Raw genomic sequence first — 144179 nt, 5'->3', positions numbered from 1 at the left:
CGTAAACAAACAGGCGCGGCGCGTGTTTCCCTCCCACCCGCGCTCCACGTGTGCCGACAATAACAAACACGCCCCTACCCTCTGCCCGTAAACAGACCAATCGCACACGAAGGGGTTGGAGCCGGGGGACGGGCGGGCAGGGTTTCTGCCGTGCGCGCCGCTGATTGGGGACGCTCGCTTGGCTCTGAGTTAAAGGTCCCGCTCAAACAGTGGCGCGAATACGCGCGCGCTCGGCGCTCTAACTCGCTATCTCACGACCAGACCCGTGTGCGGGTGCGTGACCGCGGCACCGCCACCCAGGTACGCGATCGCTAAGCACTATGGTGGGCAATCGTGCGGGCACGTAAACACCCCACGCTTCGTCTCGAGGTGCACAGCCGCGCATACACGTAGACACCCAGCGCACACTGCCCTCCACTTCACACTCCCAAAAGACCACGCAACACAGTTTTTTCCCCCCACTAGCGAATTTTATTTACCTGTGATGGTATGGTCAGTGGACGCTAATCTATCCCTCGGAGGTCTACGAGTCGATTTCCCCTACCGCTCGCCCCGCTCTCTATCCTGGATGTAAAACGGCTGAACTTACGCCTCTCTCACTCGTACTTACTTCTCCCCGATGTACTGACCGTTGTGAGGGAATGAGGCGACGAGCCTGTCGATGCTGGAGTACGTCTCACGGACGTCTCGGATGGCTGACTCTCCTGCTCCCGGGACCGCGATGATCTTGAACCAGAAGAAGAACCCCCCTTGCTACCCCAATCCCCCTCCTTTTTATCCTACCTACAACAAAGGAATTTTTGCTCTTTCCGACCCTTGGCCTCCCGTCCAATCAGGGGCACGGATTCTCCCGCCCTTTCGATGTCCGGATCCCAGCTCAGATGACGTCGCCGCAGTGATCTCACCGACGTCCGCTCTCTGTTCTCCCGCTACCAGTCCACTGACCCGTGCATGTGTGAGGCTCCACTCGCGGTGGTTCGATGGCCCTTGCCGCGACCATGCAACTTTAATATCAGGTCGCGGCGCCGCAGTGCATGTCAGCTACAGGGGGGAAGATCGCCCAATTTCCCGGCCGCAGGAAACCATGAAGTTCGATCCCACTAGGGACTTCTGGACAAAAACCTATCAGCCGGGTCCTGGCTCTACGTGGGGCGTGTGTACGTTCGTGTGGGGGGGGGGGGTGGTGAGGGTGCGCAGCGTCGGCAGAGTGGCCCTGCTGCAGCGGCCTCACGACTGTGCAGGGGCCAAAACGCGGACGTCTGAGAAGGCACCGGCCCCGGGAGAGTGGCGGGAAATCCGCGGCATAGGTGATGGCGCCGCGGTAGTGGGCGCGGTTCCGCTGGAGCGGCTCCGCTGCGGCGGCAGCACACAGCGCGCTAACCGCTACACTACCGCTCCCCACGCGTACACACACACACACACAGCCACACAACAAAGATCCCCCGTATAGCCTTAACAGACTGTAGGGGCAAGTGCTGTTAGCGAGCACCTATGAAGGCCGGATCGGTACACGAGGGGGTGGGTGGCCAGCATCACGCCCGACCGCCTTTGTCGCCCTAGTGGCAATGTTTACACACCACACCAGGTACTCATTTGAGGCTGAGTCGACCTAGGGGAGGGCCTGGACCGGTTCAGATAATCGTCACTGGTGTTGGCCGTGAGCGGGAATCGAACCCGAGTTGCCAGGTTCATAGCGCAGCGCACTAACCGCTACACTACCGCTCCCCACGTGTACACACACAGGCACACACACACTTTCACACGCACACTCACTTCCAACGGGAAGCTGGGACCCATTATATATCGAGGATGATTGCTCTGCCAAACAAAGGAGTTCCGCTGTTTAATTCGCGAGTACGTGCGAACGTTCGCAAGTCAGATGGTTAAAACAACAGCAACTGGCGGTTCAATCGTAAGGGTGGATGTTCGTCAGTCATACGTTCGTAAGTCGGGGACTGCTTGTATACCGCGCCTTCAATTTACACACTGCATCAACAACTCAAAAAAGGACTGAGACGAACTCGAACCAGTTCACATATTCGTAACTGTTATTGGGAATGAGTGGGAATCGAACTCAGGTAACCTGGCTCATCATACTACGCGAACCACAGCACCATCCTGCCTTGCGAGGAGATGGCAGTGCATCGAATGTGGACTCCACGCCTTCCATCTGTACGGACTCGAACGTTGCCCCCTCGCACGAGTGGGTTTTCTCTGGGTACTGCGATTTTTTTCCCCACTTGTAAACATTCTTTAATTCGTCGAAGTCTTCTTCGTATGAAGAGGACCGCAAAGCTTGGGGTAATTTGCTGTTTCCTCTCCCGCTTGTCTGTGGTTGGTCGCGCTTCTGAAATATTCTCTCTATTCAAGAGTGAGTGAATACTGTGAATAGCGTTTCACGTTTAAATTACACAGTATTATTGTCACAATGGGGTCCAACAAATAAAGAAATAAAAGCTACACACGACGAGTCGTGTTACCATGTGACGGGCATCACACTTGTATTTACAGCCCTCAGTGCCGAATATGGACAGCCCTTGTTCTCCATAACACCGAGTCCCCAACTCTGCCAATTGTATTCTTAATAAATAAATAGATGTATGCAATCCGACACACCTGATGACGACCGTTTGTGTTTTGGTCGAAACGTCGTGAGAATTTAAATTGTGTTATATATTTTATTATTTTATTGTTTCCTTTCAGCGTGACTTTACCGAAAAAGCTAAGAATATGAATTACTGCTGTCACGAAAGCTTTAAATCAAAATTTCTTCCATTTGTAGTCCACTAGAATATTGGCGGCACGTGACCGCCTTCCTCAACCTCATGCGGAGCGCTTCTCGGCGCTTCGCACCTCGCCCGTTGCCCCCCCACTGATGTCCTCTCCCCCCCCCACCCCTCCTTAATGTGTGCAGATACTATTTATTTTATTGTATGTAGGGTGTGTAGAAATTTATTTTGGCTACAAATGTAAACAAAATGGGGGGGGGGCGGGGAAGTGCATTTTTTGGGGGGTTGACAATTTTCGGAAACCTGTTGGATCAACTTTTTACCCCCACATGTGGGGGGGGGGGGGGGGTTCACTTTCTAAAACTTTTTGAGTCAGGCCTTCTGCAAGGCTCTCATCATTTAGTTGACAGACAACGTTGCTCTTTTATAAATGATATACCGCGGGAGTGAGCATGCGTCCCCAACTCTTGAACCGGCCCGTGTCAAACTCCCACGACCGCTCTCTCTCTCTCGAGTCCAGATGCGCTACCCTGGCGTGCTCTCCCCACTTTGTCGCACTCCTGTGTCCACTCATGCCACACTCTGACTCTCCTCCACATCTCGTAAACATTCCCCTCTGTACATCGAATTGCTATATCGAACCCCCTTACCCCCGCTCACTCTCCAAGTCGCCTTAGCTCCTCCGGATCTACATTTGCTTGATGTCTACTCCACCAACGTTGCAATATTTTTCAACTCGGTTCTTGACATCTGCTATCCTACCAGCTACCTGTTTCCTACTGATTAATGATTTACCAATATACTTTCTACCCCCTTCTCATGCTATTCATCTTACCCGTACGGCCTTGTCAACCATTCACATACCCATTGTTATGCTTAACATCACGATCCTTACCCTGGCTCTTATTCTCACCGTGCGTCCCCAATACTGCACTTGCTCAACCCCTATCCACGCTCTCGCTGCATGACATCCATCATTCCCAGTCTAAGATATTACACAGGCACGAGCGTACACACAAAGATAAGGTGAAATAGACACACAGACACGGGGACAGAGAGACAGAGAAAATGCATGTTCCTTTAGTCGGTTTGGGCAGGACACGTTGTTAGTCATTAACACCAACAGTATATCTAGGTGTTACAGGACAGGTTACTCGTCACTTACACCTACAGTACATCTAGGTGTTAGAGGTCACGAGTGGAGAGACTCGAAAACTGTCACACCTAGAACTTTGTGTTTATCTTTCTGTCTCTGTATGTCCATCTCCTTGATCACACAATGACTGAGATAGAGACGTGTCCTTCAAGCATCGCATGATTGCATTCACATGCATGAATTGACTACTTTTTTTCTGTGACATTGCAAGGAATAAATTAGTTTATTTTGAATCCAATGTTAAATAAAATGCCCATTTTATAAAAAAATATTACCACGTAAAATTAGTAATGCAGAGGTCACCGTGTTGAACTCAAGTGAGTAGAGGAAAGGAATGACTCCGTTAAGAGAATTTAAATTGTGTTATATATTTTATTATTTTATTGTTTCCTTTCAGCGTGACTTTACCGAAAAAGCTAAGAATATGAATTACTGCTGTCACGAAAGCTTTAAATCAAAATTTCTTCCATTTGTAGTCCACTAGAATATTGGCGGCACGTGACCGCCTTCCTCAACCTCATGCGGAGCGCTTCTCGGCGCTTCGCACCTCGCCCGTTGCCCCCCCACTGATGTCCTCTCCCCCCCCCACCCCTCCTTAATGTGTGCAGATACTATTTATTTTATTGTATGTAGGGTGTGTAGAAATTTATTTTGGCTACAAATGTAAACAAAATGGGGGGGGGGGGCGGGGAAGTGCATTTTTTGGGGGGTTGACAATTTTCGGAAACCTGTTGGATCAACTTTTTACCCCCACATGTGGGGGGGGGGGGGTTCACTTTCTAAAACTTTTTGAGTCAGGCCTTCTGCAAGGCTCTCATCATTTAGTTGACAGACAACGTTGCTCTTTTATAAATGATATACCGCGGGAGTGAGCATGCGTCCCCAACTCTTGAACCGGCCCGTGTCAAACTCCCACGACCGCTCTCTCTCTCTCGAGTCCAGATGCGCTACCCTGGCGTGCTCTCCCCACTTTGTCGCACTCCTGTGTCCACTCATGCCACACTCTGACTCTCCTCCACATCTCGTAAACATTCCCCTCTGTACATCGAATTGCTATATCGAACCCCCTTACCCCCGCTCACTCTCCAAGTCGCCTTAGCTCCTCCGGATCTACATTTGCTTGATGTCTACTCCACCAACGTTGCAATATTTTTCAACTCGGTTCTTGACATCTGCTATCCTACCAGCTACCTGTTTCCTACTGATTAATGATTTACCAATATACTTTCTACCCCCTTCTCATGCTATTCATCTTACCCGTACGGCCTTGTCAACCATTCACATACCCATTGTTATGCTTAACATCACGATCCTTACCCTGGCTCTTATTCTCACCGTGCGTCCCCAATACTGCACTTGCTCAACCCCTATCCACGCTCTCGCTGCATGACATCCATCATTCCCAGTCTAAGATATTACACAGGCACGAGCGTACACACAAAGATAAGGTGAAATAGACACACAGACACGGGGACAGAGAGACAGAGAAAATGCATGTTCCTTTAGTCGGTTTGGGCAGGACACGTTGTTAGTCATTAACACCAACAGTATATCTAGGTGTTACAGGACAGGTTACTCGTCACTTACACCTACAGTACATCTAGGTGTTAGAGGTCACGAGTGGAGAGACTCGAAAACTGTCACACCTAGAACTTTGTGTTTATCTTTCTGTCTCTGTATGTCCATCTCCTTGATCACACAATGACTGAGATAGAGACGTGTCCTTCAAGCATCGCATGATTGCATTCACATGCATGAATTGACTACTTTTTTTCTGTGACATTGCAAGGAATAAATTAGTTTATTTTGAATCCAATGTTAAATAAAATGCCCATTTTATAAAAAAATATTACCACGTAAAATTAGTAATGCAGAGGTCACCGTGTTGAACTCAAGTGAGTAGAGGAAAGGAATGACTCCGTTAAGAGAATTTAAATTGTGTTATATATTTTATTATTTTATTGTTTCCTTTCAGCGTGACTTTACCGAAAAAGCTAAGAATATGAATTACTGCTGTCACGAAAGCTTTAAATCAAAATTTCTTCCATTTGTAGTCCACTAGAATATTGGCGGCACGTGACCGCCTTCCTCAACCTCATGCGGAGCGCTTCTCGGCGCTTCGCACCTCGCCCGTTGCCCCCCCACTGATGTCCTCTCCCCCCCCCACCCCTCCTTAATGTGTGCAGATACTATTTATTTTATTGTATGTAGGGTGTGTAGAAATTTATTTTGGCTACAAATGTAAACAAAATGGGGGGGGGGCGGGGAAGTGCATTTTTTGGGGGGTTGACAATTTTCGGAAACCTGTTGGATCAACTTTTTACCCCCACATGTGGGGGGGGGGGGGGGGTTCACTTTCTAAAACTTTTTGAGTCAGGCCTTCTGCAAGGCTCTCATCATTTAGTTGACAGACAACGTTGCTCTTTTATAAATGATATACCGCGGGAGTGAGCATGCGTCCCCAACTCTTGAACCGGCCCGTGTCAAACTCCCACGACCGCTCTCTCTCTCTCGAGTCCAGATGCGCTACCCTGGCGTGCTCTCCCCACTTTGTCGCACTCCTGTGTCCACTCATGCCACACTCTGACTCTCCTCCACATCTCGTAAACATTCCCCTCTGTACATCGAATTGCTATATCGAACCCCCTTACCCCCGCTCACTCTCCAAGTCGCCTTAGCTCCTCCGGATCTACATTTGCTTGATGTCTACTCCACCAACGTTGCAATATTTTTCAACTCGGTTCTTGACATCTGCTATCCTACCAGCTACCTGTTTCCTACTGATTAATGATTTACCAATATACTTTCTACCCCCTTCTCATGCTATTCATCTTACCCGTACGGCCTTGTCAACCATTCACATACCCATTGTTATGCTTAACATCACGATCCTTACCCTGGCTCTTATTCTCACCGTGCGTCCCCAATACTGCACTTGCTCAACCCCTATCCACGCTCTCGCTGCATGACATCCATCATTCCCAGTCTAAGATATTACACAGGCACGAGCGTACACACAAAGATAAGGTGAAATAGACACACAGACACGGGGACAGAGAGACAGAGAAAATGCATGTTCCTTTAGTCGGTTTGGGCAGGACACGTTGTTAGTCATTAACACCAACAGTATATCTAGGTGTTACAGGACAGGTTACTCGTCACTTACACCTACAGTACATCTAGGTGTTAGAGGTCACGAGTGGAGAGACTCGAAAACTGTCACACCTAGAACTTTGTGTTTATCTTTCTGTCTCTGTATGTCCATCTCCTTGATCACACAATGACTGAGATAGAGACGTGTCCTTCAAGCATCGCATGATTGCATTCACATGCATGAATTGACTACTTTTTTTCTGTGACATTGCAAGGAATAAATTAGTTTATTTTGAATCCAATGTTAAATAAAATGCCCATTTTATAAAAAAATATTACCACGTAAAATTAGTAATGCAGAGGTCACCGTGTTGAACTCAAGTGAGTAGAGGAAAGGAATGACTCCGTTAAGAGAATTTAAATTGTGTTATATATTTTATTATTTTATTGTTTCCTTTCAGCGTGACTTTACCGAAAAAGCTAAGAATATGAATTACTGCTGTCACGAAAGCTTTAAATCAAAATTTCTTCCATTTGTAGTCCACTAGAATATTGGCGGCACGTGACCGCCTTCCTCAACCTCATGCGGAGCGCTTCTCGGCGCTTCGCACCTCGCCCGTTGCCCCCCCACTGATGTCCTCTCCCCCCCCCACCCCTCCTTAATGTGTGCAGATACTATTTATTTTATTGTATGTAGGGTGTGTAGAAATTTATTTTGGCTACAAATGTAAACAAAATGGGGGGGGGGCGGGGAAGTGCATTTTTTGGGGGGTTGACAATTTTCGGAAACCTGTTGGATCAACTTTTTACCCCCACATGTGGGGGGGGGGGGGGTTCACTTTCTAAAACTTTTTGAGTCAGGCCTTCTGCAAGGCTCTCATCATTTAGTTGACAGACAACGTTGCTCTTTTATAAATGATATACCGCGGGAGTGAGCATGCGTCCCCAACTCTTGAACCGGCCCGTGTCAAACTCCCACGACCGCTCTCTCTCTCTCGAGTCCAGATGCGCTACCCTGGCGTGCTCTCCCCACTTTGTCGCACTCCTGTGTCCACTCATGCCACACTCTGACTCTCCTCCACATCTCGTAAACATTCCCCTCTGTACATCGAATTGCTATATCGAACCCCCTTACCCCCGCTCACTCTCCAAGTCGCCTTAGCTCCTCCGGATCTACATTTGCTTGATGTCTACTCCACCAACGTTGCAATATTTTTCAACTCGGTTCTTGACATCTGCTATCCTACCAGCTACCTGTTTCCTACTGATTAATGATTTACCAATATACTTTCTACCCCCTTCTCATGCTATTCATCTTACCCGTACGGCCTTGTCAACCATTCACATACCCATTGTTATGCTTAACATCACGATCCTTACCCTGGCTCTTATTCTCACCGTGCGTCCCCAATACTGCACTTGCTCAACCCCTATCCACGCTCTCGCTGCATGACATCCATCATTCCCAGTCTAAGATATTACACAGGCACGAGCGTACACACAAAGATAAGGTGAAATAGACACACAGACACGGGGACAGAGAGACAGAGAAAATGCATGTTCCTTTAGTCGGTTTGGGCAGGACACGTTGTTAGTCATTAACACCAACAGTATATCTAGGTGTTAGAGGTCACGAGTGGAGAGACTCGAAAACTGTCACACCTAGAACTTTATGTTTATCTTTCTGTCTCTGTATGTCCATCTCCTTGATCACACAATGACTGAGATAGAGACGTGTCCTTCAAGCATCGCATGATTGCATTCACATGCATGAATTGACTACTTTTTTTCTGTGACATTGCAAGGAATAAATTAGTTTATTTTGAATCCAATGTTAAATAAAATGCCCATTTTATAAAAAAATATTACCACGTAAAATTAGTAATGCAGAGGTCACCGTGTTGAACTCAAGTGAGTAGAGGAAAGGAATGACTCCGTTAAATAAATAAATAACACATATCGACGTTAGTGACGTCACAGTCGCGTTTCTAAACCACGTGTCACAACAGGAAATCTATAACCGCGCGTCACGGCCGGAAATGATGACGTTACTAAAGGGGCTGTCTGAGCACGTGATCACACTTGGACTTTGGCGACACCAGCGGCAAGATGCTCCTGCTACTGCTGCTGCTGCAGTTGGGCCCCGTGTCTGTTGGGAACGTCTTCCCCCTCTTCGCGGGCAAGGAGGAAGGCGACGTGGACTACCCCATACCAATGCCACCATGCCCGAAACCCGACATGGTCGTAATGTCATGGACTCTCGCGTTGCTTGCGAGTTGGCTCATATTGATGGCGATTACAATCATAGGCGTCATGTCGTGTCCTCGTCAGTGCTTCGGTATATTTCCTGTGCCAGGCGCTTTCCAAACTATTCGTTCTTATCCTTGTATATTTTCAGCTATGTCAACGCACAAACAACACTACGAGCTGCTGCGTCAGGCGAATGAGGTGCAGGAGGAGCAAGTCGCGATGATGTTTCAGAAGAACAAGGTGCTGCGCGAGCGGACGGAGGCGGCGCTTCGGGAGATGGAGGCGTTGCGTCGGGAGAATATTCTGCAACAGCGAGCGATCGAGTATCACGAGACGCTGCGTCAAGAAAGCCAGACGATGCACGAGGAGAACGTGACGCTGTATCAGGAGATCGTGGCGCTGTTACAGCAGAAGGAGATGCTCCACCAGGAGATGGAGACGCTGAGTCTTGCCGCCACCACAGACGATGCCGCCACGGCCATCACTGCCGCCGCCTCCACGACCACCCTCACCAGCAGGCATCCCCACGACGACAGCCAAGACATCTAAATTTAGATGGCTCAGACAATTCTTCCTGTAAACTTTTCAATTTGGGCAGTTTAAAGATCGCTTTAGCTTCAAGTTTGCCTCAACTAAAAAGTAACGAAAAGAATACGCGAATAAGAGCCCTCGTCTCGCCTTGAACAGACTGTTGGACAAATGCTATTAGCAAGAACCAATGACGGCCAGCATCGACACAAGAAGCGGTTGTTGAACAATGCCACGCCTGAAGATCTTCATCGTCCCAGTGCTGAAGTTTATACACCGCATTAAGAACTAATTTTTAGGCTAAAATAAAAAAAAGAATTCCCAACTGTTATTGATCATAAGTTAGAATCGAACGCCGGTGGGCGGGTTCTTAACACTGAGCTAACTACAGTGCCACCGCTCTTGACACAGACATACACTCACACACATGTTAGGAATGAACACGCGTTTCGAAAGTCAATTTGTTTGAACCTCGGAACTCAATATTACATTTTATGTACTGCACATACTGGACGTAGAAATTGTTACCGCAAAAAAATATTAAGCATTGTTAAACTCATAAATAAGTAGTACTTTAGCGCGTAAAACTATTATAAATGCTGTAGGGCATATAAGTTATGCAATAAAGTAACTTGAAAAGAAAAACATCCGTCTCATTTTCACTTTGAGTGTTCATGCTGATCTGTTTGTCGGAAGGGGCATACTACGTCCTCAAAAATGCACACACACACGGGAGCACGCATACACAACGGCAAATATAAAGATCCCCCATACAGCCTTAACAGCCTGTAGGGGCAAGTGTTGTTAGCGAGCACCTATGAAGGCCGGAACAATACACGAGGGGGTGGGTGGCCAGCACCACGCCCGACCGCCTTTGTCTCCCTAGTGGCAATGTTTATACACCGCACCGAGTCGACCTAGGGGAGGCCCAGGACCGGTTTAGATAATCGTCACTAGTGTTGGCCGTGAGCGGGAATCGAATCCAGGACGCCGGGTTCGTAGCGCAGCTGTGCGGGCTACCGTCCCCCGCCATCGCTGAATTGTCGGGGCCGCTGCCCACCGACTCCCCCGTTCCACTCACACCGCTACCCCCCGGCTGCTCCGTCAGGTCCAAACTAACGACCCCTAACGTCTCGCCCCCCTGTACCTCTGCCTGGGATGTAGACCGCGTTTGCATAGTTTAATTAGCGGCTCGTACGCTCCGCGCTTGAGATGCGTTACACTGTGCAAAGGCGGGGTGGGGCTGTAAGCGCGCTCGCCAGTAAATCTCCGTCCCGCCCGTAAACAAACAGGCGCGGCGCGTGTTTCCCTCCCACCCGCGCTCCACGTGTGCCGACAATAACAAACACGCCCCTACCCTCTGCCCGTAAACAGACCAATCGCACACGAAGGGGTTGGAGCCGGGGGACGGGCGGGCAGGGTTTCTGCCGTGCGCGCCGCTGATTGGGGACGCTCGCTTGGCTCTGAGTTAAAGGTCCCGCTCAAACAGTGGCGCGAATACGCGCGCGCTCGGCGCTCTAACTCGCTATCTCACGACCAGACCCGTGTGCGGGTGCGTGACCGCGGCACCGCCACCCAGGTACGCGATCGCTAAGCACTATGGTGGGCAATCGTGCGGGCACGTAAACACCCCACGCTTCGTCTCGAGGTGCACAGCCGCGCATACACGTAGACACCCAGCGCACACTGCCCTCCACTTCACACTCCCAAAAGACCACGCAACACAGTTTTTTCCCCCCACTAGCGAATTTTATTTACCTGTGATGGTATGGTCAGTGGACGCTAATCTATCCCTCGGAGGTCTACGAGTCGATTTCCCCTACCGCTCGCCCCGCTCTCTATCCTGGATGTAAAACGGCTGAACTTACGCCTCTCTCACTCGTACTTACTTCTCCCCGATGTACTGACCGTTGTGAGGGAATGAGGCGACGAGCCTGCCGATGCTGGAGTACGTCTCACGGACGTCTCGGATGGCTGACTCTCCTGCTCCCGGGACCGCGATGATCTTGAACCAGAAGAACCCCCTTGCTACCCCAATCCCCCTCCTTTTTATCCTACCTACAACAAAGGAATTTTTGCTCTTTCCGACCCTTGGCCTCCCGTCCAATCAGGGGCACGGATTCTCCCGCCCTTTCGATGTCCGGATCCCAGCTCAGATGACGTCGCCGCAGTGATCTCACCGACGTCCGCTCTCTGTTCTCCCGCTACCAGTCCACTGACCCGTGCATGTGTGAGGCTCCACTCGCGGTGGTTCGATGGCCCTTGCGGCGACCATGCAACTTTAATATCAGGTCGCGGCGCCGCAGTGCATGTCAGCTACAGGGGGGAAGATCGCCCAATTTCCCGGCCGCAGGAAACCATGAAGTTCGAAGTCCCCACTAGGGACTTCTGGACAAAAACCTATCAGCCGGGTGACCTCCCCTCCTGGCTCTACGTGGGGCGTGTGTACGTTCGTGTGGGGGGGGGGGGGTGGGTGGTGAGGGTGCGCAGCGTCGGCAGAGTGGCCCTGCTGCAGCGGCCTCACGACTGTGCAGGGGCCAAAACGCGGACGTCTGAGAAGGCACCGGCCCCGGGAGAGTGGCGGGAAATCCGCGGCATAGGTGATGGCGCCGCGGTAGTGGGCGCGATTCCGCTGGAGCGGCTCCGCTGCGGCGGCACCACACAGCGCGCTAACCGCTACACTACCGCTCCCCACGCGTACACACACACAGCCACACAACAAAGATCCCCCGTATAGCCTGAACAGCCTGTAGGGGCAAGTGCTGTTAGCGAGCACCTATGAAGGCCGGATCGGTACACGAGGGGGTGGGTGGCCAGCACCACGCCCGACCGCCTTTGTCTCCCTAGTGGCAATGTTTACACACCGCACCAGGTACTCATTTGAGGCTGAGTCGACCTAGGGGAGGGCCTGGACCGGTTCAGATAATCGTCACTGGTGTTGGCCGTGAGCGGGAATCGAACCCGAGTTGCCAGGTTCATAGCGCAGCGCGCTAACCGCTACACTACCGCTCCCCAGGCGTACACACACAGGCACACACACACTTTCACACGCACACTCACTTCCAACGGGAAGCTGGGACCCATTATATATCGAGGATGATTGCTCTGCCAAACAAAGGAGTTCCGCTGTTTAATTCGCGAGTACGTGCGAACGTTCGCAAGTCAGATGGTTAAAACAACAGCAACTGGCGGTTCAATCGTAAGGGTGGATGTTCGTCAGTCATACGTTCGTAAGTCGGGGACTGCTTGTATACCACGCCTTAAATTTGCACACTGCATCAACAACTCAATAAAGGCTGAGACGAACTCGAACCAGTTCACATATTCGTAACTGTTATTGGGAATGAGTGGGAATCGAACTCAGGTAACCTGGCTCATCATGCTACGCGAACCACAGCGCCATCCTGCCTTGCGAGGAGATGGCAGTGCATCGAATGTGGACTCCACGCCTTCCATCTGTACGGACTCGAGTGTTTCCCCCTCGCACGAGTGGGTTTTCTCTGGGTACTTCGGTTTTTTTTCCCCACTTGTAAACATTCTTTAATTCGTCGAAGTCTTCTTCGTATGAAGAGGACCGCAAAGCTTGGGGTAATTTGCTGTTTCCTCTCCCGTTTGTCTGTGGTTGGACGGGCTTCTGAAATAGTCTCTCTATTCAAGAGTGAGTCAATACTGTGAATAGCGTTTCAAGTTTAAATTACACATTATTATTGTCACAATGGGGTCCAACAAATAAAGAAATAAAAGCTACACACGACGAGTCGTGTTACCATGTGACGGGCATCACACTTGTATTTACAGCCCTCAGTGCCGAATATGGACAGCCCTTGTTCTCCATAACACCGAGTCCCCAACTCGTCAAATTGTACTCTTAATCAATCACAAATAAATAAATAAATTTCTGCAATCCGACACACCTGATGACGACCGTTTGTGTTTTGGTCGAAACGTCGTGAGAATTTAAATTGTATTATATATATTTTTATTATTTTATTTTTTACTTTCAGCGTGACTTTACCGAAAGAGCTAAGAATATGAATTACTGCAGTCACGAAAGCTTTAAATCAAAATTTCTTCCAATTGTAGTCCACTAGAATATTGGCGGCACGTGGCCGCCTTCCTCAACCTCATGCGGAGCGCTTCTTGGCGCTTCGCACCTCGCCAGTCGCCCCCACTGATGTCCTCTTCCCCCCCCTCACCCCTCCTTAATGTGTACAGATACTATTTATTTTATTGTATGTAGGATGTGTAGAAATTTATTTTGGCTACAAATTTAAACAAAATTGGGGGGGGGTCACTTTCTAAAACTTTTTGAGTCAGGCCTTCTGCAAGGCTCTCATCATTTAGTTGACAGACAACGTTGGTCTTTTATAAATGATATACCGCTGGAGCGAGCATGCGTCCCCAACTCTGGAACCGGCCCGTGTCAAACTCCCACGACCACTTTGTCGCACTCCTGTATCCACTCATGCCACACTCTGACTCTCCTCCACATCTCGTAAACATTCCCCTCTGTACATCGAATTGCTATTTCGAACCCATTTACCCCCGCTCACTCTCCAAGTCGCCTTAGCTCCTCCGGATCTACATTTGCTTGATGTCTACTCCACCAACGTTGCAATATTTTTCACCTCGGTTCTTGACATCTGCTATCCTACCAGCTACCTGTTTCCTACTGATTAATTATTTACCAATATACTTTCTACCGCCTTCTCATGCTATTCATCTTACCCGTACGGCCTTGTCAACCATTCACATACCCATTGTTATGCTTAACATCACGATCCTTACCCTGGCTCTTATTATCACCGTGCATCCCCAATACTGCCCTTGTTCAACCCCTACCCACGCTCTCGCTGCATGACATCCATCATTCCCAGTCTAAGATATTTCACAGGCACGGGCGTACACACAAAGATAAGGTGAAATAGACACACAGACACGGGGATAGAGAGACAGAGAAAATGCATGTTCCTTTAGTCGGTTTGGGCAGGACACGTTGTTAGTCACGAACACCAACAGTATATCTAGGTGTTACAGGATAGGTTACTCGTCACTTACACCTACAGTACATCTAGGTGTTAGAGGACACGAGTGGAGAGACTCGAAAACTGTCACACCTAGAACTTTGTGTTTATCTTTCTGTCTCTGTATGTCCATCTCCTTGATCACACAGTGACTGAGATAGACACGTGTCCTTCAAGCATCGCATGATTGCATTCACATGCATGAATTGACTACTTTTTTCTGTGACATTGCAAGGAATAAATTAGTTTATTTTGAATCCAATGTTTAATAAAAAGGCCATTTTATAAAAATATTACCACGTAAAATTAGTAATGCAGAGGTCACCGTGTTGAACTCAAGTGAGTAGAGGAAAGGAATGACTCCGTTAAATAAATAAATAACACATATCGACGCTAGTGACGTCACAGACGCGTTTCTAAACCACGTGTCACAACAGGAAATCTATAACCACGCGTCACGGCCGGAAATGATGACGTTACTAAAGGGGCTGTCTGAGCACGTGATCACACTTGGACTTTGGCGACACGAGCGGCAAGATGCTCCTGCTACTGCTGCTGCTGCAGTTGGGCCCCGTGTCTGTTGGGAACGTCTTCCCCCTCTTCGCGGGCAAGGAGGAAGGCGACGTGGACTACCCCATACCAATGCGAGTTGGCTCATATTGATGGCGATTACAATCATAGGCGTCATGTCGTGTCCTCGTCAGTGCTTCGGTATATTTCCTGTGCCAGGCGCTTTCCAAACTATTCGTTCTTATCCTTGTATATTTTCAGCTATGTCAACGCACAAACAACACTACGAGCTGCTGCGTCAGGAGAATGAGGTGCAGGAGGAGCGAGTCGCGATGATGTTTCAGAAGAACAAGGTGCTGCGCGAGCAGACGGAGGCGGCGCTTCGGGAGATGGAGGCGTTGCGTCGGGAGAATGTTCTGCAACAGCGAGCGATCGAGTATCACGAGACGCTGCGTCAAGAAAGCCAGACGCTGCACGAGGAGAACGTGACGCTGTATCAGGAGATCGTGGCGCTGTTTCAGCAGAAGGAGATGCTCCACCAGGAGATGGAGACGCTCAGTCTTGCCGCCACCACAGACGATGCCGCCACGGCCATCACTGCCGCCGCCTCCACGACCACCCTCACCAGCAGGCATCCCCACGACGACAGCCGAGACATCTAAATTTAGATGGCTCAGACAATTCTTCCTGTAAACTTTTCAATTTGGGCAGTTTAAAGATCGCTTTAGCTTCAAGTTTGCCCCAACTAAAAAGTAACGAAAAGAATACGCGAATAAGAGCCCTCGTCTCGCCTTGAACAGACTGTTGGACAAATGCTATTAGCAAGAACCAATGACGGCCAGCATCGACACAAGAAGCGGTTGTTGAACAATGCCACGCCTGAAGATCTTCATCGTCCCAGTGCTGAAGTTTATACACCGCATTAAGAACTAATTTTTAGGCTAAAATAAAAAAAGAATTCCCAACTGTTATTGATCATAAGTTAGAATCGAACGCCGGTGGGCGGGTTCTTAACACTGAGCTAACTACAGTGCCACCGCTCTTGACACAGACATACACTCACACACATGTTAGGAATGAACACGCGTTTCGAAAGTCAATTTGTTTGAACCTCGGAACTCAATATTACATTTTATGTACTGCACATACTGGACGTAGAAATTGTTACCGCAAAAAAATATTAAGCATTGTTAAACTCATAAATAAGTAGTACTTTAGCGCGTAAAACTATTATAAATGCTGTAGGGCATATAAGTTATGCAATAAAGTAACTCGAAAAGAAAAACATCCGTCTCATTTTCACTTTGAGTGTTCATGCTGACCTGCTTGTCGGAAGGGGCATACTACGTCCTCAAAAATGCACACACACACACGGGAGCACGCATACACAACGGCAAATATAAAGATCCCCCATACAGCCTTAACAACCTGTAGGGGCAAGTGCTGTTAGCGAGCACCTATGAAGGCCGGAACGATACACGAGGGGGTGGGTGGCCAGCACCACGCCCGACCGCCTTTGTCTCCCTAGTGGCAATGTTTACACACCGCACCGAGTTGACCTAGGGGAGGCCCAGGACCGGTTTAGATAATCGTCACTAGTGTTGGCCGTGAGCGGGATTCGAACCCAGGACGCCGGGTTCGTAGCGCAGCTGTGCGGGCTACCGTCCCCCGCCATCGCTGAATTGTCGGGGCCGCTGCCCACCGACTCCCCCGTTCCACTCACACCGCTACCCCCCGGCTGCTCTGTCAGGTCCAGACTAACGACCCCTAACGTCTCGCCCCCCTTTACCTCTGCCTGGGATGTAGACCGCGTTTGCATAGTTTAATTAGCGGCTCGTACGCTCCGCGCTTGCGATGCGTTACACTATGCAAAGGCGGGGTGGGGCTGTAAGCGCGCTCGCCAGTAAATCTCCGTCCCGCCCGTAAACAAACAGGCGCGGCGCGTGTTTCCCTCCCACCCGCGCTCCACGTGTACCGACAATAACAAACACGCCCCTACCCTCTGCCCGTAAACAGACCAATCGCACACGAAGGGGTTGGAGCCGGGGGACGGGCGGGCAGGGTTTCTACCGTGCGCGCCGCTGATTGGGGACGCTCGCTTGGCTCTGAGTTAAAGGTCCCGCTCAAACAGTGGCGCGAATACGCGCGCGCTCGGCGCTCTAACTCGCTATCTCGCGACCAGACCCGTGTGCGGGTGCGTGACCGCGGCACCGCCACCCAGGTACGCGATCGCTAAGCACTATGGTGGGCAATCGTGCGGGCACGTAAACACCCCACGCTTCGTCTCGAGGTGCACAGCCGCGCATACACTGCCCTCCACTTCACACTCCCAAAAGATCACGCAACAGTTTTTTCCCCCCACTAGCGAATTTTATTTACCTGTGATGGTATGGTCAGTGGACGCTAATCTATCCCTCGGAGGTCTACGAGTCGATTTCCCCTACCGCTCGCCCCGCTCTCTATCCTGGATGTAAAACGGCTGAACTTACGCCTCTCTCACTCGTACTTACTTCTCCCCGATGTACTGACCGTTGTGAGGGAATGAGGCGACGAGCCTGCCGATGCTGGAGTACGTCTCACGGACGTCTCGGATGGCTGACTCTCCTGCTCCCGGGACCGCGATGATCTTGAACCAGAAGAACCCCCTTGCTACCCCAATCCCCCTCCTTTTTATCCTACCTACAACAAAGGAATTTTTGCTCTTTCCGACCCTTGGCCTCCCGTCCAATCAGGGGCACGGATTCTCCCGCCCTTTCGATGTCCGGATCCCAGCTCAGATGACGTCGCCGCAGTGATCTCACCGACGTCCGCTCTCTGTTCTCCCGCTACCAGTCCACTGACCCGTGCATGTGTGAGGCTCCACTCGCGGTGGTTCGATGGCCCTTGCCGCGACCATGCAACTTTAATATCAGGTCGCGGCGCCGCAGTGCATGTCAGCTACAGGGGGGAAGATCGCCCAATTTCCCGGCCGCAGGAAACCATGAAGTTCGATCCCACTAGGGACTTCTGGACAAAAACCTATCAGCCGGGTGACCTCCCCTCCTGGCTCTACGTGGGGCGTGTGTACGTTCGTGTGGGGGGGGGGGGGGGGGTGAGGGTGCGCAGCGTCGGCAGAGTGGCCCTGCTGCAGCGGCCTCACGACTGTGCAGGGGCCAAAACGCGGACGTCTGAGAAGGCACCGGCCCCGGGAGAGTGGCGGGAAATCCGCGGCATAGGTGATGGCGCCGCGGTAGTGGGCGCGGTTCCGCTGGAGCGGCTCCGCTGCGGCGGCACCACACAGCGCGCTAACCGCTACACTACCGCTCCCCACGCGTACACACACACAGCCACACAACAAAGATCCCCCGTATAGCCTTAACAGACTGTAGGGGCAAGTGCTGTTAGCGAGCACCTATGAAGGCCGGATCGGTACACGAGGGGGTGGGTGGCCAGCACCACGCCCGACCGCCTTTGTCTCCCTAGTGGCAATGTTTACACACCGCACCAGGTACTCATTTGAGGCTGAGTCGACCTAGGGGAGGGCCTGGACCGGTTCAGATAATCGTCACTGGTGTTGGCTGTGAGCGGGAATTGAACCCGAGTCGCCAGGTTCATAGCGCAGCGCGCTAACCGCTACACTACCGCTCCCCACGCGTACACACAGGCACACACACACTTTCACACGCACACTCACTTCCAACGGGAAGCTGGGACCCATTATATATCGAGGATGATTGCTCTGCCAAACAAAGGAATTCCGCTGTTTAATTCGCGAGTACGTGCGAATGTTCGCAAGTCAGATGGTTAAAACAACAGCAACTGGCGGTTCAATCGTAAGGGTGGATGTTCGTCAGTCATACGTTCGTAAGTCGGGGGCTGCTTGTATACCGCGCCTTCAATTTACACACTGCATCAACAACTCAAAAAAGGGCTGAGACGAACTCGAACCAGTTCACATATTCGTAACTGTTATTGGGAATGAGTGGGAATCGAACTCAGGTAACCTGGCTCATCATACTACGCGAACCACAGCGCCATCCTGCCTTGCGAGGAGATGGCAGTGCATCGAATGTGGACTCCACGCCTTCCATCTGTACGGACTCGAACGTTGCCCCCTCGCACGAGTGGGTTTTCTCTGGGTACTGCGATTTTTTTCCCCACTTGTAAACATTCTTTAATTCGTCGAAGTCTTCTTCGTATGAAGAGGACCGCAAAGCTTGGGGTAATTTGCTGTTTCCTTTCCCGCTTGTCTGTGGTTGGACGTGCTTCTGAAATATGCTCTCTATTCAAGAGTGAGTCAATACTGTGAATAGCGTTTCAAGTTTAAATTACACAGTATTATTGTTGCAATGGGGTCCAACAAATAAAGAAATAAAAGCTACACACGATGAGTCGTGTTACCATGTGACGGGCATCACACTTGTATTTACAGCCCTCAGTGCCGAATATGGACAGCCCTTGTTCTCCATATCACAGAGTCCCCAACTCTTCCAATTGTATTCTTAATAAATAAATAAATAAATTTATGCAATCCGACACACCTGATGACGACCGTTTGTGTTTTGGTCGAAACGTCGTGAGAATTTAAATTGTATTATATATTTTTTTATTATTTTATTTTTTACTTTCAGCGTGACTTTACCGAAAGAGCTAAGAATATGAATTACTGCAGTCACGAAAGCTTTAAATCAAAATTTCTTCCAATTGTAGTCCACTAGAATATTGGCGGCACGTGGCCGCCTTCCTCAACCTCATGCGGAGCGCTTCTTGGCGCTTCGCACCTCGCCAGTCGCCCCCACTGATGTCCTCTTCCCCCCCCTCACCCCTCCTTAATGTGTACAGATACTATTTATTTTATTGTATGTAGGATGTGTAGAAATTTATTTTGGCTACAAATTTAAACAAAATTGGGGGGGGGTCACTTTCTAAAACTTTTTGAGTCAGGCCTTCTGCAAGGCTCTCATCATTTAGTTGACAGACAACGTTGGTCTTTTATAAATGATATACCGCTGGAGCGAGCATGCGTCCCCAACTCTGGAACCGGCCCGTGTCAAACTCCCACGACCGCTCTCTCTCTCTCGAGTCCAGATGTGCTACCCTGGCGTGCTCTCCCCACTTTGTCGCACTCCTGTATCCACTCATGCCACACTCTGACTCTCCTCCACATCTCGTAAACATTCCCCTCTGTACATCGAATTGCTATTTCGAACCCATTTACCCCCGCTCACTCTCCAAGTCGCCTTAGCTCCTCCGGATCTACATTTGCTTGATGTCTACTCCACCAACGTTGCAATATTTTTCACCTCGGTTCTTGACATCTGCTATCCTACCAGCTACCTGTTTCCTACTGATTAATTATTTACCAATATACTTTCTACCGCCTTCTCATGCTATTCATCTTACCCGTACGGCCTTGTCAACCATTCACATACCCATTGTTATGCTTAACATCACGATCCTTACCCTGGCTCTTATTATCACCGTGCGTCCCCAATACTGCCCTTGTTCAACCCCTACCCACGCTCTCGCTGCATGACATCCATCATTCCCAGTCTAAGATATTTCACAGGCACGGGCGTACACACAAAGATAAGGTGAAATAGACACACAGACACGGGGATAGAGAGACAGAGAAAATGCATGTTCCTTTAGTCGGTTTGGGCAGGACACGTTGTTAGTCACGAACACCAACAGTATATCTAGGTGTTACAGGATAGGTTACTCGTCACTTACACCTACAGTACATCTAGGTGTTAGAGGACACGAGTGGAGAGACTCGAAAACTGTCACACCTAGAACTTTGTGTTAATCTTTCTGTCTCTGTATGTCCATCTCCTTGATCACACAGTGACTGAGATAGACACGTGTCCTTCAAGCATCGCATGATTGCATTCACATGCATGAATTGACTACTTTTTTTCTGTGACATTGCAAGGAATAAATTAGTTTATTTTGAATCCAATGTTAAATAAAATGGCCATTTTATAAAAATATTACCACGTAAAATTAGTAATGCAGAGGTCACCGTGTTGAACTCAAGTGAGTAGAGGAAAGTAATGACTCCGTTAAATAAATAAATAACACATATCGACGCTAGTGACGTCACAGACGCGTTTCTAAACCACGTGTCACAACAGGAAATCTATAACCACGCGTCACGGCCGGAAATGATGACGTTACTAAAGGGGCTGTCTGAGCACGTGATCACACTTGGACTTTGGCGACACGAGCGGCAAGATGCTCCTGCTGCTGCTGCAGTTGGGCCCCGTGTCTGTTGGGAACGTCTTCCCCCTCTTCGCGGGCAAGGAGGAAGGCGACGTGGACTACCCCATACCAATGCCACCATGCCCGAAACCCGACATGGTCGTAATGTCATGGACTCTCGCGTTGCTTGCGAGTTGGTTCATATTGATGGCGATTACAATCATAGGCGTCATGTCGTGTCCTCGTCAGTGCTTCGGTATATTTCCTGTGCCAGGCGCTTTCCAAACTATTCGTTCTTATCCTTGTATATTTTCAGCTATGACAACGCACAAACAACACTACGAGCTGCTGCGTCAGGCGAATGAGGTGCAGGAGGAGCGAGTCGCGATGATGTTTCAGAAGAACAAGGTGCTGCGCGAGCGGACGGAGGCGGCGCTTCGGGAGATGGAGGCGTTGCGTCAGGAGAATGTTCTGCAACAGCGAGCGATCGAGTATCACGAGACGCTGCGTCAAGAAAGCCAGACGCTGCACGAGGAGAACGTGACGCTGTATCAGGAGATCGTGGCGCTGTTTCAGCAGAAGGAGATGCTCCACCAGGAGATGGAGACGCTCAGTCTTGCCGCCACCACAGACGATGCCGCCACGGCCATCACTGCCGCCGCCTCCACGACCACCCTCACCAGCAGGCATCCCCACGACGACAGCCAAGACATCTAAATTTAGATGGCTCAGACAATTCTTCCTGTAAACTTTTCAATTTGGGCAGTTTAAAGATCGCTTTAGCTTCAAGTTTGCCCCAACTAAAAAGTAACGAAAAGAATACGCGAATAAGAGCCCTCGTCTCGCCTTGAACAAACTGTTGGACAAATGCTATTAGCAAGAACCAATGACGGCCAGCATCGACACAAGAAGCGGTTGTTGAACAATGCCACGCCTGAAGATCTTCATCGTCCCAGTGCTGAAGTTTATACACCGCATTAAGAACTAATTTTTAGGCTAAAATAAAAAAAAGAATTCCCAACTGTTATTGATCATAAGTTAGAATCGAACGCCGGTGGGCGGGTTCTTAACACTGAGCTAACTACAGTGCCACCGCTCTTGACACAGACATACACTCACACACATGTTAGGAATGAACACGCGTTTCGAAAGTCAATTTGTTTGAACCTCGGAACTCAATATTACATTTTATGTACTGCACATACTGGACGTAGAAATTGTTACCGCAAAAAAATATTAAGCATTGTTAAACTCGTAAATAAGTAGTACTTTAGCGCGTAAAACTATTATAAATGCTGTAGTGCATATAAGTTATGCAATAAAGTAACTTGAAAAGAAAAACATCCGTCTCATTTTCACTTTGAGTGTTCATGCTGACCTGATTGTCGGAAGGGGCATACTAGGTCCTCAAAAATGCACACACACACACGGGAGCACGCATACACAACGACAAATATAAAGATCCCCCATACAGCCTTAACAGCCTGTAGGGGCAAGTGCTGTTAGCGAGCACCTATGAAGGCCGGAACGATACACGAGGGGGTGGGTGGCCAGCACCACGCCCGACTGCCTTTGTCTCCCTAGTGGCAATGTTTACACACCGCACCGAGTCGACCTAGGGGAGGCCCAGGACCGGTTTAGATAATCGTCACTAGTGTTGGCCGTGAGCGGGAATCGAACCCAGGACGCCGGGTTCGTAGCGCAGCTGTGCGGGCTACCGTCCCCCGCCATCGCTGAATTGTCGGGGCCGCTGCCCACCGACTCCCCCGTTCCACTCACACCGCTACCCCCCGGCTGCTCCGTCAGGTCCAGATTAACGACCCCTAACGTCTCGCCCCCCTGTACCTCTGCCTGGGATGTAGACCGCGTTTGCAAAGTTTAATTAGCGGCTCGTACGCTCCGCGCTTGCGATGCGTTACACTGTGCAAAGGCGGGGTGGGGCTGTAAGCGCGCTCGCCAGTAAATCTCCGTCCCGCCCGTAAACAAACAGGCGCGGCGCGTGTTTCCCTCCCACCCGCGCTCCACGTGTGCCGACAATAACAAACACGCCCCTACCCTCTGCCCGTAAACAGACCAATCGCACACGAAGGGGTTGGAGCCGCGGGACGGGCGGGCGGGGTTTCGTACTTACTTCTCCCCGATGTACTGACCGTTGTGAGGGAATGAGGCGACGAGCCTGCCGATGCTGGAGTACGTCTCACGGACGTCTCGGATGGCTGACTCTCCTGCTCCCGGGACCGCGATGATCTTGAACCAGAAGAAGAACCCCCCTTGCCACCCCAATCCCCCTCCTTTTTATCCTACCTACAACAAAGGAATTTTTGCTCTTTCCGACCCTTGGCCTCCCGTCCAATCAGGGGCACGGATTCTCCCGCCCTTTCGATGTCCGGATCCCAGCTCAGATGACGTCGCCGCAGTGATCTCACCGACGTCCGCTCTCTGTTCTCCCGCTACCAGTCCACTGACCCGTGCATGTGTGAGGCTCCACTCGCGGTGGTTCGATGGCCCTTGCCGCGACCATGCAACTTTAATATCAGGTCGCGGCGCCGCAGTGCATGTCAGCTACAGGGGGGAAGATCGCCCAATTTCCCGGCCGCAGGAAACCATGAAGTTCGATCCCACTAGGGACTTCTGGACAAATCAGCCGGGTGACCTCCCCTCCTGGCTCTACGTGGGGCGTGTGTACGTTCGTGTGGGGGGGGGGGGGTGTTGAGGGTGCGCAGCGTCGGCAGAGTGGCCCTGCTGCAGCGGCCTCACGACTGTGCAGGGGCCAAAACGCGGACGTCTGAGAAGGCACCGGCCCCGGGAGAGTGGCGGGAAATCCGCGGCATAGGTGATGGCGCCGCGGTAGTGGGCGCGGTTCCGCTGGAGCGGCTCCGCTGCGGCGGCACCACACAGCGCGTTAACCGCTACACTACCGCTCCCCACGCGTACACACACACAGCCACACAACAAAGATCCCCCGTATAGCCTTAACAGACTGTAGGGGCAAGTGCTGTTAGCGAGCACCTATGAAGGCCGGATCGGTACACGAGGGGGTGCGTGGCCAGCACCACGCCCGACCGCCTTTGTCTCCCTAGTGGCAATGTTTACACACCGCACCAGGTACTCATTTGAGGCTGAGTAGACATAGGGGAGGGCCTGGACCGGTTCAGATAATCGTCACTGGTGTTGGCCGTGAGCGGGAATCGAACCCGAGTTGCCAGGTTCATAGCGCAGCGCGCTAACCGCTACACTACCGCTCCCCACGCGTACACACACACTTTCACACGCACACTCACTTCCAACGGGAAGCTGGGACCCATTATATATCGAGGATGATTGCTCTGCCAAACAAAGGAATTCCGCTGTTTAATTCGCGAGTACGTGCGAACGTTCGCAAGTCAGATGTGTAAAACAACAGCAACTGGCGGTTCAATCGTAAGGGTGGATGTTCGTCAGTCATACGTTCGTAAGTCGGGGACTGCTTGTATACCGCGCCTTCAATTTACACACTGCATCAACAACTCAAAAAAGGGCTGAGACGAACTCGAACCAGTTCACATATTCGTAACTGTTATTGGGAATGAGTGGGAATCGAACTCAGGTAACCTGGCTCATCATACTACGCGAACCACAGCGCCATCCTGCCTTGCGAGGAGATGGCAGTGCATCGAATGTGGACTCCACGCCTTCCATCTGTACGGACTCGAACGTTGCCCCCTCGCACGAGTGGGTTTTCTCTGGGTACTGCGATTTTTTTCCCCACTTGTAAACATTCTTTAATTCGTCGAAGTCTTCTTCGTATGAAGAGGACCGCAAAGCTTGGGGTAATTTGCTGTTTCCTCTCCCGCTTGTCTGTGGTTGGTCGCGCTTCTGAAATATTATCTCTATTCAAGAGTGAGTGAATACTGTGAATAGCGTTTCACGTTTAAATTACACAGTATTATTGTCACAATGGGGTCCAACAAATAAAGAAATAAAAGCTACACACGACGAGTCGTGTTACCATGTGACGGGCATCACACTTGTATTTACAGCCCTCAGTGCCGAATATGGACAGCCCTTGTTCTCCATAACACCGAGTCCCCAACTCTTCCAATTGTATTCTTAATAAATAAATAGATGTATGCAATCCGACACACCTGATGACGACCGTTTGTGTTTTGGTCGAAACGTCGTGAGAATTTAAATTGTATTATATATATTTATTATTTTATTGTTTCCTTTCAGCGTGACTTTACCGAAATAGCTAAGAATATGAATTACTGCAGTCACGAAAGCTTTAAATCAAAATTTCTTCCAATTGTAGTCCACTAGAATATTGGCGGCACGTGGCCGCCTTCCTCAACCGCATGCGGAGCGCTTCTCGGCGCTTCGCACCTCGCCCGTTGCCCCCCCACTGATGTCCTCTCCTTCCCCCCCCCCACCCCTCCTTAATGTGTGCAGATACTATTTACTTTATTGTATGTAGGATGTGTAGAAATTTATTTTAGCTACAAATTTAAACAAATTTGGGGGGAGGGTGGGGAGGTGCATTTTTTTGGGGGTCGACAATTTTCGGAAACCTGTTGGATCAACTTTTTACCCCCACATGTGGGGGGGGGGGGGGGGGGGGTTCACTTTCTAAAACTTTTTGAGTCAGGCCTTCTGCAAGGCTCTCATCATTTAGTTGACAGACAACGTTGGTCTTTTATAAATGATACACCGCTGGATCGAGCATGCGTCCCCAACTCTTGAACCGGCCCGTGTCAAACTCCCACGACCGCTCTCTCTCTCTCGAGTCCAGATGCGCTACCCTGGCGTGCTCTCCCCACTTTGTCGCACTCCTCTGTCCACTCATGCCACACTCTGACTCTCGTCCACATCTCGTAAACATTCCCCTCTGTACATCGAATTGCTATTTCGAACCCCCTTACCCCCGCTCACTCTCCAAGTCGCCTTAGATCCTCCGGATCTACATTTGCTTGATGTCTACTCCACAAACGTTGCAATATTTTTCACATCGGTTCTTGACATTTTCTATCCTACCAGCTACCTGTTACCGACTGATTAATTATTTACCAATATACTTTCTACCCCCTTCTCATGCTATTCATCTTACCCGTACGGCCTTGTCAACCATTCACATACCCATTGCTATGCGTAACATCACGATCCTTACCCTGGCTCTTATTCTCACCGTGTGCCCCCAATACTGCCCTTGTTCAACCCCTACCCACGCTCTCGCTGCATGACATCCATCATTCCCAGTCTAAGATATTACACAGGCACGGGCATACACAGAAAGATAAGGTGAAATAGACACACAGACACGGGGACAGAGAGACAGAGAAAATGCATTTTCCTTTAGTCGGTTTGGGCAGGACACGTTGTTAGTCACGAACACCAACAGTATATCTAGGTGTTACAGGACAGGTTACTCGTCAATTACACCTACAGTACATCTAGGTGTTAGAGTTCACGAGTGGAGAGACTCGACAACTGTCACACCTAGAACTTTGTGTTTATCTTTCTGTCTCTGTATGTCCATCTCCTTGATCACACAGTGACTGAGATAGACACGTGTCCTTCAAGCATCGCATGATTGCATTGACATGCATAAATTGACTACTTTTTTTCTGTGACATTGCACGGAATAAATTAGTTTATTTTGAATCCAATGTTAAATAAAATGGCCATTTTATAAAAATATTACCACGTAAAATTAGTAATGCAGAGGTCACCGTGTTGAACTCAAGTGAGTAGAGGAAAGGAATGACTCCGTTAAATAAATAAATAACACATATCGACGCTAGTGACGTCACATACGCGCTTCTAAACCACGTGTCACAACAGGAAATCTATAACCACGCGTCACGGCCGGAAATGTTGACGTTACTAAAGGGGCTGTCTGAGCACGTGATCACACTTGGACTTTGGCGACACCAGCGGCAAGATGCTCCTGCTACTGCTGCTGCTGCAGTTGGGCCCCGTGTCTGTTGGGAACGTCTTCCCCCTCTTCGCGGGCAAGGAGGAAGGCGACGTGGACTACCCCATACCAATGCCACCGTGCCCGAAACCCGACATGGTCGTAATGTCATGGACTCTCGCGTTGCTTGCGAGTTGGTTCATATTGATGGCGATTACAATCATAGGCGTCATGTCGTGTCCTCGTCAGTGCTTCGGTATATTTCCTGTGCCAGGCGCTTTCCAAACTATTCGTTCTTATCCTTGTATATTTTCAGCTATGTCAACGCACAAACAACACTACGAGCTGCTGCGTCAGGCGAATGAGGTGCAGGAGGAGCAAGTCGCGATGATGTTTCAGAAGAACAAGGTGCTGCGCGAGCGGACGGAGGCGGCGCTTCGGGAGATGGAGGCGTTGCGTCGGGAGAATATTCTGCAACAGCGAGCGATCGAGTATCACGAGACGCTGCGTCAAGAAAGCCAGACGCTGCACGAGGAGAACGTGACGCTGTATCAGGAGATCGTGGCGCTGTTTCAGCAGAAGGAGATGCTCCACCAGGAGATGGAGACGCTGAGTCTTGCCGCCACCACAGACGATGCCGCCACGGCCATCACTGCCGCCGCCTCCACGACCACCCTCACCAGCAGGCATCCCCACGACGACAGCCGAGACATCTAAATTTAGATGGCTCAAACAATTCTTCCTGTAAACTTTTAAATTCGGGCAGTTTAAAGATCGCTTTAGCTTCAAGTTTGCCCCAATTAAAAAGTAACAAAAAGAATACACGAATAAGATTCCTCGTCTCGCCTTGAACAGACTGTTGGACAAGTGCTATTAGCAAGAACCAATGAAGGCCAGCATCGACACAAGAAGTGGTTGTTGAACAATGCCACGCCTGAAGATCTTCATCGTCCCAGTGCTGAAGTTTATACACCACATCAAGAATCGAACGCCGGTGGGCGGGTTCTTAACACTGAGCTAACTACAGTGCCACCGCTCTTGACACAGACATACACTCACACACATGTTAGGAATGAACACGCGTTTCGAAAGTCAATTTGTTTGAACCTCGGAACTCAATATTACATTTTATGTACTGCACATACTGGACGTAGAAATTGTTACCGCAAAAAAACATTAAGCATTGTTAAACTCGTAAATAAGTAGTACTTTAGCGCGTAAAACTATTATAAATGCTGTAGGGCATGTAAGTTATGCAATAAAGTAACTTGAAAATAAAAACATCCGTCTCATTTTCACTTTGAGTGTTCATGCTGACCTGATTGTCGGAAGGGGCATACTAGGTCCTCAAAAATGCACACACACACACGGGAGCACGCATACACAACGACAAATATAAAGATCCCCCATACAGCCTTAACAGCCTGTAGGGGCAAGTGCTGTTAGCGAGCACCTATGAAGGCCGGAACGATACACGAGGGGGTGGGTGGCCAGCACCACGCCCGACCGCCTTTGTCTCCCTAGTGGCAATGTTTACACACCGCACCGAGTCGACCTAGGGGAGGCCCAGGACCGGTTTAGATAATCGTCACTAGTGTTGGCCGTGAGCGGGAATCGAACCCAGGACGCCGGGTTCGTAGCGCAGCTGTGCGGGCTACCGTCCCCCGCCATCGCTGAATTGTCGGGGCCGCTGCCCACCGACTCCCCCGTTCCACTCACACCGCTACCCCCCGGCTGCTCCGTCAGGTCCAGACTAACGACCCCTAACGTCTCGCCCCCCTGTACCTCTGCCTGGGATGTAGACCGCGTTTGCATAGTTTAATTAGCGGCTCGTACGCTCCGCGCTTGCGATGCGTTAGACTGTGCAAAGGCGGGGTGGGGCTGTAAGCGCGCTCGCCAGTAAATCTCCGTCCCGCCCGTAAACAAACAGGCGCGGCGCGTGTTTCCCTCCCACCCGCGCTCCACGCGTGCCGACAATAACAAACACGCCCCTACCCTCTGCCCGTAAACAGACCAATCGCACACGAAGGGGTTGGAGCCGCGGGACGGGCGGGCGGGGTTTCGTACTTACTTCTCCCCGATGTACTGACCGTTGTGAGGGAATGAGGCGACGAGCCTGCCGATGCTGGAGTACGTCTCACGGACGTCTCGGATGGCTGACTCTCCTGCTCCCGGAACCGCGATGATCTTGAACCAGAAGAACCCCCTTGCTACCCCAATCCCCTTCCTTTTTATCCTACCTACAACAAAGGAATTTTTGCTCTTTCCGACCCTTGGCCTCCCGTCCAATCAGGGGCACGGATTCTCCCGCCCTTTCGATGTCCGGATCCCAGCTCAGATGACGTCGCCGCAGTGATCTCACCGACGTCCGCTCTCTGTTCTCCCGCTACCAGTCCACTGACCCGTGCATGTGTGAGGCTCCACTCGCGGTGGTTCGATGGCCCTTGCCGCGACCATGCAACTTTAATATCAGGTCGCGGCGCCGCAGTGCATGTCAGCTACAGGGGGGAAGATCGCCCAATTTCCCGGCCGCAGGAAACCATGAAGTTCGATCCCACTAGGGACTTCTGGACAAAAACCTATCAGCCGGGTGACCTCCCCTCCTGGCTCTACGTGGGGCGTGTGTACGTTCGTGTGGGGGGGGGGGGGTGGTGAGGGTGCGCAGCGTCGGCAGAGTGGCCCTGCTGCAGCGGCCTCACGACTGTGCAGGGGCCAAAACGCGGACGTCTGAGAAGGCACCGGCCCCGGGAGAGTGGCGGGAAATCCGCGGCATAGGTGATGGCGCCGCGGTAGTGGGCGCGGTTCCGCTGGAGCGGCTCCGCTGCGGCGGCACCACACAGCGCGCTAACCGCTACACTACCGCTCCCCACGCGTACAGCCACACAACAAAGATCCCCCGTATAGCCTTAACAGACTGTAGGGGCAAGTGCTGTTAGCGAGCACCTATGAAGGCCGGATCGGTACACGAGGGGGTGGGTGGCCAGCACCACGCCCGACCGCCTTTGTCTCCCTAGTGGCAATGTTTACACACCGCACCAGGTACTCATTTGAGGCTGAGTAGACCTAGGGGAGGGCCTGGACCGGTTCAGATAATCGTCACTGGTGTTGGCCGTGAGCGGGAATCGAACCCGAGTTGCCAGGTTCATAGCGCAGCGCGCTAACCGCTACACTACCGCTCCCCACGCGTACACACACACTTTCACACGCACACTCACTTCCAACGGGAAGCTGGGACCCATTATATATCGAGGATGATTGCTCTGCCAAACAAAGGAGTTCCGCTGTTTAATTCGCGAGTACGTGCGAACGTTCGCAAGTCAGATGTTTAAAACAACAGCAACTGGCGGTTCAATCGTAAGGGTGGATGTTCGTCAGTCATACGTTCGTAAGTCGGGGACTGCTTGTATACCGCGCCTTCAATTTACACACTGCATCAACAACTCAAAAAAGGGCTGAGACGAACTCGAACCAGTTCACATATTCGTAACTGTTATTGGGAATGAGTGGGAATCGAACTCAGGTAACCTGGCTCATCATACTACGCGAACCACAGCGCCATCCTGCCTTGCGAGGAGATGGCAGTGCATCGAATGTGGACTCCACGCCTTCCATCTGTACGGACTCCAACGTTGCCCCCTCGCACGAGTGGGTTTTCTCTGGGTACTGCGATTTTTTTCCCCACTTGTAAACATTCTTTAATTCGTCGAAGTCTTCTTCGTATGAAGAGGACCGCAAAGCTTGGGGTAATTTGCTGCTTCCTCTCCCGCTTGTCTGTGGTTGGTCGCGCTTCTGAAATAGTCTCTCTATTCAAGAGTGAGTCAATACTGTGAATAGCGTTTCAAGTTTAAATTACACAGTATTATTGTCACAATGGGGTCCAACAAATAAAGAAATAAAAGCTACACACGACGAGTCGTGTTACCATGTGACGGGCATCACACTTGTATTTACAGCCCTCAGTGCCGAATATGGACAGCCCTTGTTCTCCATAACACCGAGTCCCCAACTCTTCAAATTGTACTCTTAATCAATCAACAAATAAATACATTTCTGCAATCCGACACACCTGATGACGACCGTTTGTGTTTTGGTCGAAACGTCGTGAGAATTTAAATTGTATTATATATATTTATTATTTTATTGTTTCCTTTCAGCGTGACTTTACCGAAATAGCTAAGAATATGAATTACTGCAGTCACGAAAGCTTTAAATCAAAATTTCTTCCAATTGTAGTCCACTAGAATATTGGCGGCACGTGGCCGCCTTCCTCAACCGCATGCGGAGCGCTTCTCGGCGCTTCGCACCTCGCCCGTTGCCCCCCCACTGATGTCCTCTCCTTCCCCCCCCCCACCCCTCCTTAATGTGTGCAGATACTATTTACTTTATTGTATGTAGGATGTGTAGAAATTTATTTTAGCTACAAATTTAAACAAATTTGGGGGGAGGGTGGGGAGGTGCATTTTTTTGGGGGTCGACAATTTTCGGAAACCTGTTGGATCAACTTTTTACCCCCACATGTGGGGGGGGGGGGGGGGGTTCACTTTCTAAAACTTTTTGAGTCAGGCCTTCTGCAAGGCTCTCATCATTTAGTTGACAGACAACGTTGGTCTTTTATAAATGATACACCGCTGGATCGAGCATGCGTCCCCAACTCTTGAACCGGCCCGTGTCAAACTCCCACGACCGCTCTCTCTCTCTCGAGTCCAGATGCGCTACCCTGGCGTGCTCTCCCCACTTTGTCGCACTCCTCTGTCCACTCATGCCACACTCTGACTCTCGTCCACATCTCGTAAACATTCCCCTCTGTACATCGAATTGCTATTTCGAACCCCCTTACCCCCGCTCACTCTCCAAGTCGCCTTAGATCCTCCGGATCTACATTTGCTTGATGTCTACTCCACAAACGTTGCAATATTTTTCACATCGGTTCTTGACATTTTCTATCCTACCAGCTACCTGTTACCGACTGATTAATTATTTACCAATATACTTTCTACCCCCTTCTCATGCTATTCATCTTACCCGTACGGCCTTGTCAACCATTCACATACCCATTGCTATGCGTAACATCACGATCCTTACCCTGGCTCTTATTCTCACCGTGTGCCCCCAATACTGCCCTTGTTCAACCCCTACCCACGCTCTCGCTGCATGACATCCATCATTCCCAGTCTAAGATATTACACAGGCACGGGCATACACAGAAAGATAAGGTGAAATAGACACACAGACACGGGGACAGAGAGACAGAGAAAATGCATTTTCCTTTAGTCGGTTTGGGCAGGACACGTTGTTAGTCACGAACACCAACAGTATATCTAGGTGTTACAGGACAGGTTACTCGTCAATTACACCTACAGTACATCTAGGTGTTAGAGTTCACGAGTGGAGAGACTCGACAACTGTCACACCTAGAACTTTGTGTTTATCTTTCTGTCTCTGTATGTCCATCTCCTTGATCACACAGTGACTGAGATAGACACGTGTCCTTCAAGCATCGCATGATTGCATTGACATGCATAAATTGACTACTTTTTTTCTGTGACATTGCACGGAATAAATTAGTTTATTTTGAATCCAATGTTAAATAAAATGGCCATTTTATAAAAATATTACCACGTAAAATTAGTAATGCAGAGGTCACCGTGTTGAACTCAAGTGAGTAGAGGAAAGGAATGACTCCGTTAAATAAATAAATAACACATATCGACGCTAGTGACGTCACATACGCGCTTCTAAACCACGTGTCACAACAGGAAATCTATAACCACGCGTCACGGCCGGAAATGTTGACGTTACTAAAGGGGCTGTCTGAGCACGTGATCACACTTGGACTTTGGCGACACCAGCGGCAAGATGCTCCTGCTACTGCTGCTGCTGCAGTTGGGCCCCGTGTCTGTTGGGAACGTCTTCCCCCTCTTCGCGGGCAAGGAGGAAGGCGACGTGGACTACCCCATACCAATGCCACCGTGCCCGAAACCCGACATGGTCGTAATGTCATGGACTCTCGCGTTGCTTGCGAGTTGGTTCATATTGATGGCGATTACAATCATAGGCGTCATGTCGTGTCCTCGTCAGTGCTTCGGTATATTTCCTGTGCCAGGCGCTTTCCAAACTATTCGTTCTTATCCTTGTATATTTTCAGCTATGTCAACGCACAAACAACACTACGAGCTGCTGCGTCAGGCGAATGAGGTGCAGGAGGAGCAAGTCGCGATGATGTTTCAGAAGAACAAGGTGCTGCGCGAGCGGACGGAGGCGGCGCTTCGGGAGATGGAGGCGTTGCGTCGGGAGAATATTCTGCAACAGCGAGCGATCGAGTATCACGAGACGCTGCGTCAAGAAAGCCAGACGCTGCACGAGGAGAACGTGACGCTGTATCAGGAGATCGTGGCGCTGTTTCAGCAGAAGGAGATGCTCCACCAGGAGATGGAGACGCTGAGTCTTGCCGCCACCACAGACGATGCCGCCACGGCCATCACTGCCGCCGCCTCCACGACCACCCTCACCAGCAGGCATCCCCACGACGACAGCCGAGACATCTAAATTTAGATGGCTCAAACAATTCTTCCTGTAAACTTTTAAATTCGGGCAGTTTAAAGATCGCTTTAGCTTCAAGTTTGCCCCAATTAAAAAGTAACAAAAAGAATACACGAATAAGATTCCTCGTCTCGCCTTGAACAGACTGTTGGACAAGTGCTATTAGCAAGAACCAATGAAGGCCAGCATCGACACAAGAAGTGGTTGTTGAACAATGCCACGCCTGAAGATCTTCATCGTCCCAGTGCTGAAGTTTATACACCACATCAAGAATCGAACGCCGGTGGGCGGGTTCTTAACACTGAGCTAACTACAGTGCCACCGCTCTTGACACAGACATACACTCACACACATGTTAGGAATGAACACGCGTTTCGAAAGTCAATTTGTTTGAACCTCGGAACTCAATATTACATTTTATGTACTGCACATACTGGACGTAGAAATTGTTACCGCAAAAAAACATTAAGCATTGTTAAACTCGTAAATAAGTAGTACTTTAGCGCGTAAAACTATTATAAATGCTGTAGGGCATGTAAGTTATGCAATAAAGTAACTTGAAAATAAAAACATCCGTCTCATTTTCACTTTGAGTGTTCATGCTGACCTGATTGTCGGAAGGGGCATACTAGGTCCTCAAAAATGCACACACACACACGGGAGCACGCATACACAACGACAAATATAAAGATCCCCCATACAGCCTTAACAGCCTGTAGGGGCAAGTGCTGTTAGCGAGCACCTATGAAGGCCGGAACGATACACGAGGGGGTGGGTGGCCAGCACCACGCCCGACCGCCTTTGTCTCCCTAGTGGCAATGTTTACACACCGCACCGAGTCGACCTAGGGGAGGCCCAGGACCGGTTTAGATAATCGTCACTAGTGTTGGCCGTGAGCGGGAATCGAACCCAGGACGCCGGGTTCGTAGCGCAGCTGTGCGGGCTACCGTCCCCCGCCATCGCTGAATTGTCGGGGCCGCTGCCCACCGACTCCCCCGTTCCACTCACACCGCTACCCCCCGGCTGCTCCGTCAGGTCCAGACTAACGACCCCTAACGTCTCGCCCCCCTGTACCTCTGCCTGGGATGTAGACCGCGTTTGCATAGTTTAATTAGCGGCTCGTACGCTCCGCGCTTGCGATGCGTTACACTGTGCAAAGGCGGGGTGGGGCTGTAAGCGCGCTCGCCAGTAAATCTCCGTCCCGCCCGTAAACAAACAGGCGCGGCGCGTGTTTCCCTCCCACCCGCGCTCCACGCGTGCCGACAATAACAAACACGCCCCTACCCTCTGCCCGTAAACAGACCAATCGCACACGAAGGGGTTGGAGCCGCGGGACGGGCGGGCGGGGTTTCGTACTTACTTCTCCCCGATGTACTGACCGTTGTGAGGGAATGAGGCGACGAGCCTGCCGATGCTGGAGTACGTCTCACGGACGTCTCGGATGGCTGACTCTCCTGCTCCCGGAACCGCGATGATCTTGAACCAGAAGAACCCCCTTGCTACCCCAATCCCCTTCCTTTTTATCCTACCTACAACAAAGGAATTTTTGCTCTTTCCGACCCTTGGCCTCCCGTCCAATCAGGGGCACGGATTCTCCCGCCCTTTCGATGTCCGGATCCCAGCTCAGATGACGTCGCCGCAGTGATCTCACCGACGTCCGCTCTCTGTTCTCCCGCTACCAGTCCACTGACCCGTGCATGTGTGAGGCTCCACTCGCGGTGGTTCGATGGCCCTTGCCGCGACCATGCAACTTTAATATCAGGTCGCGGCGCCGCAGTGCATGTCAGCTACAGGGGGGAAGATCGCCCAATTTCCCGGCCGCAGGAAACCATGAAGTTCGATCCCACTAGGGACTTCTGGACAAAAACCTATCAGCCGGGTGACCTCCCCTCCTGGCTCTACGTGGGGCGTGTGTACGTTCGTGTGGGGGGGGGGGGGGGTGGTGAGGGTGCGCAGCGTCGGCAGAGTGGCCCTGCTGCAGCGGCCTCACGACTGTGCAGGGGCCAAAACGCGGACGTCTGAGAAGGCACCGGCCCCGGGAGAGTGGCGGGAAATCCGCGGCATAGGTGATGGCGCCGCGGTAGTGGGCGCGGTTCCGCTGGAGCGGCTCCGCTGCGGCGGCACCACACAGCGCGCTAACCGCTACACTACCGCTCCCCACGCGTACAGCCACACAACAAAGATCCCCCGTATAGCCTTAACAGACTGTAGGGGCAAGTGCTGTTAGCGAGCACCTATGAAGGCCGGATCGGTACACGAGGGGGTGGGTGGCCAGCACCACGCCCGACCGCCTTTGTCTCCCTAGTGGCAATGTTTACACACCGCACCAGGTACTCATTTGAGGCTGAGTAGACCTAGGGGAGGGCCTGGACCGGTTCAGATAATCGTCACTGGTGTTGGCCGTGAGCGGGAATCGAACCCGAGTTGCCAGGTTCATAGCGCAGCGCGCTAACCGCTACACTACCGCTCCCCACGCGTACACACACACTTTCACACGCACACTCACTTCCAACGGGAAGCTGGGACCCATTATATATCGAGGATGATTGCTCTGCCAAACAAAGGAGTTCCGCTGTTTAATTCGCGAGTACGTGCGAACGTTCGCAAGTCAGATGTTTAAAACAACAGCAACTGGCGGTTCAATCGTAAGGGTGGATGTTCGTCAGTCATACGTTCGTAAGTCGGGGACTGCTTGTATACCGCGCCTTCAATTTACACACTGCATCAACAACTCAAAAAAGGGCTGAGACGAACTCGAACCAGTTCACATATTCGTAACTGTTATTGGGAATGAGTGGGAATCGAACTCAGGTAACCTGGCTCATCATACTACGCGAACCACAGCGCCATCCTGCCTTGCGAGGAGATGGCAGTGCATCGAATGTGGACTCCACGCCTTCCATCTGTACGGACTCCAACGTTGCCCCCTCGCACGAGTGGGTTTTCTCTGGGTACTGCGATTTTTTTCCCCACTTGTAAACATTCTTTAATTCGTCGAAGTCTTCTTCGTATGAAGAGGACCGCAAAGCTTGGGGTAATTTGCTGCTTCCTCTCCCGCTTGTCTGTGGTTGGTCGCGCTTCTGAAATAGTCTCTCTATTCAAGAGTGAGTCAATACTGTGAATAGCGTTTCAAGTTTAAATTACACAGTATTATTGTCACAATGGGGTCCAACAAATAAAGAAATAAAAGCTACACACGACGAGTCGTGTTACCATGTGACGGGCATCACACTTGTATTTACAGCCCTCAGTGCCGAATATGGACAGCCCTTGTTCTCCATAACACCGAGTCCCCAACTCTTCAAATTGTACTCTTAATCAATCAACAAATAAATACATTTCTGCAATCCGACACACCTGATGACGACCGTTTGTGTTTTGGTCGAAACGTCGTGAGAATTTAAATTGTATTATATATATATTTATTATTTTATTGTTTCCTTTCAGCGTGACTTTACCGAAATAGCTAAGAATATGAATTACTGCAGTCACGAAAGCTTTAAATCAAAATTTCTTCCAATTGTAGTCCACTAGAATATTGGCGGCACGTGGCCGCCTTCCTCAACCGCATGCGGAGCGCTTCTCGGCGCTTCGCACCTCGCCCGTTGCCCCCCCACTGATGTCCTCTCCTTCCCCCCCCCCCACCCCTCCTTAATGTGTGCAGATACTATTTACTTTATTGTATGTAGGATGTGTAGAAATGTATTTTAGCTACAAATTTAAACAAAATTGGGGGGGAGGGTGGGGAGGTGCATTTTTTGGGGGGTCGACAATTTTCGGAAACCTGTTGGATCAACTTTTTACCCCCACATGTGGGGGGGGGGGGGGGTTCACTTTCTAAAACTTTTTGAGTCAGGCCTTCTGCAAGGCTCTCATCATTTAGTTGACAGACAACGTTGGTCTTTTATAAATGATACACCGCTGGATCGAGCATGCGTCCCCAACTCTTGAACCGGCCCGTGTCAAACTCCCACGACCGCTCTCTCTCTCTCTCGAGTCCAGATGCGCTACCCTGGCGTGCTCTCCCCACTTTGTCGCACTCCTCTGTCCACTCATGCCACACTCTGACTCTCGTCCACATCTCGTAAACATTCCCCTCTGTACATCGAATTGCTATTTCGAACCCCCTTACCCCCGCTCACTCTCCAAGTCGCCTTAGATCCTCCGGATCTACATTTGCTTGATGTCTACTCCACAAACGTTGCAATATTTTTCACATCGGTTCTTGACATTTTCTATCCTACCAGCTACCTGTTACCGACTGATTAATTATTTACCAATATACTTTCTACCCCCTTCTCATGCTATTCATCTTACCCGTACGGCCTTGTCAACCATTCACATACCCATTGCTATGCGTAACATCACGATCCTTACCCTGGCTCTTATTCTCACCGTGTGCCCCCAATACTGCCCTTGTTCAACCCCTACCCACGCTCTCGCTGCATGACATCCATCATTCCCAGTCTAAGATATTACACAGGCACGGGCATACACAGAAAGATAAGGTGAAATAGACACACAGACACGGGGACAGAGAGACAGAGAAAATGCATTTTCCTTTAGTCGGTTTGGGCAGGACACGTTGTTAGTCACGAACACCAACAGTATATCTAGGTGTTACAGGACAGGTTACTCGTCAATTACACCTACAGTACATCTAGGTGTTAGAGTTCACGAGTGGAGAGACTCGACAACTGTCACACCTAGAACTTTGTGTTTATCTTTCTGTCTCTGTATGTCCATCTCCTTGATCACACAGTGACTGAGATAGACACGTGTCCTTCAAGCATCGCATGATTGCATTGACATGCATAAATTGACTACTTTTTTTCTGTGACATTGCACGGAATAAATTAGTTTATTTTGAATCCAATGTTAAATAAAATGGCCATTTTATAAAAATATTACCACGTAAAATTAGTAATGCAGAGGTCACCGTGTTGAACTCAAGTGAGTAGAGGAAAGGAATGACTCCGTTAAATAAATAAATAACACATATCGACGCTAGTGACGTCACATACGCGCTTCTAAACCACGTGTCACAACAGGAAATCTATAACCACGCGTCACGGCCGGAAATGTTGACGTTACTAAAGGGGCTGTCTGAGCACGTGATCACACTTGGACTTTGGCGACACCAGCGGCAAGATGCTCCTGCTACTGCTGCTGCTGCAGTTGGGCCCCGTGTCTGTTGGGAACGTCTTCCCCCTCTTCGCGGGCAAGGAGGAAGGCGACGTGGACTACCCCATACCAATGCCACCGTGCCCGAAACCCGACATGGTCGTAATGTCATGGACTCTCGCGTTGCTTGCGAGTTGGTTCATATTGATGGCGATTACAATCATAGGCGTCATGTCGTGTCCTCGTCAGTGCTTCGGTATATTTCCTGTGCCAGGCGCTTTCCAAACTATTCGTTCTTATCCTTGTATATTTTCAGCTATGTCAACGCACAAACAACACTACGAGCTGCTGCGTCAGGCGAATGAGGTGCAGGAGGAGCAAGTCGCGATGATGTTTCAGAAGAACAAGGTGCTGCGCGAGCGGACGGAGGCGGCGCTTCGGGAGATGGAGGCGTTGCGTCGGGAGAATATTCTGCAACAGCGAGCGATCGAGTATCACGAGACGCTGCGTCAAGAAAGCCAGACGCTGCACGAGGAGAACGTGACGCTGTATCAGGAGATCGTGGCGCTGTTTCAGCAGAAGGAGATGCTCCACCAGGAGATGGAGACGCTGAGTCTTGCCGCCACCACAGACGATGCCGCCACGGCCATCACTGCCGCCGCCTCCACGACCACCCTCACCAGCAGGCATCCCCACGACGACAGCCGAGACATCTAAATTTAGATGGCTCAAACAATTCTTCCTGTAAACTTTTAAATTCGGGCAGTTTAAAGATCGCTTTAGCTTCAAGTTTGCCCCAATTAAAAAGTAACAAAAAGAATACACGAATAAGATTCCTCGTCTCGCCTTGAACAGACTGTTGGACAAGTGCTATTAGCAAGAACCAATGAAGGCCAGCATCGACACAAGAAGTGGTTGTTGAACAATGCCACGCCTGAAGATCTTCATCGTCCCAGTGCTGAAGTTTATACACCACATCAAGAATCGAACGCCGGTGGGCGGGTTCTTAACACTGAGCTAACTACAGTGCCACCGCTCTTGACACAGACATACACTCACACACATGTTAGGAATGAACACGCGTTTCGAAAGTCAATTTGTTTGAACCTCGGAACTCAATATTACATTTTATGTACTGCACATACTGGACGTAGAAATTGTTACCGCAAAAAAACATTAAGCATTGTTAAACTCGTAAATAAGTAGTACTTTAGCGCGTAAAACTATTATAAATGCTGTAGGGCATGTAAGTTATGCAATAAAGTAACTTGAAAATAAAAACATCCGTCTCATTTTCACTTTGAGTGTTCATGCTGACCTGATTGTCGGAAGGGGCATACTAGGTCCTCAAAAATGCACACACACACACGGGAGCACGCATACACAACGACAAATATAAAGATCCCCCATACAGCCTTAACAGCCTGTAGGGGCAAGTGCTGTTAGCGAGCACCTATGAAGGCCGGAACGATACACGAGGGGGTGGGTGGCCAGCACCACGCCCGACCGCCTTTGTCTCCCTAGTGGCAATGTTTACACACCGCACCGAGTCGACCTAGGGGAGGCCCAGGACCGGTTTAGATAATCGTCACTAGTGTTGGCCGTGAGCGGGAATCGAACCCAGGACGCCGGGTTCGTAGCGCAGCTGTGCGGGCTACCGTCCCCCGCCATCGCTGAATTGTCGGGGCCGCTGCCCACCGACTCCCCCGTTCCACTCACACCGCTACCCCCCGGCTGCTCCGTCAGGTCCAGACTAACGACCCCTAACGTCTCGCCCCCCTGTACCTCTGCCTGGGATGTAGACCGCGTTTGCATAGTTTAATTAGCGGCTCGTACGCTCCGCGCTTGCGATGCGTTAGACTGTGCAAAGGCGGGGTGGGGCTGTAAGCGCGCTCGCCAGTAAATCTCCGTCCCGCCCGTAAACAAACAGGCGCGGCGCGTGTTTCCCTCCCACCCGCGCTCCACGCGTGCCGACAATAACAAACACGCCCCTACCCTCTGCCCGTAAACAGACCAATCGCACACGAAGGGGTTGGAGCCGCGGGACGGGCGGGCGGGGTTTCGTACTTACTTCTCCCCGATGTACTGACCGTTGTGAGGGAATGAGGCGACGAGCCTGCCGATGCTGGAGTACGTCTCACGGACGTCTCGGATGGCTGACTCTCCTGCTCCCGGAACCGCGATGATCTTGAACCAGAAGAACCCCCTTGCTACCCCAATCCCCTTCCTTTTTATCCTACCTACAACAAAGGAATTTTTGCTCTTTCCGACCCTTGGCCTCCCGTCCAATCAGGGGCACGGATTCTCCCGCCCTTTCGATGTCCGGATCCCAGCTCAGATGACGTCGCCGCAGTGATCTCACCGACGTCCGCTCTCTGTTCTCCCGCTACCAGTCCACTGACCCGTGCATGTGTGAGGCTCCACTCGCGGTGGTTCGATGGCCCTTGCCGCGACCATGCAACTTTAATATCAGGTCGCGGCGCCGCAGTGCATGTCAGCTACAGGGGGGAAGATCGCCCAATTTCCCGGCCGCAGGAAACCATGAAGTTCGATCCCACTAGGGACTTCTGGACAAAAACCTATCAGCCGGGTGACCTCCCCTCCTGGCTCTACGTGGGGCGTGTGTACGTTCGTGTGGGGGGGGGGGGGTGGTGAGGGTGCGCAGCGTCGGCAGAGTGGCCCTGCTGCAGCGGCCTCACGACTGTGCAGGGGCCAAAACGCGGACGTCTGAGAAGGCACCGGCCCCGGGAGAGTGGCGGGAAATCCGCGGCATAGGTGATGGCGCCGCGGTAGTGGGCGCGGTTCCGCTGGAGCGGCTCCGCTGCGGCGGCACCACACAGCGCGCTAACCGCTACACTACCGCTCCCCACGCGTACAGCCACACAACAAAGATCCCCCGTATAGCCTTAACAGACTGTAGGGGCAAGTGCTGTTAGCGAGCACCTATGAAGGCCGGATCGGTACACGAGGGGGTGGGTGGCCAGCACCACGCCCGACCGCCTTTGTCTCCCTAGTGGCAATGTTTACACACCGCACCAGGTACTCATTTGAGGCTGAGTAGACCTAGGGGAGGGCCTGGACCGGTTCAGATAATCGTCACTGGTGTTGGCCGTGAGCGGGAATCGAACCCGAGTTGCCAGGTTCATAGCGCAGCGCGCTAACCGCTACACTACCGCTCCCCACGCGTACACACACACTTTCACACGCACACTCACTTCCAACGGGAAGCTGGGACCCATTATATATCGAGGATGATTGCTCTGCCAAACAAAGGAGTTCCGCTGTTTAATTCGCGAGTACGTGCGAACGTTCGCAAGTCAGATGTTTAAAACAACAGCAACTGGCGGTTCAATCGTAAGGGTGGATGTTCGTCAGTCATACGTTCGTAAGTCGGGGACTGCTTGTATACCGCGCCTTCAATTTACACACTGCATCAACAACTCAAAAAAGGGCTGAGACGAACTCGAACCAGTTCACATATTCGTAACTGTTATTGGGAATGAGTGGGAATCGAACTCAGGTAACCTGGCTCATCATACTACGCGAACCACAGCGCCATCCTGCCTTGCGAGGAGATGGCAGTGCATCGAATGTGGACTCCACGCCTTCCATCTGTACGGACTCCAACGTTGCCCCCTCGCACGAGTGGGTTTTCTCTGGGTACTGCGATTTTTTTCCCCACTTGTAAACATTCTTTAATTCGTCGAAGTCTTCTTCGTATGAAGAGGACCGCAAAGCTTGGGGTAATTTGCTGCTTCCTCTCCCGCTTGTCTGTGGTTGGTCGCGCTTCTGAAATAGTCTCTCTATTCAAGAGTGAGTCAATACTGTGAATAGCGTTTCAAGTTTAAATTACACAGTATTATTGTCACAATGGGGTCCAACAAATAAAGAAATAAAAGCTACACACGACGAGTCGTGTTACCATGTGACGGGCATCACACTTGTATTTACAGCCCTCAGTGCCGAATATGGACAGCCCTTGTTCTCCATAACACCGAGTCCCCAACTCTTCAAATTGTACTCTTAATCAATCAACAAATAAATACATTTCTGCAATCCGACACACCTGATGACGACCGTTTGTGTTTTGGTCGAAACGTCGTGAGAATTTAAATTGTATTATATATATTTATTATTTTATTGTTTCCTTTCAGCGTGACTTTACCGAAATAGCTAAGAATATGAATTACTGCAGTCACGAAAGCTTTAAATCAAAATTTCTTCCAATTGTAGTCCACTAGAATATTGGCGGCACGTGGCCGCCTTCCTCAACCGCATGCGGAGCGCTTCTCGGCGCTTCGCACCTCGCCCGTTGCCCCCCCACTGATGTCCTCTCCTTCCCCCCCCCCACCCCTCCTTAATGTGTGCAGATACTATTTACTTTATTGTATGTAGGATGTGTAGAAATTTATTTTAGCTACAAATTTAAACAAATTTGGGGGGAGGGTGGGGAGGTGCATTTTTTTGGGGGTCGACAATTTTCGGAAACCTGTTGGATCAACTTTTTACCCCCACATGTGGGGGGGGGGGGGGGGGTTCACTTTCTAAAACTTTTTGAGTCAGGCCTTCTGCAAGGCTCTCATCATTTAGTTGACAGACAACGTTGGTCTTTTATAAATGATACACCGCTGGATCGAGCATGCGTCCCCAACTCTTGAACCGGCCCGTGTCAAACTCCCACGACCGCTCTCTCTCTCTCGAGTCCAGATGCGCTACCCTGGCGTGCTCTCCCCACTTTGTCGCACTCCTCTGTCCACTCATGCCACACTCTGACTCTCGTCCACATCTCGTAAACATTCCCCTCTGTACATCGAATTGCTATTTCGAACCCCCTTACCCCCGCTCACTCTCCAAGTCGCCTTAGATCCTCCGGATCTACATTTGCTTGATGTCTACTCCACAAACGTTGCAATATTTTTCACATCGGTTCTTGACATTTTCTATCCTACCAGCTACCTGTTACCGACTGATTAATTATTTACCAATATACTTTCTACCCCCTTCTCATGCTATTCATCTTACCCGTACGGCCTTGTCAACCATTCACATACCCATTGCTATGCGTAACATCACGATCCTTACCCTGGCTCTTATTCTCACCGTGTGCCCCCAATACTGCCCTTGTTCAACCCCTACCCACGCTCTCGCTGCATGACATCCATCATTCCCAGTCTAAGATATTACACAGGCACGGGCATACACAGAAAGATAAGGTGAAATAGACACACAGACACGGGGACAGAGAGACAGAGAAAATGCATTTTCCTTTAGTCGGTTTGGGCAGGACACGTTGTTAGTCACGAACACCAACAGTATATCTAGGTGTTACAGGACAGGTTACTCGTCAATTACACCTACAGTACATCTAGGTGTTAGAGTTCACGAGTGGAGAGACTCGACAACTGTCACACCTAGAACTTTGTGTTTATCTTTCTGTCTCTGTATGTCCATCTCCTTGATCACACAGTGACTGAGATAGACACGTGTCCTTCAAGCATCGCATGATTGCATTGACATGCATAAATTGACTACTTTTTTTCTGTGACATTGCACGGAATAAATTAGTTTATTTTGAATCCAATGTTAAATAAAATGGCCATTTTATAAAAATATTACCACGTAAAATTAGTAATGCAGAGGTCACCGTGTTGAACTCAAGTGAGTAGAGGAAAGGAATGACTCCGTTAAATAAATAAATAACACATATCGACGCTAGTGACGTCACATACGCGCTTCTAAACCACGTGTCACAACAGGAAATCTATAACCACGCGTCACGGCCGGAAATGTTGACGTTACTAAAGGGGCTGTCTGAGCACGTGATCACACTTGGACTTTGGCGACACCAGCGGCAAGATGCTCCTGCTACTGCTGCTGCTGCAGTTGGGCCCCGTGTCTGTTGGGAACGTCTTCCCCCTCTTCGCGGGCAAGGAGGAAGGCGGCGTGGACTACCCCATACCAATGCCACCGTGCCCGAAACCCGACATGGTCGTAATGTCATGGACTCTCGCGTTGCTTGCGAGTTGGTTCATATTGATGGCGATTACAATCATAGGCGTCATGTCGTGTCCTCGTCAGTGCTTCGGTATATTTCCTGTGCCAGGCGCTTTCCAAACTATTCGTTCTTATCCTTGTATATTTTCAGCTATGTCAACGCACAAACAACACTACGAGCTGCTGCGTCAGGCGAATGAGGTGCAGGAGGAGCGAGTCGCGATGATGTTTCAGAAGAACAAGGTGCTGCGCGAGCAGACGGAGGCGGCGCTTCGGGAGATGGAGGCGTTGCGTCGGGAGAATGTTCTGCAACAGCGAGCGATCGAGTATCACGAGACGCTGCGTCAAGAAAGCCAGACGCTGCACGAGGAGAACGTGACGCTGTATCAGGAGATCGTGGCGCTGTTTCAGCAGAAGGAGATGCTCCACCAGGAGATGGAGACGCTCAGTCTTGCCGCCACCACAGACGATGCCGCCACGGCCATCACTGCCGCCGCCTCCACGACCACCCTCACCAGCAGGCATCCCCACGACGACAGCCAAGACATCTAAATTTAGATGGCTCAGACAATTCTTCCTGTAAACTTTTCAATTTGGGCAGTTTAAAGATCGCTTTAGCTTCAAGTTTGCCCCAACTAAAAAGTAACGAAAAGAATACGCGAATAAGAGCCCTCGTCTCGCCTTGAACAGACTGTTGGACAAATGCTATTAGCAAGAACCAATGACGGCCAGCATCGACACAAGAAGCGGTTGTTGAACAATGCCACGCCTGAAGATCTTCATCGTCCCAGTGCTGAAGTTTATACACCGCATTAAGAACTAATTTTTAGGCTAAAATAAAAAAAAGAATTCCCAACTGTTATTGATCATAAGTTAGAATCGAACGCCGGTGGGCGGGTTCTTAACACTGAGCTAACTACAGTGCCACCGCTCTTGACACAGACATACACTCACACACATGTTAGGAATGAACACGCGTTTCGAAAGTCAATTTGTTTGAACCTCGGAACTCAATATTACATTTTATGTACTGCACATACTGGACGTAGAAATTGTTACCGCAAAAAAATATTAAGCATTGTTAAACTCGTAAATAAGTAGTACTTTAGCGCGTAAAACTATTATAAATGCTGTAGTGCATATAAGTTATGCAATAAAGTAACTTGAAAAGAAAAACATCCGTCTCATTTTCACTTTGAGTGTTCATGCTGACCTGATTGTCGGAAGGGGCATACTAGGTCCTCAAAAATGCACACACACACACACGGGAGCACGCATACACAACGACAAATATAAAGATCCCCCATACAGCCTTAACAGCCTGTAGGGGCAAGTGCTGTTAGCGAGCACCTATGAAGGCCGGAACGATACACGAGGGGGTGGGTGGCCAGCACCACGCCCGACTGCCTTTGTCTCCCTAGTGGCAATGTTTACACACCGCACCGAGTCGACCTAGGGGAGGCCCAGGACCGGTTTAGATAATCGTCACTAGTGTTGGCCGTGAGCGGGAATCGAACCCAGGACGCCGGGTTCGTAGCGCAGCTGTGCGGGCTACCGTCCCCCGCCATCGCTGAATTGTCGGGGCCGCTGCCCACCGACTCCCCCGTTCCACTCACACCGCTACCCCCCGGCTGCTCCGTCAGGTCCAGACTAACGACCCCTAACGTCTCGCCCCCCTGTACCTCTGCCTGGGATGTAGACCGCGTTTGCATAGTTTAATTAGCGGCTCGTACGCTCCGCGCTTGCGATGCGTTACACTGTGCAAAGGCGGGGTGGGGCTGTAAGCGCGCTCGCCAGTAAATCTCCGTCCCGCCCGTAAACAAACAGGCGCGGCGCGTGTTTCCCTCCCACCCGCGCTCCACGTGTGCCGACAATAACAAACACGCCCCTACCCTCTGCCCGTAAACAGACCAATCGCACACGAAGGGGTTGGAGCCGGGGGACGGGCGGGCAGGGTTTCTGCCGTGCGCGCCGCTGATTGGGGACGCTCGCTTGGCTCTGAGTTAAAGGTCCCGCTCAAACAGTGGCGCGAATACGCGCGCGCTCGGCGCTCTAACTCGCTATCTCGCGACCAGACCCGTGTGCGGGTGCGTGACCGCGGCACCGCCACCCAGGTACGCGATCGCTAAGCACTATGGTGGGCAATCGTGCGGGCACGTAAACACCCCACGCTTCGTCTCGAGGTGCACAGCCGCGCATACACGTAGACACCCAGCGCACACGGCCCTCCACTTCACACTCCCAAAAGACCACGCAACACAGTTTTTTTCCCCCCACTAGCGAATTTTATTTACCTGTGATGGTATGGTCAGTGGACGCTAATCTATCCCTCGGAGGTCTACGAGTCGATTTCCCCTACCGCTCGCCCCGCTCTCTATCCTGGATGTAAAACGGCTGAACTTACGCCTCTCTCACTCGTACTTACTTCTCCCCGATGTACTGACCGTTGTGAGGGAATGAGGCGACGAGCCGGCCGATGCTGGAGTACGTCTCACGGACGTCTCGGATGGCTGACTCTCCTGCTCCCGGGACCGCGATGATCTTGAACCAGAAGAACCCCCTTGCTACCCCAATCCCCTTCCTTTTTATCCTACCTACAACAAAGGAATTTTTGCTCTTTCCGACCCTTGGCCTCCCGTCCAATCAGGGGCACGGATTCTCCCGCCCTTTCGATGTCCGGATCCCAGCTCAGATGACGTCGCCGCAGTGATCTCACCGACGTCCGCTCTCTGTTCTCCCGCTACCAGTCCACTGACCCGTGCATGTGTGAGGCTCCACTCGCGGTGGTTCGATGGCCCTTGCCGCGACCATGCAACTTTAATATCAGGTCGCGGCGCCGCAGTGCATGTCAGCTACAGGGGGGAAGATCGCCCAATTTCCCGGCCGCAGGAAACCATGAAGTTCGATCCCACTAGGGACTTCTGGACAAAAACCTATCAGCCGGGTGACCTCCCCTCCTGGCTCTACGTGGGGCGTGTGTACGTTCGTGTGGGGGGGGGGGGGTGGTGAGGGTGCGCAGCGTCGGCAGAGTGGCCCTGCTGCAGCGGCCTCACGACTGTGCAGGGGCCAAAACGCGGACGTCTGAGAAGGCACCGGCCCCGGGAGAGTGGCGGGAAATCCGCGGCATAGGTGATGGCGCCGCGGTAGTGGGCGCGGTTCCGCTGGAGCGGCTCCGCTGCGGCGGCACCACACAGCGCGCTAACCGCTACACTACCGCTCCCCACGCGTACAGCCACACAACAAAGATCCCCCGTATAGCCTTAACAGACTGTAGGGGCAAGTGCTGTTAGCGAGCACCTATGAAGGCCGGATCGGTACACGAGGGGGTGGGTGGCCAGCACCACGCCCGACCGCCTTTGTCTCCCTAGTGGCAATGTTTACACACCGCACCAGGTACTCATTTGAGGCTGAGTAGACCTAGGGGAGGGCCTGGACCGGTTCAGATAATCGTCACTGGTGTTGGCCGTGAGCGGGAATCGAACCCGAGTTGCCAGGTTCATAGCGCAGCGCGCTAACCGCTACACTACCGCTCCCCACGCGTACACACACACTTTCACACGCACACTCACTTCCAACGGGAAGCTGGGACCCATTATATATCGAGGATGATTGCTCTGCCAAACAAAGGAGTTCCGCTGTTTAATTCGCGAGTACGTGCGAACGTTCGCAAGTCAGATGTTTAAAACAACAGCAACTGGCGGTTCAATCGTAAGGGTGGATGTTCGTCAGTCATACGTTCGTAAGTCGGGGACTGCTTGTATACCGCGCCTTCAATTTACACACTGCATCAACAACTCAAAAAAGGGCTGAGACGAACTCGAACCAGTTCACATATTCGTAACTGTTATTGGGAATGAGTGGGAATCGAACTCAGGTAACCTGGCTCATCATACTACGCGAACCACAGCGCCATCCTGCCTTGCGAGATGGCAGTGCATCGAATGTGGACTCCACGCCTTCCATCTGTACGGACTCCAACGTTGCCCCCTCGCACGAGTGGGTTTTCTCTGGGTACTGCGATTTTTTTCCCCACTTGTAAACATTCTTTAATTCGTCGAAGTCTTCTTCGTATGAAGAGGACCGCAAAGCTTGGGGTAATTTGCTGCTTCCTCTCCCGCTTGTCTGTGGTTGGTCGCGCTTCTGAAATAGTCTCTCTATTCAAGAGTGAGTCAATACTGTGAATAGCGTTTCAAGTTTAAATTACATAGTATTATTGTCACAATGGGGTCCAACAAATAAAGAAATAAAAGCTACACACGACGAGTCGTGTTACCATGTGACGGGCATCACACTTGTATTTACAGCCCTCAGTGCCGAATATGGACAGCCCTTGTTCTCCATAACACCGAGTCCCCAACTCTTCCAATTGTATTCTTAATAAATAAATAGATGTATGCAATCCGACACACCTGATGACGACCGTTTGTGTTTTGGTCGAAACGTCGTGAGAATTTAAATTGTATTATATATATTTATTATTTTATTGTTTCCTTTCAGCGTGACTTTACCGAAATAGCTAAGAATATGAATTACTGCAGTCACGAAAGCTTTAAATCAAAATTTCTTCCAATTGTAGTCCACTAGAATATTGGCGGCACGTGGCCGCCTTCCTCAACCGCATGCGGAGCGCTTCTCGGCGCTTCGCACCTCGCCCGTTGCCCCCCCACTGATGTCCTCTCCTTCCCCCCCCCCACCCCTCCTTAATGTGTGCAGATACTATTTACTTTATTGTATGTAGGATGTGTATAAATTTATTTTAGCTACAAATTTAAACAAAATTGGGGGGGAGGTGCATTTTTTGGGGGGTCGACAATTTTCGGAAACCTGTTGGATCAACTTTTTACCCCCACATGTGGGGGGGGGGGGGGTTCACTTTCTAAAACTTTTTGAGTCAGGCCTTCTGCAAGGCTCTCATCATTTAGTTGACAGACAACGTTGGTCTTTTATAAATGATACACCGCTGGATCGAGCATGCGTCCCCAACTCTTGAACCGGCCCGTGTCAAACTCCCACGACCGCTCTCTCTCTCTCTCGAGTCCAGATGCGCTACCCTGGCGTGCTCTCCCCACTTTGTCGCACTCCTCTGTCCACTCATGCCACACTCTGACTCTCGTCCACATCTCGTAAACATTCCCCTCTGTACATCGAATTGCTATTTCGAACCCCCTTACCCCCGCTCACTCTCCAAGTCGCCTTAGATCCTCCGGATCTACATTTGCTTGATGTCTACTCCACCAACGTTGCAATATTTTTCACCTCGGTTCTTGACATCTGCTATCCTACCAGCTACCTGTTTCCTACTGATTAATTATTTACCAATATACTTTCTACCCCCTTCTCATGCTATTCATCTTACCCGTACGGCCTTGTCAACCATTCACATACCCATTGCTATGCGTAACATCACGATCCTTACCCTGGCTCTTATTCTCACCGTGTGCCCCCAATACTGCCCTTGTTCAACCCCTACCCACGCTCTCGCTGCATGACATCCATCATTCCCAGTCTAAGATATTTCACAGGCACGGGCGTACACACAAAGATAAGGTGAAATAGACACACAGACACGGGGATAGAGAGACAGAGAAAATGCATGTTCCTTTAGTCGGTTTGGGCAGGACACGTTGTTAGTCACGAACACCAACAGTATATCTAGGTGTTACAGGATAGGTTACTCGTCACTTACACCTACAGTACATCTAGGTGTTAGAGGACACGAGTGGAGAGACTCGAAAACTGTCACACCTAGAACTTTGTGTTTATCTTTCTGTCTCTGTATGTCCATCTCCTTGATCACACAGTGACTGAGATAGACACGTGTCCTTCAAGCATCGCATGATTGCATTCACATGCATGAATTGACTACTTTTTTTCTGTGACATTGCAAGGAATAAATTAGTTTATTTTGAATCCAATGTTAAATAAAATGGCCATTTTATAAAAATATTACCACGTAAAATTAGTAATGCAGAGGTCACCGTGTTGAACTCAAGTGAGTAGAGGAAAGGAATGACTCCGTTAAATAAATAAATAACACATATCGACGCTAGTGACGTCACAGACGCGTTTCTAAACCACGTGTCACAACAGGAAATCTATAACTACGCGTCACGGCCGGAAATGATGACGTTACTAAAGGGGCTGTCTGAGCACGTGATCACACTTGGACTTTGGCGACACGAGCGGCAAGATGCTCCTGCTACTGCTGCTGCTGCAGTTGGGCCCCGTGTCTGTTGGGAACGTCTTCCCCCTCTTCGCGGGCAAGGAGGAAGGCGGCGTGGACTACCCCATACCAATGCCACCGTGCCCGAAACCCGACATGGTCGTAATGTCATGGACTCTCGCGTTGCTTGCGAGTTGGTTCATATTGATGGCGATTACAATCATAGGCGTCATGTCGTGTCCTCGTCAGTGCTTCGGTATATTTCCTGTGCCAGGCGCTTTCCAAACTATTCGTTCTTATCCTTGTATATTTTCAGCTATGTCAACGCACAAACAACACTACGAGCTGCTGCGTCAGGCGAATGAGGTGCAGGAGGAGCGAGTCGCGATGATGTTTCAGAAGAACAAGGTGCTGCGCGAGCAGACGGAGGCGGCGCTTCGGGAGATGGAGGCGTTGCGTCGGGAGAATGTTCTGCAACAGCGAGCGATCGAGTATCACGAGACGCTGCGTCAAGAAAGCCAGACGCTGCACGAGGAGAACGTGACGCTGTATCAGGAGATCGTGGCGCTGTTTCAGCAGAAGGAGATGCTCCACCAGGAGATGGAGACGCTCAGTCTTGCCGCCACCACAGACGATGCCGCCACGGCCATCACTGCCGCCGCCTCCACGACCACCCTCACCAGCAGGCATCCCCACGACGACAGCCAAGACATCTAAATTTAGATGGCTCAGACAATTCTTCCTGTAAACTTTTCAATTTGGGCAGTTTAAAGATCGCTTTAGCTTCAAGTTTGCCCCAACTAAAAAGTAACGAAAAGAATACGCGAATAAGAGCCCTCGTCTCGCCTTGAACAGACTGTTGGACAAATGCTATTAGCAAGAACCAATGACGGCCAGCATCGACACAAGAAGCGGTTGTTGAACAATGCCACGCCTGAAGATCTTCATCGTCCCAGTGCTGAAGTTTATACACCGCATTAAGAACTAATTTTTAGGCTAAAATAAAAAAAAGAATTCCCAACTGTTATTGATCATAAGTTAGAATCGAACGCCGGTGGGCGGGTTCTTAACACTGAGCTAACTACAGTGCCACCGCTCTTGACACAGACATACACTCACACACATGTTAGGAATGAACACGCGTTTCGAAAGTCAATTTGTTTGAACCTCGGAACTCAATATTACATTTTATGTACTGCACATACTGGACGTAGAAATTGTTACCGCAAAAAAATATTAAGCATTGTTAAACTCGTAAATAAGTAGTACTTTAGCGCGTAAAACTATTATAAATGCTGTAGTGCATATAAGTTATGCAATAAAGTAACTTGAAAAGAAAAACATCCGTCTCATTTTCACTTTGAGTGTTCATGCTGACCTGATTGTCGGAAGGGGCATACTAGGTCCTCAAAAATGCACACACACACACACGGGAGCACGCATACACAACGACAAATATAAAGATCCCCCATACAGCCTTAACAGCCTGTAGGGGCAAGTGCTGTTAGCGAGCACCTATGAAGGCCGGAACGATACACGAGGGGGTGGGTGGCCAGCACCACGCCCGACTGCCTTTGTCTCCCTAGTGGCAATGTTTACACACCGCACCGAGTCGACCTAGGGGAGGCCCAGGACCGGTTTAGATAATCGTCACTAGTGTTGGCCGTGAGCGGGAATCGAACCCAGGACGCCGGGTTCGTAGCGCAGCTGTGCGGGCTACCGTCCCCCGCCATCGCTGAATTGTCGGGGCCGCTGCCCACCGACTCCCCCGTTCCACTCACACCGCTACCCCCCGGCTGCTCCGTCAGGTCCAGACTAACGACCCCTAACGTCTCGCCCCCCTGTACCTCTGCCTGGGATGTAGACCGCGTTTGCATAGTTTAATTAGCGGCTCGTACGCTCCGCGCTTGCGATGCGTTACACTGTGCAAAGGCGGGGTGGGGCTGTAAGCGCGCTCGCCAGTAAATCTCCGTCCCGCCCGTAAACAAACAGGCGCGGCGCGTGTTTCCCTCCCACCCGCGCTCCACGTGTGCCGACAATAACAAACACGCCCCTACCCTCTGCCCGTAAACAGACCAATCGCACACGAAGGGGTTGGAGCCGGGGGACGGGCGGGCAGGGTTTCTGCCGTGCGCGCCGCTGATTGGGGACGCTCGCTTGGCTCTGAGTTAAAGGTCCCGCTCAAACAGTGGCGCGAATACGCGCGCGCTCGGCGCTCTAACTCGCTATCTCGCGACCAGACCCGTGTGCGGGTGCGTGACCGCGGCACCGCCACCCAGGTACGCGATCGCTAAGCACTATGGTGGGCAATCGTGCGGGCACGTAAACACCCCACGCTTCGTCTCGAGGTGCACAGCCGCGCATACACGTAGACACCCAGCGCACACGGCCCTCCACTTCACACTCCCAAAAGACCACGCAACACAGTTTTTTTTCCCCCCACTAGCGAATTTTATTTACCTGTGATGGTATGGTCAGTGGACGCTAATCTATCCCTCGGAGGTCTACGAGTCGATTTCCCCTACCGCTCGCCCCGCTCTCTATCCTGGATGTAAAACGGCTGAACTTACGCCTCTCTCACTCGTACTTACTTCTCCCCGATGTACTGACCGTTGTGAGGGAATGAGGCGACGAGCCGGCCGATGCTGGAGTACGTCTCACGGACGTCTCGGATGGCTGACTCTCCTGCTCCCGGGACCGCGATGATCTTGAACCAGAAGAACCCCCTTGCTACCCCAATCCCCTTCCTTTTTATCCTACCTACAACAAAGGAATTTTTGCTCTTTCCGACCCTTGGCCTCCCGTCCAATCAGGGGCACGGATTCTCCCGCCCTTTCGATGTCCGGATCCCAGCTCAGATGACGTCGCCGCAGTGATCTCACCGACGTCCGCTCTCTGTTCTCCCGCTACCAGTCCACTGACCCGTGCATGTGTGAGGCTCCACTCGCGGTGGTTCGATGGCCCTTGCCGCGACCATGCAACTTTAATATCAGGTCGCGGCGCCGCAGTGCATGTCAGCTACAGGGGGGAAGATCGCCCAATTTCCCGGCCGCAGGAAACCATGAAGTTCGATCCCACTAGGGACTTCTGGACAAAAACCTATCAGCCGGGTGACCTCCCCTCCTGGCTCTACGTGGGGCGTGTGTACGTTCGTGTGGGGGGGGGGGGGTGGTGAGGGTGCGCAGCGTCGGCAGAGTGGCCCTGCTGCAGCGGCCTCACGACTGTGCAGGGGCCAAAACGCGGACGTCTGAGAAGGCACCGGCCCCGGGAGAGTGGCGGGAAATCCGCGGCATAGGTGATGGCGCCGCGGTAGTGGGCGCGGTTCCGCTGGAGCGGCTCCGCTGCGGCGGCACCACACAGCGCGCTAACCGCTACACTACCGCTCCCCACGCGTACAGCCACACAACAAAGATCCCCCGTATAGCCTTAACAGACTGTAGGGGCAAGTGCTGTTAGCGAGCACCTATGAAGGCCGGATCGGTACACGAGGGGGTGGGTGGCCAGCACCACGCCCGACCGCCTTTGTCTCCCTAGTGGCAATGTTTACACACCGCACCAGGTACTCATTTGAGGCTGAGTAGACCTAGGGGAGGGCCTGGACCGGTTCAGATAATCGTCACTGGTGTTGGCCGTGAGCGGGAATCGAACCCGAGTTGCCAGGTTCATAGCGCAGCGCGCTAACCGCTACACTACCGCTCCCCACGCGTACACACACACTTTCACACGCACACTCACTTCCAACGGGAAGCTGGGACCCATTATATATCGAGGATGATTGCTCTGCCAAACAAAGGAGTTCCGCTGTTTAATTCGCGAGTACGTGCGAACGTTCGCAAGTCAGATGTTTAAAACAACAGCAACTGGCGGTTCAATCGTAAGGGTGGATGTTCGTCAGTCATACGTTCGTAAGTCGGGGACTGCTTGTATACCGCGCCTTCAATTTACACACTGCATCAACAACTCAAAAAAGGGCTGAGACGAACTCGAACCAGTTCACATATTCGTAACTGTTATTGGGAATGAGTGGGAATCGAACTCAGGTAACCTGGCTCATCATACTACGCGAACCACAGCGCCATCCTGCCTTGCGAGATGGCAGTGCATCGAATGTGGACTCCACGCCTTCCATCTGTACGGACTCCAACGTTGCCCCCTCGCACGAGTGGGTTTTCTCTGGGTACTGCGATTTTTTTCCCCACTTGTAAACATTCTTTAATTCGTCGAAGTCTTCTTCGTATGAAGAGGACCGCAAAGCTTGGGGTAATTTGCTGCTTCCTCTCCCGCTTGTCTGTGGTTGGTCGCGCTTCTGAAATAGTCTCTCTATTCAAGAGTGAGTCAATACTGTGAATAGCGTTTCAAGTTTAAATTACATAGTATTATTGTCACAATGGGGTCCAACAAATAAAGAAATAAAAGCTACACACGACGAGTCGTGTTACCATGTGACGGGCATCACACTTGTATTTACAGCCCTCAGTGCCGAATATGGACAGCCCTTGTTCTCCATAACACCGAGTCCCCAACTCTTCCAATTGTATTCTTAATAAATAAATAGATGTATGCAATCCGACACACCTGATGACGACCGTTTGTGTTTTGGTCGAAACGTCGTGAGAATTTAAATTGTATTATATATATTTATTATTTTATTGTTTCCTTTCAGCGTGACTTTACCGAAATAGCTAAGAATATGAATTACTGCAGTCACGAAAGCTTTAAATCAAAATTTCTTCCAATTGTAGTCCACTAGAATATTGGCGGCACGTGGCCGCCTTCCTCAACCGCATGCGGAGCGCTTCTCGGCGCTTCGCACCTCGCCCGTTGCCCCCCCACTGATGTCCTCTCCTTCCCCCCCCCCACCCCTCCTTAATGTGTGCAGATACTATTTACTTTATTGTATGTAGGATGTGTATAAATTTATTTTAGCTACAAATTTAAACAAAATTGGGGGGGAGGTGCATTTTTTGGGGGGTCGACAATTTTCGGAAACCTGTTGGATCAACTTTTTACCCCCACATGTGGGGGGGGGGGGGTTCACTTTCTAAAACTTTTTGAGTCAGGCCTTCTGCAAGGCTCTCATCATTTAGTTGACAGACAACGTTGGTCTTTTATAAATGATACACCGCTGGATCGAGCATGCGTCCCCAACTCTTGAACCGGCCCGTGTCAAACTCCCACGACCGCTCTCTCTCTCTCTCGAGTCCAGATGCGCTACCCTGGCGTGCTCTCCCCACTTTGTCGCACTCCTCTGTCCACTCATGCCACACTCTGACTCTCGTCCACATCTCGTAAACATTCCCCTCTGTACATCGAATTGCTATTTCGAACCCCCTTACCCCCGCTCACTCTCCAAGTCGCCTTAGATCCTCCGGATCTACATTTGCTTGATGTCTACTCCACCAACGTTGCAATATTTTTCACCTCGGTTCTTGACATCTGCTATCCTACCAGCTACCTGTTTCCTACTGATTAATTATTTACCAATATACTTTCTACCCCCTTCTCATGCTATTCATCTTACCCGTACGGCCTTGTCAACCATTCACATACCCATTGCTATGCGTAACATCACGATCCTTACCCTGGCTCTTATTCTCACCGTGTGCCCCCAATACTGCCCTTGTTCAACCCCTACCCACGCTCTCGCTGCATGACATCCATCATTCCCAGTCTAAGATATTTCACAGGCACGGGCGTACACACAAAGATAAGGTGAAATAGACACACAGACACGGGGATAGAGAGACAGAGAAAATGCATGTTCCTTTAGTCGGTTTGGGCAGGACACGTTGTTAGTCACGAACACCAACAGTATATCTAGGTGTTACAGGATAGGTTACTCGTCACTTACACCTACAGTACATCTAGGTGTTAGAGGACACGAGTGGAGAGACTCGAAAACTGTCACACCTAGAACTTTGTGTTTATCTTTCTGTCTCTGTATGTCCATCTCCTTGATCACACAGTGACTGAGATAGACACGTGTCCTTCAAGCATCGCATGATTGCATTCACATGCATGAATTGACTACTTTTTTTCTGTGACATTGCAAGGAATAAATTAGTTTATTTTGAATCCAATGTTAAATAAAATGGCCATTTTATAAAAATATTACCACGTAAAATTAGTAATGCAGAGGTCACCGTGTTGAACTCAAGTGAGTAGAGGAAAGGAATGACTCCGTTAAATAAATAAATAACACATATCGACGCTAGTGACGTCACAGACGCGTTTCTAAACCACGTGTCACAACAGGAAATCTATAACTACGCGTCACGGCCGGAAATGATGACGTTACTAAAGGGGCTGTCTGAGCACGTGATCACACTTGGACTTTGGCGACACGAGCGGCAAGATGCTCCTGCTACTGCTGCTGCTGCAGTTGGGCCCCGTGTCTGTTGGGAACGTCTTCCCCCTCTTCGCGGGCAAGGAGGAAGGCGACGTGGACTACCCCATACCAATGCCACCATGCCCGAAACCCGACATGGTCGTAATGTCATGGACTCTCGCGTTGCTTGCGAGTTGGTTCATATTGATGGCGATTACAATCATAGGCGTCATGTCGTGTCCTCGTCAGTGCTTCGGTATATTTGCTGTGCCAGGCGCTTTCCAAACTATTCGTTCTTATCCTTGTATATTTTCAGCTATGTCAACGCACAAACAACACTACGAGCTGCTGCGTCAGGCGAATGAGGTGCAGGAGGAGCGAGTCGCGATGATGTTTCAGAAGAACAAGGTGCTGCGCGAGCAGACGGAGGCGGCGCTTCGGGAGATGGAGGCGTTGCGTCGGGAGAATGTTCTGCAACAGCGAGCGATCGAGTATCACGAGACGCTGCGTCAAGAAAGCCAGACGCTGCACGAGGAGAACGTGACGCTGTATCAGGAGATCGTGGCGCTGTTTCAGCAGAAGGAGATGCTCCACCAGGAGATGGAGACGCTCAGTCTTGCCGCCACCACAGACGATGCCGCCACGGCCATCACTGCCGCCGCCTCCACGACCACCCTCACCAGCAGGCATCCCCACGACGACAGCCAAGACATCTAAATTTAGATGGCTCAGACAATTCTTCCTGTAAACTTTTCAATTTGGGCAGTTTAAAGATCGCTTTAGCTTCAAGTTTGCCCCAACTAAAAAGTAACGAAAAGAATACGCGAATAAGAGCCCTCGTCTCGCCTTGAACAGACTGTTGGACAAATGCTATTAGCAAGAACCAATGACGGCCAGCATCGACACAAGAAGCGGTTGTTGAACAATGCCACGCCTGAAGATCTTCATCGTCCCAGTGCTGAAGTTTATACACCGCATTAAGAACTAATTTTTAGGCTAAAATAAAAAAAAGAATTCCCAACTGTTATTGATCATAAGTTAGAATCGAACGCCGGTGGGCGGGTTCTTAACACTGAGCTAACTACAGTGCCACCGCTCTTGACACAGACATACACTCACACACATGTTAGGAATGAACACGCGTTTCGAAAGTCAATTTGTTTGAACCTCGGAACTCAATATTACATTTTATGTACTGCACATACTGGACGTAGAAATTGTTAACGCAAAAAAATATTAAGCATTGTGAAACTCGTAAATAAGTAGTACTTTAGCGCGTAAAACTATTATAAATGCTGTAGTGCATATAAGTTATGCAATAAAGTAACTTGAAAAGAAAAACATCCGTCTCATTTTCACTTTGAGTGTTCATGCTGACCTGATTGTCGGAAGGGGCATACTAGGTCCTCAAAAATGCACACACACACACACGGGAGCACGCATACACAACGACAAATATAAAGATCCCCCATACAGCCTTAACAGCCTGTAGGGGCAAGTGCTGTTAGCGAGCACCTATGAAGGCCGGAACGATACACGAGGGGGTGGGTGGCCAGCACCACGCCCGACTGCCTTTGTCTCCCTAGTGGCAATGTTTACACACCGCACCGAGTCGACCTAGGGGAGGCCCAGGACCGGTTTAGATAATCGTCACTAGTGTTGGCCGTGAGCGGGAATCGAACCCAGGACGCCGGGTTCGTAGCGCAGCTGTGCGGGCTACCGTCCCCCGCCATCGCTGAATTGTCGGGGCCGCTGCCCACCGACTCCCCCGTTCCACTCACACCGCTACCCCCCGGCTGCTCCGTCAGGTCCAGACTAACGACCCCTAACGTCTCGCCCCCCTGTACCTCTGCCTGGGATGTAGACCGCGTTTGCATAGTTTAATTAGCGGCTCGTACGCTCCGCGCTTGCGATGCGTTACACTGTGCAAAGGCGGGGTGGGGCTGTAAGCGCGCTCGCCAGTAAATCTCCGTCCCGCCCGTAAACAAACAGGCGCGGCGCGTGTTTCCCTCCCACCCGCGCTCCACGTGTGCCGACAATAACAAACACGCCCCTACCCTCTGCCCGTAAACAGACCAATCGCACACGAAGGGGTTGGAGCCGCGGGACGGGCGGGCGGGGTTTCGTACTTACTTCTCCCCGATGTACTGACCGTTGTGAGGGAATGAGGCGACGAGCCTGCCGATGCTGGAGTACGTCTCACGGACGTCTCGGATGGCTGACTCTCCTGCTCCCGGAACCGCGATGATCTTGAACCAGAAGAACCCCCTTGCTACCCCAATCCCCTTCCTTTTTATCCTACCTACAACAAAGGAATTTTTGCTCTTTCCGACCCTTGGCCTCCCGTCCAATCAGGGGCACGGATTCTCCCGCCCTTTCGATGTCCGGATCCCAGCTCAGATGACGTCGCCGCAGTGATCTCACCGACGTCCGCTCTCTGTTCTCCCGCTACCAGTCCACTGACCCGTGCATGTGTGAGGCTCCACTCGCGGTGGTTCGATGGCCCTTGCCGCGACCATGCAACTTTAATATCAGGTCGCGGCGCCGCAGTGCATGTCAGCTACAGGGGGGAAGATCGCCCAATTTCCCGGCCGCAGGAAACCATGAAGTTCGATCCCACTAGGGACTTCTGGACAAAAACCTATCAGCCGGGTGACCTCCCCTCCTGGCTCTACGTGGGGCGTGTGTACGTTCGTGTGGGGGGGGGGGGTGGTGAGGGTGCGCAGCGTCGGCAGAGTGGCCCTGCTGCAGCGGCCTCACGACTGTGCAGGGGCCAAAACGCGGACGTCTGAGAAGGCACCGGCCCCGGGAGAGTGGCGGGAAATCCGCGGCATAGGTGATGGCGCCGCGGTAGTGGGCGCGGTTCCGCTGGAGCGGCTCCGCTGCGGCGGCACCACACAGCGCGCTAACCGCTACACTACCGCTCCCCACGCGTACACACACAGCCACACAACAAAGATCCCCCGTATAGCCTTAACAGACTGTAGGGGCAAGTGCTGTTAGCGAGCACCTATGAAGGCCGGATCGGTACACGAGGGGGTGGGTGGCCAGCACCACGCCCGACCGCCTTTGTCTCCCTAGTGGCAATGTTTACACACCGCACCAGGTACTCATTTGAGGCTGAGTAGACCTAGGGGAGGGCCTGGACCGGTTCAGATAATCGTCACTGGTGTTGGCCGTGAGCGGGAATCGAACCCGAGTTGCCAGGTTCATAGCGCAGCGCGCTAACCGCTACACTACCGCTCCCCACGCGTACACACACACTTTCACACGCACACTCACTTCCAACGGGAAGCTGGGACCCATTATATATCGAGGATGATTGCTCTGCCAAACAAAGGAGTTCCGCTGTTTAATTCGCGAGTACGTGCGAACGTTCGCAAGTCAGATGTTTAAAACAACAGCAACTGGCGGTTCAATCGTAAGGGTGGATGTTCGTCAGTCATACGTTCGTAAGTCGGGGACTGCTTGTATACCGCGCCTTCAATTTACACACTGCATCAACAACTCAAAAAAGGGCTGAGACGAACTCGAACCAGTTCACATATTCGTAACTGTTATTGGGAATGAGTGGGAATCGAACTCAGGTAACCTGGCTCATCATACTACGCGAACCACAGCGCCATCCTGCCTTGCGAGGAGATGGCAGTGCATCGAATGTGGACTCCACGCCTTCCATCTGTACGGACTCGAACGTTGCCCCCTCGCACGAGTGGGTTTTCTCTGGGTACTGCGATTTTTTTCCCCACTTGTAAACATTCTTTAATTCGTCGAAGTCTTCTTCGTATGAAGAGGACCGCAAAGCTTGGGGTAATTTGCTGCTTCCTCTCCCGCTTGTCTGTGGTTGGTCGCGCTTCTGAAATAGTCTCTCTATTCAAGAGTGAGTCAATACTGTGAATAGCGTTTCAAGTTTAAATTACATAGTATTATTGTCACAATGGGGTCCAACAAATAAAGAAATAAAAGCTACACACGACGAGTCGTGTTACCATGTGACGGGCATCACACTTGTATTTACAGCCCTCAGTGCCGAATATGGACAGCCCTTGTTCTCCATAACACCGAGTCCCCAACTCTTCCAATTGTATTCTTAATAAATAAATAGATGTATGCAATCCGACACACCTGATGACGACCGTTTGTGTTTTGGTCGAAACGTCGTGAGAATTTAAATTGTATTATATATATTTATTATTTTATTGTTTCCTTTCAGCGTGACTTTACCGAAATAGCTAAGAATATGAATTACTGCAGTCACGAAAGCTTTAAATCAAAATTTCTTCCAATTGTAGTCCACTAGAATATTGGCGGCACGTGGCCGCCTTCCTCAACCGCATGCGGAGCGCTTCTCGGCGCTTCGCACCTCGCCCGTTGCCCCCCCACTGATGTCCTCTCCTTCCCCCCCCCCACCCCTCCTTAATGTGTGCAGATACTATTTACTTTATTGTATGTAGGATGTGTAGAAATTTATTTTAGCTACAAATTTAAACAAAATTGGGGGGGAGGGTGGGGAGGTGCATTTTTTGGGGGGTCGACAATTTTCGGAAACCTGTTGGATCAACTTTTTACCCCCACATGTGGGGGGGGGGGGGGGGGGGTTCACTTTCTAAAACTTTTTGAGTCAGGCCTTCTGCAAGGCTCTCATCATTTAGTTGACAGACAACGTTGGTCTTTTATAAATGATACACCGCTGGATCGAGCATGCGTCCCCAACTCTTGAACCGGCCCGTGTCAAACTCCCACGACCGCTCTCTCTCTCTCTCGAGTCCAGATGCGCTACCCTGGCGTGCTCTCCCCACTTTGTCGCACTCCTCTGTCCACTCATGCCACACTCTGACTCTCGTCCACATCTCGTAAACATTCCCCTCTGTACATCGAATTGCTATTTCGAACCCCCTTACCCCCGCTCACTCTCCAAGTCGCCTTAGATCCTCCGGATCTACATTTGCTTGATGTCTACTCCACAAACGTTGCAATATTTTTCACATCGGTTCTTGACATTTTCTATCCTACCAGCTACCTGTTACCGACTGATTAATTATTTACCAATATACTTTCTACCCCCTTCTCATGCTATTCATCTTACCCGTACGGCCTTGTCAACCATTCACATACCCATTGCTATGCGTAACATCACGATCCTTACCCTGGCTCTTATTCTCACCGTGTGCCCCCAATACTGCCCTTGTTCAACCCCTACCCACGCTCTCGCTGCATGACATCCATCATTCCCAGTCTAAGATATTACACAGGCACGGGCATACACAGAAAGATAAGGTGAAATAGACACACAGACACGGGGACAGAGAGACAGAGAAAATGCATTTTCCTTTAGTCGGTTTGGGCAGGACACGTTGTTAGTCACGAACACCAACAGTATATCTAGGTGTTACAGGACAGGTTACTCGTCAATTACACCTACAGTACATCTAGGTGTTAGAGTTCACGAGTGGAGAGACTCGACAACTGTCACACCTAGAACTTTGTGTTTATCTTTCTGTCTCTGTATGTCCATCTCCTTGATCACACAGTGACTGAGATAGACACGTGTCCTTCAAGCATCGCATGATTGCATTGACATGCATAAATTGACTACTTTTTTTCTGTGACATTGCACGGAATAAATTAGTTTATTTTGAATCCAATGTTAAATAAAATGGCCATTTTATAAAAATATTACCACGTAAAATTAGTAATGCAGAGGTCACCGTGTTGAACTCAAGTGAGTAGAGGAAAGGAATGACTCCGTTAAATAAATAAATAACACATATCGACGCTAGTGACGTCACATACGCGCTTCTAAACCACGTGTCACAACAGGAAATCTATAACCACGCGTCACGGCCGGAAATGTTGACGTTACTAAAGGGGCTGTCTGAGCACGTGATCACACTTGGACTTTGGCGACACCAGCGGCAAGATGCTCCTGCTACTGCTGCTGCTGCAGTTGGGCCCCGTGTCTGTTGGGAACGTCTTCCCCCTCTTCGCGGGCAAGGAGGAAGGCGACGTGGACTACCCCATACCAATGCCACCGTGCCCGAAACCCGACATGGTCGTAATGTCATGGACTCTCGCGTTGCTTGCGAGTTGGTTCATATTGATGGCGATTACAATCATAGGCGTCATGTCGTGTCCTCGTCAGTGCTTCGGTATATTTCCTGTGCCAGGCGCTTTCCAAACTATTCGTTCTTATCCTTGTATATTTTCAGCTATGTCAACGCACAAACAACACTACGAGCTGCTGCGTCAGGCGAATGAGGTGCAGGAGGAGCAAGTCGCGATGATGTTTCAGAAGAACAAGGTGCTGCGCGAGCGGACGGAGGCGGCGCTTCGGGAGATGGAGGCGTTGCGTCGGGAGAATATTCTGCAACAGCGAGCGATCGAGTATCACGAGACGCTGCGTCAAGAAAGCCAGACGCTGCACGAGGAGAACGTGACGCTGTATCAGGAGATCGTGGCGCTGTTTCAGCAGAAGGAGATGCTCCACCAGGAGATGGAGACGCTGAGTCTTGCCGCCACCACAGACGATGCCGCCACGGCCATCACTGCCGCCGCCTCCACGACCACCCTCACCAGCAGGCATCCCCACGACGACAGCCAAGACATCTAAATTTAGATGGCTCAAACAATTCTTCCTGTAAACTTTTAAATTCGGGCAGTTTAAAGATCGCTTTAGCTTCAAGTTTGCCCCAATTAAAAAGTAACAAAAAGAATACACGAATAAGATTCCTCGTCTCGCCTTGAACAGACTGTTGGACAAGTGCTATTAGCAAGAACCAATGAAGGCCAGCATCGACACAAGAAGTGGTTGTTGAACAATGCCACGCCTGAAGATCTTCATCGTCCCAGTGCTGAAGTTTATACACCACATCAAGAATCGAACGCCGGTGGGCGGGTTCTTAACACTGAGCTAACTACAGTGCCACCGCTCTTGACACAGACATACACTCACACACATGTTAGGAATGAACACGCGTTTCGAAAGTCAATTTGTTTGAACCTCGGAACTCAATATTACATTTTATGTACTGCACATACTGGACGTAGAAATTGTTACCGCAAAAAAACATTAAGCATTGTTAAACTCGTAAATAAGTAGTACTTTAGCGCGTAAAACTATTATAAATGCTGTAGGGCATGTAAGTTATGCAATAAAGTAACTTGAAAATAAAAACATCCGTCTCATTTTCACTTTGAGTGTTCATGCTGACCTGATTGTCGGAAGGGGCATACTAGGTCCTCAAAAATGCACACACACACACGGGAGCACGCATACACAACGACAAATATAAAGATCCCCCATACAGCCTTAACAGCCTGTAGGGGCAAGTGCTGTTAGCGAGCACCTATGAAGGCCGGAACGATACACGAGGGGGTGGGTGGCCAGCACCACGCCCGACTGCCTTTGTCTCCCTAGTGGCAATGTTTACACACCGCACCGAGTCGACCTAGGGGAGGCCCAGGACCGGTTTAGATAATCGTCACTAGTGTTGGCCGTGAGCGGGAATCGAACCCAGGACGCCGGGTTCGTAGCGCAGCTGTGCGGGCTACCGTCCCCCGCCATCGCTGAATTGTCGGGGCCGCTGCCCACCGACTCCCCCGTTCCACTCACACCGCTACCCCCCGGCTGCTCCGTCACGTCCAGACTAACGACCCCTAACGTCTCGCCCCCCTGTACCTCTGCCTGGGATGTAGACCGCGTTTGCATAGTTTAATTAGCGGCTCGTACGCTCCGCGCTTGCGATGCGTTACACTGTGCAAAGGCGGGGTGGGGCTGTAAGCGCGCTCGCCAGTAAATCTCCGTCCCGCCCGTAAACAAACAGGCGCGGCGCGTGTTTCCCTCCCACCCGCGCTCCACGTGTGCCGACAATAACAAACACGCCCCTACCCTCTGCCCGTAAACAGACCAATCGCACACGAAGGGGTTGGAGCCGGGGGACGGGCGGGCAGGGTTTCTGCCGTGCGCGCCGCTGATTGGGGACGCTCGCTTGGCTCTGAGTTAAAGGTCCCGCTCAAACAGTGGCGCGAATACGCGCGCGCTCGGCGCTCTAACTCGCTATCTCACGACCAGACCCGTGTGCGGGTGCGTGACCGCGGCACCGCCACCCAGGTACGCGATCGCTAAGCACTATGGTGGGCAATCGTGCGGGCACGTAAACACCCCACGCTTCGTCTCGAGGTGCACAGCCGCGCATACACGTAGACACCCAGCGCACACTGCCCTCCACTTCACACTCCCAAAAGACCACGCAACACAGTTTTTTCCCCCCACTAGCGAATTTTATTTACCTGTGATGGTATGGTCAGTGGACGCTAATCTATCCCTCGGAGGTCTACGAGTCGATTTCCCCTACCGCTCGCCCCGCTCTCTATCCTGGATGTAAAACGGCTGAACTTACGCCTCTCTCACTCGTACTTACTTCTCCCCGATGTACTGACCGTTGTGAGGGAATGAGGCGACGAGCCTGCCGATGCTGGAGTACGTCTCACGGACGTCTCGGATGGCTGACTCTCCTGCTCCCGGAACCGCGATGATCTTGAACCAGAAGAACCCCCTTGCTACCCCAATCCCCTTCCTTTTTATCCTACCTACAACAAAGGAATTTCTGCTCTTTCCGACCCTTGGCCTCCCGTCCAATCAGGGGCACGGATTCTCCCGCCCTTTCGATGTCCGGATCCCAGCTCAGATGACGTCGCCGCAGTGATCTCACCGACGTCCGCTCTCTGTTCTCCCGCTACCAGTCCACTGACCCGTGCATGTGTGAGGCTCCACTCGCGGTGGTTCGATGGCCCTTGCCGCGACCATGCAACTTTAATATCAGGTCGCGGCGCCGCAGTGCATGTCAGCTACAGGGGGGAAGATCGCCCAATTTCCCGGCCGCAGGAAACCATGAAGTTCGATCCCACTAGGGACTTCTGGACAAAAACCTATCAGCCGGGTGACCTCCCCTCCTGGCTCTACGTGGGGCGTGTGTACGTTCGTGTGGGGGGGGGGGGGGGTGGTGAGGGTGCGCAGCGTCGGCAGAGTGGCCCTGCTGCAGCGGCCTCACGACTGTGCAGGGGCCAAAACGCGGACGTCTGAGAAGGCACCGGCCCCGGGAGAGTGGCGGGAAATCCGCGGCATAGGTGATGGCGCCGCGGTAGTGGGCGCGGTTCCGCTGGAGCGGCTCCGCTGCGGCGGCACCACACAGCGCGCTAACCGCTACACTACCGCTCCCCACGCGTACACACACACTTTCACACGCACACTCACTTCCAACGGGAAGCTGGGACCCATTATATATCGAGGATGATTGCTCTGCCAAACAAAGGAGTTCCGCTGTTTAATTCGCGAGTACGTGCGAACGTTCGCAAGTCAGATGTTTAAAACAACAGCAACTGGCGGTTCAATCGTAAGGGTGGATGTTCGTCAGTCATACGTTCGTAAGTCGGGGACTGCTTGTATACCGCGCCTTCAATTTACACACTGCATCAACAACTCAAAAAAGGGCTGAGACGAACTCGAACCCGTTCACATATTCGTAACTGTTATTGGGAATGAGTGGGAATCGAACTCAGGTAACCTGGCTCATCATACTACGCGAACCACAGCGCCATCCTGCCTTGCGAGGAGATGGCAGTGCATCGAATGTGGACTCCACGCCTTCCATCTGTACGGACTCCAACGTTGCCCCCTCGCACGAGTGGGTTTTCTCTGGGTACTGCGATTTTTTTCCCCACTTGTAAACATTCTTTAATTCGTCGAAGTCTTCTTCGTATGAAGAGGACCGCAAAGCTTGGGGTAATTTGCTGCTTCCTCTCCCGCTTGTCTGTGGTTGGTCGCGCTTCTGAAATAGTCTCTCTATTCAAGAGTGAGTCAATACTGTGAATAGCGTTTCAAGTTTAAAATTACACAGTATTATTGTCACAATGGGGCCCAACAAATAAAGAAATAAAAGCTACACACGACGAGTCGTGTTACCATGTGACGGGCATCACACTTGAATTTACAGCCCTCAGTGCCGAATATGGACAGCCCTTGTTCTCCATAACACCGAGTCCCCAACTCTTCAAATTGTACTCTTAATCAATCAACAAATAAATACATTTCTGCAATCCGACACACCTGATGACGACCGTTTGTGTTTTGGTCGAAACGTCGTGAGAATTTAAATTGTATTATATATATTTTATTATTTTATTGTTTCCTTTCAGCGTGACTTTACCGAGAGAGCTAAGAACATGAATTACTGCAGTCACGAAAGCTTTAAATCAAAATGTCTTCCAATTGTAGTCCACTAGAATATTGGCGGCACGTGGCCGCCTTCCTCAACCTCATGCGGAGCGCTTCTCGGCGCTTCGCACCTCGCCCGTCGCCCCCCCCCCACTGATGTCCTCTCCTTCCCACCCCTCCTTAATGTGTGCAGATACTATTTACTTTATTGTATGTAGGGTGTGTAGAAATTTATTTTGGCTACAAATTTAAACAAAATTGGGGGGGAAGGCAGGGAGGTGCATTTTTTTTTGGGTCGACAATTTTCGGAAACCTGTTGGATCAACTTTTTACCCCCACATGTGGGGCGGGGGGGGTTCACTTTCAAAAACTTTTTGAGTCAGGCCTTCTGCAAGGCTCTCATCATTTAGTTGACAGACAACGTTGGTCTTTTATAAATGATATACCGCTGGAGCGAGCATGCGTCCCCAACTCTTGAACCGGCCCGTGTCAAACTCCCACGACCGCTCTCTCTCTCTCTCGAGTCCAGATGTGCTACCCTGGCGTGCTCTCCCCACTTTGTCGCACTCCTGTATCCACTCATGCCACACTCTGACTCTCCTTCACATCTCGTAAACATTCCCCTCTGTACATCGAATTGCTATTTCGAACCCATTTACCCCCGCTCACTCTCCAAGTCGCCTTAGCTCCTCCGGATCTACATTTGCTTGATGTCTACTCCACCAACGTTGCAATATTTTTCACCTCGGTTCTTGACATCTGCTATCCTACCAGCTACCTGTTTCCTACTGATTAATTATTTACCAATATACTTTCTACCGCCTTCTCATGCTATTCATCTTACCCGTACGGCCTTGTCAACCATTCACATACCCATTGTTATGCTTAACATCACGATCCTTACCCTGGCTCTTATTATCACCGTGCGTCCCCAATACTGCCCTTGTTCAACCCCTACCCACGCTCTCGCTGCATGACATCCATCATTCCCAGTCTAAGATATTTCACAGGCACGGGCGTACACACAAAGATAAGGTGAAATAGACACACAGACACGGGGATAGAGAGACAGAGAAAATGCATGTTCCTTTAGTCGGTTTGGGCAGGACACGTTGTTAGTCACGAACACCAACAGTATATCTAGGTGTTACAGGATAGGTTACTCGTCACTTACACCTACAGTACATCTAGGTGTTAGAGGACACGAGTGGAGAGACTCGAAAACTGTCACACCTAGAACTTTGTGTTTATCTTTCTGTCTCTGTATGTCCATCTCCTTGATCACACAGTGACTGAGATAGACACGTGTCCTTCAAGCATCGCATGATTGCATTCACATGCATGAATTGACTACTTTTTTTCTGTGACATTGCAAGGAATAAATTAGTTTATTTTGAATCCAATGTTAAATAAAATGGCCATTTTATAAAAATATTACCACGTAAAATTAGTAATGCAGCGGTCACCGTGTTGAACTCAAGTGAGTAGAGGAATGACTCCGTTAAATAAATAAATAACACATATCGACGCTAGTGACGTCACAGACGCGTTTCTAAACCACGTGTCACAACAGGAAATCTATAACCACGCGTCACGGCCGGAAATGATGACGTTACTAAAGGGGCTGTCTGAGCACGTGATCACACTTGGACTTTGGCGACACGAGCGGCAAGATGCTCCTGCTACTGCTGCTGCTGCAGTTGGGCCCCGTGTCTGTTGGGAACGTCTTCCCCCTCTTCGCGGGCAAGGAGGAAGGCGACGTGGACTACCCCATACCAATGCCACCATGCCCGAAACCCGACATGGTCGTAATGTCATGGACTCTCGCGTTGCTTGCGAGTTGGTTCATATTGATGGCGATTACAATCATAGGCGTCATGTCGTGTCCTCGTCAGTGCTTCGGTATATTTCCTGTGCCAGGCGCTTTCCAAACTATTCGTTCTTATCCTTGTATATTTTCAGCTATGTCAACGCACAAACAACACTACGAGCTGCTGCGTCAGGCGAATGAGGTGCAGGAGGAGCGAGTCGCGATGATGTTTCAGAAGAACAAGGTGCTGCGCGAGCGGACGGAGGCGGCGCTTCGGGAGATGGAGGCGTTGCGTCGGGAGAATGTTCTGCAACAGCGAGCGATCGAGTATCACGAGACGCTGCGTCAAGAAAGCCAGACGCTGCACGAGGAGAACGTGACGCTGTATCAGGAGATCGTGGCGCTGTTTCAGCAGAAGGAGATGCTCCACCAGGAGATGGAGACGCTCAGTCTTGCCGCCACCACAGACGATGCCGCCACGGCCATCACTGCCGCCGCCTCCACGACCACCCTCACCAGCAGGCATCCCCACGACGACAGCCAAGACATCTAAATTTAGATGGCTCAGACAATTCTTCCTGTAAACTTTTCAATTTGGACAGTTTAAAGATCGCTTTAGCTTCAAGTTTGCCCCAACTAAAAAGTAACGAAAAGAATACGCGAATAAGAGCCCTCGTCTCGCCTTGAACAGACTGTTGGACAAATGCTATTAGCAAGAACCAATGACGGCCAGCATCGACACAAGAAGCGGTTGTTGAACAATGCCACGCCTGAAGATCTTCATCGTCCCAGTGCTGAAGTTTATACACCGCATTAAGAACTAATTTTTAGGCTAAAATAAAAAAAAGAATTCCCAACTGTTATTGATCATAAGTTAGAATCGAACGCCGGTGGGCGGGTTCTTAACACTGAGCTAACTACAGTGCCACCGCTCTTGACACAGACATACACTCAGACACATGTTAGGAATGAACACGCGTTTCGAAAGTCAATTTGTTTGAACCTCGGAACTCAATATTACATTTTATGTACTGCACATACTGGACGTAGAAATTGTTACCGCAAAAAAATATTAAGCATTGTTAAACTCGTAAATAAGTAGTACTTTAGCGCGTAAAACTATTATAAATGCTGTAGTGCATATAAGTTATGCAATAAAGTAACTTGAAAAGAAAAACATCCGTCTCATTTTCACTTTGAGTGTTCATGCTGACCTGATTGTCGGAAGGGGCATACTAGGTCCTCAAAAATGCACACACACACACGGGAGCACGCATACACAACGACAAATATAAAGATCCCCCATACAGCCTTAACAGCCTGTAGGGGCAAGTGCTGTTAGCGAGCACCTATGAAGGCCGGAACGATACACGAGGGGGTGGGTGGTCAGCACCACGCCCGACTGCCTCCCTAGGGGAGGCCCAGGACCGGTTTAGATAATCGTCACTAGTGTTGGCCGTGAGCGGGAATCGAACCCAGGACGCCGGGTTCGTAGCGCAGCTGTGCGGGCTACCGTCCCCCGCCATCGCTGAATTGTCGGGGCCGCTGCCCACCGACTCCCCCGTTCCACTCACACCGCTACCCCCCGGCTGCTCCGTCACGTCCAGACTAACGACCCCTAACGTCTCGCCCCCCTGTACCTCTGCCTGGGATGTAGACCGCGTTTGCATAGTTTAATTAGCGGCTCGTACGCTCCGCGCTTGAGATGCGTTACACTGTGCAAAGGCGGGGTGGGGCTGTAAGCGCGCTCGCCAGTAAATCTCCGTCCCGCCCGTAAACAAACAGGCGCGGCGCGTGTTTCCCTCCCACCCGCGCTCCACGTGTGCCGACAATAACAAACACGCCCCTACCCTCTGCCCGTAAACAGACCAATCGCACACGAAGGGGTTGGAGCCGCGGGACGGGCGGGCGGGGTTTCGTACTTACTTCTCCCCGATGTACTGACCGTTGTGAGGGAATGAGGCGACGAGCCTGCCGATGCTGGAGTACGTCTCACGGACGTCTCGGATGGCTGACTCTCCTGCTCCCGGAACCGCGATGATCTTGAACCAGAAGAACCCCCTTGCTACCCCAATCCCCTTCCTTTTTATCCTACCTACAACAAAGGAATTTCTGCTCTTTCCGACCCTTGGCCTCCCGTCCAATCAGGGGCACGGATTCTCCCGCCCTTTCGATGTCCGGATCCCAGCTCAGATGACGTCGCCGCAGTGATCTCACCGACGTCCGCTCTCTGTTCTCCCGCTACCAGTCCACTGACCCGTGCATGTGTGAGGCTCCACTCGCGGTGGTTCGATGGCCCTTGCCGCGACCATGCAACTTTAATATCAGGTCGCGGCGCCGCAGTGCATGTCAGCTACAGGGGGGAAGATCGCCCAATTTCCCGGCCGCAGGAAACCATGAAGTTCGATCCCACTAGGGACTTCTGGACAAAAACCTATCAGCCGGGTCCTGGCTCTACGTGGGGCGTGTGTACGTTCGTGTGGGGGGGGGGGGGGTGAGGGTGCGCAGCGTCGGCAGAGTGGCCCTGCTGCAGCGGCCTCACGACTGTGCAGGGGCCAAAACGCGGACGTCTGAGAAGGCACCGGCCCCGGGAGAGTGGCGGGAAATCCGCGGCATAGGTGATGGCGCCGCGGTAGTGGGCGCGGTTCCGCTGGAGCGGCTCCGCTGCGGCGGCACCACACAGCGCGCTAACCGCTACACTACCGCTCCCCACGCGTACACACACACAGCCACACACACAGCCACACAACAAAGATCCCCCGTATAGCCTTAACAGACTGTAGGGGCAAGTGCTGTTAGCGAGCACCTATGAAGGCCGGATCGGTACACGAGGGGGTGGGTGGCCAGCACCACGCCCGACCGCCTTTGTCTCCCTAGTGGCAATGTTTACACACCGCACCAGGTACTCATTTGAGGCTGAGTAGACCTAGGGGAGGGCCTGGACCGGTTCAGATAATCGTCACTGGTGTTGGCCGTGAGCGGGAATCGAACCCGAGTTGCCAGGTTCATAGCGCAGCGCGCTAACCGCTACACTACCGCTCCCCACGCGTACACACACACTTTCACACACACTTTCACACGCACACTCACTTCCAACGGGAAGCTGGGACCCATTATATATCGAGGATGATTGCTCTGCCAAACAAAGGAATTCCGCTGTTTAATTCGCGAGTACGTGCGAACGTTCGCAAGTCAGATGTTTAAAACAACAGCAACTGGCGGTTCAATCGTAAGGGTGGATGTTCGTCAGTCATACGTTCGTAAGTCGGGGACTGCTTGTATACCGCGCCTTCAATTTACACACTGCATCAACAACTCAAAAAAGGGCTGAGACGAACTCGAACCAGTTCACATATTCGTAACTGTTATTGGGAATGAGTGGGAATCGAACTCAGGTAACCTGGCTCATCATACTACGCGAACCACAGCGCCATCCTGCCTTGCGAGGAGATGGCAGTGCATCGAATGTGGACTCCACGCCTTCCATCTGTACGGACTCGAACGTTGCCCCCTCGCACGAGTGGGTTTTCTCTGGGTACTGCGATTTTTTTCCCCACTTGTAAACATTCTTTAATTCGTCGAAGTCTTCTTCGTATGAAGAGGACCGCAAAGCTTGGGGTAATTTGCTGTTTCCTCTCCCGCTTGTCTGTGGTTGGTCGCGCTTCTGAAATATTATCTCTATTCAAGAGTGAGTGAATACTGTGAATAGCGTTTCACGTTTAAATTACACAGTATTATTGTCACAATGGGGTCCAACAAATAAAGAAATAAAAGCTACACACGACGAGTCGTGTTACCATGTGACGGGCATCACACTTGTATTTACAGCCCTCAGTGCCGAATATGGACAGCCCTTGTTCTCCATAACACCGAGTCCCCAACTCTTCCAATTGTATTCTTAATAAATAAATAGATGTATGCAATCCGACACACCTGATGACGACCGTTTGTGTTTTGGTCGAAACGTCGTGAGAATTTAAATTGTATTATATATCTTCTTTGGTTCTCTCGGTAAAGTCACGTAGAATGAGAATAAAATAATAAATTGATAAAATAAAATAACACAATAATATTCTCACGACGTTTCGGCCACAACACAAGCGGCCTTCATCAGGTGAAGGGAGCGAGACTGTCTGGTAGGACAGCGCTGTAGTGAGAGAGCCACGTTCAGATCACGGCTTTTAAGCCTCAAATTTCCGTACCACGGATAGCTACGGGCCCCGTTCAGACGGACGAGTTCGTCCATGGTCGGAACAGAGGAGGGGGAGAGAGACAGCTGCGAAGCCCTAGTATACTCCATGTTGTAAACTGTCTCTCTCCCCCTCCTCTGTTCCGACCATGGACGAACTCGTCCGTCTGAACGGGGCCCGTAGCTATCCGTGGTACGGAAATTTGAGGCTTAAAAGCCGTGATCTGAACGTGGCTCTCTCACTCCAGCGCTGTCCTACCAGACAGTCTCGCTCCCTTCACCTGATGAAGGCCGCTTGTGTTGTGGCCGAAACGTCGTGAGAATATTATTGTGTTATTTTATTTTATCAATTTATTATATTATTCTCATTCTACGTGACTTTACCGAAAGAACCAAAGAAGATGAATCATTGCAGTCACGAAAGCTTAAAATCGAAGTGTATTATATATATTTATTATTTTATTGTTTCCTTTCAGCGTGACTTTACCGAAATAGCTAAGAATATGAATTACTGCAGTCACGAAAGCTTTAAATCAAAATTTCTTCCAATTGTAGTCCACTAGAATATTGGCGGCACGTGGCCGCCTTCCTCAACCGCATGCGGAGCGCTTCTCGGCGCTTCGCACCTCGCCCGTTGCCCCCCCACTGATGTCCTCTCCTTCCCCCCCCCCCCACCCCTCCTTAATGTGTGCAGATACTATTTACTTTATTGTATGTAGGATGTGTAGAAATTTATTTTAGCTACAAATTTAAACAAAATTGGGGGGGAGGGTGGGGAGGTGCATTTTTTGGGGGGTCGACAATTTTCGGAAACCTGTTGGATCAACTTTTTACCCCCACATGTGGGGGGGGGGGGGTTCACTTTCTAAAACTTTTTGAGTCAGGCCTTCTGCAAGGCTCTCATCATTTAGTTGACAGACAACGTTGGTATTTTATAAATGATATACCGCTGGAGCGAGAATGCGTCCCCAACTCTTGAACCGGCCCGTGTCAAACTCCCACGACCGCTCTCTCTCTCTCTCGAGTCCAGATGCGCTACCCTGGCGTGCTCTCCCCACTTTGTCGCACTCCTGTGACTACTCATGGCCACACTCTGACTCTCCTCCACATCTCGTAAACATTCCCCTCTGTACATCGAATTGCTATTTCGAATCCCCTTACCCCCGCTCACTCTCCAAGTCGCCTTAGATCCTCTGGATCTACATTTGCTTGATGTCTACTCCACAAACGTTGCAATATTTTTCACCTCGGTTCTTGACATCTGCTATCCTACCAGCTACCTGTTTCCTACTGATTCATTATTTACCAATATACTTTCTACCCCCTTCTCATGCTATTAATCTTACCCGTACGGCCTTGTCAACCATTCACATACCCATTGTTATGCTTAACATCACGATCCTTACCTGGCTCTTATTCTCACCGTGTGCCCCCAATACTGCCCTTGTTCAACCCCTACCCACGCTCTCGGGGCATGACGTCCATCATTCCCAGTCTAAGATATTACACAGGCACGGGCATACACAGAAAGATAAGGTGAAATAGACACACAGACACGGGGACAGAGAGACAGAGAAAATGCATTTTCCTTTAGTCGGTTTGGGCAGGACACGTTGTTAGTCACGAACACCAACAGTATATCTAGGTGTTACAGGACAGGTTACTCGTCAATTACACCTACAGTACATCTAGGTGTTAGAGTTCACGAGTGGAGAGACTCGACAACTGTCACACCTAGAACTTTGTGTTTATCTTTCTGTCTCTGTATGTCCATCTCCTTGATCACACAGTGACTGAGATAGACACGTGTCCTTCAAGCATCGCATGATTGCATTGACATGCATAAATTGACTACTTTTTTTCTGTGACATTGCAAGGAATAAATTAGTTTATTTTGAATCCAATGTTAAATAAAATGGCCATTTTATAAAAATATTACCACGTAAAATTAGTAATGCAGAGGTCACCGTGTTGAACTCAAGTGAGTAGAGGAAAGGAATGACTCCGTTAAATAAATAAATAACACATATCGACGCTAGTGACGTCACATACGCGCTTCTAAACCACGTGTCACAACAGGAAATCTATAACCACGCGTCACGGCCGGAAATGTTGACGTTACTAAAGGGGCTGTCTGAGCACGTGATCACACTTGGACTTTGGCGACACCAGCGGCAAGATGCTCCTAATACTGCTGCTGCTGCAGTTGGGCCCCGTGTCTGTTGGGAACGTCTTCCCCCTCTTCGCGGGCAAGGAGGAAGGCGACGTGGACTACCCCATACCAATGCCACCGTGCCCGAAACCCGACATGGTCGTAATGTCATGGACTCTCGCGTTGCTTGCGAGTTGGTTCATATTGATGGCGATTACAATCATAGGCGTCATGTCGTGTCCTCGTCAGTGCTTCGGTATATTTCCTGTGCCAGGCGCTTTCCAAACTATTCGTTCTTATCCTTGTATATTTTCAGCTATGTCAACGCACAAACAACACTACGAGCTGCTGCGTCAGGCGAATGAGGTGCAGGAGGAGCAAGTCGCGATGATGTTTCAGAAGAACAAGGTGCTGCGGGAGCGGACGGAGGCGGCGCTTCGGGAGATGGAGGCGTTGCGTCGGGAGAATATTCTGCAACAGCGAGCGATCGAGTATCACGAGACGCTGCGTCAAGAAAGCCAGACGCTGCACGAGGAGAACGTGACGCTGTATCAGGAGATCGTGGCGCTGTTTCAGCAGAAGGAGATGCTCCACCAGGAGATGGAGACGCTGAGTCTTGCCGCCACCACAGACGATGCCGCCACGGCCATCACTGCCGCCGCCTCCACGACCACCCTCACCAGCAGGCATCCCCACGACGACAGCCGAGACATCTAAATTTAGATGGCTCAAACAATTCTTCCTGTAAACTTTTAAATTCGGGCAGTTTAAAGATCGCTTTAGCTTCAAGTTTGCCCCAATTAAAAAGTAACGAAAAGAATACACGAATAAGATCCCTCGTCTCGCCTTGAACAGACTGTTGGACAAGTGCTATTAGCAAGAACCAATGAAGGCCAGCATCGACACAAGAAGCGGTTGTTGAACAATGCCACGCCTGAAGATCTTCATCGTCCCAGTGCTGAAGTTTATACACTGCATTAAGATCTAATTTTAGGCTAAAATAAAAAAAAGAATTCCCAACTGTTATTGGTCATAAGTTAGAATCGAACTCCGGTGGGCGGGTTCTTAACACTGAGCTAACTACAGTGCCACCGCTCTTGACACAGACATACACACACACATGTTACGAATGAACACGCGTTTCGAATGTCAATTTCTTTGAACCTCTGAACTCAATATTACATTTTCTGTACTGCACATACTGGACGTAGAAATCGTTACCGCAAAAAAATATTAAGCATTGTTAAACTCATAAATAAGTAGTACTTTAGCGCGTAAAACTATTTTAAATGCTGTAGGGCATATAAGTTATGCAATAAAGTAACTTGAAAAGAAAAACATCCGTCTCATTTTCACTTTGAGTGTTCATGCTGACCTGCTTGTCGGAAGGGGCATACTACGTCCTCAAAAATGCACACACACACGGGAGCACGCATACACAACGGCAAATATAAATATCCCCCATACAGCCTTAACAGACTGTAGGGGCAAGTGCTGTTAGCGAGCACCTATGAAGGCCGGAACGATACACGAGGGGGTGGGTGGCCAGCACCACGCCCGACCGCCTTTGTCTCCCTAGTGGCAATGTTTACACACCGCACCAGGTACTCATTTGAGGCTGAGTCGACCTAGGGGAGGGCCTGGACCGGTTCAGATAATCGTCACTGGTGTTGGCCGTGAGCGGGAATCGAACCCGAGTTGCCAGGTTCATAGCGCAGCGCGCTAACTGCTACACTACCGCTCCCCACGCGTATACACACACACAGGCACACACACACTTTCACACGCACACTCACTTCCAACGGGAAGCTGGGACCCATTATATATCGAGGATGATTGCTCTGCCAAACAAAGGAGTTCCGCTGTTTAATTCGCGAGTACGTGCGAACGTTCGCAAGTCAGATGGTTAAAACAGCAACTGGCGGTTCAATCGTAAAGGTGGATGTTCGTCAGTCATACGTTCGTAAGTCTGGGACTGCTTGTATACCACGCCTTAAAATTTACACACTGCACCAACAACTCAATAAGGGCTGAGACGAACTCGAACCAGTTCACATATTCGTAACTGTTATTGGGAATGAGTGGGAATCGAACTCAGGTAACCTGGCTCATCATACTACGCGAACCACAGCACCATCCTGCCTTGCGAGGAGATGGCAGTGCATCGAATGTGGACTCCACGCCTTCCATCTGTACGGACTCGAACGATGCCCCCTCGCACGAGTGGGTTTTCTCTGGGTACTTCGGTTTTTTTCCCCACTTGTAAACATTCTTTAATTCGTCGAAGTCTTCTTCGTATGAAGAGGACCGCAAAGCTTGGGGTAATTGTCTGTTTCCTCTCCCGCTTGTCTGTGGTTGTTCGCGCTTCTGAAATATTTTCTCTATTCAAGAGTGAGTCGATACCCTGAATAGCGTTTCAAGTTTAAGTTACACAGCATTATTGTCACAATGGGGTCCAACAAATAAGGAAATAAAAGCTACACACGACGAGTCGTGTTACCATGTGACGGGCATCACACTTGTATTTACAGCCCTCAGTGCCGAATATGGACAGCCCTTGTTCTCCATATCACAGAGTCCCAACTCTTCCAATTGAAGTCCACTAGAATGTTGGCGGCACGTGGCCGCCTTCCTCAACCTCATGCGGAGCGCTTCTCGGCGCTTCGCACCTCGCCCGTCGCCCCCCCACTGATGTCCTCTCTTCCCCCCCCCCACCCCTCCTTAAAGTGTGCAGATACTATTTAACTTTATTGTATGTAGGATGTGTAGAAATTTATTTAGGCTACAAATTCAAACAAAATTGGGGGGGGGTTCACTTTCTAAAACTTTTTGAGTCAGGCCTTCTGCAAGGCTCTCATCATTTAGTTGACAGACAACGTTGGTCTTTTATAAATGATATACCGCTGGAGCGAGAATGCGTCCCCAACTCTTGAACCGGCCCGTGTCAAACTCCCACGACCGCTCTCTCTCTCTCTCGAGTCCAGATGCGCTACCCTGGCGTGCTCTCCCCACTTTGTCGCACTCCTGTGACTACTCATGGCCACACTCTGACTCTCCTCCACATCTCGTAAACATTCCCCTCTGTACATCGAATTGCTATTTCGAACCCCCTTACCCCCGCTCACTCTCCAAGTCGCCTTAGATCCTCCGGATCTACATTTGCTTGATGTCTACTCCACAAACGTTGCAATATTTTTCACCTCGGTTCTTGACATCTGCTAACCTACCAGCTACCTGTTTCCTACTGATTAATTATTTACCAATATACTTTCTACCCCCTTCTCATGCTATTAATCTTACCCGTACGGCCTTGTCAACCATTCACATACCCATTGTTATGCTTAACATCACGATCCTTACCTGGCTCTTATTCTCACCGTGTGCCCCCAATACTGCCCTTGTTCAACCCCTACCCACGCTCTCGGGGCATGACGTCCATCATTCCCAGTCTAAGATATTACACAGGCACGGGCATACACAGAAAGATAAGGTGAAATAGACACACAGACACGGGGACAGAGAGACAGAGAAAATGCATTTTCCTTTAGTCGGTTTGGGCAGGACACGTTGTTAGTCACGAACACCAACAGTATATCTAGGTGTTACAGGACAGGTTACTCGTAAATTACACCTACAGTACATCTAGGTGTTAGAGTTCACGAGTGGAGAGACTCGACAACTGTCACACCTAGAACTTTGTGTTTATCTTTCTGTCTCTGTATGTCCATCTCCTTGATCACACAGTGACTGAGATAGACACGTGTCCTTCAAGCATCGCATGATTGCATTGACATGCATAAATTGACTACTTTTTTTCTGTGACATTGCAAGGAATAAATTAGTTTATTTTGAATCCAATGTTAAATAAAATGGCCATTTTATAAAAATATTACCACGTAAAATTAGTAATGCAGAGGTCACCGTGTTGAACTCAAGTGAGTAGAGGAAAGGAATGACTCCGTTAAATAAATAAATAACACATATCGACGCTAGTGACGTCACATACGCGCTTCTAAACCACGTGTCACAACAGGAAATCTATAACCACGCGTCACGGCCGGAAATGTTGACGTTACTAAAGGGGCTGTCTGAGCACGTGATCACACTTGGACTTTGGCGACACCAGCGGCAAGATGCTCCTGCTACTGCTGCTGCTGCTGCAGTTGGGCCCCGTGTCTGTTGGGAACGTCTTCCCCCTCTTCGCGGGCAAGGAGGAAGGCGACGTGGACTACCCCATACCAATGCCACCGTGCCCGAAACCCGACATGGTCGTAATGTCATGGACTCTCGCGTTGCTTGCGAGTTGGTTCATATTGATGGCGATTACAATCATAGGCGTCATGTCGTGTCCTCGTCAGTGCTTCGGTATATTTCCTGTGCCAGGCGCTTTCCAAACTATTCGTTCTTATCCTTGTATATTTTCAGCTATGTCAACGCACAAACAACACTACGAGCTGCTGCGTCAGGCGAATGAGGTGCAGGAGGAGCAAGTCGCGATGATGTTTCAGAAGAACAAGGTGCTGCGCGAGCGGACGGAGGCGGCGCTTCGGGAGATGGAGGCGTTGCGTCGGGAGAATATTCTGCAACAGCGAGCGATCGAGTATCACGAGACGCTGCGTCAAGAAAGCCAGACGCTGCACGAGGAGAACGTGACGCTGTATCAGGAGATCGTGGCGCTGTTTCAGCAGAAGGAGATGCTCCACCAGGAGATGGAGACGCTGAGTCTTGCCGCCACCACAGACGATGCCGCCACGGCCATCACTGCCGCCGCCTCCACGACCACCCTCACCAGCAGGCATCCCCACGACGACAGCCGAGACATCTAAATTTAGATGGCTCAAACAATTCTTCCTGTAAACTTTTAAATTCGGGCAGTTTAAAGATCGCTTTAGCTTCAAGTTTGCCCCAATTAAAAAGTAACGAAAAGAATACACGAATAAGATCCCTCGTCTCGCCTTGAACAGACTGTTGGACAAGTGCTATTAGCAAGAACCAATGAAGGCCAGCATCGACACAAGAAGCGGTTGTTGAACAATGCCACGCCTGAAGATCTTCATCGTCCCAGTGCTGAAGTTTATACACTGCATTAAGATCTAATTTTAGGCTAAAATAAAAAAAAGAATTCCCAACTGTTATTGGTCATAAGTTAGAATCGAACTCCGGTGGGCGGGTTCTTAACACTGAGCTAACTACAGTGCCACCGCTCTTGACACAGACATACACACACACATGTTACGAATGAACACGCGTTTCGAATGTCAATTTCTTTGAACCTCTGAACTCAATATTACATTTTCTGTACTGCACATACTGGACGTAGAAATCGTTACCGCAAAAAAATATTAAGCATTGTTAAACTCATAAATAAGTAGTACTTTAGCGCGTAAAACTATTTTAAATGCTGTAGGGCATATAAGTTATGCAATAAAGTAACTTGAAAAGAAAAACATCCGTCTCATTTTCACTTTGAGTGTTCATGCTGACCTGCTTGTCGGAAGGGGCATACTACGTCCTCAAAAATGCACACACACACGGGAGCACGCATACACAACGGCAAATATAAATATCCCCCATACAGCCTTAACAGACTGTAGGGGCAAGTGCTGTTAGCGAGCACCTATGAAGGCCGGAACGATACACGAGGGGGTGGGTGGCCAGCACCACGCCCGACCGCCTTTGTCTCCCTAGTGGCAATGTTTACACACCGCACCAGGTACTCATTTGAGGCTGAGTCGACCTAGGGGAGGGCCTGGACCGGTTCAGATAATCGTCACTGGTGTTGGCCGTGAGCGGGAATCGAACCCGAGTTGCCAGGTTCATAGCGCAGCGCGCTAACTGCTACACTACCGCTCCCCACGCGTATACACACACACAGGCACACACACACTTTCACACGCACACTCACTTCCAACGGGAAGCTGGGACCCATTATATATCGAGGATGATTGCTCTGCCAAACAAAGGAGTTCCGCTGTTTAATTCGCGAGTACGTGCGAACGTTCGCAAGTCAGATGGTTAAAACAGCAACTGGCGGTTCAATCGTAAAGGTGGATGTTCGTCAGTCATACGTTCGTAAGTCTGGGACTGCTTGTATACCACGCCTTAAAATTTACACACTGCACCAACAACTCAATAAGGGCTGAGACGAACTCGAACCAGTTCACATATTCGTAACTGTTATTGGGAATGAGTGGGAATCGAACTCAGGTAACCTGGCTCATCATACTACGCGAACCACAGCACCATCCTGCCTTGCGAGGAGATGGCAGTGCATCGAATGTGGACTCCACGCCTTCCATCTGTACGGACTCGAACGATGCCCCCTCGCACGAGTGGGTTTTCTCTGGGTACTTCGGTTTTTTTCCCCACTTGTAAACATTCTTTAATTCGTCGAAGTCTTCTTCGTATGAAGAGGACCGCAAAGCTTGGGGTAATTGTCTGTTTCCTCTCCCGCTTGTCTGTGGTTGTTCGCGCTTCTGAAATATTTTCTCTATTCAAGAGTGAGTCGATACCCTGAATAGCGTTTCAAGTTTAAGTTACACAGCATTATTGTCACAATGGGGTCCAACAAATAAGGAAATAAAAGCTACACACGACGAGTCGTGTTACCATGTGACGGGCATCACACTTGTATTTACAGCCCTCAGTGCCGAATATGGACAGCCCTTGTTCTCCATATCACAGAGTCCCAACTCTTCCAATTGAAGTCCACTAGAATGTTGGCGGCACGTGGCCGCCTTCCTCAACCTCATGCGGAGCGCTTCTCGGCGCTTCGCACCTCGCCCGTCGCCCCCCCACTGATGTCCTCTCTTCCCCCCCCCCACCCCTCCTTAAAGTGTGCAGATACTATTTAACTTTATTGTATGTAGGATGTGTAGAAATTTATTTAGGCTACAAATTCAAACAAAATTGGGGGGGGGTTCACTTTCTAAAACTTTTTGAGTCAGGCCTTCTGCAAGGCTCTCATCATTTAGTTGACAGACAACGTTGGTCTTTTATAAATGATATACCGCTGGAGCGAGAATGCGTCCCCAACTCTTGAACCGGCCCGTGTCAAACTCCCACGACCGCTCTCTCTCTCTCTCGAGTCCAGATGCGCTACCCTGGCGTGCTCTCCCCACTTTGTCGCACTCCTGTGACTACTCATGGCCACACTCTGACTCTCCTCCACATCTCGTAAACATTCCCCTCTGTACATCGAATTGCTATTTCGAACCCCCTTACCCCCGCTCACTCTCCAAGTCGCCTTAGATCCTCCGGATCTACATTTGCTTGATGTCTACTCCACAAACGTTGCAATATTTTTCACCTCGGTTCTTGACATCTGCTAACCTACCAGCTACCTGTTTCCTACTGATTAATTATTTACCAATATACTTTCTACCCCCTTCTCATGCTATTAATCTTACCCGTACGGCCTTGTCAACCATTCACATACCCATTGTTATGCTTAACATCACGATCCTTACCTGGCTCTTATTCTCACCGTGTGCCCCCAATACTGCCCTTGTTCAACCCCTACCCACGCTCTCGGGGCATGACGTCCATCATTCCCAGTCTAAGATATTACACAGGCACGGGCATACACAGAAAGATAAGGTGAAATAGACACACAGACACGGGGACAGAGAGACAGAGAAAATGCATTTTCCTTTAGTCGGTTTGGGCAGGACACGTTGTTAGTCACGAACACCAACAGTATATCTAGGTGTTACAGGACAGGTTACTCGTAAATTACACCTACAGTACATCTAGGTGTTAGAGTTCACGAGTGGAGAGACTCGACAACTGTCACACCTAGAACTTTGTGTTTATCTTTCTGTCTCTGTATGTCCATCTCCTTGATCACACAGTGACTGAGATAGACACGTGTCCTTCAAGCATCGCATGATTGCATTGACATGCATAAATTGACTACTTTTTTTCTGTGACATTGCAAGGAATAAATTAGTTTATTTTGAATCCAATGTTAAATAAAATGGCCATTTTATAAAAATATTACCACGTAAAATTAGTAATGCAGAGGTCACCGTGTTGAACTCAAGTGAGTAGAGGAAAGGAATGACTCCGTTAAATAAATAAATAACACATATCGACGCTAGTGACGTCACATACGCGCTTCTAAACCACGTGTCACAACAGGAAATCTATAACCACGCGTCACGGCCGGAAATGTTGACGTTACTAAAGGGGCTGTCTGAGCACGTGATCACACTTGGACTTTGGCGACACCAGCGGCAAGATGCTCCTGCTACTGCTGCTGCTGCTGCAGTTGGGCCCCGTGTCTGTTGGGAACGTCTTCCCCCTCTTCGCGGGCAAGGAGGAAGGCGACGTGGACTACCCCATACCAATGCCACCGTGCCCGAAACCCGACATGGTCGTAATGTCATGGACTCTCGCGTTGCTTGCGAGTTGGTTCATATTGATGGCGATTACAATCATAGGCGTCATGTCGTGTCCTCGTCAGTGCTTCGGTATATTTCCTGTGCCAGGCGCTTTCCAAACTATTCGTTCTTATCCTTGTATATTTTCAGCTATGTCAACGCACAAACAACACTACGAGCTGCTGCGTCAGGCGAATGAGGTGCAGGAGGAGCAAGTCGCGATGATGTTTCAGAAGAACAAGGTGCTGCGCGAGCGGACGGAGGCGGCGCTTCGGGAGATGGAGGCATTGCGTCGGGAGAATATTCTGCAACAGCGAGCGATCGAGTATCACGAGACGCTGCGTCAAGAAAGCCAGACGCTGCACGAGGAGAACGTGACGCTGTATCAGGAGATCGTGGCGCTGTTTCAGCAGAAGGAGATGCTCCACCAGGAGATGGAGACGCTGAGTCTTGCCGCCACCACAGACGATGCCGCCACGGCCATCACTGCCGCCGCCTCCACGACCACCCTCACCAGCAGGCATCCCCACGACGACAGCCGAGACATCTAAATTTAGATGGCTCAAACAATTCTTCCTGTAAACTTTTAAATTCGGGCAGTTTAAAGATCGCTTTAGCTTCAAGTTTGCCCCAATTAAAAAGTAACGAAAAGAATACACGAATAAGATCCCTCGTCTCGCCTTGAACAGACTGTTGGACAAGTGCTATTAGCAAGAACCAATGAAGGCCAGCATCGACACAAGAAGCGGTTGTTGAACAATGCCACGCCTGAAGATCTTCATCGTCCCAGTGCTGAAGTTTATACACTGCATTAAGATCTAATTTTAGGCTAAAATAAAAAAAGAATTCCCAACTGTTATTGGTCATAAGTTAGAATCGAACTCCGGTGGGCGGGTTCTTAACACTGAGCTAACTACAGTGCCACCGCTCTTGACACAGACATACACACACACATGTTACGAATGAACACGCGTTTCGAATGTCAATTTCTTTGAACCTCTGAACTCAATATTACATTTTCTGTACTGCACATACTGGACGTAGAAATCGTTACCGCAAAAAAATATTAAGCATTGTTAAACTCATAAATAAGTAGTACTTTAGCGCGTAAAACTATTTTAAATGCTGTAGGGCATATAAGTTATGCAATAAAGTAACTTGAAAAGAAAAACATCCGTCTCATTTTCACTTTGAGTGTTCATGCTGACCTGCTTGTCGGAAGGGGCATACTACGTCCTCAAAAATGCACACACACACACGGGAGCACGCATACACAACGGCAAATATAAAGATCCCCCATACAGCCTTAACAGACTGTAGGGGCAAGTGCTGTTAGCGAGCACCTATGAAGGCCGGAACGATACACGAGGGGGTGGGTGGCCAGCACCACGCCCGACCGCCTTTGTCTCCCTAGTGGCAATGTTTACACACCGCACCGAGTCGACCTAGGGGAGGCCCAGGACCGGTTTAGATAATCGTCACTAGTGTTGGCCGTGAGCGGGAATCGAACCCAGGACGCCGGGTTCGTAGCTCAGCTGTGCGGGCTACCGTCCCCCGCCATCGCTGAATTGTCGGGGCCGCTGCCCACCGACTCCCCCGTTCCACTCACACCGCTACCCCCCGGCTGCTCCGTCAGGTCCAGACTAACGACCCCTAACGTCTCGCCCCCCTGTACCTCTGCCTGGGATGTAGACCGCGTTTGCATAGTTTAATTAGCGGCTCGTACGCTCCGCGCTTGAGATGCGTTACACTGTGCAAAGGCGGGGTGGGGCTGTAAGCGCGCTCGCCAGTAAATCTCCGTCCCGCCCGTAAACAAACAGGCGCGGCGCGTGTTTCCCTCCCACCCGCGCTCCACGTGTGCCGACAATAACAAACACGCCCCTACCCTCTGCCCGTAAACAGACCAATCGCACACGAAGGGGTTGGAGCCGGGGGACGGGCGGGCAGGGTTTCTGCCGTGCGCGCCGCTGATTGGGGACGCTCGCTTGGCTCTGAGTTAAAGGTCCCGCTCAAACAGTGGCGCGAATACGCGCGCGCTCGGCGCTCTAACTCGCTATCTCGCGACCAGACCCGTGTGCGGGTGCGTGACCGCGGCACCGCCACCCAGGTACGCGATCGCTAAGCACTATGGTGGGCAATCGTGCGGGCACGTAAACACCCCACGCTTCGTCTCGAGGTGCACAGCCGCGCATACACGTAGACACCCAGCGCACACGGCCCTCCACTTCACACTCCCAAAAGACCACGCAACACAGTTTTTTCCCCCCACTAGCGAATTTTATTTACCTGTGATGGTATGGTCAGTGGACGCTAATCTATCCCTCGGAGGTCTACGAGTCGATTTCCCCTACCGCTCGCCCCGCTCTCTATCCTGGATGTAAAACGGCTGAACTTACGCCTCTCTCACTCGTACTTACTTCTCCCCGATGTACTGACCGTTGTGAGGGAATGAGGCGACGAGCCTGCCGATGCTGGAGTACGTCTCACGGACGTCTCGGATGGCTGACTCTCCTGCTCCCGGGACCGCGATGATCTTGAACCAGAAGAACCCCCTTGCTACCCCAATCCCCTTCCTTTTTATCCTACCTACAACAAAGGAATTTTTGCTCTTTCCGACCCTTGGCCTCCCGTCCAATCAGGGGCACGGATTCTCCCGCCCTTTCGATGTCCGGATCCCAGCTCGCCGCAGTGATCTCACCGACGTCCGCTCTCTGTTCTCCCGCTACCAGTCCACTGACCCGTGCATGTGTGAGGCTCCACTCGCGGTGGTTCGATGGCCCTTGCCGCGACCATGCAACTTTAATATCAGGTCGCGGCGCCGCAGTGCATGTCAGCTACAGGGGGACGATCGCCCAATTTCCCGGCCGCAGGAAACCATGAAGTTCGATCCCACTAGGGACTTCTGGACAAAAACCTATCAGCCGGGTGACCTCCCCTCCTGGCTCTACGTGGGGCGTGTGTACGTTCGTGTGGGGGGGGGGGGGGGGGGGGTGGTGGTGAGGGTGCGCAGCGTCGGCATCGACATCCCCCGGTGGCGGCTGGGCACGACCTCGGCAGAGTGGCCCTGCTGCAGCGGCCTCACGACTGTGCAGGGGCCAAAACGCGGACGTCTGAGAAGGCACCGGCCCCGGGAGAGTGGCGGGAAATCCGCGGCATAGGTGATGGCGCCGCGGTAGTGGGCGCGGTTCCGCTGGAGCGGCTCCGCTGCGGCGGCAGCACACAGCGCGCTAACCGCTACACTACCGCTCCCCACGCGTACACACACACAGCCACACAACAAAGATCCCCCGTATAGCCTTAACAGACTGTAGGGGCAAATGCTGTTAGCGAGCACCTATGAAGGCTGGAACGATACACAAGGGGGAGGGTGGCCAGCACCACGCCCGACCGCCTTTGCCTCCCCAGTGGCGATGTTTACACACCGCACCAGGTACTCATTTCAGGCTGAGTCAACCTAGGGGAGGCCCAGGACCGGTTTAGATAATCGTCACTGGTGTTGGCCCTGAGCGGGAATCGAACCCGGGACGCCAGGTTTGTAGCGCAGCGCGCTAACCGCTACACTACCACTCCCCACGCGTACACACACAGGCACACACACACTTTCACACGCACACTCACTTCCAACGGGAAGCTGGGACCCATTATATATCGAGGATGATTGCTCTGCCAAACAAAGGAGTTCCGCTGTTTAATTCGCGAGTACGTGCGAACGTTCGCAAGTCAGATGTTTAAAACAACAGCAACTGGCGGTTCAATCGTAAGGGTGGATGTTCGTCAGTCATACGTTCGTAAGTCGGGGACTGCTTGTATACCACGCCTTAAATTTACACACTGCATCAACAACTCAAAAAAGGGCTGAGACGAACTCGAACCAGTTCACATATTCGTAACTGTTATTGGGAATGAGTGGGAATCGAACTCAGGTAACCTGGCTCATCATACTACGCGAACCACAGCGCCATCCTGCCTTGCGAGGAGATGGCAGTGCATCGAATGTGGACTCCACGCCTTCCATCTGTACGGACTCGAACGTTGCCCCCTCGCACGAGTGGGTTTTCTCTGGGTACTGCGATTTTTTTCCCCACTTGTAAACATTCTTTAATTCGTCGAAGTCTTCTTCGTATGAAGAGGACCGCAAAGCTTGGGGTAATTTGCTGTTTCCTCTCCCGCTTGTCTGTGGTTGGTCGCGCTTCTGAAATATTCTCTCTATTCAAGAGTGAGTGAATACTGTGAATAGCGTTTCACGTTTAAATTACACAGTATTATTGTCACAATGGGGTCCAACAAATAAAGAAATAAAAGCTACACACGACGAGTCGTGTTACCATGTGACGGGCATCACACTTGTATTTACAGCCCGCAGTGCCGAATATGGACAGCCCTTGTTCTCCATATCACAGAGTCCCCAACTCTTCCAATTGTAGTCCACTAGAATGTTGGCGGCACGTGGCCGCCTTCCTCAACCTCATGCGGAGCGCTTCTGGGCGCTTCGAACCTCGCCAGTCGCCCCCCCACTGATGTCCTCTCTTTCCCCCCCCCACCCCTCCTTAATGTGTGCAGATACTATTTACTTTATTGTATGTAGGATGTGTAGAAATTTATTTTGGCTACAAATTTAAACAAAATTGGGGGGGAAGGCGGGGAGGTGTTTTAAGCTGTGCGGTTTGGTCTTCTATGTTGCGTTTGTAATCAACTAGGATAATTTTACGGAAAGGTGATGACGGCTAGTCACACTACAGCCACAGGTATGAATCCCGCACCTCCGATTTAGCACGGGTTGGCTACGTATAGTGCAAAATAAGTTAAACATACATATGTATCGTCATTCCAGTGCCCGTTGTATATAGCAATGTGCATCTTGTGTTGAATTGGCACTGGGGATTCATCGTGAGCCATGATCAATGCACTGCTGGATGAAAACTTGCCCAGGTCGCTTCTCACTCACACCCCTACAATGCCATAATCCCCCGAGCACTCGCGCACGGACTGATTTCACCACTCCATCTCCTCGGTGGACATCCTTCCCAAACGTGTTCAACCGCTTGACTTAGTACTCCGTTATTATCCTTGCCCCCCATCGACCCACCTTCATTACAATGGAGCTTCGAAGTGAGACATCCACTGGTGAGCAGCAGGAGTGTCCCGAGTTGCGGGAAGATCTGAACGTCAGAATATTAGGGCTCCTCGGCCGTCGACGGGAAGCAATCCTGATGCACCGATCAACGCAGATGTCAACCTCGTGAGATGGACAGCGGACAGGACGACGATGGGACACTTTCGTTGTCGAGGTGACGAGGCTTGAGTGCCTGTAGACTCGAGCAGCGCCACTCGATTGGGTGAACCACGGCAGTCAGGTGCCCGGCAAGGGGCGAGCGTTCCCTTCACCAACCCGGCATGGTGAAGTATGGCCAAAACCCTCCGCTGCATAACCAATGCACTGGGGTTAACCCCAAGGTTAACCCCGAGGTTAACCTGGTGTGATGTCAAACACGCTCACAAAGCAGGCCACCAAGTGAAGATTCAATTCTGTGTTTTAATGCGACGTGAAACAAACCGGAATTGAACTTTATTGTGCTGTTATTTTGTGAGACACGAACGGCCGTTCTAATTCTCTGCCCATGCCCTTATTGTGTATGCGTGCATTCAAATATCAAAACATTCCTATACCAGGGATAAGCAGTGCTTACAACTACAATTTTTTCACTGCGAACCAATCCCAACCAATTGTTGCGTGTGTGTCTGTTTAAAGCTGGGCCCACGCTCGAGCGATGAGTTGTGAATCTCCTCGCAAGCCGAGATCATCACCCACAACCGCTTTGTCCACATCTGAGTGGGTAGTTGCGCAACGAGGAAATAAAGCCACCCTGGTCAGGGATTGCAGCGATAAAAAATAGCAAATGAAATACGTGGCCACAAATTGCCGAGCTGATAGATTACTTTAAAGTAGAGTCTCTCTACTGTCAGCAACTGGTTGCGCAACTGCTCCCAACCGCTTGCAATGACGTCAACAAAAGAGCGATTCGGTTGCCTGCAACCACGTTGCACAACTTATGGCTTTAAGAATTCGAAACGCACATATATTTTTTAGTTTTTTATGCGAAATGAATTCCAACTTCATTTCAATTCTTTCTGTACATTTAATAAGCAGTGTTTTTTACGATTCATTTGTGTGCAGCCCATTACAATCAAATCTCACTGCACTGGAGAAGACGGTTTAAATCATGGGTGGCTGGCACGGATTTCAAACCCAAAATCTCAGTGGCGTTGGCTGTCGCTCTGACATGGCCATTGATGAGAGTCCCCCCCAAGAGCCACTCAGCCACCTCGTATCGCGATAAATAAAGACAAAGCGGGCACACTACATTTGAACAAATTGCGCACGCGTTAAGACATATGGCTTGAAAGCGCTGGATAATTACCGCATCTCGGCTCCGCATCCGGCAACATATTTGTTTCTCTATACATATGCAGCAATCACTGAAGCAAATAATCACAGCTGCTCTACATGTTTAAAGGAAGACCGCGACCCGCAAACATAATTGGGAGCCATTTGACTCGATGAGAACATTAATTTCGATCAGCGGCAATGGGGCATTATTTTCTCGATTCACTGCTCAAATTCCGGCTCCCCGGTTTGTTGTTGTTGTCACCATCGGCGAGTTTCAAATTCCTGCTCCCGTGTGTCAAGCCCCCTCAATTGGCCAACGTGTTGATCGATGATTCCACTCGGCTCTATCCTGGTTCGCGTTGCTTCCTTTTCACTTTCGCTTTGCATCTCACTTTTAGAGTTCACAGTTCCGCAAACACTTGTCACAAACATTTTACATCGATCGTTAAGCAACATGCTTTCATAACCGATTACAATGGTCCATATTCATATATGGGCCAATATTCTTGTCGCTAACCCTCCACCAAACCGACAATATTGCCACGATTACAAAGATATTATTATTCACACCTGGCCAATGTATTCTCTCTCTCCGGTGGTTTAAGATTTTTCACGACCGAATGCAACATCGGCGTACGATGGCGTTTCGCTCCTTGATTTCTGAGTTCACGGTCTGATGACGCTCCCAAGCAGTTGGAGCGAAAAGCCGCCTGTGAAATAATATCGTTGTCAATGTGAAAATCTTTGTCCGGTGGTGGAGCACTAATGACAAGAATATTGGCAAAAATTACCACGTGGCCTAAAACCCAAGAACAAACGTGGATCACTTTACAACTGAGATTGAAAGCGTTGTGCATGTATGTTGAATTTCTTTCACACCGTACGTAGCCAACCATGCTATGTGTGTGGGGGAAGGACAACAATGCATTAGCTGTGTTCGTCTGCCTGTAGAGGGAGGTCAGGATAACGCTCGTAAAGGTTACACGACATAAATGTAATGTTAGCGTAAACTAGCTTTACTATTCGGGGAAACCTGACAAAATTGATCAAAAGGTTGCGCTGTGTGACATCATCTCGTTGTGCGGCTCGGAAGGTAACATTATTCTTTGCCAATTAAATACTTCCGAGGCCAAACATGCACGTGAGAAAAGGGATTATGGAAGCCATGCGCGATGATTTTTCTTGTGCTTTTTCTCTACGATTGCGATTCTAAATGCTACTTTCCACCCGTGAGTGATTCGCCTTGAATGCAATATTAACAAACAGTGCCCCCCGTCCCCCCCCCACCAATAGCCACCTCTGCTTTATCTACACCAGTCCCAGCCAGTTTTAGCACTGCGAGAGACCGCAGTCACACGGGACCACACACAGACTGCTTTTCCACATCCGACAATCGGCGAGGAGTGGCAATGTCGAACGAGGTTTGACTCAAGGAACCAGCCTGAGCTTAAACGGCACCCTGAGTCCATCGAAGAATGTAAGCCCCCTTAAGGGAGAATCGTGGGTCTAACCTGAAGACAGTTGTCATCAGGGGATCCCCTCTCGGCGAAAATAAAAAAAAATCTACAGCTGAACATTGGATCGTGCAAGGCTCTTTAAGATGTTGGTGCATGTGTAAGCGTCCAATATGCACAAATCATTGTTCCTAATTTCAAAATGGGCCCGTCAAGTATCTTGTCTTTGTATGTTTTTTGTGTTACCTTCATAATAGAAGTTTTTTTTGGTTGGACCACGAAAATATAAATATTGTTAAATCCGCCATCACCCGACACAGCCAATTAGTAGGGTTTGTCACGTAAACAAAACATGCCAATTCGTTACGAGTACAGCACACTGGTGTGTTGGAGAGTAAACCCACAACATTTACCATTCGAGTTCTGCTGTTGTACTACTTTTGTACTACTTTTTGTTATGCGATCTAACCCAAAAACCCCTTATGGATAATATTGGCCGCGAAAGTCTACTACATGTTAAACTGTGTGTTACCTCTTGACTTAAAGCTTTCGTGACTGCAGGAATTAATATTCTTTGGGTCTTTTGGTAAAGTCACGTAGATAGGTTCAAATAAAATAACAAAAAACTACGACGTTTCGATCGCAACACAAGTGGTCGTCTTCAGGAAAAGAGGGGTTTATCTTCCAAAGGCAAACTGTAGATAAGGGTTTGAAATGGGCGTAGCCCAAATGTGAGCAGCCAATGTTAATGCAAGTGGTGGTTAATGCGGTGGGCTCACACGAAATTGATTTCTCTAAGACGAAGGTACTTTGCAAGCCCACTCTCTATCAACAAAGATTCGTTCATGAAGCCATCCACATATATAGACACAGACACAATTTGAAACGAGAAAATTGATACAAACTGAGCAATCATTGGAAGGACGTAATCAACCAGTTTAAATCATAACTGGCTGTGATGTTCCCACCCTACCACCTTCCAATGTTAGTTGTGGTTTACGCCCATTTCACAAGCTTCACACCAACACAGTCATTTCGCGCGCAGACCCCTCCGTTGCGGCTCTGCGATTTCTCATTAACACGCTAATCTGTCATTAGCATGCTAATCTGTCATTAACAAGCTAATCTCTCGTTAACATGCTAATTTTCACCTGGCAGCCCTTTGATTGGTGGAAAACCAACCACCGTCGGGTTGGCTGCCCACCACTTGCTTTAACATTGGCTGCTAACATTTGGGCTACACCCATTTCAAACCCTTATAAATAGTTTGCCTTTGGAAGCTAACCCCCCCCCCCCCCTTTTGCTGATGACGACCGCTTGTGTTGCGATTGAAACGTCGTAGTTTTTTTGTTATTTTTTTGAACCTATCTACATGATCTTGATTTGAAGCTATCTACATGATTTTACCAAAAGACACAGAATGTGTGTTACCTGTTGGACACCCCTCACCTCTGTGGTGCATCTGTCAAATCAGTTAAAACTGTGGAAGTTCACTGTATTTATACATTTTTGGCACCCCTCGCAGCCTTGCGCGTGTTATCCGGCCATCCTGATCACCCACGCCCTAATGCCATTCGCACAGAACATGTGTTTGGCTCAAGGAGACGTTCAGCTATTGCGCACGAACACATCCGACCACATAGGTTGTTAAAAAAATCGAGGATCTACACTTTACCGGACCACAAAACAGCAAAACCCTTGCCCATCACGGGGCGGGGGGGGTTTATGTTTTTAAAGTGGCTGCAATCAGCAAATCCACAATCCGCAAACTCAGAGGCATCAATGGTTTCACGGTTCGCAATACGGCACCCACACCCCCCTGCTTTGGTTTTACGCTGCCCTACAATGACCCGACCCATTAAACAGGAAGCATTTTGAGTGTAAAATATACTTTGTAGTGTTAGAATATAACTTTTACGGTAAATGTATAGAATGATTTGGTTTTAAATGTAGTATACAAGACTGTACACGTAGTATCCGTGCACAGTGCTGTGCAATACAGGAAGAAAAATCGATAGTGGCTGAACCTTGCTGCCTCCTCTTGACTGGAGGCTGGGAACACCGCGTGGCCTGGCACCCGCGACATGCCACTTGGGAGACAAGATGGAGACAAGATGGAGACAAGATGGAGGCAAGATGGCGCCGCGCGTGTTCTTCCGCGGCAGCGTCATCGCGAGCAGCGCAGTTACGACGAGACACAGGGGCGCGATCGACGAACTCTGTACCTCAACAGGTCTGGCGCGCAGTTGCAAAACCGCGATAGCTAAACCTGCGAGACGGAAGGATTTGCTGTACTCGATGTCGCCAATCGACCAACTGCAGTATAACGGGCAGTTGGCGTAATGAGTGAAATGTGCTTTCCTTGACTGGGATTTAAACCCATTTCATTTGCTTTACAAGATAGGCGTGCTCATCACTGTACCGGGATGAAACTTGTAACAGGGAAGGTTTGTGGATGCGGAACGTTGGGTTCTGGGTGGTCTTTAAGGTGTAAGAGTTTGGAGGCCCGGTAGAGTCATGGTGACCGAAATGTTTTCTCTTGGAATGATGGGTTTGCAGCTAATTGTACTTCTGCATCATGAGCATCCGCCTCCCCAGGTCGTCGCTGAAATTCTGGTCCTGAGCGAAAACACAAACATGATCCAACATGAAAACTCACAGCACGTCACGAGTTCGTCACCCGGTACGGCGCGCTGGATTGCAATCCCAGCGTGCCCACTGTTACATGACGGCACCATCCATGGCTACCGGGTAGCTGTGGGCATCATCGGTGTGTAGGTGGGTGGCTGTGGGTATTTGGCGTGTAGCTGTGGGTGTTGTTGTGGTGCGTTTACGAGCCTCGCCGTGGCCGGCGGTGGTTGCACGCCACAGTGGCTAGGAGATGTTAACTATCTTGCCTGGTATACAGGAGGTCGTTGGTTCAATCCTGACCCTGACGCATGCTGTATTTTTCGAGTTTGTGTCTCTCTCATCATCATCACAGTGGCTAGGAGGTGTTAACTACCTCGCCTGGTATACAGGAGGTCGTGGGTTCGATCCCGACCCTGACGCCTGCTGCTGTATATTTGGAGTATGCGTATATCTCTCTCCCATGGTTGCGTGGATTTTTCTCCGCGGTCCTCCGGTTTTTCCCTCCACATTTAGAATCAACATCGCGTGTTTCGAGTATTTGGCTGCTGCTATCGATAAGCCGCTTCGTTGACCTATCATTTGTGATCGCCAGGTTGCTCAGTGGGCTTTACCTGGTTAAAATGAAAATTGTTGAGTTTTATTGTGGTGGAGATGGTGCACGCGAGCCCTATCGCTTGGTAAGGATGGAGGGCGGGGGGGAGGGGGGGATCGTTGTGCCCACTCACCCAGCTGTGAGGTCTGTACTGGTCCAGGCGGCTGTAGAGCTGAGCTCCCTCCTCAGGGCAGACTACCATCATGTAATCGCGTGACATCGCAAACAGCTGATCCCCATTGATGCCAGTCAGGTGGGCCTGAGTCCTGTATACCCACAACAAATACGAAGATCCCCCAATATAGCCTTAACACACTGTTGGGACAAGTGCTGTTAGTTTGTTGTCCTTCCTCGCACCTCCGATTAGCACAGTTGGCTGCGTATGATGCGAAAGAAGTTCAATGTACATTCATACAAGGCTGGCATGGCACACAAGGGGTGGTTGGCTAGCACCATGCCCGGCCGTCTCTGTCTCCCTGGCGCTGATGTTTACACACTGCACCAGGGAATCAATTAACTCCGAGTCGACCTAGGGAAGACCCAGCATCAGTTCAGACATTCGTCCCTGGTGTTGGCCGTGAGCGGGAACCGAACTCGGGTCGCTGGGTTCGTAGAGCAGTACGTTAACCACTGCATTACACGCTCGTTTCATAGTTTAAAACCCAGGACAGGGGGTGGGTAACGCCAAGCGCCCTTTGGCCTTTTTCCAGCTCTGACGTTTGACGCGGGAGGTGGTGGCGGAAGTTTGTTCGCGACCCACCGATGGTGGTAGCCCTGCGTGCTGAGCCACAGCTGAACGTCGGCCGGCTGCGAGTGGATCGAGATCTCGGACAAGGAATCCCGGGTCACGTGGGTCGCGTGGCTCGCGGGCGGCTTGGCTGCCAGCATGAGCCGGTTCTGCAGCTCGATCGTGAGGAGGTCCATCTGTGTGGTGCGGCCTGGAGAGTGAGGGGGGGAGCAAACGTGAGACACAGAACACACGCAGAGAGAGGGAGAGAGAGATGGGAGGGGTAGGTGAAGAGAGAGATGGTGACTCAGAGAGAGATACGTGCTTGTGAAGAAACTTTTTTTAAATATTTTTTTTTATTATTTGCCAGGTAAAGCTTACTGAGCCGTTAGCTCTTTATCAGAAGCGACCTGGTCACAAATGATAGCTCAACGAAGTGACTTATCATCTGGAACTTTAAAGCAGCCAAATACTCTAAACGCATGCTAATTCTGAATGTGGAGGGAAAAACTGGAGGTCCCAGAGACAAACCCACGCGAGCACTGGGAGAGAGAGAGAGAGACATGCAAGCTCAAATATACAGCAGGCGTCAGGATCGGGATCTAACCCACGACCTCCATACCTGGCGAGCGAGACAACGTCGAGCCACTGCGGCATCACTGAATGCCATGAGTAAAGCCACAACGTTGCTCATACCAAATGTACGATGGGTCGCCGTGCGGTAGCTAGTTGACTACATTCGTTGTGTTGTCTGACTGTGCGCTGCTCAGATCGAGAGAGAGACTCTCTCTCTCTCGACAAGAGCACCACATGAAGGTCATGCCATCTTGCTCCCTCTCGATATACTCAAATAATTTTGTAAATCTTCACTTTGCCATTCGAAAGAAGACGTCAGAACAAGTAAAGCCATTGGTGATGTAGCAACTGGTCGTTTGTTATTATTTATTGGTCATGTTTCAGATTTTTTTTTGCCGGAAATAAAATAACTCGCTGATCGATTCTGAGTGACTGAGACACCAAGAGAGATAGCGACAGAAATAGACAGCGTTACATTGCTGAGCGCGTCACGTGCGATGTGTCTAGGATATATTCACCGAACCTTCTCTCATGCCGGTCATCGTCGATCTGAGGCGACGGCCAACAACAACAACGTCCTGTCTGGCCATTGCAGGTGGCTGCCTCTTTCAGACAGCCTCGCTGACCATGCCCCACGCACCCTCCGCAACTGAGCCAGCGGTTCGATTCGGAGTTCCACCACGGCTGACGAGCACAGCCCCCCCCCTCCACCCCCCCTCCAAGACTCAAAATGCCAGGGCACCTAGCAAACAAACGGCGTAAAACGGTGCCTGAATGTTCACCGATTTTATGTTTGAATACTTACGGTCGAATGGGTCTTTTCTTCGTTCAGGCTCGCTGTCTGTCGTCGGAAGGACGGGACGGGCATTAGTTTCTGCTGCCGACCACGCAGTGCGCAGCACGGCAATTTATGACGCTATCACGCTAAAGCCGTGTTTCTATGCCTCTCTCAACGTCCGCATTCCTCAGCGGCGGGCAAATTGAGATCAACGTTTTCACCCACGGTGGGCAAGGCGAGTGGTGAGACAGGGGCCTCGGCTTCGCCACGAACACTGATGCCACCCTCTGCCACTAGTTCCTCATTAGCGAAAACAGTGGCAATGCCACGTGACTCATGCCCCATGCGACCCAGACGTCAAACCCCAACGAGACTTCTAAATTAAAAACTAATTTCTTTAACACTCTTGTTCGCTATGTATAAAACAAGTTCAACGTACATACACACATACTACGGTGAGCACGACTCACTCCACGGTGCATTTAATAAAACTCAGCACATTGGTCAAGAACACTGTGGCCTTTAAAGGAAGGGTGTGTAGTAGACGATGTTTTGGGCAGTGGCCCTTATTCAGAGTATGTAACATTTCTCTCGTAGCACAAAATATTAGTGCTAGATATAGCGGGAGTGGTGGTGGTTGTGGTTATGGTGGGTCTTAGTGGTGATGGTGGTGATGGAGATATTAGAGATGTTGATGGTATTGATGGTGGTAGTGGTGGTTGATGGTGGTAGTGCTGATAGCAGCGATAGAGGTCGCGGTAGTGGTCGTGGTGGTAGTGATGGTAAAGGTAGTGGTGATGGTGGTGCTCACAGGTTGCGTTGTCATCAAAGAAGTGCCTATCCAGTCCGGCGGAATGGGGGCTTCTGCCTTTCCTCTGCAATGAGATAATCATCATTATCATAATCATTATTCAATACCAATACCTGCCATTCACCACAGCGCCTGTGCCAGGCCAGGTGCACTTTGAGGCCACGTGAAGTGTTGAAGGCTCGCTGACAGGAGGTCTCGGGACAGATCATCATCACCACTACCAGCATCATTATCACAATCAGCACAATCATCACCATCATCATCATCTTTATCATCATCATCATCAACAACCACCATCATCATGATTAATCCCGCCACCACCCCCACTATCACCATAAACATCATCCCCACCATAAGCATTATCGTAATACTCATCATCACTATCATCATCAATATGATCAATGTCATCGTCATTATCAACACCATTGTCATTGTGATGGTCATTATCGTCACCACCATCATCATCATCTTCATCATCATCATCAACGCTGTCACCACCACCGCCCAGTTTCAAGACCATCATAATCATTGTCACTCCATAGAAAAAATGATCACCACCACCACCACCAGTGTGAATTCGACAGCAAGTGGTCTGTGAATTAGTGACACGGGAAGTGCTGGATCGTGTGATCCATGGTCTGGCTCTGGTGACCGCAATTATAAACCTGCTCCGATCACAAGACGCCGCTGACCACTCACCAGGGGCTCGACCATGTTGCTGGGAACAAAGCCAACGGATCCGTTCTCGTTCTGCACCTTCCACCAATTGCTGCTGTCATCCAGGACCTGGGAGGAAGCACAGCGGCCAGTCACTGGAGGCGTTTGTGCAAGTCCTTATGTATGTTCATTTAACACGTAGGCTTTCGCAACCAATATCATCCATAAAATAGTTTTTTGGGTTCGATTTCCGCTCATGGCTAACAGCAGTGACGATTATCTGAACCGGTCCTGGGCCTCCCCTAGGTTGCCTCAGCCTCAAATTTGTACCTGGTGCGATGCGTGGACATCCCCTCCGAACCCACTCATGTGCCATTCCGGCATTCATAGGTGCGCGCTAACAGTACTTGCCCCAACAGTCTGTGAGAGCTATATGGGGGGGTCTCTGTATATATGTGCATGTATGTTCAGGTTACCACATACATTTCGTTGTGAGAATTGTACTTCAACTTACTGGTGAATTAACACAATAATCAGCACGTTAAACTGCTTGTACAAATTGCAATTTCATTCATGTGGCTATGTCGGGTGGTGAAGGGTCTTATGACACATCATTCCCAGATCATTACATGGTTCAACCCAAAAGTTAATTTTGAACATAATATTGTCTGCGACAACCTGCACGTTGAGCGAGTGGTATCGCGTAGAACTTTATTGCAGTTCTTGTATACCGCGCAGTTCGGATAGGTCTAGGCTGACTAAGAAATACGTCACTGGGTTTGTTCGGTGAAAAAAAGTGGCAACCCTTCCATTCGTACAAAAATGTTTTGTTGCATGGTCAGACAGATGTGCGTCAGGAGGCGTATTTTGCACCAAGAAAATGTAATCGCCTTTTTTTTTACTTTACGACGTCATTACACCACTGCCAACGCAGCGATTAGTTTTACCTCCAGAGTCTCCTCCCTGTTGATTGACAGTTCTGCGCTGCTCCGGGCCACAAAATCGTACTTTGCCTTCACGAACTTTACCAGCGGAGGCCGTGAGCTGATAAGACGCAACAGACGAAACACGCAAGATAGAATTGGACGTTACTGAATGAGTACGTGTTCGACTGCGTGAACTGAAACTTAAAACGTGTGGGTTTCCAGAGTAAGGAGGCGATGATTGCTGTGTACAGGGACTCCTCTACTGACAAACATTTGACTTACGAACTTTCAGAGATATGAACAAACCTGTCCGTATGTCCAGTTGCCTGTTCGGACCAAGAGTCCGTAAGTTCAACCGCCGCGCAATAGACGGCAGTGGTGGCATCTACATCTACAGAACGTGAAGAACCAGTGGCATCTACATCTACAGAACGTGAAGAGCCAGTGGCATCTACATCTGCAGAAGAAGAAGAACCAGTGGCATCTACATCTACAGAACGTGAAGAACCAGTGGCATCTACATCTGCAGAACGTGAAGAACCAGTGGCATCTACATCTACAGAACGTGAAGAACCAGTGTTATCTACAGAACGTGAAGAACCAGTGGCATCTACATCTGCAGAACGTGAAGAACCAGTGGCATCTACATCTACAGAACGTGAAGAACCAGTGGCATCTACATCTGCAGAATGTGAAGAACCAGTGGCATCTACATCTGCAGAACATGAAGCACCAGTGGCATCTACATCTACAGAACGTGAAGAACCAGTGTTATCTACATCTACAGAACGTGAAGAACCAGTGGCATCCACATCTACAGAAGGTGAAGAACCAGTGGCATCTACATCTGCAGAACGTGAAGAACCAGCGGTATCTACATCTACAGAACGTGAAGAACCAGTGGCATCTACATCTGCAGAACGTGAAGAACGAGTGGCATCTACATCACAGAATGTGAAGGACCAGTGGCATCTACATCTGCAGAATGTGAAGAACCATTGGCATCTACATCTACAGAACGTGAAGAACCAGTGGCATCTACATCTACAGAACGTGAAGAACCAGTGTTATCTACATCTACAGAAGGTGAAGAACCAGTGGCATCCACATCTACAGAACGTGAAGAACCAGTGGCATCTACATCTGCAGAACGTGAAGAACCAGCGGTATCTACAGCTACAGAACGTGAAGAACCAGTGGCATCTACATCTGCAGAACGTGAAGAACCAGTGGCATCTACATCTACAGAATGTGAAGGACCAGTGGCATCTACATCTACAGAACGTGAAGAACCAGTGGCATCTACATTTGCAGAACGTGAAGAACCAGTAGCATCTACATCTACAGAACGTGAAGAACCAGTGGCATCTACGGAACGTGAGGAACCAGTGGAATCTACATCTGCAGAACGTGAAGAACCAGTGGCAACTACATCTGCAGAACGTGAAGAACCAGCGGTATCCACATCTACAAAACGTGAAGAACCAGTGGCATCTACATCTGCAGAACGTGAAGAACCAGTTGCATCTACATCTACAGAATGTGAAGGACCAGTGGCATCTACATCTACAGAACGTGAAGAACCAGTGGCATCTACATTTGCAGAACGTGAAGAACCAGTAGCATCTACATCTACAGAACGTGAAGAACCAGTGGCATCTACATCTACAGAACGTGAAGAACCAGTGGAATCTACATCTGCAGAACGTGAAGAACCAGTGGCATCTACATCTGCAGAACGTGAAAAACCAGTGGCATCTACATCTACAGAACATGAAGAACCAGTGGCATCTACATCTGCAGAACGTGAAGAACCAGTGGCAGCTACATCTACAGAACGTGAAGAATCAGTGGCATCTACATCTGCAGAATGTGAAAAACCAGTGGCATCTACATCTGCAGAACTGAAGAACCAGTGGCATCTACATCTACAGAACGTGAAGAACCAGTGGCATCTACATCTACAGAACGTGAAGAACCAGTGGGATCCACATCTACAGAACGTGAAGAACCAATGGCATCTACATCTTCCGAACGTGAAGAACCAGTGGCATCTACATCTACAGAATGCGAAGGACCAGTGGCATCTACATCTACAGAACGTGAAGAACCAGTGGCATCTACATTTGCAGAACGTGATGAACCAGTAGCATCTACATCTACAGAACGTGAAGAACCAGTGGCATCTACATCTACAGAACGTGAAGAACCAGTGGAATCTACATCTGCAGAAGGTGAAGAACCAGTGGCATCTACATCTGCAGAACGTGAAGAACCAGTGGCATCTACATCTGCAGAACGTGAAGAACCAGCGGTATCCACATCTACAAAACGTGAAGAACCAGTGGCATTTACATCTACATAACGTGAAGAACCAGTGGCATCTACATCTACAGAACGTGAAAAACCAGTGGAATCTACATCTGCAGAACGTGAAGAACCAGTGGCATCTACATCTGCAGAACGTGAAGAACCAGTGGCATCTACATCTACAAAACGTGAAGAATCAGTGGAATCTACATCTACAGAACGTGAAGAACCAGTGGCATCTACATCTGCAGAACGTGAAGAACCAGTAGCATCTATATCTACAGAACGTGAAGAACCCGTGGCACTAACATCTGCAGAATGTGAAGAACCAGCGGTATCTACATCTACAGAGCGTGAAGAACCAGTGGCATCTACATCTGCAGAACGTGAAGAACCAGTGGCATCTACATCTACAGAATGTGAAGGACCAGTGGCATCTACATCTACAGAACGTGAAGAACCAATGGCATCTACATTTGCAGAACGTGAAGAACCAGTAGCATCTACATCTGCAGAACGGGAAGAACCAGTGGCATCTACATCTACAGAACGTGAAGAACGAGTGGCATCTACATCACAGAATGTGAAGGACCAGTGGCATCTACATCTGCAGAATGTGAAGAACCATTGGCATCTACATCTACAGAACGTGAAGAACCAGTGGCATCTACATCTACAGAACGTGAAGAACCAGTGTTATCTACATCTACAGAAGGTGAAGAACCAGTGGCATCCACATCTACAGAACGTGAAGAACCAGTGGCATCTACATCTGCAGAACGTGAAGAACCAGCGGTATCTACAGCTACAGAACGTGAAGAACCAGTGGCATCTACATCTGCAGAACGTGAAGAACCAGTGGCATCTACATCTACAGAATGTGAAGGACCAGTGGCATCTACATCTACAGAACGTGAAGAACCAGTGGCATCTACATTTGCAGAACGTGAAGAACCAGTAGCATCTACATCTACAGAACGTGAAGAACCAGTGGCATCTACGGAACGTGAGGAACCAGTGGAATCTACATCTGCAGAACGTGAAGAACCAGTGGCAACTACATCTGCAGAACGTGAAGAACCAGCGGTATCCACATCTACAAAACGTGAAGAACCAGTGGCATCTACATCTGCAGAACGTGAAGAACCAGTTGCATCTACATCTACAGAATGTGAAGGACCAGTGGCATCTACATCTACAGAACGTGAAGAACCAGTGGCATCTACATTTGCAGAACGTGAAGAACCAGTAGCATCTACATTTGCAGAACGTGAAGAACCAGTAGCATCTACAGAACGTGAAGAACCAGTGGCATCTACATCTACAGAACGTGAAGAACCAGTGGAATCTACATCTGCAGAACGTGAAGAACCAGTGGCATCTACATCTGCAGAACGTGAAAAACCAGTGGCATCTACATCTACAGAACATGAAGAACCAGTGGCATCTACATCTGCAGAACGTGAAGAACCAGTGGCAGCTACATCTACAGAACGTGAAGAATCAGTGGCATCTACATCTGCAGAATGTGAAAAACCAGTGGCATCTACATCTGCAGAACTGAAGAACCAGTGGCATCTACATCTACAGAACGTGAAGAACCAGTGGCATCTACATCTACAGAACGTGAAGAACCAGTGGGATCCACATCTACAGAACGTGAAGAACCAATGGCATCTACATCTTCCGAACGTGAAGAACCAGTGGCATCTACATCTACAGAATGCGAAGGACCAGTGGCATCTACATCTACAGAACGTGAAGAACCAGTGGCATCTACATTTGCAGAACGTGATGAACCAGTAGCATCTACATCTACAGAACGTGAAGAACCAGTGGCATCTACATCTACAGAACGTGAAGAACCAGTGGAATCTACATCTGCAGAAGGTGAAGAACCAGTGGCATCTACATCTGCAGAACGTGAAGAACCAGTGGCATCTACATCTGCAGAACGTGAAGAACCAGCGGTATCCACATCTACAAAACGTGAAGAACCAGTGGCATTTACATCTACATAACGTGAAGAACCAGTGGCATCTACATCTACAGAACGTGAAAAACCAGTGGAATCTACATCTGCAGAACGTGAAGAACCAGTGGCATCTACATCTGCAGAACGTGAAGAACCAGTGGCATCTACATCTACAAAACGTGAAGAATCAGTGGAATCTACATCTACAGAACGTGAAGAACCAGTGGCATCTACATCTGCAGAACGTGAAGAACCAGTAGCATCTATATCTACAGAACGTGAAGAACCCGTGGCACTAACATCTGCAGAATGTGAAGAACCAGCGGTATCTACATCTACAGAGCGTGAAGAACCAGTGGCATCTACATCTGCAGAACGTGAAGAACCAGTGGCATCTACATCTACAGAATGTGAAGGACCAGTGGCATCTACATCTACAGAACGTGAAGAACCAATGGCATCTACATTTGCAGAACGTGAAGAACCAGTAGCATCTACATCTGCAGAACGGGAAGAACCAGTGGCATCTACATCTACAGAACGTGAAGAACCAGTGGAATCTACATCTACAGAACGTGAAGAACCAATGGCATCTACATCTGCAGAACGTGAAGAACCAGTAGCATCTACATCTACAGTACGTGAAGAACCAGTGGCATCTACATCTGCAGAACGTGAAGAACCAGCGGTATCTACATCTACAGAGCGTGAAGAACCAGTGGCATCTACATCTGCAGAACGTGAAGAACCAGTGGCATCTACATCTACAGAATGTGAAGGACCAGTGGCATCTACATCTACAGAACGTGAAGAACCAGTGGCATCTACATTTGCAGAACGTGAAGAACCAGTAGCATCTACAGAACGTGAAGAACCAGTGGCATCTACATCTACAGAACGTGAAGAACCAGTGGAATCTACATCTGCAGAACGTGAAGAACCAGTGGCATCTACATCTGCAGAACGTGAAGAACCAGTGGCATCTACATCTGCAGAACGTGAAGAACCAGCGGTATCCACATGTACAAAACGTGAAGAACCAGTGGCATCTACATTTGCAGAAGGTGAAGAACCAGTGGCATCTACATGTACAGAATGTGAAGGACCAGTGCCATCTACATCTACAGAACGTGAAGAACCGGTGGCATCTACATTTGCAGATGGTGAAGAACCAGTAGCATCTACATCTACAGAACGTAAAGAAGCAGTGGCATCTACATCTACAGAACGTGAAGAACCAGTGGCATCTACATCTGCAGAACGTGAAAAACCAGTGGCATCTACATCTACAGAACGTGAAGAACCAGTGGCATCTACATCTGCAGAACGTGAAGAACCAGTGGCATATACATCTACATAACGTGAAGAACCAGTAGCATCTACATCTGCAGAACGTGAAGAACCAGTGGCATCCACATCTGCAGAAAGTGAAGAACCAGTGGCATCTACATCTACAGAACGTGAAGAACCAGTGGAATCTACATCTACAGAACGTGAAGAACCAGTGGCATCTACATCTGCAGAACGTGAAGAACCAGTGGCAGCTACATCTACAGAACGTGAAGAATCAGTGGCATCTACATCTGCAGAATGTGAAAAACCAGTGGCATCTACATCTGCAGAACTGAAGAACCAGTGGCATCTACATCTACAGAACGTGAAGAACCAGTGGCATCTACATCTACAGAACGTGAAGAACCAGTGGGATCCACATCAACAGAACGTGAAGAACCAATGGCATCTACATCTTCCGAACGTGAAGAACCAGCGGTATCTACATCTACAGAACGTGAAGAACCAGTGGCATCTACATCTGCAGAACGTGAAGAACCAGTGGCATCTACATCTACAGAATGTGAAGGACCAGTGGCATCTACATCTACAGAACGTGAAGAACCAGTGGCATCTACATTTGCAGAACGTGATGAACCAGTAGCATCTACATCTACAGAACGTGAAGAACCAGTGGCATCTACATCTACAGAACGTGAAGAACCAGTGGAATCTACATCTGCAGAAGGTGAAGAACCAGTGGCATCTACATCTGCAGAACGTGAAGAACCAGTGGCATCTACATCTGCAGAACGTGAAGAACCAGCGGTATCCACATCTACAAAACGTGAAGAACCAGTGGCATTTACATCTACATAACGTGAAGAACCAGTGGCATCTACATCTACAGAACGTGAAAAACCAGTGGAATCTACATCTGCAGAACGTGAAGAACCAGTGGCATCTACATCTGCAGAACGTGAAGAACCAGTGGCATCTACATCTACAAAACGTGAAGAATCAGTGGAATCTACATCTACAGAACGTGAAGAACCAGTGGCATCTACATCTGCAGAACGTGAAGAACCAGTAGCATCTATATCTACAGAACGTGAAGAACCCGTGGCACTAACATCTGCAGAATGTGAAGAACCAGCGGTATCTACATCTACAGAGCGTGAAGAACCAGTGGCATCTACATCTGCAGAACGTGAAGAACCAGTGGCATCTACATCTACAGAATGTGAAGGACCAGTGGCATCTACATCTACAGAACGTGAAGAACCAATGGCATCTACATTTGCAGAACGTGAAGAACCAGTAGGATCTACATCTGCAGAACGGGAAGAACCAGTGGCATCTACATCTACAGAACGTGAAGAACCAGTGGAATCTACATCTACAGAACGTGAAGAACCAATGGCATCTACATCTGCAGAACGTGAAGAACCAGTAGCATCTACATCTACAGTACGTGAAGAACCAGTGGCATCTACATCTGCAGAACGTGAAGAACCAGCGGTATCTACATCTACAGAGCGTGAAGAACCAGTGGCATCTACATCTGCAGAACGTGAAGAACCAGTGGCATCTACATCTACAGAATGTGAAGGACCAGTGGCATCTACATCTACAGAACGTGAAGAACCAGTGGCATCTACATTTGCAGAACGTGAAGAACCAGTAGCATCTACAGAACGTGAAGAACCAGTGGCATCTACATCTACAGAACGTGAAGAACCAGTGGAATCTACATCTGCAGAACGTGAAGAACCAGTGGCATCTACATCTGCAGAACGTGAAGAACCAGTGGCATCTACATCTGCAGAACGTGAAGAACCAGCGGTATCCACATGTACAAAACATGAAGAACCAGTGGCATCTACATTTGCAGAAGGTGAAGAACCAGTGGCATCTACATGTACAGAATGTGAAGGACCAGTGCCATCTACATCTACAGAACGTGAAGAACCGGTGGCATCTACATTTGCAGATGGTGAAGAACCAGTAGCATCTACATCTACAGAACGTAAAGAAGCAGTGGCATCTACATCTACAGAACGTGAAGAACCAGTGGCATCTACATCTGCAGAACGTGAAAAACCAGTGGCATCTACATCTACAGAACGTGAAGAACCAGTGGCATCTACATCTGCAGAACGTGAAGAACCAGTGGCATATACATCTACATAACGTGAAGAACCAGTAGCATCTACATCTGCAGAACGTGAAGAACCAGTGGCATCTACATCTACAGAACGTGAAGAACCAGTGGAATCTACATCTGCAGAACGTGAAGAACCAGTGGCATCCACATCTGCAGAAAGTGAAGAACCAGTGGCATCTACATCTACAGAACGTGAAGAACCAGTGGAATCTACATCTACAGAACGTGAAGAACCAGTGGCATCTACATCTGCAGAACGTGAAGAACCAGTAGCATCTACATCTACAGAACGTGAAGAACCAGTGGCATCTACATCTACAGAAGGTGAAGAACCAGTGGCATCTACATCTACAGGAGATTATACAACTTTTAAAGCCATTCCCGGTGTTTAGTGTACATGCCGTACAACATGTTTGGAATCGAAAGGAGTAAAGTTGGACTTACGAACAAATCGACTTACGAACAGACCTCTGGAACCTAACTTGTTCATAGGTAGAGGAGTCCCTGTACTGTAATTTTAAAAGGGTGTTTTTTCACATTTGGCACATTTGGACCGCGACGAGTGATGTCACGGGATCTTTTACGTCCACTTTAAAGCCGATAGCCCGTAGTTTATGATCGATACGTTTGCATCATTATTATTTGGGGCTGGCAATGGATTCGGATTGAGAACCTCCGCAGCAATCGGCAAAGGCCCTGCCGCTGGGCCGCTGTCACAGTCCTGCTGGGGCCGTTCTCCAACACGGGGTGATGCACTGCTCTCTGCGATGGTTTCCGAACGGGACGCTCATGTCTCAGGAAATGACACCGGTAGGACGGTCGGAATGAAATTGAGAAAAAACGCGACGAGTAACAAAAAAGTTGGACTTGAAGGTTGGCTTCTGAGGTGACAAGGCCTTGGTGGTGGGGGAGTTGGACGTACGGTTGTGGCGGAGAAGCTGCAATGCCTGGGTTCAGCCTCTGAAAAAACACAAAGCAAACTCTTCATCAGCATCATTATCAGCTATAATTATAATTAAGAATGATGCAAATAATCGGCAGCATCTTTATTGGTTTGGGCGCAGTTTTCAATCATACAACAACCACCATTCGCCACTAAGTGGCGGTGATGTCACCACGGCACTTGTACCAGGCTAAGTGCACTTTTTCTTTCAACATATGCATACATATCGCCTTGCACAGACTGTTGGGGCAAGTATTGTTAGTGAGCACCTATGAAGGTCAGCATGGCACACGAGGGAGTGATGTGACCAGCACCACTCCCGGCCGCCTTAGTCTCCCCAGTGCTGATGTCTACACACCGCACCAGGTACTTATTTAAAGCTGAGTCGACCCAGTGGAGGCCCAGGACTGGTTCAGATATTCCGGTCATGAGCAGGAGTCGAACTCTGGTCGCTGGGTTCGTAGCGTGGCACGCTAACCGCTACACCACCGCTCCCCATACACGCACAAATACAAATACAAAGCAAAGATCCCCCACATAGCCTCAACAGACTGTTGGGGCAAGTGCTGTTAGCGAGCACCTATGAAAATACACACACATACACGCTTGCACACCCACACGAACACATCTCTATATGCACCGATATTTTCTCCCTGCAGCAGCGGATGCGGGAAAAAAAACCTACCTGGTGCCACCTGACCCGCGCTGGGGCCGGCTCGGCACGGGCCCTGGCATTGCTCGAGTTAGCGCAGTGGGAAAAACGACCCCCCCCCCGCCACCCCCGGCCTCCATCGTCATCGTCTCTCTCCTGCACTCACCTCCCCGCGATCCAGCGACCCCGACTTGTGGGCGACGGCGTGCGACGCCACTGCCGCCGCCTCTGGCGGCTCCGCGGGCGCGGGTTGCGCCGGCGGCGGGTGTGCCGGCGGCGGGTGTGCCGGCGGCGGGTGCCCTTGCGACGGATACGCCGTGGGGGGGTGCGCCGTGGAGGGCGATGGAGGTATGTGCTGCCCCGGCGTTGGCTGCGCTGGGAAGCCGAGCTGGTTCCCGATCGGTTCCTTGAGTCGGGGCGTGTAGGGGCTCGACTTCCAGCCCTTTGGCCACTCGGACCTGTGCGTGATAACGGGGCGGTACCGCGCGGGGGTTAGCGCGCCTCGCCTGCCGAATAGCCGAGGCTCCCGTGGACATTCTGCATACCTATGGCAACTGACGAGATCTCAGGATTGGATGCGTCAGTGTTATTGCCACGTGACAGGGTAGGTGAGAAGTGAGACGCCGGACGAATCCGGCCAACTGAGTTGCGATTCGTGGCCACAGCGAACATCAGTCATGGGTGATAGCAGAACCAATCCCGGTCCTCCCCACGGGCAACTCAGCCTTAAATGAGTAAATATGTGTAACGTCATTGCCTTTGCCGTCAGTACTTATTGATCATTGCAATTGAAATAGGTCGTCCAAAATTACGTATATCCAAGGCCTGATTTCGGATTGTGTGTACAATGTGTATATGTATACATGTGTGCATGTGTGTGGAGGGAGCAGTAGTGTAATGGTTGGCAACCCGAGTTCGATTCCCACTCACGACCAGCACCAGTGACGATTATCTGAACCGATCCTGGGCCTCCCCTAGGTCGACTCAGCCTCAAATGAGTACCTGGTGCAGTGTGTACAAATCGCTACTGGGTAGATAATGGCGGCCGGGCGTGGTGCTGGCCACCGAACCCCCTCGTGTGCCGTGCCGGCTTTCATTGGTGCTCACAAACAGCACTTGCCCCAAAAGCCTCTGAAGGCTATATGGGGGATCTTTGTCTTTGTGTGTTTGTGTGTGCACTTCGACAAAGGTAAAGGGCCTCACTCCGGCTTAGTCCAGGCATCTCCCAGGTTGTTCCAAAGCACCTTCTCCTGCGAAGTGAGGGTCGCCTTCATAAACTCCACCGTGATCTTCGACAGAGGAGGTGACAAGATTGTCCGTCCCACATCTGGCCCTCCAGACATCAATACCATCTGCAGCAGCATCATCGACCATCATCAACAGTCATCGTCACCATCTTAATAATAATCACCTCCATGAGTTCTATTACCACCACTGCCACAACTATAATCATCACCAACATAATCATCATCAATACCACTGCCATCACAATAACACACTCACGCGCACTCACACCATGGGCTCTCAGCATATTCCCGGCTCAGCTCAGGATTGAGCCGCTCAGGTGATTTTAAAGACGCACGAGCGGCTCAGCTGTGGCCTGCCTCAGGCTCAGTTCATGGAGATCCTGAAGCCTGGCTGGTACCGTGCTTTGAGCCGGCTCAGATTAAGCGTAGCTTTGAGCCGTGGCTCACTTGAGTCAGACCCAAGCATGAGGCCTGGCTGGGACCGTGCTTGGAGCCGGCTCAGGTTAGGCGTGGCTTTGAGCCGTGGCTCACTTGAGCCAGATCCAAGCATGAGCCGGGTAGTGACATAGAACTCTGGCCTCAGCCCTTGGGCACACTCATTCACAAACGCTATCAATCTCACCATTTGCAGCGGCCTCATGAGGTGATGGAGCATGTCGTTGGCGGGAGGATTTTTCAGTTGAAGCTTCATATCCGACTGCAAGATCAAACCAATGAAACAAAGCAACCAAGGCGTGAGATGCCAGGACACGCATCTTAAATTTTTATTTTTAGTTTACCAGTAAGGCCCACTGAGTTATATATATTTCTTTCAGGAGCGACCTGGCCATAAATGATAGCCCAACGAAGTGGCTTATTACGTGTAAAGTTATAGCAGCCAAATACTCTAAACGCATATTGATTCTAAGTGTGGAGGGAAAAACCTGAGGACCCGGAGAAAAATCCACGCAACCACGGGGAGAACTTACAAACTCCAAATATACAGGCATCAGGATTTTGATCGAACCCAGAACCTCCTGTACACCAGGCAAAGTAGTTAACATCTCACCACCGTGGCATCTTACCATGGTAAGTGTGCCACGCGTGGTGGCGTGTGCCGGTAATCTGCCAACGGTGTGGTTCGGGGTGACGGATAGTGATGGATTTCGCAAGTCACTTGGTCAGTTTATTTTGGGTAAGGCCTGTTGAGCTGAGGCGCTCTACTCTCAACGGCGACCAGGTCAAAGCGGCAAGTAGGTCGCACGGGGGGTTTACGGGGGACAGAGCCATAATGGCCTCGTGAGGTTGGCATGGGCCCTCTCGTGAACGAAGTGGAGCCCCCTGCATTTCGCTCCTGTACATTTCTACGTGATAAGCCGCTCTTGTTGAGCTATCGTTTGTGATAGCAAGGTCGCTTCTGGAAAAATAAGTCAATACCTCAGTGGGCTTTACCTGGTAAGAAAAAAAATAGTTCAGTTTTATTTGTATGTTTTTTTAAAGTGATTTGTTTATCTTTCGTATACTTTGCACTCCTATTGTATTTATGTACTGTTTGTTCGAATATTCTGACCCGCCCCTATTGGACATCTGTGAAAAAGAGCTTCTTAGCTCATCGGGTTCAGTTTAAATAAATATACTGATTCCGATTCTGAAATATTCTCTCTCCTTGCGCCTCCGCGTGCCGATAGCGCCTCTCCTCCCAACGACGGCATGTCTCGGTGGCGCGTGAGCAGGACGCGTGACACACCACCCACCGATCGGAGCCACTCCGGCTGCAGAACTCGACATCGTCGCCCCTCCCGAGTTCACTGGCAAAATGCCAACGTTGCGTTGAAAGCATGGCGAACCCCCCCAAGCGCTCGCTCCCCCCCTCACCCCTCCAGCCCGTGGGACCCTGGTGCAGTTGCATCACCTTTCGCACCTCCGATTAGCACGGTTGGCTACGTATGGTGCGAAAGAAGTTCAACATACATACGTAAAACGCCCGGTCAGATGACGGTGACGGTGCGTCGTGTGCGTTCCTGTTGCAGGATCGCGGCTGGGCTTGTGGGGGGGGGCGAGTGAACTGACCGCTAAGCAGTGCTGTGTGAGCCAACTGCAAGGAAAGCGTAATGCTGCCCCGTCTCACCAGAAGGTTAAGAAGGAGCTTGAATTTCTGAAAGTGGTCTGTAAACTCTTCTTTGGTGGGAGGCCTGGCTCGTAGCGTGAGCACTCCCTCTGTGCACACACACAAAGGCAGCAATAAAAGATCCAGATTTAGGCACACATGTGCTATTAGCGAGCATCACGCTTGGCATGCAAAGCAGCCTGCGTCCAATCACAACCTCCCTTAATGTTCCTTGCCCAATGCTTCTGTAGTGTTTATAATGACGAATACACTTCTCATGAGGCACACTCTGTGTAACTGTAATACTTCTCTTACACAGTCCTTAACACACAGAGGGGTATACGGTCCCCTCACCCGATACCCTAAGAAGGTACAGCCTCTGGACTTAGCGTGACCTACACACAGGTCTCTTCATAAGCTAAGGAGGTACAGCCTCCTATCTTGGCGGGACTTACTCTCAGGTCTAACGCTATCCTAGAGTCCTCCAGCTGAGACCTAGGGGAGGCTATCTGACCCACCGCTGGCCCGGCGGGTCTTGACCACTGGATACGCCGAGCCTTAGCCCTCAGAAGGGCTGGAAGGCTGGGTCCAGGGTCCTGGCTATCTTCAGCCCGGGCTTCAGCCTTCGTGTAGGGAGAGAACTCCCCGCGCTCTGTGCGGTCACCCTTCTTATACCCGTTTGTGGCCAGGTGTAACCAATCACACATTCCCACGTGGAACTCTCTGATTGGTTCTTACCAAACTGTGGCTACGATCCACTTCACCTCGTCTGACCCCAACCGTTATTCACACAGAGGTAACGCTGCACTGCCCCTTTTGATACCTAGTGGCAATGCAGGTTACCGAACAGTGAGTAGTTAACACCTCTACACTTCGATCAGTTCCAGACTGCGAGTTTCCCTTCATTCCTGCTGAGGTAGTTTAATTTTAGTTGAGGTGGCACAGCAGTCAGCCGGTTACAAGACGGATTGGCTACTTCTTCCAACCTTTTGGGGCTCCGCAAACCCTCACAGGGTCAGCTTCCCCTTACCCCATGATGCTGTTTAAGCTTTGGGACTCCATCTGTCCCTGCGCACAAGACAAAAACACTCCCCATATAGCCTTAACAGACTGTCGGGACGAATGCTGCAAGCAAGCAGTAGCACCTGTGAAGGCCGCCACAGCCACGCCTAGACGCATTTTGTCTCCCCAGTGGCAATGTTTACACACCGCGCCGGCGTACGCATTTGCGGCTGAGTCGACCTAGGGGAGGCCCAGCACCGGTGGCCGTGAGCAGGAATCCAACTCGGGTCACCGGGTTCATAGCGCAACACGCTAACCGCGACGCCACCATTCCCAATGCATATATGCACACACGCGCACACGCACACACGCGCACACGCACACACGCACGCACGTACGCAGGCACGCACGCACGCACACACGCACGCACACACACGCACACACACGCACACGCGCACACACACGCACACACGCGCACACACGCACACACGTACACACGCACACACGTACACACGTACACACGCACACACGTACACACGCACACACGTACACACGCACACACGTACACACGCACACACGTACACACGCACACACGTGCGCGCGTCCACTCACCGCCAGAACTCTTTTTTTTTCCCTTGGACTTTTTCTTCTTCCTTTTCCCCATTTCGTTCAGTGCCTCCTGGATTTTTTGCAGCCTTCGGACAAATGCCTCGATCTCGTCGAGCAAGCTGTTCATCAACTTCTGCACTCACATCATCACCGTCGTCGTCAAAAACATCATCATCATCATGATCATCGTTGCCTGTAGCAGTAGCATCTTTGTCGTCAACAACAGCAGCAGCGGCAACATTATTAGCGATATCCCGTCGTCATGTCCTGCTTTAGAGGCGTTCGCCATGCCACGTGCCAATCAAGCTGAAAATGTTGTAATCCCATCAAAGCAGTTGAAATCCTGAGTACATTTTGGTTTCAGTGCCATTCTCATAGCGCAAGGTTATCACGCAGGTGGCGTTTTTCAGACGGTGGTCGTCTGCCGTAGTTACGAAGTAGGGGGTGATGTTGCTATGTGGCCCTTGCCGAGTTGGTAATTTGCGGTGTGATTTTTCAAATTAAAAAAATTAGGACCGCGGCGCCGGCAAAACGTGGGCTGCGCTCTTTCGAATGACGTCACCGGATCGGTCAACGTCCAGTGTGAAGCAAGGCGAGGCACGCAACGGTATTCACGGTGAATACACCCACCCGCGATATTAACCAGGGTGGCCCACAGGGCTCGAAGCGTGAACCTCAAAGTTGAATTGTCACGGTAAACGTCACCATCGCCGTCGTCGTCAGAACTGCAGCCTCACTCACCAATTCGTTGTCTTGCGACGATGGGGGTGGTTGCATTCCTGCACAGGTGCATACACACACTCAAGGTTACACATTTGCAACAGTCTGGAGTTTTCCTTGGCTTGTCACCTGTCCTAGTGTTGAAGAAGAAGAATTCAAATAAACTATAAAAATATTTTTTTTATTTTACCAGGTAAGGTCCCGCTGAGCTACATATCTCGTTTTCAGAAGCGACCTGGCCACAAATGATAGCTCAATGAAGTGGCACACCATGTGGAAATTGATAGCAGCCAAATACTCTAAACACGCATTGATTCTAAATGTGGAGGGGAAATCGGAGGACCCGGGAGAAAAATCCACGCGACCACGGGGAAAGAGAGACACGCAAACGCCAAATACATGACAGGCATCAGGGGTTGGGATCAAACCCATGTCCTCCTGCCTACCAGGCAAGGTCGTTAACGTCTCGCCATCCTGGTGTGGCCGGGGAAGGGGGCTTGAACCACGGACGTCTGAAATAAGCGGCAGCCAAGGTGCTCATCGCTCCAGGTTCGGAAATGCTACAAAAAGTCCGCCCAGGGAATTTTGTCAACCCGGATGAGGCCCTCGCTGTGAGCGGAGAGAGATGGGTACCTTGGTCCATGAAGGGCATGGGCGGGCGTGAGTGCGAGCCCCGTGATCGGCCCTGGGACAGCTGCGCGGAGCCATCGTCCGTGCAGTCCTCTCGAATACCCATCCGCTCCAACTTCTCCTTGTTCAGCCTGGAAACGCCGATCGGATCACATGACTGGGGTGCGGTTTTGGCATTTGTGCCATTGTTCCATTGCTAGCTTGTCGCGAAGGAAGGCGATTTGTTTTCACGGATGGGTACAGTCTGCGGTAGTTTCATAGCTCTACCCAATCAGGTGATTTATTTTTTTTTCCCGTCAAATTTGGAGCGTGACACTGGCACTCATTGTCTGCTCTTGTTCCAACGACGCCAGAGGGACCTCTTTAATGTCTGCTGCAAAGCTGACGGTGCATATTCATGCACGAGTTGGCTACTTACGGTGCGAAAAAAGTTCAACATACAAACGTACAATAAACCTGCAGTGTCGTGAGGATTCATCAAATTGCTGAAGCGTATATGTATGAGCGATTGTTACCGGTCATCGAGTGCTCACCGTAACGTCTCAGGCCTTATCTTCTTGACTGTGCTGCGTGCATCTGCAACTCCGGATTCGATGTCCGACTGGATGATGTTAGCCTTTGGAGGGCGGACACACAGACAGCGTTAAGAGCAACGGGAATCAACCATCACGCGCGACAGCCACTGCAACAAAACACAATTGCAAAAACCATAACAAGCACAATAACCACAACAACACCACCCCGCTACCACCACCACCACAAAACAGCCAGCACACATCAACCGCCATGACTACCGCAACAACACTTCCAGCATCTAACAACAATCACAAGAACACTTCGCTACCACCACCACCACCACTACAAAACACACAGCACATGTGACATGTGATCAACAACACAACTACCACAACAACAACAGTCACAATCACCACCACCGCTGCCGAACAACGACGGGCGGGTCAGCAAGTCACTGCGACAAGATGTGCATGAAACGGGGTACCTCTGCTGTCTGGAAGAGGTAAATATCGGGGAAGTCCTCCTGCGGGTCTTTCAAGATGAGCGCCAGCAGGCGGCCAATGCTGGCGTCCCCAGCCTCCACCTTGCACTGCTGAATCCACAGGATGTCGAACTTCTCCAACTGCTCCTGGAAACACACAAATGCCATCCCCCCACCGACTCGTTAGCCCCGAAGAGTGCCGGGGGCGCATTCTGTGAGCGAGAACCTGCTAAGAGGCCAGCGTTGTGGCACGATGAGCGTAGGGTGTCACGGTGGAGAGGTGTTAACTCCCTTGCCTGGTATGCAGGAGGTCGTGGGTTTGATCCCAACCCTGACGCCTGCTGTATATTTGGAGTTTGCGTGTCTCTCTCCCCGTGGTTGCGTGGATTTTTCTCTGGGTCCTCCGGTTTTCCCCTCCACATTTACAATCAACGTGCGTTTAAAGTATTTGGCTGACATAAATGTCCACATGATAAGCCGCTTCGTTGCGCTATCATTTGCGGTCAGGTCGCTTTTGAAAAAGAACTACATAGCTAAGTGGACCGTACATGGCTAAATAATAAATAGTTAAGTTTATTCTTGATTTGAAGCTATCGTGACTGCAGGCATCCATACTCTTTGGTTCTTTCGGTAAAGTCTCGTAGGTATAAAAATAATAGATCAGTTTATGTGTTTGCCAGACCACTAAAGGGAGAGGGCTTTGACTGGGTGGTTGAGGTTACCTTGGTGTGACAGTCCAGCAAGCTGATACTGTTGGGCTCCACCTGCAGATACATCTCCTGGACCCAGATCCTGCCCGTGGTGTTGAGAAAGACGAGGCGTTTCAGCGCATCCTTCACCGTGACCAGGCCTTCATCCGGGTCCAGGATGATTGTCACCAGGTGCTGACAACCACGACCAAAAGACAAACCCAGCAAGCATGTTAGCCTCAAGGTGAAACACTGCATTTTTTAACACATACGTATTTTTTTTTATTTTAAACGATCATTATTTTACCAGGTAACGCCCACTGAGCTATATAGCTCTTTTTCAGAAGCGACCTGGCCACAAATGATAGCCCAATAAAGCGGCGTATCACGTGGAGAATTTATAGCAGTCAAATACTGTAAACGCGAGTTTCTAAATGTGGAGGGAAAAACCGGAGGACCCGGAGAAAATTCCACGCGACCACGGGGAGAGATAGAGAGAGAGACGCAAACTCCAAATATACAGCAGCAGGCGTCAGGGTATATAACCCACTACCTCCTGTATGTCAGGTGAGGCAGGTAACATCTCGCCAACTGGTGTGCCACGACACACCAGTGTGCCGTACAGACGTCCCAGGCGTGCTTCGGCATATTCTGGAATTATAGGGAAGAACCTCACGATACTCTTTGGTTCTCTCGGTAAAAAGTCACGTAGGTAAAAAAAAATAACAACAACAGATCACGACGTTTCGATCGCAACACGAGCAAGCGACATCAGCCGATTTTTCTACCCACGTGACTTTTCCGAAGGAACCCAAGAGCATGGATTCCCGCGGTCCCGAAAGCTTCAAATCAGGAAACGAACCTCACTGTTCGCAAGCGAGGACAGATGAACTCTCCGCGCCGTTCAGTGGCTGATTTCAGCTCCCGTCTGTATCCCGCCCTCCCCTATCCACCGATCGCGGAGCTGTACGGCGGACGGCCGTCAACCCCCCCCCCCCCAAGCCGGGCTCTCTGAACTCCGTCTGTCGCGAATGCGCGGTTGTGCACACAGCCGAGTGTTGGTGGATTGCACAAATGTTGTGAAACCCTCTTACGAAGGGGGGATTGAGGAGCCATACCACGGCTTGCCAGCAGACGGCGGTACAGCAAAATGTGGACTGATGTCAATAGTCCCTTCCGCATGACTGTCTTGTCGCTTGTTTCATTAATTCTATCTCTTCGAGAGTGAGCGAACACTGTGCAGCGGATTACAAGTTAAAATTATTATTCTGCGCAGTATGTATCGTGTTTTTGTGTGTGTGTGTGTATCTGTGCACGACAAACTGGCTCAATCGAGTTTTTGGCCACGATTTTAAACCCGCTTAGATTGACGTTTCCCACCATCACGTGCTCGTTCTCAAATGTGTATATATATATTTATAACGGGCAGGGTGGGATTAATGCAAGGCCATAATTATCATATATATTGGGGGACACATCCCCCCCAGTATTCAAATATGCTCAAAATGTCCCCCCCAATATATTGCTATAAAATATATTTATGTTTAGATGATTGTGGTTATGGCTGTACTTTATTAATCCCTAATCTCTGCCATTACATACAATGAAACAAGAAAAGGTATAAAAAATCAGCAATGTAATACAATACACTATTAGACATTATTGTAAAAAAAAATCCATCCCATGTGTAAGTGAATTTTTTAATATTTTAGGCAGGAAATTAGTTTTCAAATTTAGATATTTTTTCTGGGGGGGGGGGACCCCCAGACCTCCTGTAAGATTTGGTCCCCCCAATTTTGACTCCATGGCTACGGCCTTGGATTAATGCCCCCCCCGCCGGTTATGCCTTTCCTTTCAAACAGCCGCACGTTACTCATTCACGAGCTTCAAAGCGAATTTGTCTCCTCGCGAAGGGGACGGTTGGGTGCGATGGAAGTATTTGTCGCCACAGGAGTAAAGGTGGTGGTTTATTGTGCCCGTGAAGGGTGGCGAGGCGTTGTGCGCAGAGCGGGGGGGGGGGGGGGGGGTGCTGCCCACCTCCACGTGGTACTGTGACGTCTCTCCTTGCAACGTGCCTCTTCCAAGCTTCTTCCTTTGTTCTGCAACACGAGAAATCACCGTCGTCACCATCATCATCATCAAGGCATTCATGATTCTCGTGATGTGTTAGAAGCGGATTTAAGCGGCACTCCATGCTGTTTCTCCACGTTATTGGCACTGATTACTGTTTTTTTCACGCAGGAAAGTACGGGGATGGGCACCTGCGTTCGGCTAGCGGCAATCGATTTGTATCGAGATATTGGTACTGGTATTGTTAAACGCACTGTTTTAATAACAGTGCCAAAGCTGACCGAGAAATGTGTTCGGGTTTGGTCTGCAGCGGAAAAGGTGGCAATCCTAGAGGCAATCTGGACGGTCTCCTTCATCCTTGGGGTTACTGCTTTCTTGAGACAGAGAAGCTTGAGTGCATTGTAGGCCTGAGCTGCTGTACTGCCATCGCAACCCCCCCCCCCCTCCCCCCTCATTACAGTCAGGTACTGAGCGAGGTTGTGAGACACAATGCGTTCCCTTCACCAAACTAAACTCTTATACATAATTTTTACTTTACCAGTTAAGGCCCACTGAGCTACATAGCTAGTTTTCAGAAGCGACCCTTGCCACACAAATTGAAGGCCCAACGAAGCGGCTTACCGTGTGGACATTTATAGCGGCCAAATACTCAAAACGCGCGTTGTTGATTCTAAATGTGGAGGGAAAAAAACTGGAGGGCTCGGAGACAAATCCACACAACCACGAGGGAGAGAGAGAGAGAGATGCAAACTCAAAATAACCAGGCGTCGGGGTCGGGATCGAACCCACGACCTCCTGCTCACTAGGCGAGATGTTAACAACCCACACAGGCCACCTGGGTCCAGTATGGCCGAATCCCCCCCCGCCACAATTGACGCACCCAAAACAAACTAACACCCGGTGATGAATTCACGGTGGGTGAGCTGTGGGTGACGATTGGGGGGGGGGGGACGACGACACACACTCTGCAGTTGAGCTCTGTCGAAGAACTCGCTCACCGTAAATTGTCTTTGCGCTCTTCTCAGGATAGGAGGCACCTCCGCCGCCGCCCCCAGGCGTCCCGTAGCCCCTGCGGCACGAGCAGACGCGCAAGCACCGCGCATATCGGCCTTCATTCTGCACCACTCAAGCAAGTAAACTCTTGGTTGGTTTTGACCTTCAGGGTCTCCTCAGTACTCCAATCCCTCCCACTGGCTCCAAATCCAATGCTGAATCAAGACCAAAAGCCCTACTCACCGTCTTTAAGATGCATGGATGCCCTCTCTCCTAACTCTTCTCTCTCATCTCACTCTACCTCCGTCCACGCAATCTCTGCTCCATCAACCAAAGATTTCTGTCTCAACCCCCAGACAACTATCGCTCTGTGGGAGGTCGCTCATTCTGCTCTGCTGCCCCCACCGTCTACAACCCCCTTCCCCCAGTCATCAGTGCGGCTGGATCCCTGATGCCCCAGTTCAAGTCCGGACCCAGGAACTGCCTCTTCTCCTCTGCCTATGCCTGGCTGCCTTTGTCTGTAAAGTAAACATGCCCACTGTTTCTCTACATTAATGCATTTAGATGCGACACAAGTCCACATTGCACCGCATCAGCAGAGCCGAGCTTGTCAAATAATAATTGCCGGTTTAGGGGCATTTTTCTATTCGCGTATTTAAATTGTCAAAGTTCGATCCATGATGGCAGCACACAACGGCCTAATCCTTTCGAGTAACGTTTCCATGACGTCCGGAGACATTTAATGTCCACCGCGAAGCAAACAGAGCTCATCTGTTACGGTTCACACTTAGCCGCGGGCATTAACCAGGGCGGCCGTGCAGAATCGAAACCGCGAGTCTCCGGCGACGCGCTGCCGCTGGGTCCGTGTCACCGATTCAGTAACTGAACCTTACACCCCACCGCCCCCCCCCCCCCCCGAGGTGGTCGCGACGACACGGTTGGTTTCACGAACGCAGTGCGGCTTAACAAGCCCGGGAGGCGGCCGTAAATGTGGTCCTAAGGTTGCCTCGATAAGACACGCAAATAGCGCCCGTGACAAAGTGCAGCGCCTCTAAATTTAGCGAGATCTGACGCGCGTGCAGGCGCGGACACGGCGAACGCCCACGAGCCCCCTCGGTTAAGCCAAGTCCACGCCCGAGCGATCGGTTGCGTGCAACTGCATCGCTCGTATGGTGGCGGGCGGGGGGATGGGGGGCGTCTCTGCAACCGGTTGAGAGGAGTTGCGCAACCGGTTGCACGCAGTGGAGACAGGCTCGAACTTGTCAAGCGTCCATCTGACCCGGCAATTTGTCGGATTTTGCGTGGCTTCGCTTCCGTAGCCACGGCGGCCGTGGCGGCTATGCAACTCGGCCTGTAATCCAGCCCTGGGTAGGCGAGGGTCGGCGGTTCATCGCACGAACGCTGCGAAATGCCCTTCCCGTGCATGTCAAGGGGATGCCATGCGCCGCCTCGCCAGGAGAACTCGCTACACAAAATGTGGATAAGTAAATTCGGTCCTTCAGCCTGTTCCCCTATAACGCGGTTGCTGTTGCCTTCCTGAAGAACACCGCGTACAACATAAGGTGGAGCACAGTCCGCGATAGCACGTGAGATGTGCACGCAGACCGAGCAGTCTGAGGCACGTGGGTAGCATCTAGGAACATCCAGCAGCATCCCGCCTTGTGTGATGCTATGCCCACGCAGCCGTACGACCACTCATTCCTACTCGCGCAACGTAGTTCTGTTCACTCAATCGCGTTGCATCCAATTCACATCAGCGTCATGAAAAAATATGTTCCAGAATACATTCATAGCGTTATATCCAATTCGCGTTTTGAAAACCACACGCATTATAGGAGAACAGACTGTGTCTGCACGGGGATAGAGTGTTTCCCCCTCGCACGCGTGGATTTTCTCCGCGTGATCCATTCCCTCCAACACGTATAAACACTCGTTATTTGGCTGAAAACATTTAAATCACTGAGGTGTGGACCCACCTCTTGGAGATACAGTATTTAATAACAATTGCATTTTGAACACGTAGGCTTTCGCAACCAATATCATTCATAATACAGGTTTTTTTTTAATTAGATCGCGTAAATATATATGTGTCGTTAAACCCCCACCAATAAGTAAGGTTTGTGACGTAAACAGAACATGACAATTCGTTACTAGTACAGCAGCACACCGGGTTGTGTGTTGGGGAGCCAAGCCACAACATAAATGTGGCTTGGCTCTATATTTTAATCATTAACGAATAGTTTATTTTTTTCTATCTACGTGACTTTACCTAAAGAAACAAAGAATATGAATTCCTGCAGTCACGAAAGTTTGAAGTCAAAATTTATACTTCACTAATTCAAAGTGAAAAGAACTAAGAGTCCCAGCTCAATACGGGGCAGTGAATATCTCCCTTGACATTGCTGAGCCAGTAAAATTCCATGTTCCTATGCCAAGTACCATTCTTCCCATAAAGTGGTACTCGTTTATCAATCCCAAAAATCATTATGGTCCGACTCCCCGAGTGGGATTTGAACTAATTTCCTTCTGCTTGTCAGTTGCATGTCCTAACCCCCAGTGGCACTGAGACATTGGAAATAGTTGTCGGTCCACTGCTGGATGAATGCCTCCCCATGTCATGCCAGTCATGGTGGTCATGTGGCCATACTTCACCACGGTGGTCAGTGTGTGTTGGTGAAGGAGGGGGACTCCAGATCCCGATCACAACTTATGGAAGCCGTGGATGGGAATCAAACGTAGGTAAAGCTCATGGTTTCAGTCTGCTAACATCTGAGGCGCCACTCCTCCCCCACACCGCCGACCCTTACCCAAGTCTGACATGTCTACGTTTATTACCCAAGACTATTTATTAGGTGCTGTGATGAGGCACTTGTTGTATGGTGGAGATAGGCGGTTGAGAGGCAGAGATAATTCGTTTCCAATGATAAGTTGCGATTAAGACAAAATGGGTGGAGGTGGGTTCTGGATAATCCTGCTTCCACCTGCGCGAGACTGCTTACGAGATAACGCAACGGCAATTTCAACTTGTGACGTGCGACACAAATTTGCTCGCTCTAGTCACCACAGGCACGTGGAAAGGTGAGAAGGCACACCATTCCCCCCAAGCTCTGCGGTCCTCTGTATACGGAGATGTTTTCAGCCGAATAATGAGCGTTCACATGTGTCGGAGGAAACCAGAGCATCCGGAACACACACACACACACGTGTGCGAGGGGACAACACTCTATCCCACACTGATGGGACAGGTGGAGATTAGTCCTCTCTCCCCATGCTTGCGTGGATTTTTCTCCAGGCCCTCTGGTTTTCCCTCCACATTTAGAATCAACAACACGCGTTCAGAGTATTTGGTTGCTATACATTTCCACATGGTAAGCCACTTGCTCTGTTAAAAGATTTCACCTGGAAAATTCCCTTCGGGCAGAACGTCACAATTTATAAAGGTGTCCTGCGTGGCAGTTGCACACTTACATAGCAAGCGTGTGATGTCGTGCAAACAAGCATTTATAATCGATAATCTACACCGTACGCTATCTGAATAAATTCGAAATGCCCCAAAAAACACTTGAGAAAATTCGTAAAATTTGCCATTTTTACTGAAATTCTGGCTATTTAACTTTTTTTGAAATAACTATCATTATTTAAAAAAAACAATAGCGGTGTATGTAATCTTTTTTATTTCTATTAAAGTAAAAGAAATTAAAGTGGATTTTTAGGTGGGATCCTGCCCCACCCGATTTCCGTGACCTTTCCGTGAATAAATTGTTAGTTCGTGCCACTCGGTTATGAATTTAAGGACAAGCATTCACCCGAACGAAACCACAGCCCTGGCAAATGGGAAAGGAGCGTGCTGCGTTCATCGGCAACGATGATGGGTCTGGGTGAAGTTCCTCCCTTGCTGCCTATCATCCACCATTTTTTTCACGGCTTTGCCCATCACCAATCCCCTCTGCATGATGTCTCTCTTCGCATCATCAATCCAACGCGTTATCTCTCTCTCTCTCCGCCTCTGCCTCTTCTTATCCTCGATCTTTGTAAGTGTATCCTAGAGTGGTGTGCATCACCATATTCTGGTGTGCATGGCCACATTTGGTAGTCTTGTCAAGGATCCCTACCGTGGGTTTATTCGCCGCAAATGCCACGCGCCGCCTGCTTCACAGTTGAACGTTCAAGATCCCCATGACGTCACTCGGAAACGAGTAGGCCGCGTGTTATCAGCGTCACGGTCCAAATTTGCCACATTTTTTTTATCTACCTGCAAATTATCTCGTCGAATAGAGCCACAGTGCTATGGCTACACAGCGCCCCAACTGTGAAAACTTAGCAGAACCCTCCTGATAATAAAAAAAAAATCGTCTTCGGACAGTGTGTCCACGCATGCACGCACGTTGAACTTCTTTCGCACCGTACGTAGCCAACCGTGCTAATCAAAGGTGCGGGGGCAAGGTCAATCAACTGAACACAACAACAAGCAGTTGTACAGAAATGAGGAGGATACCAGAGCCACTTGAAGGATGTTTTGGGGGAGAATTTCTGTGAAAGAATTGCTTCCGCGGGTCGTTCTCTGGCACAATGGACACATTCCTCTGCGACATTTCCAAACGGATTATAATTTCGATCGCAACACAAGCAATTGTCATCAGGTGGTTGTCCGACCTGATGACGATTGCTTGTGTTGCGATCGAAACGTCTTGATCTATTATTTTTCTACCTACGTGACTTTACCGAAAGAACCAAAGAGTATGGATTCCTGCACTCACGAAAGCTTCAAATCAAGATTGGATTATAATTTGTCTCATGACACCATGACCTTGAGAGCACAGCTGGAGTGATTTTTTGTGTGGAAAATATACAGGAAGCGCCGGGTGGCTTGTAGGAATATAATTTCATGGTCCGCATAAAAACAACGAATTCAAATCATCGGTACGTTTTGGATATTCTCGGAGCGTCAGGGCTATCGCAAAGGAATGGCGCTGCTGTGGTTTCACATGCAAGTATCGTCTGCAGCAGCTCCGCAGTAGGGGGGCAATGTTGCTGCGTGGCTTTAGCCAATGGGGCCAGTGGAGCGGTTGTGGTTGAAGGTGGGGGGCAGACGGCTAAGGAGAATGAACTTTGGGTGGGCCAAACCGATGTCCGGCGATGGAGGGCACAGACACAGCACCCACCCCTCAGCACGAAGCCTGTTTGAGACCCACTGAGGCTGCCTTTCCTGGGTAAAAATACAAGTTAATAATGCACCACGCACAACGCTAGCCCTCGCCATTTACGGCATTTACGACTGGGGCCTCGTGCTGCCGTTGCCTTAAGAACTTTAGTCCGTCGCGTGGAAGGCGTAAGAGCGAGTTGCGAGATAGCGTATCTCCAAGTACAGAGGGATAGCCGCGTGTAGATCTCGCTCTGCTTCCATGTTTTACATCAGGGCACTGCCTCAATCGGGACGCACGGGGCAAGATTTGCATCTTGACAATAAAAAGAAAAAAAAAACCCACGCCTTGCTCGGCGATACATCTCGCTCGCTCTCCCCTGCGTCTGCGGATTGCATGGAACGTTGGGTTGGTCCAACGTTGGCTCAACGTTGACTCAATGGTTGCAATCACGTGGCCAACGTTGGCCCGACATTGGCATGTTTCACCGGGGCGCTGTCTGGTACGATGTCCGACGTTTCGCCGCACGTGTTGGGAGCTTCTTCGGGAAACACGGGAGAACCCAGCAGCACATCGCACAGAGTTGTACAGTGCTACTGTGACAAAACCTATGCTCACCCCACCTCGTTGTCAGTCTTGGAAAGATGTTGTTTGTGTTGGGTATGAGTTCTACTACTATATGGGTACATGTAACAATCCACTCACCCATCCCCCCTTTGAGCACCCCCCAACCCCGCTCCCGACTAATGGGCACAGGGTGGGGGTGGGCTCAGAAAATATTCCATGAGAAATTGAGCCCTGGGTTACAGGGTTGCAATTAAATTGATGAACGAATCAATCGTTTGAGCTTATTGGCTTTGTGGTGATCGCACGACCGGTGAGAACGGCGTTGGATAATTTGTGTGGATGTAGCTGATCCTCGGTGTGGATCGGTGGTGCAGCGGTTTGGACACCACTGCACCCGGCGACCTGAGTTAGATTCCCAACCAGAGCTAACATGGGTGCCGTGTGATATCTGAACCGGCATGGTGAAGTATGGTCAAACAGCCTCCATGGATCGACGCAGCTTTGAGAGCCCTTCATCCAGCAGTGGAATTCTGCTAGCAACATCATCTCAGAGGTCTTGTTATAATTAGGCGTGTGATGGTACGACGATAAATCTAATTTTCGATTTAAAGCTTTCGTGACTGCAGGGATTCATCTTCTTGGTCCTTTCGGTAAAGTCACGTAGAAGGGAAATAAAATAATAAAAATAAAACATAATCAAATGAAATTCTCACGACGTTTCGGCCACAACACAAACAGCCTTCCTCAGGTGAAAAAACAAAACTGTCGGAAAGACAGCGCTCCAATGAACACTGCTAAGCTTGGCAGCTTGGCAGTGCTAAGCTTGGCAGCTTGGCAGCTTAGCAGTGTTCATTGGAGCGCTGTCTTTCCAACAGTTCTGTTTCTTCACCTGAGGAAGGCTACTTGTGTTGTGGCCGAAACGTCGTGAGAATTTTATTTAATGTTTTAGTTTTTATTATTTTATTATTTCCCTTCTACGTGACTTTCCCGAAAGAACCAAGAATATAAATCTAATGTTATGTTTATGATACGCCCAATACAGAGCTGTCCAGCGGAGGGGCCAAATGGGGATCACCAAGAACCTCTGAGTGGTCAAGTATGGCCAAACGTCCACCATGATCGCCGTGGCATATGGGAGGCCTTCATCCAGCAGTGGATTGATAAAGGCTGAATGAAACATGACCTTTTAAAATGTGAAAGACACGGAGGTAAGGTAGTGTGTGACAAATGTGCAATATTTCTCTGGGGAAGATTAACAACAGACATGCACCAAATGATTTTCGAATTTAATATTTAAAATGTAAATACGTTACCCATGGCCACCAGGGTATGAAGCCATTGTTGCTCCTGAAAAGAAAACAAAAGCAGATATTGTAAATAAATGACAAATGGACATGCGGCGAATATGCACAGCATACTCGGGATGAGTTTCACATTTTTTAAATATCGGATTATGGGTTTTCAGCATTTAGTTTTGAAAGCACAATTTAGGATGTCAGATGTTTGGGGTTTTGGGATTACATCACAGAGTATAATACGTGTCGTGCTTACAGAAGTCACGTCACGTGACACCACCTTTCGGCGAGTAAAGCATGAAAGGGACGCAGTACACGCCGTGGCAATTTCCCGTGGTGTCCACGTTTTCGGATGAATCCACAACAACATAGTTTTTGGACCGTCCGAATTTTCACATCTAGACCTGATTTTTGTATCTATATATTTTTTTATCAATCCAAAAAGTGTATGCAAACACATCACTAACATATACCATTTTCAGTATTCACATAATTCAAAACCTTGACTCATGGGAGCTTCTCTGGACGTCTGTGAAAAAGAGCTTCATAGCTCGTCAGATTTCTCCAGGGAAAGATTAAGATTCTAATTCTGACTCTGTTACGTAATACATTGCAGCCACGGGTGGCTATGCACGCTTGTAATCCAGCACTTTGGAGGCGAGTATTGGGTGGTGCATTGCAGACGTTCATGAAACTCCCTCCCTACCCGTGGGTGATGGCGAGGGCACCATCTCCCGGCTTGCCACAGTATTGCAGTAAATTGGGTGGCTAGGAGATGTTAACTATCTCGCCATGGTACACAGGAAGTCGTGGGTTCCGTCTTATTTGGAGTTTGCGTGTCCTCCCCGTGGTCGCGTGGATTTTTATAATCAACATTTCGTTTTGAGAGTATTTGGCTGCAATACATTTCCACGTGTGAAGCTACTTTGTTGAGCTACCATTTGTGGCCAGGTCGCTTCTGAAAAAGAGTTATTTAGCTCCGTGGGCCTTACCTGGTAAAATAAAAAAGTTTAGTATTTATTTCCACCTGTATTCCATCTGTTATGGGGATTCAGTGTTACCTTTCCCCCCTCCCCCCCACTCCGGCCTCACACGGGTGAGTTTTCTCCGGTTTTCTCCCACGTCTATAATAAGTTGGTCAAACATCCCAATACGAGCCTTTTGCCCGTCCAAGGACGGGTGTATTGCAGTAAATCTGAAACTTGCAAGCGGAAAGCAGACCTCGACGTGATATTCATTGCATTAATGCGTGTGCAATTTGTAAGGGCGCGATGACACAGACCGATTTCATTTTAAGGTTATAATCCCTTGTTCATCGTGACGTCCTTTTTACTTTGATGTCTCAACAACAGCGTTACGGAGATCACGTGACGTGAGGGTTCTGCCTTTGTAGTGAGGGTTGTCAGTTGACGCCGAGGAGGGGGGAGTAGGCGCCTCGCCCCCCCCACGTGGAGTGACGTCACCCGCTAATTATTATTAATGGTGGGGGTGTCCATGTGGAGGGCGTCACCTTATCATGATTATTAATGAGGGGGGCTGTTCGATGTGGAGTGACGTCACCTGCTCATGATTATTAATGAGGGGGAGGGGTCCATGTGGAGGACGTAACCTGTTCATGATTATTCATGAGGGGGGCTGGTCGACGTGGAGTGACGTCACGAGCATTGCACACAGACAATCTTGGCTCATTATAGTAGGTAATAATAATGGGGGGGGGGGGGGGTGTCCATTTGGATGACGTCACCTGCTCATGATTATTAATGAGGGGGCTGTTCGATGTGAAGTGACGTCACTTGCTCATGATTATTAGTGAGGGGGAGGGGGGGGAGTACTCCATAGAGTGACGTCACGAGCGTTCAGGACAGACGTTCCTGGGTGATTATAGTAGTAGGCATAGAACCACAAATTGCTGCTTCCCCCCTTGTCTGAAGTTTCCCGTGCTAGCTCTGTGCGCGTTAACGCATTCTGCTGCGTTTTTAGACGCAACTCGCTGGAATGCTGAACGTTTGCAATTTGTCCAAATAAACCAAAAACATCCACAATGCATACTTATTAACGATGTTGAATAGTACACAGTGGGCAATGTTACTGTGTGTGATCCCAATTAAATAATTTGAAGGTATTATTCAGCATTGGCATGCGTGGCTAATCCCAGCTACAGACCTATTGCATGGTGTTTCTTTTTTAGCTGTGGAATAAAACCAGACAACCCAGAGGAAACCCGTGCGGAACGGGGAAGGTTGAGAAGGCACAAACTCCACACAGAGAGGTGCCAATGTCAGATATCGAATCCAGACCCTTCTTGCTGTGGGGTGCGGGGCCCACCCCCCTTGACCTAACAATAATGCGCAGAGGCACAGCCAGGATGGTAGCTACCGGGGGTGTCGTGGGGTCCCGACACCCTCCGCCCCCCACTAATTTTTTCTCGAACACAACACCCCAATACCCCATCTCTATTCACTGTATCACTTTTAGCTACCCTAATTGTGCCACTCGTAACCCTTGTAAAGCGCCTTGGATGATAGCGCGATATAAATATGAGATAAGATATACTGTTTTCAGTATTCACATCATTTGAAACTATTTATAATAGGCTTCGCTGACTCACTCTATGGGCCTTACCTGGTTTAATAAAAACAACAGTTTCATTTTAGTTAAATTTAGCCATGGCGAAGAGACTCCCGTGACATTGTAGACACCAACTCTGGCACTTTAACATCCTCATCTTTCTCACTTCAGCACGTACATTCTGACTGTGCCGGCGACGGAACCCTTTCCATTCACGGCAACGCACGAGCAGTAGCGGTGGCTCGCCGCTGATCCTTTAGCCAGCAGTTGCGTGGATGTCACGTAAGTATGGCGCAGTACAACTCATCTTATCCGTGAAGAAGTGTGCGGTGGACAATCAGTCATGTGACCAAATAACAACCGTGAGAATTTCACTGGTTTGCTGGTAGGGCACCCCCAACGTCCGATGTGGCTGCTCCCCTGCATAGAGATCTGTTCGCTAGAGCGACCACGTTCACACCGGCAAGTACTTTGCCTCCAAAATCTAAGCTATGACCACCGTGAATCATGCATGTGCTAGTAGGACACGCAGCTCCAACTCCCGCGGTTGCCTCTGCTGCCATGGGCACAATTCGACACCGCCCACTACAGCTTACCACTGCTCACCACGGCTCGCCAAAACAAGGCACCGCTGGGCCATGAGAATGACCAAATGCTCACGCTCCGTTTGAGCGCCTGCCCTGCCTTGGCAGTGAAACGAGAGGCGTTGGCCCGGCACTGTATTGCCACTGAGCTACCAAAGTCACAATCCAGTGACGAGTCAAAACATTCCACCCTCGAAGTTCATGTCGGCGGCTGACCCAACTCGACTTTAGTAAAGTTCGTTGCGTGGTTAAACTTCTACCGTTGGCAGCCCTGTAGCCACGGGGGACTGGATGAGTCTGATCCCCCCTCACCCTTCCCTATACTGAAGTTCAACATCCATCCATCCATCAAGAGTACTACGTAGATTCAGTATGGAGCTGCTCATTCAACCTCAGGTTAAGCGCAAGACAGTGGGTGGGAAATTCCACCTTCCCGTCAGCAGCTCCCACCGTGCGGAAAGCACATCCCAGTTCCATATTCGGCAAATTGAGTCCCCTTCACGATTTAAGTACCATAAAAAAACGTGTTTACTATGGCCTTCAATTGAGTTGATGCTAGGAAGTGGCTACGTAAGGGCCTCGACGCTGCCGTACGCAGCGGCGTCTGTTTTCACAGCGGGCGGTGGGGAGAGGAGAGACATTCAGAGTGGGCGTGGTCACACAGAGGTCACGTGATGTACAGGAGGCTTGAGCTGATATAGATGTATAGATGTGACAGACACCTCTATAGAAAGGGGGCGTGTGGTGCAAGAGTTCACCAGCACCTGCTGCAGATACGGACAGAAGGAAAATATACGAGAGGCTGGTAGTAGTTCAGCAATATCATCTACTTTCCGCGAGATTTGCAAATGGGAAATGTTTTGTCTCGTGACACGGCACCGCAGATGACACAGTTCTAATATAATTGCCGTAAAAGAGTTAAAAAAAATGTGCCTCCCTTGGGTGTATACGTTAAAAATTAACAACGGTTGGAAAGAAAAGTCAATGATGTACAGTATTGCACACCTAGTATATTGTTGTTGTGTAACGATTCAAGCAAAACGTGATAAATAACACGATTCACAGGCACACAATAAATAGACAAGACGCCTCCTTCACATGTATGTCCCTCTATACCTGATCAACACAAGATCGTTTTTTTTAACTATCCCATAAGCCACATGGCCTTCTCGGTGTGCATACTTTCAGCCACATTGGTTCAACACAAATATTCGCAAGCTCGTCTAACCTTTCTCATCTGTTTGTAACCTTGATTACAACTTGGATTGTGCTGTCTGCTGCTGGACACTTTGACGTTGGTTGTGTCGCGGTGGCGAGATGTGAACTCCCTCGCCTGGTATGAAGGAGGTTATGGGTTCGACTCCGACTCTGACTCCTGTATATTTGTAGTTTGCATGCTCTCCCCGTCGTCGCGTGAATTTTTCTTCGGAGTTCTCCGGTTTTCCCCTCCACATTTAGAATCAACATCACGCGTTTAGAGTATCCGGCTACTGCTATACATGTCCACACGATAAGCCACTTCGTTGATCTGTCAATTGTGGCCAGGTCGCTTCTGACAAAGAGCTATACAGCTCAGTGGGCTTTACCTGGAAAAAAAAAAGATGTTGATTTTTTTATCGTTTTGGAACTTAGGGCCCGTGGCTCTCCAAGTGGGTATTAACTCTACACACAACAACAACAACCGCCATTCGCCACTAAGTGGCAGTGACGTCACCACGACGCTTGTGCCAGGCCATGTGCACCTTGAGGCCACGTCATCTCAGTCATCTTAGTCAGTCGACCCGTGGCACTTGGGTCTGCCCCGTGACCTCCTGCCAGCGGGCGTTCGACACTACACGTGGACTCTATATATACACATAAGCATATACAAACATCTGTAAATGCCACGCATCGCAGGCGTATGCTTTGATGCTTTGCGCAATGGCCTTCTCTTTTCAATTTCATTCGCCTGACTTTGGTGTACTATTCTCATGTTGTGTGTTGAGCGGCGGCGCAGCGGTTAGTGCACCGCGCCTGGCGACCTGGGGGGGGGGGGGGGGGGCTCCAGCCTTGAACCTGCAGTGTCCTTGCCAAAGGCCTGTAAATAACCACTGTTTACATCTCTGTGCTGTGCACGCATAAGGCTGAAAGACATGGAACACTCGGCTGCGGGGGGTCAGTGAGTATATTATTCGTGTGGCGTAGAGAGGGGGGGGGGGGTGTCCGTTGTACATGAAGCTATTCTTAGAGGTGACGTTGGTCAAATTGTCAAAAAGAAAATCATTCATCACCGTTTGCCAAACCACTTTGTTTGCACCCTTTTCACGGACAGACGTGCTCGAGTGAAGTACGTTTGGTTGTGTAAATCCTACGATGCCCTTAGCGAGAATTGGCAAGCCGACCCTATAGCCCGGCGTGGGCTAGGCGGTGATGCCATGCTTCACCCACTCTCTACCCCCACCACCCTCCTCAACTCAGCTTTTAAACAAATTATTTGGCGATGCCGCAGCTGCTGCTGCTTCGTTGCTGGTGGTGCGTTGACGAGAGGTTAACAACAAAAGAAAACTCATAACACGTTCTGCAAAAAAACACACGGTGGTCTTAAAAAGGGGAACAAGGCAACTGTCCTTGTTCATGACACATAAGACTCATTCAGGAGCATGTCAGGTAAGGAGTGCTGTGCGTGCATCACTGAGTCATAACCACCCCATTCCCCCACCAATGGGGCATTGACTATAAGGACGCCACTGGAGCTATGCAATTTTAAAATGTAAATTGAAAACGAATTTCTTTAAAACTGCTTTTTGTATTTAGTTTGTTGTCTTTTAACCCGCACCTCCGATTGGCACGGTGGGCTACGTATGGCGCGAAAGAAGTTCAGCATACACACATTGCCCAGCGGCAGCACCATCGCTTCCTTTTTACAGAGGATCGCGCCTCGAATCAGGCAGGCCACCCTGGTTAACGCTGCTCGTGAATTAATCGTGCAATACTATGCACCGTCTGCTTCGACGTTGAATATCCTCATATTTCGTTCGAAGAAGAGTAAGAGATTTGTGTGCCAGTCAGTGTCATGATCTACATTTGCCAAGTTGGAAAAATTACTTGCACATTACTTAACTCGGGAATACATAGCAACATCGCCCCCGACTGTGAAAACTGGGAAGAATTCTCCCGAAAAGTAATTTGCATCCCACTGAAAGCTGAAATGTCTCATTTTCACAGCGAACCAAAGACTCAGATAGAGTTCCAAAGACTCGCACAGAAAGCCACTGACTCACACACAGACCCATCGATCACACATAAAGCCTCTGACCCACTCAGACCCATAGACTCACATGGAGTCCCATAGACTCATACAGAAAGCCACTGACTCACACAGACCCATAGACTCACATGGAGTCCCATAGACTCATACAGAAAGCCACTGACTCACACACAGACCCATAGACTCACACATAAAGCCTCTGACCCACTCAGACCCATAGACTCACACGGAATCCCATAGACTCGTACAGAAAGCCTCTGACTCACACAGAGATCCATAAACTCACACAGAAAGCCACTGACTCACACAAAGACCCATAGACTCACAGAGAAAGCCACTGACTCACACAGACTCATAGACTCACATGGAATCCCATAGACTCGTACAGAAAGCCACTGACTCACACACAGACCCATAGACTCACACAGAAAGCCTCTGACTCACTCAGACCCATAGACTCACACGGAGTCCCATAGACTCACACAGAAAGCCACTAACACAGATATCCATAAATTCACACAGAAAGCCACTGACTCACACAAAGACCCACAGACTCACACAGAATCCCATAGACTCACACAGAAAGCCACTGACTCACACAGACCCATAGACTCAAATGGAGTCCCATAGACTCATACAGAAAGCCACTGACTCACATAAAGACCCATTGGCTCACACAAAAGCCACCAACTCACAGAGACCCATTTCTCACACGGAGTCCCATAGACTCATACAGAAAGCCACTGACTCACACAGAGTCCCATAGACGCACACAGATAGCCACTGACTCACACAGACCCATAGACTCACGTGGAGTCCCATAGACTCACACAGAAAGCCTCTGACTCACACAGAGCCCGATAGACTCACATAGTCCCACACTCATTCAAGGAAATAATGGCGAAAAGTCTCAATGTAGCGGGACCCTCCTGAAAACGAGTCTTAAGACTCAGCGAGGCTTTCCACTGCAAAAAAGCTAAATAAATCTTCATAATCAGCCATGATGATGACAAATACATTTTACAAATATCATCCTTATGACCAGTGAATCAAGTAATTTGCCTCCCGTGGAGCGTATGCGTGTTGAACTTCTTTCGCACCGTACGTAGCCAACCGTGCTCATCGCAGGTGCGGCGGGGGGGGGGGGACAACAAACTAAAACACAATGAGGCCGACAGAATGCAGAGGAGACCCTCTTAACCCCTATAAACACGTACACAGTATCCTCTTCCACGACGTCGATCCAGAGTGTCACTAGACCTGGCAAACAGGCACCTCGTTACGACCCCCACAGAACCGCCCCCTGGATTCAATCTCCCCAGGAAGGAGTGGTCCACCCTGAACAGGTTCAGAACTGGTCACGGCCCACGCCTCGCCAACCATCCACCGATGGGGCATAAGAGCAAGCCCCCGCTCAGCGCCTGTGGGGTGGAGCAAACCATGCAACCAACATCCTTGAAGTCTGCCCCATCAACAAACTGAGTGGAGGTCTACTTGCCCTCGACACGGCAAGACCGGAAAGCAACCGCTTGGGCCTTTGGGCCTTCGCATTCGCCGAGTAAAAATGTTTTTTTTACATATACCAAAGCGTGGAAGACAAGGCCGTAATTATAATATATATTGGGGGGGGACTCACCCCCAAATATTCAATTCAAATATGCTGAAAATGTCCCCCCCCCCCAATATATTGCTATCAAAAAATATTTAAAAAGAATCATTGCTATGCTATGTAAATAAATAAAAACTATTTGCTGAACATTGGCCACAATATCTGGACTTGTATTAATATAACAATGCATATATTTCTGTTTATATGATTGTGGTTATGGTTGTACTTTATTAATCCCTAATCTCTGCCATTACATACAATGAAACAAGAAAAGGTATAAAAGACAAAACAGAGCAATGTAATACAATATACACTATTAGACATTATTGTAAAACATAAATAAAAAGCCCATCTCATGTGTTAGTGAATTTTAAAATATTTTAGGCAGGAAATCAGTTTTCAAATTTAGATTCTATTTCTGGGGGGGGGGGGGGACCCCCAGACCCCCTGGAAGATTTGGCCACCCCAATGTTGACTCCATGGCTACGGCCTTTGGTGGAAGAACAGGTCCAAAAATACCAATTCTGAGAGTTGTGCCATTTTAGTCGAGGCCCTTCAGCCCCGGCGGAGTGCTTAAGTGAGTCACTTGCAGGGCTGACACGCAGCACGGAGGGGGCCACACCTATGGGCCGAGGGAGCAATACAGAGATATTTACAAGCGATTTATGACACGCAGCCTATGCGCCGTAGTGTGCAAGTTCGGTTAAACGTGTCGCCTGGCCCCATTGCTCAAGCTCCGATTGGCCGCAGTGTGGCTCGTAAGTCGCCTGTTATGATGTTTACACTTCAAGGGTTTGTTGGGACTCGCCTGTAATTACGCTGACCGCTAGGCCAAAGCAAGAGAAAAATGTATGACAGGCGAAGCAGTGTTACGTTACATTTCGGATTTGACTACGATCGGAGGATGACGAGACGTAACGTGCAAGCGCAGTCGTATAGAAATAAACGCAACACATTCGTCAACAACACTGTGGCCGAAATAGGAAAATATATACGGTCATAGGTGACGCGTTTCAACGGCCTCTGTCCACCAAGCAGTATAATAAGTACAGCACTAGTTAGTATATGATCCATACCTGTCAACCCATACGGTTAACCCCGTATTCTTGTACAGGGAAATTAAGTTAGATCCATACGGCGTACAGCCGTTTCAATACAGGCAAAAAACATGTATTTTTGTTTGTGTTTCTCCCTTGTGATGGGACTTTGTAGGATGAACGTTGAGATTTATAAGGGCACGGGGTGACCAATAAGGTCTGAATTGGTCTGTAATAAGGGGTTGACAGGTACGTAGTGGTGAGTGTAGTAGTGGTGTGTGTAGGTAGTGGTGAGTGTAGTTGTGGTGAATGTATTAGTGGTGTCTATTTGTTTGTGTTTCTCCCTTGTGATGGGACTTTGTAGGATGAACGTTGAGATTTATAAGGGCACGGGGTGATCAATAAGGTCTGAATTGGTCTGTAATAAGGGGTTGACAGGTACGTAGTGGTGAGTGTAGTAGTGGTGTGTGTACGTAGTGGTGAGTGTAGTTGTGGTGAATGTATTAGTAGTGTCTATTTGTTTGTTTTGCTCCCTTGTGATGGGACTTTGTAGGATGAACGTTGAGATTTATAAGGGCACGGGGTGACCAATAAGGTCTGAATTGGTCTGTAATAAGGTAGGGCACTGATAAGGTGTTTGACAGGTATGCGAAGATACATTTAAAAAAGAATCGTCTATGACCAAAAATAGTTCTCGTGCCGCATCGCACGCAGAGCTACTGTACACACACACACGCGGCACGTATACAGCAGGTGACAAAGTCTTTTTAGTTGTTTTTCCTCCCCTCGGTTATTCTTTAAGAACACCGTTTGTTGCACGTTGTGTTGGCACCAATACATTCCACAGTGACCCGTTCCGTGCAATATTGAAATACGGTGGGTTTTTTTTACTGGAAGACTTTGCTGGTTTTTTTCCCAGGATTTTTCTGCTGCGTGTTAGTGACTTCAAGATGTTTCTTTGTTCATGTTTTTGTTTTGTTGCGGTTGCACCCGAGTCAAGAGCCGCATGACTCACAGGGTTAAACCTAATAAATGAAAAACTGAATTTAGCTTTGGCCAGAATGGCACAGTCGAGAGGGTGTTTGTTTGGATGAACTCAGGCCCCTCCGCCAGCCGCGGCGTGAGCAAGAAATTGGAGGGCTGCGCCTTTATACTGGTAGGAACGAAGTTGTAAACTGAGTGTACCAGCCTGCAATAGATTAATGTGTCCGTCCGTCCCCTTTCAATACTTTACTTTAACGAAGTGAAAAATTCCAATGTTCCTACCAGCCCACCCTGCAGGGACCTGTTTTTTGATCGTCAAGGTAGGGCCCAGCGGTGAACACACGATGCGGCTGTTATACACCTAGTATGTGTGTTGAACTTGTGTCGGCACCGTACGTAGCTAATCGACGAGACTGATTTCTGGCCGAGGCGGATTGATCAGTTGCGAGTGATGACTGAAACCGGCACTAATTCATTAATTCCCTGCACCAGGCGGGGGGCACACGACTGGCCCCGTGTGGAGCCGAACGGTAACAGTACCACGAAGTAATTCAGACGGCAAGGCGAGACATCGGCAAAAAAAAAATACAAGAAAATTAGTCGTTAAGCGATTTTTGTTTTCATTTTTACGCTGGTCCCAAATATACGACGCAGAATACATTGCAGCAAATTCTGATATACTTTTAAATATATATACGGTATATATGGGGGCCTATTAAAGCTTAACGTGTACATACAGTAGGTTAAATAAAACAAATAATACCTGTCGGCGTAACTTAATATTGTACTCGGAAGATAGCCCAAGAAGGGTGTCATATCTCGTATGTCCATCGCTCGCTCGCCACCCCCAACCTCCTCCTCCGATTAAATAAAGCGCGAATTGCAATTGTGCTTAATTATAATGTCACGGTGTCTGCACGTGCACAGGGCCTGTGGCACTCCACTGCTAGACGAGGCGTCATGTGACGCTGGTCAGTGTGGGTTGGCGAACGCTGGAAGCGCAGACGGGCAACTTGTAAGTACGGTAAAGTCCTTGGATGGACGAAGGCCTCCCGAAACCTCTCACGAACCTGCCGATGTTAACGATCCACCCGGCACCTGCATCGTGAATTGGCTTTCGTCGCTCCATCTCCTCGGTTGGGCGGTTATTCTCAGACGCGTTCCATTCCTTGGCTGCCTTTTCATTCTTATTGGCCGTTTTATTAACCCAGTTCATTTGGAATGTCGCAAGTTCGAAACACTAACAAAAGAGGAGCTATACGTCACTCATGATTCCTCCAGGGTAGGTCAAATTAATTCGACTTTGCGGGATTTCAGCTCCATTACGGTGTTCTACAAGTAGTAAGAGGGTGGGCCCCCCGTGGGCCCCCCACAATTGAAATCTGGAATTCCCACCTGCGGATCAGGACCGCTAACGGGCACTGCTGTAGAAACCAGTTACTTAACTCCGCGTGTCATGTGACCAACGCCTCAAGCTCGCTAGGGTTGCTTGTGATATCATTGTCCCGAAACGACATATCAATTTTCACACAGTCATGTAAATGAACATCAATACATTCGTCAATAAGACTGTGGCCTTAATAAGGAAACGTACCGGTTGACGTTTCGGGCAGAGATGGCCCTTCTTCATAGGACATAAATGTGCCCTTCATGCGATATGAAGGACCATTGCGGAAGGTCACAATATTTTTACTCTTAAGGTCACGGTGTTATCGATGAATGTGTTGAGTATTTTTTTGTTTATATTCTTAGCTCTTTCGGTAAAGTCACGTTGAAGGTGACACCTGATGATGACCGTTTGTGTTATGGTCGAAACGTCGTGAGAATTTTAATTGTTTTATATATTTTATTGTTTCCCTTCAACGTGACTTTACCGAAAGAGCTAAGAATATGAATTACTGCAGTCACGAAAACTTTAAATCAAAATATTTTTTTGTTTGTTAATAACGCTTGTGCACCACTCCTAATAATATCTCACGATATGGCGATTGTCACAATGCCAGCTTCCCAAAAGTGTGACACTGAATCCGCCTTTTTATTGGGTCTGTCGGTAAAGTCACGTAGATAGGTTCAAAGAAAATAAAAATAAAACTACGACGTTTCGATCGCAACACAAGCGGTCGTTTTCCTGAACACGACCGCTTGTGTTGCGATCGAAACGTCGTGGTTTTTTGTAATTTTCTTTGAACCTATCTACGTGACTTTACCGAAAGACCCAAGAATATGAATTCCTGCAGTCACGAAAGTTTTAAGTCAAGATTGAATCCGCATTGTTGTTGTGCTTTGCCATACTTCCATGCAATGTATTCTGGTCTCCTTGAGTTCTTGCAACCGAGTTAAATAAAATTAAATAAAACTTAAAACTTCCAGCGCGAATAAAGATGACCAACATAGGCCACATCACCCAGCATGCCTGTATCATCAGAACTAGGAGGCTCAGCAGCCTTGGACCTGGACAGTGCTTGGGTGTGTAACCACCGTGCGGAAACGGTAGGTGTAATAAGTAGGTATAATTAGTAGGTGTAATGGGTAGGTGTAATAGGCGTTGCGGGCAGCAGAGGGAAATGCAGTAAAATCCATCGCTGTTCAGAACGCGGAACGATTACTCATAGGCGTGGTGAAGTTTGGACAAAGGCCCCTCAGGGTCGCGAGGAGTGGAAAAGTCCCCACCCAGCAGTGAATTTACAAAACGGGCTCTACATGTAGGGACCTAACATTCTAAAGTTATTCAACGGCAGTTCACCCAACATAAGCGTTATAATCATTGTCATGTTAAAACCATAACGCTTAGAGCACACGTGGTAGGTCAGCGGGTACAAGACAATGAAATTAACTACCGCAATGGCCCATGCTTGACTTTTAGTTTAATGGGTAATAATGCTTTTAACAACAACAAAAAAACGTGCAGCGATTTGACAATATTTATGACAGCTGATGATGCCATCCATTATCACGGGTCATCTTTTGTCAATCAAACGGTATGGTAAATATCGTGGTCACGTGGGCACAAAACGTAATGATCAGGGCGAACGCTCTTTCATTCAAAACCTCTCCCGAAACCCCTCGGTCGCATCTCCGCCATCAATAAATCACCACCGGTCGTGTTCTCTCGCCCCCCCTCCCCCGCGTCTAGCCGAGCTCTCGTGTCGACGCCGCAAGGCCCTGCCACGCTGCCTTCGGTACGCACCAACCTCAAAAGCGCGGTCGGGATACGTACGGTGCGAAAGAAGTTCAACACACACGTGCACGCGGTCGGGATACGTACGGTGCGAAAGAAGTTCAACACACACACGTGCACGTAGTTGTCGCCTGATGCTAGTTGTTATTACCGGCGAAACGTCGTACTCGAATTGTAAATGTTGTGGAATTGGCACGTTCCGTTCGTAACGTGACAAACCTTACTAATGGGGCAGTGTCGGGCGGTGGCGGGTTTCAACGACGTTTTTATTTTCACGCGATCTCTCACCCAACAAACCTCTGCTGTGGATTATATCGGTCGCGAGGGCCTCCTCCCACGTGTTGAAACATCAACACGTATACAAAACGTGCGTGGGGGAGGACACGCATTGACCGTGCCACCGCCACCACCACCACAGTCATCACCACCCGGCGAATTTTACAAATAATACCAAACTCTCGGACGGCTGGCGGGGTTTTTTTTTTTAGCTCCGGCCATCACGCGGGTTCCTTGCCCGAGAGAACTCACGTGACCACATCTCGCCCCTGGGCTACACCCGAGTGAGCAGCCACCGCCAGAAGTGGCGAGTTGCCGCTGCGTTCACGTTTACCGCCGACGGGCGCAAGAAGGCTGGCGGAGGCTGGCTGGCTGGCTTGTCAGAAGACGGCCGCTTGCGTTGTGGCCGTAACGTCGTGATAATTTTATCGCGTTATTTTATTATTTTATTCTCATTCTATGTGACTTTACCGAAAGAACCAAAGAAGATTGTCAGAACCATTTGAGCACCTTGCCACCAATCGCCAATGGAGCGTGGTTTGTTTCTTCCCACCATCACCACCACCACCACCCACCCACCCCATGCCCCCTTCCACAAGCGTTGCGCACTGAAACATCCAGTCGCTCTTAAACCGTCAGCAGGAGAAGTCGAGACGTCGCAGCAGCAGTTGCAGTCACGGTGTAAACAACAACAACGACAACGAAAGACAGCCCTCACCTGTCTTTGCCGAGTCTTGCGTGCTTGAATTTCCAAAACACCGGGCTGTCTTCTCCGACAACAATACCACCGGCTACTCCAACGCGAAAAACACAATTTAAAAAATATATATATCTTTTCCCACAATAATGAGAGCGATGTAACGCGAACTGTGGCTTCACGCAGCGGTCGTACTATTCGGGCAGAGATGGCTCCATGTTCCGATGACTCTGCGAGTAAGCCGCGTGCGCGTGTGTGTGTGTGAAATGTGTGTGAAGTGTGTGAGTGTGCCCTTCCGATAACCCGCGTCACGTCTCCCAGCTGCGCGTTCTCTGCCCAACCCCTCCGATCGCTCGCGGGTATCGAAGAGCAACTGGCTCGAGTCGCCCAATAAAAACCCTGCCCCGCACGGCGGCGACTCTGCCGGTGATTTAAGGTCGACCAAAGTGCATGCGTTTCTCTGCACCTTGAACCCAGAAGTGACCTCGGAAATGGCTGGCTTACCATTTCACACCAGGCCGCAAGAAGAAAAGGAGTTAAATGCAATCAACAGGACTGGTTTAACGAAGCGAAGCGCAGGTTTTATTTACTCTGCTAAAATTATTATATATACACACACACACACAAGCAGGCCTGTGTTGCGTCACCACATATCAATACATAAACGGCCCATGAGTCTATTAGCTTTCGGGATGCGTGTTTATCCACGCATCCCGAAAGCATCCAAACTCTGGGCCGGTTTTGACTTGTTGGGTCTCATCGGCAGTCAGGCTTGTTAAATGAATGCTCATTCGTCAACGGTGTTTCTGTTTAATCTTCGTTTCCTGATGGACACGTACATTTTTCTGTCTCTCAAGTCTCTCTGCACAGTCTTCCGGACTGGTTCTGTAGTGTCATCTTCCCGGGGCTGTTCTGTGCAATGACGCCAGGCTTAATGGGTTCTATGATGATAGGTATATTATATTTGCCCTTTTGATGTGACTGATGAAATAAAAAGTAATAATGCAGGCGGTTAACTTGGACGAAGCAGTGGTACAGTGGTCAGCGCACCACGTTGTGAACCAGGCCCATGAGTTTGACTCCCAGCCACGGCTAACACCAGTGGCGAGTGATGTCTGAACCGACCCTCTAATGACGATACTCATGACTGTAAATACGAATTGGTTTTGGCCAGGCATATTGTTTTAACAACAGTTTTGCTATTGACGATCACGCTGACATACAGCCCATTTGTCAATCCACTTCTGGATGAGGGCCTCGCAACACTGTGTGGGTTATTTCGCCATACTTCACCACCCTGTTCTTTGGTTCTTTCGGTAAAGTCACGTAGAAAGACTTTACCGAAAGAACCAAAGAAGATGAATCCTTGCAGTCACGAAAGCTTTAAATCGAAATTCACCACCCTGGTCAGTGCTAGTCGTGAGACGTTCGGGTAACAGTACAGTACAACAATGGAGTGTTGTTTTCTCTGCTGTCCACGTGGTAGTCCTGCAGCAGCATATGACACCTGTTATGTGTGCATAGTGATCGCCCATCCGAGCACTATCCAGGCTCAACTCAACTTAGCTTCACGAGATATGAGTGCGCGCATATTCTGCATGATTTGGTCATAGGCAGTCATGATTATAATGCAAATAATGACGATTAATAATAGCCTAGGAACTAATAAAATAAATTTGAACTCAGGGTCTGATAATAACGATTCTCCAATAGGAAAAGTGTAAACACATTCCTGCGGAGGGAGCTGGTAGGAACGTTGGGTTGCTCGGTCAATGGCCAGGGTCAACAGCGGCACCACGTGGTGTATTCCGCAAATATGCCCGGCTGTGAGGGCGGGCACAAGCCGGCGTGAAGGGTGGGGACCGAGTGGGGACCTGGGATGGTGGAGAGAAAAAAAAAGCTGTTCCTAAAAAAAGAGAATACAATACCCATCGGGGGGTTGCTGATTCTCCACGTGGAGGGAAAAATGTCGTGGTTGGTGGCCACCCACCCCCTCGTGTGTGCCGTGGCCACCTTACCCACCCAGTCCTTCCCTACCCTCCCCACCCAGCCCCTCCCCACCCAGCCCCTCCCTCCCCACCCAGCCCCTCCCCACCCTCCCCTCCCCACCCAGCCCCACCCCTCCCATTTTTGGATGCACGACGGACGGACGGACACAATAATCCCCTGTGGGCTGGTGGAACCAGAAGGTTCCTATATACCAGTAAAAACATAATTTGAAGCTTTTAGTGAAAACGCCTCGCTTGTATTTTATTCTTTTTATTTCAGGGTATTTTGGAAACGGAGCAACGCCAAACACGCGTAGCCCTCGCCCACGCGTGCGTCGTTGGGCTGATCAGACAACATGCGGTGGTACGACCCGAAAACCACATCGCGAGAAATAAACGTGGCGATGTGTACCAGAGTTCAACTTTGTAGCCCGTCTAGGGCACCACGTGACGATTTACGCCCGTCACTGGCACCGCCAGTCGGTACGTATGCACTCAATTATATTTGTAAAAGGTTCGGCTAAATATATCAGTGACTAGCATGTCCACATAATTTGCATGTCATTTTTTTGTGGGGGGGGGGGGCGGGGGTGAGGAGGAGGAACACCCACAGAGTACGCGTGTTTCTCATGTTGTGGACGGTTTTTATAGCTGAGGCTGTACAGTAGAACTTCAACCTTCACTATCACGGATGGCTTGTGCACACCGAGAGGCGACACCAAACCTGGTCCTTGTGGAGGGAGGCTGGGCGGTTCAGAGGTCAGCGGAGAGGCCGAGCCGGCATCGCCGAGACCCTTGGCAGGGTGCCGGGCAGGCCCCACGACTCAAGCGGGTTTTCGTGTTGAT

General features: G+C 49.8%; 1 protein-coding gene across 1 annotated transcript; it reads right to left on the bottom strand.

Annotated features, from left to right (window-relative positions):
- Positions 1-89773: 89773 nt before the first annotated feature.
- LOC116944646 (epidermal growth factor receptor kinase substrate 8-like) lies at positions 89774-141709 on the bottom strand. Its single transcript, XM_076068543.1, has 22 exons — positions 141367-141709; positions 127184-127217; positions 120168-120238; positions 119137-119198; positions 117133-117294; positions 116414-116557; positions 115947-116029; positions 115417-115544; positions 114805-114842; positions 114067-114196; positions 112474-112562; positions 110989-111063; positions 110323-110471; positions 109286-109577; positions 108447-108484; positions 99822-99918; positions 98917-99003; positions 98218-98281; positions 97434-97469; positions 96086-96263; positions 95459-95591; positions 89774-94721 (listed from the first exon to the last, which is right to left on the bottom strand). The coding sequence occupies exons 2-22, from the start codon at positions 127207-127209 to the stop codon at positions 94662-94664; spliced, it is 2142 nt and encodes a 713-aa protein (XP_075924658.1). The 5' UTR covers positions 127210-127217; positions 141367-141709; the 3' UTR covers positions 89774-94661.
- Between the last annotated feature and the right edge of the window lie 2470 nt (positions 141710-144179).

Source organism: Petromyzon marinus, chromosome 21, assembly GCF_048934315.1.
Source record: "Petromyzon marinus isolate PM22_M1 ecotype Great Lakes invasive population chromosome 21, UKy_Petmar_22M1.pri1.0, whole genome shotgun sequence".
NCBI classification, from domain to species: domain Eukaryota; kingdom Metazoa; phylum Chordata; class Hyperoartia; order Petromyzontiformes; family Petromyzontidae; genus Petromyzon; species Petromyzon marinus.
Note: the sequence above shows the minus strand (reverse complement) of the source record. Positions and strands in the feature narration are given on the sequence as shown.

What these genes read in the sequence shown, in the direction of transcription:
- LOC116944646 (XM_076068543.1), bottom strand. Translation starts at nt 127,209, where the DNA reads ATGGCTTCATACCCTGGTGGCCATGG. An exon ending in TGCTGGACTGTCACACCAAG is followed by an intron (nt 116,558 to 117,132) that starts GTAACCTCAACC and finishes GTGTGTTTCCAG; the next exon opens with GAGCAGTTGGAGAAGTTCGA. An exon ending in ACAGGGAGGAGACTCTGGAG is followed by an intron (nt 99,004 to 99,821) that starts GTAAAACTAATC and finishes GCTTCCTCCCAG; the next exon opens with GTCCTGGATGACAGCAGCAA.